General features: G+C 34.7%; 17 protein-coding genes and 1 non-coding gene across 39 annotated transcripts; 8 read left to right on the top strand and 10 right to left on the bottom strand.

Moving 5' to 3' along the window:
- Positions 1-4,082: 4,082 nt before the first annotated feature.
- Positions 4,083-10,569, bottom strand: LOC110616681 (homeobox protein knotted-1-like 6). Its single transcript, XM_021759133.2, has 5 exons — positions 9,962-10,569; positions 9,323-9,445; positions 8,826-8,964; positions 4,452-4,690; positions 4,083-4,360 (listed from the first exon to the last, which is right to left on the bottom strand). The coding sequence occupies exons 1-5, from the start codon at positions 10,292-10,294 to the stop codon at positions 4,202-4,204; spliced, it is 993 nt and encodes a 330-aa protein (XP_021614825.1). The 5' UTR covers positions 10,295-10,569; the 3' UTR covers positions 4,083-4,201.
- A 5,483-nt stretch (positions 10,570-16,052) lies between these two features.
- LOC110616717 (diphthine methyltransferase homolog) lies at positions 16,053-19,672 on the top strand. Of its 6 annotated transcripts, XR_006351012.1 has the most exons (4): positions 16,053-16,587; positions 16,921-17,631; positions 18,045-18,242; positions 18,360-18,694. XR_006351012.1 is itself a non-coding variant. In XM_021759192.2 (3 exons), exons 1-3 carry the CDS (start codon positions 16,263-16,265, stop codon positions 19,408-19,410), a joined length of 1,056 nt encoding a protein of 351 aa, XP_021614884.1. In that variant the 5' UTR covers positions 16,058-16,262; the 3' UTR covers positions 19,411-19,672. The 6 variants fall into 6 exon arrangements, 5 of the variants coding, with proteins under 5 accessions (XP_021614884.1, XP_021614882.1, XP_043813434.1 ...); XM_021759192.2 differs by lacking the exons at positions 18,045-18,242; positions 18,360-18,694 and adding an exon at positions 19,391-19,672 and having other exon boundaries at positions 16,058-16,587; XM_021759190.2 differs by lacking the exon at positions 18,045-18,242 and having other exon boundaries at positions 16,058-16,587; positions 18,411-18,694.
- A 2,693-nt stretch (positions 19,673-22,365) lies between these two features.
- LOC110617477 lies at positions 22,366-30,087 on the top strand. 6 transcript variants are annotated; one of them, XM_021760273.2, is made up of 14 exons: positions 22,366-22,861; positions 23,378-23,513; positions 23,776-23,912; positions 24,378-24,579; positions 24,944-25,182; positions 25,292-25,403; positions 25,596-25,740; positions 25,962-26,104; positions 26,228-26,397; positions 27,087-27,395; positions 27,482-27,537; positions 27,901-28,115; positions 28,712-29,899; positions 29,943-30,087. In XM_021760273.2, the coding sequence occupies exons 1-13, from the start codon at positions 22,652-22,654 to the stop codon at positions 29,875-29,877; spliced, it is 3,240 nt and encodes a 1,079-aa protein (XP_021615965.1). In that variant the 5' UTR covers positions 22,366-22,651; the 3' UTR covers positions 29,878-29,899; positions 29,943-30,087. The 6 variants fall into 6 exon arrangements, with proteins under 6 accessions (XP_021615965.1, XP_021615967.1, XP_021615966.1 ...); XM_021760275.2 differs by lacking the exon at positions 29,943-30,087 and having other exon boundaries at positions 26,324-26,397; positions 28,712-29,936; XM_021760274.2 differs by lacking the exon at positions 29,943-30,087 and having other exon boundaries at positions 28,721-29,936.
- On the top strand, positions 22,368-31,261 carry LOC110617481 (glutaredoxin). Of its 2 annotated transcripts, XM_043957685.1 has the most exons (5): positions 22,368-22,386; positions 30,407-30,548; positions 30,635-30,723; positions 30,796-30,894; positions 31,032-31,261. In XM_043957685.1, the coding sequence occupies exons 2-5, from the start codon at positions 30,448-30,450 to the stop codon at positions 31,115-31,117; spliced, it is 375 nt and encodes a 124-aa protein (XP_043813620.1). In that variant the 5' UTR covers positions 22,368-22,386; positions 30,407-30,447; the 3' UTR covers positions 31,118-31,261. The 2 variants fall into 2 exon arrangements, with proteins under 2 accessions (XP_043813620.1, XP_021615975.1); XM_021760283.2 differs by lacking the exon at positions 22,368-22,386 and having other exon boundaries at positions 30,336-30,548.
- A 130-nt stretch (positions 31,262-31,391) lies between these two features.
- Positions 31,392-35,497, bottom strand: LOC110617478 (anthranilate phosphoribosyltransferase, chloroplastic). 2 transcript variants are annotated; one of them, XM_021760278.2, is made up of 10 exons: positions 34,893-35,497; positions 34,647-34,790; positions 34,314-34,475; positions 34,127-34,210; positions 33,201-33,389; positions 32,577-32,667; positions 32,362-32,421; positions 32,060-32,178; positions 31,803-31,937; positions 31,392-31,705 (listed from the first exon to the last, which is right to left on the bottom strand). In XM_021760278.2, the coding sequence occupies exons 1-10, from the start codon at positions 35,151-35,153 to the stop codon at positions 31,694-31,696; spliced, it is 1,257 nt and encodes a 418-aa protein (XP_021615970.1). In that variant the 5' UTR covers positions 35,154-35,497; the 3' UTR covers positions 31,392-31,693. The 2 variants fall into 2 exon arrangements, with proteins under 2 accessions (XP_021615970.1, XP_021615969.1); XM_021760277.2 differs by having other exon boundaries at positions 31,392-31,708; positions 34,893-35,495.
- Positions 35,498-38,434: 2,937 nt separating this feature from the next.
- Positions 38,435-40,417, bottom strand: LOC110617480. Its single transcript, XM_021760282.2, has 3 exons — positions 39,271-40,417; positions 39,110-39,160; positions 38,435-38,661 (listed from the first exon to the last, which is right to left on the bottom strand). Exons 1-3 carry the CDS (start codon positions 40,091-40,093, stop codon positions 38,615-38,617), a joined length of 921 nt encoding a protein of 306 aa, XP_021615974.1. The 5' UTR covers positions 40,094-40,417; the 3' UTR covers positions 38,435-38,614.
- A 1,782-nt stretch (positions 40,418-42,199) lies between these two features.
- On the bottom strand, positions 42,200-45,351 carry LOC110617479. Of its 4 annotated transcripts, none has more exons than XM_021760280.2 (9): positions 45,160-45,351; positions 44,006-44,450; positions 43,783-43,816; positions 43,431-43,658; positions 43,253-43,342; positions 43,084-43,149; positions 42,900-42,991; positions 42,766-42,813; positions 42,200-42,663 (listed from the first exon to the last, which is right to left on the bottom strand). In XM_021760280.2, the coding sequence occupies exons 2-9, from the start codon at positions 44,371-44,373 to the stop codon at positions 42,546-42,548; spliced, it is 1,044 nt and encodes a 347-aa protein (XP_021615972.1). In that variant the 5' UTR covers positions 44,374-44,450; positions 45,160-45,351; the 3' UTR covers positions 42,200-42,545. The 4 variants fall into 4 exon arrangements, with proteins under 4 accessions (XP_021615972.1, XP_021615973.1, XP_043813618.1 ...); XM_021760281.2 differs by having other exon boundaries at positions 44,006-44,357; positions 45,160-45,350; XM_043957683.1 differs by lacking the exon at positions 45,160-45,351 and having other exon boundaries at positions 44,006-45,153.
- Positions 45,352-48,295: 2,944 nt separating this feature from the next.
- On the bottom strand, positions 48,296-51,409 carry LOC110616715. The gene is made up of 6 exons (XM_021759187.2): positions 50,875-51,409; positions 50,678-50,791; positions 50,214-50,294; positions 49,527-49,699; positions 49,268-49,364; positions 48,296-48,779 (listed from the first exon to the last, which is right to left on the bottom strand). The coding sequence occupies exons 1-6, from the start codon at positions 51,166-51,168 to the stop codon at positions 48,669-48,671; spliced, it is 870 nt and encodes a 289-aa protein (XP_021614879.1). The 5' UTR covers positions 51,169-51,409; the 3' UTR covers positions 48,296-48,668.
- Positions 51,410-53,579: 2,170 nt separating this feature from the next.
- LOC110617928 (phosphoenolpyruvate/phosphate translocator 1, chloroplastic) lies at positions 53,580-57,359 on the top strand. The gene is made up of 9 exons (XM_043957697.1): positions 53,580-54,149; positions 54,905-55,027; positions 55,117-55,269; positions 55,542-55,627; positions 55,700-55,784; positions 55,944-56,063; positions 56,173-56,241; positions 56,713-56,842; positions 56,929-57,359. Exons 1-9 carry the CDS (start codon positions 53,760-53,762, stop codon positions 57,003-57,005), a joined length of 1,233 nt encoding a protein of 410 aa, XP_043813632.1. The 5' UTR covers positions 53,580-53,759; the 3' UTR covers positions 57,006-57,359.
- A 3,758-nt stretch (positions 57,360-61,117) lies between these two features.
- LOC110617926 (transcription factor MYB98) lies at positions 61,118-62,986 on the bottom strand. The gene is made up of 3 exons (XM_021760924.1): positions 62,391-62,986; positions 62,163-62,289; positions 61,118-61,705 (listed from the first exon to the last, which is right to left on the bottom strand). Exons 1-3 carry the CDS (start codon positions 62,984-62,986, stop codon positions 61,118-61,120), a joined length of 1,311 nt encoding a protein of 436 aa, XP_021616616.1.
- Positions 62,987-68,541: 5,555 nt separating this feature from the next.
- On the bottom strand, positions 68,542-71,197 carry LOC110616767 (GDSL esterase/lipase At5g62930). The gene is made up of 6 exons (XM_021759249.2): positions 70,993-71,197; positions 70,787-70,864; positions 70,560-70,700; positions 69,804-69,880; positions 69,021-69,185; positions 68,542-68,911 (listed from the first exon to the last, which is right to left on the bottom strand). Exons 1-6 carry the CDS (start codon positions 71,089-71,091, stop codon positions 68,743-68,745), a joined length of 729 nt encoding a protein of 242 aa, XP_021614941.1. The 5' UTR covers positions 71,092-71,197; the 3' UTR covers positions 68,542-68,742.
- A 497-nt stretch (positions 71,198-71,694) lies between these two features.
- LOC110617020 (boron transporter 1) lies at positions 71,695-77,146 on the bottom strand. Its single transcript, XM_021759599.2, has 12 exons — positions 76,177-77,146; positions 75,925-76,007; positions 75,625-75,817; positions 75,363-75,501; positions 74,962-75,127; positions 74,521-74,687; positions 74,219-74,392; positions 74,028-74,123; positions 73,500-73,637; positions 73,099-73,418; positions 72,537-72,807; positions 71,695-72,251 (listed from the first exon to the last, which is right to left on the bottom strand). The coding sequence occupies exons 1-12, from the start codon at positions 76,278-76,280 to the stop codon at positions 71,949-71,951; spliced, it is 2,154 nt and encodes a 717-aa protein (XP_021615291.1). The 5' UTR covers positions 76,281-77,146; the 3' UTR covers positions 71,695-71,948.
- Positions 77,147-81,204: 4,058 nt separating this feature from the next.
- On the top strand, positions 81,205-84,009 carry LOC110618021 (iron-sulfur cluster assembly protein 1). The gene is made up of 3 exons (XM_021761023.2): positions 81,205-81,612; positions 81,926-81,980; positions 83,668-84,009. The coding sequence occupies exons 1-3, from the start codon at positions 81,327-81,329 to the stop codon at positions 83,825-83,827; spliced, it is 501 nt and encodes a 166-aa protein (XP_021616715.1). The 5' UTR covers positions 81,205-81,326; the 3' UTR covers positions 83,828-84,009.
- Positions 84,010-85,350: 1,341 nt separating this feature from the next.
- LOC110617335 (pantothenate kinase 2) lies at positions 85,351-98,653 on the top strand. 6 transcript variants are annotated; one of them, XM_043957454.1, is made up of 23 exons: positions 85,364-85,624; positions 86,283-86,600; positions 87,309-87,521; positions 87,758-87,816; positions 88,669-88,785; positions 89,200-89,319; positions 89,419-89,513; positions 89,596-89,689; positions 89,809-89,940; positions 90,931-91,043; positions 91,183-91,375; positions 92,818-93,026; positions 93,390-93,434; positions 93,564-93,612; positions 93,700-93,782; positions 94,909-95,025; positions 95,432-95,495; positions 96,079-96,225; positions 96,313-96,471; positions 96,664-96,747; positions 97,377-97,571; positions 97,778-97,849; positions 97,969-98,219. In XM_043957454.1, exons 2-23 carry the CDS (start codon positions 86,315-86,317, stop codon positions 97,972-97,974), a joined length of 2,652 nt encoding a protein of 883 aa, XP_043813389.1. In that variant the 5' UTR covers positions 85,364-85,624; positions 86,283-86,314; the 3' UTR covers positions 97,975-98,219. The 6 variants fall into 6 exon arrangements, with proteins under 6 accessions (XP_043813392.1, XP_043813391.1, XP_043813389.1 ...); XM_021760060.2 differs by having other exon boundaries at positions 85,370-85,624; positions 86,273-86,600; positions 98,167-98,653; XM_021760061.2 differs by having other exon boundaries at positions 85,371-85,624; positions 98,167-98,653.
- Positions 98,654-99,214: 561 nt separating this feature from the next.
- Positions 99,215-99,286, top strand: TRNAP-UGG. Its single transcript has one exon. It is a non-coding gene; the product is annotated as a tRNA-Pro (tRNA).
- A 2,949-nt stretch (positions 99,287-102,235) lies between these two features.
- Positions 102,236-106,438, top strand: LOC110617580 (serine/threonine-protein kinase ATM). 2 transcript variants are annotated; one of them, XM_021760476.2, is made up of 2 exons: positions 102,236-102,644; positions 102,846-106,438. In XM_021760476.2, exon 2 carries the CDS (start codon positions 102,882-102,884, stop codon positions 106,179-106,181), a length of 3,300 nt encoding a protein of 1,099 aa, XP_021616168.1. In that variant the 5' UTR covers positions 102,236-102,644; positions 102,846-102,881; the 3' UTR covers positions 106,182-106,438. The 2 variants fall into 2 exon arrangements, with proteins under 2 accessions (XP_021616168.1, XP_021616167.1); XM_021760475.2 differs by having other exon boundaries at positions 102,815-106,438.
- Positions 106,439-108,007: 1,569 nt separating this feature from the next.
- On the bottom strand, positions 108,008-110,157 carry LOC110617583 (50S ribosomal protein L7/L12). The gene is made up of 2 exons (XM_021760478.2): positions 110,000-110,157; positions 108,008-108,877 (listed from the first exon to the last, which is right to left on the bottom strand). The coding sequence occupies exon 2, from the start codon at positions 108,739-108,741 to the stop codon at positions 108,160-108,162; it is 582 nt and encodes a 193-aa protein (XP_021616170.1). The 5' UTR covers positions 108,742-108,877; positions 110,000-110,157; the 3' UTR covers positions 108,008-108,159.
- A 10,692-nt stretch (positions 110,158-120,849) lies between these two features.
- On the bottom strand, positions 120,850-123,008 carry LOC110617582 (dof zinc finger protein DOF5.6). The gene is made up of 2 exons (XM_021760477.2): positions 122,629-123,008; positions 120,850-122,027 (listed from the first exon to the last, which is right to left on the bottom strand). Exons 1-2 carry the CDS (start codon positions 122,677-122,679, stop codon positions 121,137-121,139), a joined length of 942 nt encoding a protein of 313 aa, XP_021616169.1. The 5' UTR covers positions 122,680-123,008; the 3' UTR covers positions 120,850-121,136.
- Between the last annotated feature and the right edge of the window lie 12,222 nt (positions 123,009-135,230).

The raw sequence follows: 135,230 nt of genomic DNA, 5'->3' as shown, positions 1-135,230 counted from the left end.
TCACGTGCAAAAACGGGCTGGAGTTGGAGCGCTGGAGCGGGGTCCATTGCGCGCGTGGCTGCGTGAGTGGCGGTGCGGGCTTTGATTCCACGTGAAGAAGGCTTAGTCATGTGCAAGACGGGGCGGGCCCAAGTGTGGGAGAATTGGTCCACGTGCATGTGAAGTGATGAGGAGCTTTGGTCAATGTGCGGTCCACGGTTGAAGACGGCTGAAGTGCCTTGGCGGGGCCCATGTGCAAGTGGTTTGGTGCTGGCCACATGTGCACGTTTTGATGAAGTGAATTGGTCCATCTGCGCGTGTGGGCTTGATTCACGTGGAGAGAGTGGTGAAGCGCGGGTCCGTTGCGCGTGAATGCTTCGGGAATGGGCCATGGTGAATGCGCGCGAGAGTGGGCCGTCCAAGCTTTGGCGGAATGGGCCATCCGTGTCCTCTTGTGCATGAGTTTGGTCCATGGTGCACCCGTGGGCTGGTCTATATGCGGGCCCAATTATTTCTTGGCTCTAAATTATGCTCTATCACCTAGCATCAGAAGACCTCCTTGAGAGATAGAGACCTCCTGAATCTCCCAGATTCAAGACCAGGATCCCCAAGATCTCCTGACATCAGAAGACCTCCTTGAGATATAGAGACCTCCTGGAGGTAGAAGACCGGGATCCCCAAGATCTCCCGGATTCAAGACTAGGATCCCCAATATCTCCTAGCATCAGAAAACCTCCTTGAGACATAGAGACCTCCTGGAGGTAGAAGATCGAGATCCCCAAGATCTCCCGGAGCTACAAGTCCAGGATCCCCAAGATCTCCTAGCATCAAACGGCCGAGATCCCCAAGATCTCTCGGTGACATAAGCAAAAATAACTCATAAGAACATAGTTCCGACCTCACATAAAAGATGGGGGCACGGGACCATAAATGAAAAGCTAAACTCCGACCTCCCAAAGGAGCTCGAGTCATAAAGTAAAGAGACTTTGATTTCACACAACGGCGCCAAAGCGCCAAAGCACCATGCCGATCTCAAGAAAATGAGCTCAGTACTGGTAAATTCAATAGACAAACCAAATTAAGGCAAGGCGAGTCCTAAGCGAAATGCATACCAAAATATAGAACCAAACAAAGAATCAGGGACAATCATAAGAGGCACCGATCTCGAGAATTGACTGCTAGCACTGAACCAACTCAGCTGGCCTAGAGAGAGATCCAGGCAGCAAAGAGCCCGCAAAACGCTCGAGGGCAGACAGCCCATAAAACACTCGGGGGCAAAAAACCCAACTAACCGATACATACACGAGAGCCAAATGCTCAGATAAAGAATCGAGGAAACAGAGGCAACGTAAAAAGCCAAATAAACCATTCTGAACGACCGAATGGGGCAGTAGAAAGCCCTGACTCATCAGGATACAAAAGAATCGAACCGCAGTATGGTCAAGTCAAAAACAGATAGACCGACCTCTTCAATCCAGGGTCGATCTCCCCAGAAGCTTGGAGGGGCCTCATATCTGGCCCGACAAGGCTATAAGCCTATAAAAGAAAAGTTAAAACCGAACAAACAAGCAGTCAGACTGAAACATAGCCCGTATAAGGCTCGACAAGAAAATAAGAAATTAAGTCCGACTTCACAAAAGAGCTCGGGGCACCAAAGTGAAGAAAGTAAAATTCCGAACTCCTGAGCTCGGGATACAGGCAGCATCACAGGCTACAGGCATAAAAACCTAAGCAAAAAGCAAAGAACCGATCTCCCAGCTCGGATGAACTCGCAACATGAAAACACTCAAGTAGAATAAAATTAAGCATAGAAGAAATGATAACAGAGAACCGAGCTCCCTCTATGAAAAGGCCCACAAATGCAGGAACGCATAAAAAGAAAAACGACAAAAGGCCGAGCTCTCTATCCTAGTAGAGCACGCAGCTCAAACCGCACTGACTGCCAGAATGTTATCTCAAGAGGGACAAGGTGTCCGAGCTCGTAACAAGAACAAAATTTAAAATCGTTTAGAGTGGGGCACTCATACAAATAAAACATTTCTCTAGGTATTATGTATCCGAGCTCGCAACAATGACGAGATCATGAGTCAAAAACAGAAATACCCTCATGGGAGTAAGAAAAACTTGCAAGTCAGAAGCTTAACTGGACTCCGAGCTCTTAGTCCGGGTCAGTTCAACTAGCAAAGTCCCAGTAGAGCCGGCCTGGTCCATCAAGTAAGTAAAATTGACAAAGCCAGAAGAGAGTCTGAGTAGAAAATAATGATGAGGCACAGGCCGAGGTGAAATATCATTCATCATCAAATACACATTTCCGGATCGTCACACATTTAAACATCAAAATAGAAAGATAAATAAACAAAAAGGCAAAGAAAAAACGCTTTTGACAGGAGCTGTTCTCGGGCCATGCGATCATATGTAGAATTCAAGGATTTACCCCCTCGCCACTCATATAATAACTGCCGAGAAGGTAAAGGGGCAATTGATGACCGCCAGGCTTCCTTTGCCCTGAGCGAGGACGGGCCCAAAAGGAGAACAATAGCCAAAGCCCATCGAGCCCTCCTTAAACAAGACCGATCCAGCCTCTCAAGCCCCGATTCGGAGGCGCAGGGTTAGGCTGGGTCCAATATGAGGCCGGGTCCATCATGAGCCTGGGTTCAATGTGAAGAGGTGTCCGGCCCACATATCCCGCAGACTTGCTTACACGCGTACTGAGAAGAATTAAATAGCCGTTACGCATAGAGCAGGTGCCTTACAACATCCGTACGTACGGAGCTGGGTGACAGAGGACAGCTAGCACTATGGCAGAGAGGTATACATCACGGGTAGAGAGAAAGGGATGCTCCCCCTCTCACTTCTTCCTCTCTCTCCTTCCTAGACTCCATTTTTTTACCTTCTCTCTACAACTCTTGCTTAAAGATACTACTCTAATTCATAAGATCTGACTGAAACGTCGGAGGGTCTCCACCGGGGGCATTCCCGGTAGACCCCTAACCATTTTTCCCTGTTTTGCAGGTCTTTTCGTCAAATAGAATATTGAGAGACCCATTTGATGGACCCATATGATGGACCAAGAGGAAAACCAGACCCATGAGCCCAAAGAAAAAAGATTTATCAGATTGTATTGGAAATCAAACAAGATCTCAAAAATAATTTATCATTTATTTTTTCAAACTCATTAAAATATATCTCCTTTTAAAATTAAAAAAAAAAAAAACCTTTCAGAGCTTATATCAAATTAAAAATATTTTTAAGCAATCGTTAAAAGAATGATATTACAAATTTTAGAAAGTTAATAATTTCTTATTAATTTCATCAACAAATCTAAAGTTGGATTGGAACTTGTAATTCTGTTGCTGCGTTGCTCTACAGTGGGCTAATGGAAACCAGCTCTGAAAAACCTAGCTGCATAAATTTATTAATTCATTTCTATTTTAAAATAACTAATTTAAAATTCTTTTATATTTTATAAAATTAAACTTTTTAATCCTTTTAATTAATTTATTTATTTTAATTTTGATAAAAATGTTAAATAGTATGAATATTTAAGATTATAAAATTTAAATAATATATATAAATTAAAATTATGAAAACAAAATACTTTTAATAAAATAATTAGAGTTAAGTTTTATAAAAATAGCATTTTAATCTCTTATATTTTATTTTTTAAATTACAAATTATTTTTTTCTAAAAAATTAAGAATTAGCATAATATTTCAAAGCAAAAGTTCAGAAAATAAATAAAAAATTCTTTTAATTTTATAAGTATTATAAAATTAAAAAATAGAGTTTTAATTCATGTTTAATTAAATAAAAATAAAAAAATAGATAAAATTAGATTATGAGTTCTGTTAAAAGTTTCAGAGGCTTGTGATTTATATCTTATTTTTGCTAAAAATACTACTACACTGAATAATTATTATTTCCAAAATTCGTGGAGGCCCAACTGCCCCTGTAGCCCTATGCTAAATCCCCGCCGGTGTGTACTCACGGTGTTTGAGAGAATACCACCTATAATAGCAAAAGCCTTCTAGCAGTAGCAAATAATTAATTTTAGAATAACATTCCTCCTCATCAGCAAATGGAATGCCTAAATAGTTAGAAAATTGAAACGATAATTAAGCATTAGCATTTGATTTGGCATGCATGCATCAGCAAACAAGGTTTTGTCCAAGAATGTACAACAAACCAGCCATGAGTTACAGCAAAATGCCCACCTCACTCCTCAGTCATTCATGAAAAATGGCCCGTATATACTCTCCACAACAGCAAACTGCATGTTCTCCGATGGCTTCCAATGCCTCTTCCTTTGATTTATAAACCAGTTATTAATTTGCTTCTGATCTAGCCCAGTTGCATCTGCAAGAGCTACCTTATCCGCTTCCTGCACAAATAAACATCTAACCTTCATTGCCGAAACCTAATAATATGACATTAGGAGCCAGAGATAAATTAGGGTTTCAAGAAATGATCACCGTCGGGTACGGCCATTTGTAATGAATATTCCACCAGTTAAGGAGGATTTGCCTCGCTTCCTTTGGTAGCTTTCCCTTTTTCTTCTTCTTTGAAAACTCTTGCTTTAGGGTACTTATGTAGCCACTGTATTTACGTAACAGTTTGTCTTTGAGTTCTCGATCTTCATTAGCACGCACACAGTCTTGCATCTCTACCTCTCCTCCGCTCGCATCCTCATCCGAAGAACCCACGGCTTCGTCTGGTAAGAGAGTGACATTAGAGGGTGCAAAAAACCCACCACTGAAAATCACTTGTTAGTATTGATCAACGCAGAAGTAAACGAACGTATACTGCTTATTACACTTTCATATAAAACTCTAATTAAGATGGGTAAATAATGGGTCCAAATCTCTTACTTTTCTAGTATAATTATGACTAAATTCTATTGCAAATGCTGCAGAAACTCAAATGGAGGAGTGGTAGTGCTGTAGTAGGCCAGGCCATAGTATGCGATGAAGTGGTGAAGTGGACCCTTAAGTGAAGAGAACACATGGAGGAGAAAAAAAGCAAAGATTCCATGTCTCCACGGATGTGATGTTACTTACACCATCACCATGGAGTGCTGCATGGGCACTAGGACCCACAAACATTTTGTTTCCCTTTTTTTTAATGGACAGTAAAATCCAGAGAGAGAGAGAGAGAGAGAGATTTGTTGGGTCGTGTCCCAGTCAGAAAAAGTGCATGGCGTCCCTAGGAAAAGAAAACAGAGAAAATAGTAATGAGTAAATCACAGCCAGAGAGTCACGACACAGAGACTAGAGAGTAGAGAGCTAGAGGAGAGATAACCCGCAAGGCACGCACCCCTCTTCCCAACTAATATCTCTGTATATTCACTGACAAAGCTTCTTCAAAACATCATCACTCTTCTTCACCACAACTCCACTGCAGTCACCATCCACTTTGTACAACTTCTAAAAAGTTACCCAGTCAAACCAAATAAACAGTGTCGTTCTAGTTTCAACCCCTTTACTTTATAAAACCTGAATCCTTGTTAGAGTTTCTCTTGCTCTTTCCTGAGCTTCCATAACTAAACTTGCAAATTTATTTTGTTTTTTGAAGAGAAAAAATTCGAAGTCTTGTCCTTGATGCATGCAATGACGCAGCTGAAAATGACAATCTGCTTTCGTAGAACATGACAATCCCAGATAAGAAATGACTGGCTCTTCAATCCAGATTCATTAATTGGGAAAACAGAAGGTTTTACGAAACGAGAGGTTTTTCGTTTTCTTGCTTTTGTCCACTGGTTTAAGCAACCGCAGTGAATTTTCTTGTCCTACACCACAAAGGAACATATCTAGGGAAATGTAGAAGCAGAAGACTAGTAGTGCTTAGAGACCACCGAAATGATGGACCAATGAGCTTCATTGTTTCAGAACCTGCCTCTGCAGCGCTAACTGCGGGGGTCCTTGAGCTGTGACTTTCAACTTAAGTGAACTTAATGTCTATAATGCCCTTTATATTTATTTTTAACCCCACAAATGCGCTTTACCCTATAAACTAAAAGAGCCAAAAACTGCAACATGCATCGCATAATGGGAAGCAATAGCTAAGCAGCAAGAATAGAAGTTAAAGGTTCACGAAGCAGACGCTTTACAATGAGGAGACTACATGCAAATGAGAACTGAGTGCTTCCACCCACAAAATAATATTATGTTTTTATGATCTTTAACATCCCCAGTGATAAACTCACATCAAAGATGTCGAAGCACCGTGCTCACAGTTGCAGCATGAAAAAGAAAAAAGATGTAATCTTAAACGTCTTTGTGTTCCTATCTGTGAACTTAGGAACTAGGGAGGTGGACGAAGAACGTGGATCTATGATTTGAGACTTCAATCACACTAGCCAAGCCAAGCCAACACACTTATTACACTGGCAACCACGCCGCACACCTAATATGCGGTGAAATTAATAATGAACAGCAAGCGCACAAAATTCAACTGGAAGAGATTGATTATGTGCAAAAACAATAATTTTTCAGCTACATTTAATGGGTAGGTTAAGCAATATATAAAAAGACAATATGTGCCTAATTTCTATGGAACTCAATTTCACCGCATAGGCAAATAGAGAACAGTCTATATAATTTGGTTTACAGTTCTATTACTTCGCAAATACTCTATAGAATGCTTCATAAATTTGACCTTGCATATGTTGAACTCACAATTTTCACATGATATCATTAGTGACTTCCTCTGGGACTTGTATGATTCATGGAAAAAACTTGAAATCCAAGAAAGTAAAAAGTGGCTGGCTTGAGGAAGAGAGACGACTAGATATTACCATATAGCATTAATAACTAACACCCAAGGAAAATGAAGAAAAAAAAAAAAAGATAAGCAAATCATCTGGCTTGGTCTTATATGCTTTGGTCTAATCTCACATTAAACACATCAACATTCTACAATAACGTCAATTTGGCCCAGGCATCAAAACTTGATATCTAAGAGCTTTAAAATAGTTTACTTGATCCCTAGAACACCAAGCATAATGCAATAATCACCCTACTACGATTAAAATCCAATATCAGGGAACGAGTAGAGCATTCATGTGAAATCAGGACATAGCTTGAGAAAAGAACCTTAAGCAAAATGACATTAAGTGGAGTACGTACGTATACCCTCAAGACAAGCTCTACTCTCAAGTCTCAACATTAGAATTTGCCTCAGGCACGAGAAAAACAATAAAATAATTCAACCAGTCAAAGTATATATAAAGTTTTTATTCCAAAACAAATATCCACAGCCCTCCATGCCAACTACAGGAAACAGTGCATGAAAAGCAGGATTATCTCAAAGTCATATACTAAAAATGGCCAGCAAACACATTATATATAAGTGATCTCGCAGAAAAAATTACTAAAACCGTGTACAAAAGCAATGGTTTCAACCACTATAGAATTATATTAAGCCTCAAAAGGAGGAGATCAAGTAATCTTAAAAGGAAGAAACAGACAGACAAAGGAAAATGGAAACCATATCACAACACGAGGAGATATATTTTCTCCTCCTTTTTCTTTGCCCAAGAGCATATGCAATATTTTGAAAACCTAAATCTTTGGTAGCTCAAGTCTGCCATGATATCATGTCGTTGTGAGATTCAGTTTGCAATCTAATATAATCTAATGATGTGGATGATTAAGCAGAAAAGATACTTGCTTTCAGTTTAATCTTTATTTTATAAGGTTGCAACTCCCTGCAACTCTTCCCAATGAATTTTTTATGTGCAAAGAGAACACATTTCCCAGACTTTTCACTTCATGGATGCCAGAACTAATCCAATGATCCTAAGACCTTTTTCTAGGAATACTTTTTAATTCCCATCTATGGCATGCACTAAAACGCATGCTCCATTGAAGCTTTAATCTCTAATTCAAATTAACAATAAAGTTGACAATCAGGTGTTTAAAGCAAACCGCCATTACCATTTGCACACAGACCACTAAAAAGCAGTGTATTATGAGTCAGCATTGTCTCAACCTCGCCCAAGAACAATTATGAGATATGGAAATTTGCCTTAGGCATGAGATATGAACTGAGAATCAAGAACTTGCACTCTTTAAATTGAAGCATTTCTATTACTTTCCCGAGTAGTTCCATTTTTCTTTACACTTTGCAGGAACAAATTAAATTAATTCAATAGTAGGACTAGGAGCTTTGTCATCAAGAGAGCCCAGTGTCAGAAACTTCAAATTAATTAATATTCCAGATTGAAAATCCATTTCTACTCCAATATTTATCCTGCCTAGCCTAGGAAACGGCACAGGGAAATATAATTAGAACTGTGGAGAACAACAACTAGAAAAGTTCCAGTGCAGTTACCTATCCCCGCTCGTGTCCTATGACATTTCTTGGTCTGTTTCTTGTTCTTTAGAGTGCTATTAAGTCTCCCCTAGCGGTTGTTGTATTCGATGCAGATCCATCTCTAAGAAAGGGTCTTTTTTATTTTAGGGTTTTGTTTCTTTGATTTGCTATAATATTGCCTACCAGTTTAGCTTTATAAAGAAGAAGAAGAAGATGAAGGGTAAACGATGTAAAAGGAGCAGAATTTGTCCAGATCCAATATGGGAAATTGGCCATGAAAGCAAACACTATTCTTCATGTGAGTTTGTCCTGTTAAAGTTCGCTAGGTTTTTATCCTAGCGTGCGTCTCACCTCCTTGTGATATTAGGTTTTCTCTATCATGTGAGCATATCCCATAACCCCAGACTCTCACACTAAACTGAAGACTAAACCATGACAAAAAGAAATGCAAGGCACATACATCAAAAAATCTAAATAAAATAAAATCATAACTTGTATATAAATGCTCGAGAGAGAGAGAAATGGAGAGAGACCAGAAACATGGGTTAATCTGGAAGAATTGTTGCAGAGAGTATTTAACTGTGCTTCAACATCGTTCAAAAATGTGGTGGCTTCATTGAAGGGCCTTGAGAGATCCGATTTATACTTCACCAAAATATCGCAATAAGTTTCCTACAAAGACAAATTTAACAACAAACCATTAAAAGCCGTCTGCCTGAACTATAAAGAGAAAACCCAAAGAAGAGATCATAAAATCCCATGTGCCGGGAAAAACCTAGAAGCAAGAAATCAGATATAAAAAATTTAAACAAAAAGCTGGGAATTTAATAAGGAAGACCAACATACGATACAGTTTCTTCGTTAAGAAACAGTAATAAGAAATTAAATAATACTTGTAATTAATAAGTTAATTAGAAATAAAAGCCGAAGAATAGGGAAAAGAGGAAAGATAAAGGAAACAGAGAGAGATGGTAAAGCTTTTATTAGGGTTTGCATTCGACAAGTAGTAGAAAGAAAGAAAGGGACAGACCATGAACTCGTCGAGCTCGGGATCTGCACCCAAGCAAGAAGGAACAACGGTTGACCTATTCGGAAGGTTACTTTCTTGACGGATTTCGTCTAAGAGATAGACCATCTCCGGCGGTGCTCCGACCTGCAACGAAAACCCATGTTAGACGATATTTAAAACTAATACCCTTGAACGATAGCATAAGAGTATTTCTTTCAACTCTAGGAGAAAAAAAATTGTCAAAAGGTAATTGATATTAGAGCAGAAGTTCAGAGAAGTAGCTACACATGCAATAGCAACCACGAACATCAAAAACACTGGATAAATAGTTCCAACTCTAGATTGCAAGGATCAAATTGAGACCGTACAAACGACTCTAGCTAGACTCCAAGAAAGTGTGTCCATTTTTTGGTTGATTCTTGATCAAAATATGAAAACAATGCTCAATGAAGTACTTCAAATGATGGAAATCAAAAATTGTATAATTAGAATAGTCTTGCTTCCCCATAATTCTATTCTCCTATCATCTTGGCCTAGTTATAAACTTGTCATTGTGGCTATGCTCGAGTTTACAGGCTTCCTTCTTTCTTTCTTTCTTTCTTCTCTCTTTTTGTTTGGAAAGAAAGATAAATAGCTCATAAGCGCTTATACATATAATACCTTCTGGCAATCAATATAAGCTTGAAGCAGTTTCGGGTAAAGCGGGTGAGAAGCAATTTTAGCCCTAATTGTACTAGAAACCTCCTCTTCTGAACCAACCCCACTACTGCCACCACCAGCACCACCACCTCTCTGCATCTCAGCCACCATGGAAGCAGTGTCAGACACAGAAGAACCAGAAAACAAATGATCCGATCCCACCGCAGGAAAAGACGATGACCCAGGAGACTGAAAGACATGGTAATCAGGCGGAGGAGGAATGATATTCTCCGGCAACACCACCTGCATAGGGTAATCACTAGGAGAGGAGTTGAAAGGGTACAGCTCATCCATGGGTCACCTCAAGAAGTATTAGGTAGAGGAAACCTGTCTTCTTGCTGTTGTTATATAGGCTAGGTAATGAAGACGAACAGGAAAAAGGACAGCGTTATATAGCTCCAAGAGACAAGCACAAGGAGAGAAGAAGTGGTGCAGCTGTAGCTCTAGCAGTAGATGATAATGAGCAAGTGAAGAGAAAGTAGCCACCAGTAATTTTCTGTCGCCCTTTTTAACTGAAGAAAATTTATATATATACATACACAGGGAGATATTATAATTACGTCTTCTTCGTTTAAACTGGATTCAGCCATAGATCTTCTGAAAATACAAGAGATTTTCAACCAATCAAGAATTTCACTAGTGAAATTATTCTTTAAGGTCAACCTTATATCTTAGTATAAGTTTATAATTTAAATATAAGTAAATTTCTCTTAATTTTAATTATAATATTATTATATTGTTTTAAATATAGTGATAGAATATATTTTAATTCCAAAATATAACGTTGGCGTCTTTTTCATCTTATTATATATAAAAATTTTCTAACTTGTGTACTTTCACCTTTCCATATTAAATGCTTTGTAAGTTTTTTTATAAATATTAAAAAATATTAGATGATATTATTTTATGAAAAATATTTTAAAACACTTAATTCAAAAAAGACATATATACATAAATAAATATATTAAAATATAACAATATACAAATGTAGTTGGAGTCTCGATATATTGATTTTAGTATGTACATATATAGAAGTTACTGCTATTATTTTATGAAAAAGTTACTGTATTGGGTATTTATATTTTAATTAAATTTTTTTATTTTAATTTAATTGACTTAATTTTTATATTTTTATACAATTTTAATTAACCTATAAATTTTGTTATTATTATTATCTTTTATATAAGTTAATGATCAAATAATTAAAAAAAAACTTAATATTTATATTATTTTATGTTCTAATTCAAATATTTAAATTTTAAATGAATTAACTTAATGTTATATTTTAATATAATTTTTATTAATTTTAAAAAATTAAATTATATAAATTTTATTAAAATACTAAATGTAATATTTTTTTAAAATATAAATTAATTTTATATATAAAAATAATATTTAATTATATTTAATTTTAAAAAAATAATAATTAAATATGCCGTGAATAGATTTTGTTTTATATTAATAATTATGAAAATTTTATAATATATATATTTTTTAATTATATTTGTAGACTATAATTTTAAATTAAATAATATTTCTGTTATAAAATATTTATAATTATTATTATAAAATAAATATTAAAAATGTAAATTATATATTTAATATTATTTAATTTTGCTTTTAAAAATTAATAAAAAATTATATATAAATATAAATATTAGACTAATTTATTTAAAATTTAAGTGTTTAAATTAAAATATAAATTGACATAAATATTGAGTTTTTTCAATTAATTGACCAATTACATACATTATCAAATTGCTATATAAATTATTAAATTTAAAAATTTATAAATTAATTACAATTATATAAAAATATAAAAATTGAGTGAATTAAATTTAAATTAAAAAAATAAAATTAAATGCAAATATACATAAATGTGAAATCAATCTGCCTTTCAAAAACTATAGTTATGAATATTTTTTTTAAAAAAATATTGTTTAAAATATTATTACTCTTTGAAGTAAATTAAATGAAAATTTAATGGAAACATGTTTTTGGCAACTAGGTAGGACACAATTCTAAATGTAGGATTCTTTCAAACGAATTAATCCATGATGCCCAATATTGCCTATATGTAGAAGCTAAGGACTTAATTAGAAACACAAAGATCACAAACTAAATTATTCTCTATATTTATTTATTCTGATTCTAATTAATCTATAATACTTTACCTAGTAAATTTAATTAAGAGGCTTTCTTCTTTCAAAAATATATATATATGCTCATAATTTAAAAATATCCAAATGGATATATGTAAAATAAAATATATAAATAAATTAAAGTTTGAAAAAGGAGTGGGCACAGCAGCGCAGACATTTGATTGGCCAAAGAATAAGGATTGCTTTCTTCTCTAGCTAGTTGGAGAGTAGGAAAATTATTCCAATTAAAAAAATATTTTTATATTCTCATCTCGCATGTATAAAAATGTAATTATACATTATTATGAATTGTACATGAATAGGCGCAGCCGTAGTGGAACCCAACTTTACATTAAACTATGGAGAAGGTATCATCACCGTTGAATGTCCACAGCCCTCACCTTTTCAACTATTATTTTACTTTCAATTCATAAATTATGAAAAAAAGACCGTTGAAGGCCTTCGGGCACTCTTTCCCCGTAATTAACTTTTGAGATAATTTAAGTTTAGTTTAAATTTAATATTTTTATTTTAAAATAAATTTATTTAAATTAATATATATTTATAATTAATTTATATGAAAAAATTAATATTATTTTATAAAACTTTCATGAAATAAATTATGAAAATTACATCAAGCCCTTTTATATCTTATAACAAAATAGTTTTTTCACTTCATAAAAAATAAAAAACGGTAAATGACATCTTTTGATAAAAAAAATATTTTTTTAATTTAAAAATATAGCATAATTAATAAATATATTTTTTATTTTTAAAATTTAATACTTTAATTTTTAAATTTTATTTTTTATTTAAATTGAATGTCTCTTTATTTTTTTATTAAATCAATGAATATATTTTATCCTTAAAATCTCCTTATTTTTATTTTTATTCTCTTAATTTATTTCTTTTTCTTTCTCCATTTTATCCTCTCCTTCTTTTTATTATCAAAGAAAAGCAACAATAAATTCCTCAGGTTATTGGAAGCAAGTCGTGATCAAAGAAAAACAATAATAAATTTATCAAATTATTGGAGTCGGCTGCGAATAAACCAATTCTTGAGATAAATCTTTGAATTTAACAAAATTAAATTTTTAAAATGTTTTTTTACATATAAATTTATAATTTGAATAAAATTAAAGTTGAATAATTAAAGTGTTGAGTTTTAAAAATAAAATGATAAATTTATTAGTTATGATATATTTTATAAATAAAAAATTAATTTTTTAATAATATAATATTTTAAAATCATATTATAATATTTTATAAAATAATTAATTATACAATTTTTAAATAAGGTAATCATAAATTATTTATGGTATTTTCTACATTAAAATTATTTTAGTTTTTAGTTTCCAAAGCCGGCATTTCTCATCATTTAATAAGGAAAAAAAATGTCAATTTTTGAATAAAATTATGTTATACATTATTTTTGTAATGATGATCAGAAATTAATTACTAAGCATAAGAGAGGAATATTAATATTAAAAGAACTTCTTTCCTTTGTTTAAAAAAAAAAAAAGTTACTAATCTCGATTAAAAGCATAATATATAGAGTGAAAGCGTAGAGGACCATAAAGTTTTATTTTTAATTATATTTTGACGGCTGTAGGTATCTTGTCGGAAGAAAGCAAATTAATTATTAAATTAAAAAGTAGGATAAAGTTACTGAGAGTATGATTCTATACGAGAATGATAATGATTAAATTAAATATTTATATATAGACTGATATAATTTTAATTGATTTTATATTAATTATAAAATAATTATTAATTTCATAAGTATTATTTAAACAATTATTTTTATATAAAATCGAGCTTATATTTAATAATAATAATAAAACCAACCTTAGTAGACAAAAAAGTAAGGGTTTGAATAAAAGTATAAACCCACAAATCATATTCTTTTCATTCAATGCCATTTTTGCATATTTTTTTGTAGCAGGTAGTTTTTCAGACCGTTGAGCCTTATGATTTTATCATTACTCTGAATTTGTAAACCCTTCTATTAGCTTGCCTACGATTCCACCTATACACAATATTTGGTAAAAATAATAATAAAAAAGTAACAATACCCAACTTAAAACTATCAAAGTCCAAAGTCCAGTGATTTAAGTGCAAAAAATAAAGTTTAAGAATCTATGAAAATAATTCATTATTCATCAAAATGCTACTGTTAAATTTGTAAAAAATGCCGAAGTGCTAGAGTTTCCGCTATCAAGGGATCGACGCCTTCAACATAGTGACTAGGATAAGCACAAAGAAACTCTCAATGCTTTCCAAAACTGCAACAAACCCAAGCATGCGATCTTGTTGAAATATCGTAAGGATTATAAAAAATTATCAACTATTACTATGACCGTCTATCAGTGAAAATGATAAAAAACACTATAAATTTATGCTTGTTAATGAAGAAAAAACTCACTCAAACGCTTTAAATGGTTTCAAAATTTTAAAAAATTTAAAGATTTTAAAGTGTGTTGTATAGCAAGTTCGTTCTTTCTTTTTTATACCAAAGCATATTAATAAAGGCAAGGTTAATGTCTTGTACAACATACCCTACTTACCTCCAATTCCCCTCCCCACCACACCATAGACAAGCTAAATCCACTTTAACTTCTCTCCTTCCTAGCCTCGCCTCAGCTAGTAAAATATTCCTCAATGCTCACCACATAAATTCTTGAATTCCTTTGGTAGAATATCTAACTTTTAAAATTTTTCCTACCATATTCATTAACAAGCTCATCACTATCCTAATCAATTGTCATGCTACATGATACTATAATTTTACGATATTTCATTTTTTTATTTCCGTGACACAATAGATAATTATAACAAATATTAATTTTTAAAGTATATTTTTTTTAAATATATGCATGAAGTGTGTATTAAGAATATGTATATAAAAAAAAAAACTAAAAGCAAAATTTACATTAATAGTTCAAACATAGCTCAAAGAGAGTCGCAAACTTATCCATTAACTAATTCAATAAATCAAATCAAAAAATCCATTCACCTAATTAACTCACTCTCATTCTAACTAAACTAGGAGTACTATCATATTCTACAACAAGGTCCCTTAGAAGACCACCAATCAAACCAATATTACTGAAACCCAAAACTCAATGCAACATAAAATTACTGTAAAAAGCATATTTCGATTTAAATATAAAAGTTTATTATCAGGATGGACAGGTAAAACTCTTGAGTTTTTTAAAAATACCGCATCCAACTATGTAAGTAGAATCTCCCAAAGGGAGAAGAAAACCCATTGAAGAAGCAAACTCAAACTCTTGAATGTTGAAAAATTATATCTCAGAAAATCCTTTATAAAATGCACCGAAAAAGCATTCAATTTAACTTTTTCAAAAAGAAAATATAACAAACTGGAACAAATGGTGCAAAATGAAAAATAAAAAGATCTAATGTTTTAAAAGATATATAAAAAATTTATATGAAATAATTATAAAAAATATAAATGGCCAACACATAATAAAAAAAAATTTATTAATATAAAATTCTATATTTGATAAGTATGTGTCAAAAAAAGAATATAAATTTTGAAGATAAAAGTTAAATTATAAATTTAAAATATAAATATATGAAATATTTCATACAAAATCATATGAATTTATTGTGTTTAAACTATAAATAAATTATTCTATAAATATTATCAATCCATAATTGATTCGGTATTTCATGTACGCTTACATACATTGTTTTATGTTCTTCCAAACAATTTTGAACGTAGGAGCATAAGATATTGCATCCTAATTTTGGAATCGGAAAGGCTGTTCGAGCTAAGCTAATCCCAAAATTCTGGATATACATTATACATTTTTTTTTTTTTTTTTTTTAAGAAAAAACCTCATTTTCTTCGATTTATTATGCAATTTCCTTACTTTTCCATTTTCTGTAAAAAAGCTACTTCAACTTAATGAAAAACGGTGTCGTTTAATTACACTTTCGGCATTTTCTCGCGCCTTTTCTCATTAACCCTTTCCTCAAAGTCAAAACGGACGCTTTACATAGACACTACCTGGGTCGACAACCTGTTCGAGAAAATGCCCCAATCATTTGAACCAACAGCATATCAGTAGCGGACTTTTTTGGGCCTGGATATGGAAGTGGCGCACTGCTATCTTGACGGCAATGCAGATGCGGTAGAGTTTTGTCCGCATGACTTGCACCGCCACGTTTTAGCTGCCGCAACTTACACGCTGCAAGAGGGCGATCGGCCGAGCCGATCTGGAAGCATTTCGCTCTTCGATGTTGATGCTGATGACGGCCGCTTTGATTTGTTTCATCGCGTGGAAACGGCAGGGATCTTTGATATTAAGTGGAATCCCGTTGGAGGCGCGGTAGACAGGCCAATGCTTGCACAAGCCGATGCTGATGGGTGCTTGAGAATTCATGACTTAGAGTGCTCTTCAGATGGAGAAAAAGGTGGGTAAAAAATATCAGAACTTTCAATATGTGTAAAATGTTAATTTTGGGTTTTTAGAAATAAAAAGAGAGGGAAGGATTTGATCCTGAAATTTTAGTTAGTTAATTTAAGATTTTTCATTGCCTTATCCATGTATTTTCAAGATGCAAATGAAGCCATTATCATACCTGATACAAGTGATATTGAAAAATGAGCCCCGTTTTGAGGTCTTTGGCCACCACATCCACTGTACTCGACTATCCATCATAAATCTGATTAAATGTTCTTTTCTTTTGTTGGATTGATTTTTTTTTTTTCCTTTTGTTGATAACTTGTATTAATTTTTGAGGCAGGGGGCGTTCTAAGAGAGATCAGTGGTGAGAAAATCAGCTCCTCTATGTGCCTTTGCTTGGATTGGAATCCATCAGCCACATCCATCTCGGTTGGACTTTCAAATGGTTCTGTCTCAATAGTCTCCTTCTCAGAGTCACAACTCGATGTAAGTCAAGAATGGAAAGCTCATGATTTTGAGCTATGGGCTACTTCCTTTGATATGCACCAACCACAATTGGTGTACACTGGCTCGGATGACTGCAAATTCAGTTGTTGGGATTTGCGGGATAGTCCTCCAAACATGGCATTTCAGAATTCGAAGGCTCATAAGATGGGTGTTTGCTGCATTGCAAAGTGTCCTAGTAATCCTAATACTTTAGTTACTGGTAGTTATGATGAGTATCTAAGACTTTGGGATGTAAGATCAATCTCAAAACCAGTAAACGAGACCTCAATTCATTTAGGTGGAGGAGTTTGGAGAGTCAAGCACCACCCATACATTCCAGGTCTGGTCTTGGCAGCTTGTATGCATAACGGGTTTGCAATTGTAAAGATTGAAGATGACAAAGGCGAACTAATTGAAACTTACGGAAAACATGGCTCACTTGCTTATGGGGCTGATTGGCAAAGGAGAGAATTGGCTCAAGAGGACAAGCAGAAGAGCAATGTGGTGGCTACTTGTTCCTTCTATGATCGGCTTCTGCGGGTATGGATGCCAGGAAACAATAAAGGTATGTAATTGATAAACTTGCTTCCTGAGTATATTTCAATCTTCAAACCATGTCTTGCCGCTGCTTTTTTAGTGATGTTTTATTGTAATTTGTTAGGTATGCATCATCCATGCTGTCCGACTCTTTTTTAATTTCTTTTTGGTTTACTAGTAATTTACAATAAGAATTTGTAGCTGTGACTATTTTAGAGAATTGAATATGAAAGACTAGCTAGAAGACACAAGCTTTCACCCTTAAAATAAGCCCTCCAATGTCTTCTATTTTCATAATTGTGAGGGTTTTTATTGTGCTGCTTATTAGACATGTCTGTAGTACAGTCTTATATAATTTATGAAAATGTTTTTAATTCGTATTTACTTTAGCATTGTTGGGTTTTCCCTCACCCACATTTATGATCTACTTTGTTATAGTAGCACTAAAAAAAATTGAGGTCGCCTTCTCTTCTTTATTGTCATTTGACTCATTGCTATCATGTCTAAAAGAAAGTGGGGGAGAACAAGATGGACATATCATTGGTGTTGAAGTAGTCAAAATTTTCATTGATGGAATATTTCAGTGAATCTTCTCAGCGTCACTTAGCATTTTTTATGGTTGCTTAGCTTTGTTAACATAGATCATATATTGTTTCGTCAAATTTTTCATATGTCAAACTAACAACTTTGTTTCAACCATGTTGGACAAGTTTTGTCAGTTTAATATGCAATAGTCACCCTAGGCAGTAGGCATTGCTAAATTTGGTTGAGGCTTTGACTTACTTTAGGGCATTGCTAAACAAGTAGTTGCAGTCGGGAGGTTGTATAGCTCAGCTGCTCAAAGTTGAGAGTTGAATACAAATCTAGGCATCTATTTTCCGTGGACATTTAATGACTAGCCGAGGAGATTCTGGACTAGGTTGCACCCTGCATCCTGGTGGGCCTGGTACCTGGTTCCTTTATCACGAGGGCATACTGTGCATTGTGGGTGTTGCTTCCATCTTTTCATATTAATAAGGATCGTGTATATAATTTAAAATTTTTAATTAGAAATGAGATTTTAAATAATTGATAGTATATATTTTTTGCTATGATACAATGTGTGGGGTTTTACAAGAATGTGACAATTAGCTTAACAATAGTGTTTTTTTTTTTTTAAATAAAAAAATTGGCATATGATATAACTTCTTATTTTTATTTGGAAAAAAATTGCCTTATCATATTAAATTATCAAATTTGTATTTTTTCTTTTAAATTTTAACTATTAAAATCTTATATGTTAAAAAATCATTTACTGACTTTTTAAGAATTTTACGATTTCATATATTATGAACTCCGCACGCCATATTAAATGTCTTTAAACATCCATAACATATGGGCAAAATGATCAGTTCTAGAGTAATTCAAATGACAACTGGTTACAGGCAATTCAAATCAAAGGATTTTTTCATGGCTTTTTAAACGATAGTATTGATCTTCAATTTATTTTCAAATGAACTAGAATTTTTAATTTTTTTTTTTTTTTACTCGGATCAATCGTTTAGGATAAAAAAGCACAGCTATAATTTTTGTAGCCAACAAATTTAAGGCAGCCTAGCCTGTTAATTAATCTAGTTCTGATACTTATAGTAATCCAAGCATGGATTTATTGCAATTGTGAGGCCAGCTCATTCTTTTATATGCGAGTCTCTCTCTCTCTTCTTGTTCATGTTTTCCCATCTTGGCTCTATTTCAAAAGGGTGCCTTTATTTATTTATTTTTTTTCACTTTCTCTTTTTGGCGTACAGAGCACACTCTTTTGGGGTGAAGAGATAATGTTTTTGAGGTTGAGCTTTGATCTTTGAATTCTGCATTGGCCACCAGGATCATAATTTAAACATCAATCATATACATGTTTGATGTTGCGTACATGGAAGTTTTTTTTTTTTTTTTATAATAATATCTGTAATATTATGGGTCCATGCCACCAAAGGACAAATTAAACTTCCACTAGCTACCAGAGCTTTCATTGAATCATTTATAGATTTAAATTAACTTCTCAATCAATGCAATGCACTTCTAATTATAGAGCTTCCATCCTTCTCAAACGGGTTGTTGAGAATAGCACTAATTATAGTTTCAGAAAAATGAAGATTAGGAAGAATCACAACTTAACAACTGGGATTCGATTATCATTTCATATAAATATAATCCAATAAACTTTTGAGATAAGTGGGGTTGTTGGACAGATTCTGCTAACAATAGCAAGTTTATTGAAGATGTCTCATACAAAAATGAACAGCTGTGAAACAGCACTATGGTCTCCGTCCATGGAATGGAAGCTCTACCCTGTCCCTATCCTTGTGCATGCACGTGAACCTTTGTCTATTAATTTATTTATTTATAACCACTGTAAAAATATGTCTGTACCCGACTTTTTTGAAAAAAAAAAAAAAATTTGTCCAACAGCCAATCATCTGGTGAAGCAAGAAAATATGCTGGAATTTCTGTTGCAATTGGCTTTTTGGCTGACAAGCAATAAAGAGGGCTTCGGGTGGGACTCAGTTAATTTTAAATCCTGACTTAGTTATTATTATTATTGTTATTATTATTATATAAAAAATCAACGTTTTCAGGTTCATTTTGGATTCTTAGGTAGAGGAAGGAGAGAAACCGAAAACGATTTAATTATAAATTAGGTTAATTAATTTCAATTTAAAATATTTTAAGTTGATTCTCATTGGATTCATGGAAGTTTCGGTTTAACTTGCAAATTTTTTTAGTTCGATCTAGTTAGGCTCACGTGTATAATTTGAAATTTTTTTAAATGGTTTAAATCGAAATTAGACCACCGAGCCAAATGCAATTATATAAAAAGAGAAACGGAGTCAATTCCTTAAAATTAATTTCAAGTTTTATTCAAACTGATTCCAGCCCAATTCGACTCCCGACTAGTTTTGGTTTGGATGTTTGAAAACTTCCACTGGTTTTTAATCGGCAAAACAAATATAACCTTCCGGATATGCTTATAGAATGTTATTAATTTAAATTTAACTATAAGATTTAAATATTTATTTATTTATTTATTCAAACCGCCCTTTAAGATAACAATCCGCTTCCATATTTACATTTGCCGGTAAATTCTATAAATCGAGTATATGGGAATGCATGTGTGAGTACCAACAAAATCATTGGCAATTCAGAGTGGCTCTATCAGATGCATGAGTACTGACAATAATAATTTCTCTTTTCCAAAAAAAAAAAAGAAAATTCAGGATAAAAGAGCTATTGATATTTAAACATTTTATTAGTAAATTATTAGTCCCAATACTAAAAAACGTACAAGAGATTGAGAAAAAGGAAACTAATAATGAAGCTGAGCATAATGTTTCCTTTCCTCTGGCAGTCGAGAAATTTGTCAAAAGACAATATTTGGCCTACACGCGACAGTGGTAGCTGAATGGGCATACATATTTGAGACTTTAGAAATGAAGAAATTAGTTTTGATGAGTTAAGGTCCCATTGCCAAGGATTGAAATTCTTCCTGGCTTCAAAATTTAATTTTCTGTGGGCTTATCTTTTAAGGGAAAATTACTTTGTAGTCCCTCAGGTTTAACGTAATTAACACTTCTGTCCCTCTATTTTGGCGACCCAACACTTAAGTCCCTCACTTTCTCTTCCGTCCAATTTCGCAGTCCTTCCGTTCAAAATAGCCGTTTGGGACACGTGAATTGACAAAATTAACCCTCTTCTTCTTCTTCTTCTTCTTCTTCTTCTTCTTCTTCTTCTTCTTCTTCTTCTTCTTCTTCTTCCTACCCAGCAACTTCTTCTTCTTCTTCTTCTTCTTCTTCTTCTTCTTCTTCTTCTTTCTTCTTCTTCTTCTTCTTCTTCTTCTTTCTTCTTCTTCTTCTTCTTCTTCCTCCTACCCAGCAACTTTTTCTTCTTCTTCTTCTTCCTCCTACCTAGCAACTTTTTCTTCTTCTTCTTCTTCCTCCTACCCAGCAAATCTTTCTTCTTCTTCTTCTTCTTCTTCTTCTTCTTCTTCTTCTTCTTCTTCCTACCCAGCAACTTCTTCTTCTTCTTCTTCTTCTTCTTCTTCTTCTTCTTTCTTCTTCTTCTTCTTCTTCTTCTTCTTCTTCCTCCTACCCAGCAACTTTTTCTTCTTCTTCTTCTTCCTCCTACCCAGCAAATCTTTCTTCTTCTTCTTCTTCTTCTTCTTCTTCTTCCTACCCAGCAACTTTTTCTTCTTCTTCCTACCCAGCAACTTCTTCTTCTTCTTCTTCTTCTTCTTCTTCTTCTTCTTCTTCTTCTTCTTCAACGGGAGAAAGCATGAAAGAGAAAAAAAAAAAGGAATTTCACATTAAGAGAAGGGTATTTTTAGAAAAAATTATCACCTCTCACTTTTGACTCTTTGACCAAACGGTTTAAATGAACGGAAGGACTACAAAATTGGACGGAAGAGAAAGTGAGGGACTTAAGTGTTGGGTCGCCAAAATAGAGGGACGGAAGTGTTAATTACGTTAAACCTGAGGGACTAAAAAGTAATTTTCCCATCTTTTAATTATAACATATTTAATTAAGTTGGTTCCTAATTCTTTTGGGTGGCGTTGTCACAGAGATGCAATTTTCTTTCTTTTTTTATTTTGATGGAGACATGCAATTTTCAACCTATACTTTTTGCAGATTTTTCAGTCGCTGACAAAAATTTCATGGCCAAAACAGGAGGAATGCTTCTTCGTTGTCCGTCTTCTTTCAAATACAAATCCTTATTGGAGAATCTCTCTCTCTCTCTCTCTCTCTCTCTTATCTTCACAGAGCACACTGGCTCTGTACTGTCAGTCTCATGTTCTCTATCCTTAAAACTCATCCTTCATTAATCACTAACCCCATATGCTACGCCACTCTCTTACTTCAATTATTTCACCTGATCCTTCTGTCCTTCTCTACCACATTTTCCCCACACCCATTTACATGCAATGCCCTTCTTGTTCTCCTATCACTACCCATCAAATTTCTCCCATTTTCTTGTAGATTTTAGGCTCTTCATGGTTTAGACTTCCATAATAGAAATGGGTTTGTTAAAACTTTCATGGTTGGTTTTCCTTTGTTGGGTTTTTTCCCTTTTGTGTTTTAGAGCTCTTTGTGGTGATTCAGAGGTATCGGTGAAGTTCTTGAAGGCTCCCCATGCATTCTCACATTTGAACACAGCCACATTTGCGTTTAAAGTTTTGGTGGGTGGGAATGAGAATTCTTGCACAAACTGTAGCATAAGTTGCAAGGTTAGATTAAAACTCTGTATTTGTATTAGTTAATTTTGGTTGGCCCTCTCTCTCCTTCTCTCTCTCTCTCTCTCTCTCACCTGCTTGAATACTCTGTCCTTTATTCTGCTTGTAATGAAGGAAAGTGTTTGGTTTTTTGCGCGACTGTAATATCTTTCCACGAATCTGCTGAGGATACTGTTATTTTGTTGGGTCTTCACAAACCCCAAGTAACTACCTTTCACTTGGATGCACTCCTCATAAAATGAAACTAAGACCTCCGTATCTGCTCTCTGAACAGAGAAGTTGAAATTTTCACTTCTCTAATTTCACCCCACGATTCAGCTTTTTGTAGTAAATTTCACATTTGCTCAGTAACCTGTTGTTAAACGTACAAGTTGCAGTATTACTAAGCTACTAGAGGCATATTCTTTTAGTTTATTGTTTGTACCAAGTAATATCATGGAGGAGGGATTAATTTGTTTTCCTTATTGGGAAGTGACTCGGTTATTCAGTTTGAATATGTGATGCATGCAGCTGGATGATGACACAGCTTCTGATTGCGGGACCATGAAGGTTTTATACGATGGGTTGCAGGATGGAAATCATACATTTGAGGTCTGCATCGATGGGTCTCAAGGAGTTGGCTGCACTACATATAACTGGACTGTTGGTTAAGAAACTTTCCCTAGTCTTTGTTAAGCAATATTGCTAAAAACGTTATATTTCACATTCTAATTCAATGGATTTCTTTAGCTGTAATTTTTTTTCTCCCAAAGCACATCTCTTTTCTTTACGTTCCTAGAAAATTTGAATTTATTATTTCAGATGAAATCAAGAGAATTGTTCCTTAAAAATTAGATCTTGGATCTTTAGGAAATTATGTTGACTAGAAGTCAGGCTAATGGCGGTTTATTTTTTTCTTTTCTGGGCAGATACTATTCCGCCAACAGCTTATATAACTGCATCAACTTCGTTTACAAATGCTCTAAATGTTTCTGTAAATATTTCTTTCTCTGAACCCTGCTCCGGTGGAGGGACTTTTGGATGTTCATCTGTAAATACATGCAATGTGAGTAGGTGCCAGAATAATATCAAAGTTCTATCTGTTGCCTTCATTATTGTGGATATATGACCGAAGATTCTTCTTGTACTTCTAGAGGATGATTTTAGTTCATTTTGAAGTGTCAAATACAAACTTCAGTTCACCTTGGTTTGACTAATTAGGGGTTCAAAATCTGAAATCATTATCTGCAAGGCCAAGGAACTAATAATATGAGTTTCTCCAAGGAAGTTCCCTATAGAAAGAAATAATTACCATAGAGTGTGCACAAATATGATACGGTTGTACTGCTACTGAATTTTCTTGTGTTTTTTTTCCCTGAAAAGTGTTTATTTTGTTGATCAATAGGCTATCACTAATATGAATAAACAATATAGCAACTGAGTCACTGTCTCTGCATAGATTCTTTGTCAATTTGTATGTATTGGTAGTAATTAGTAGTTTCTCATAGTCTGCTGCTTATTCTCCTTACAGCTGCTGGTCTATGGTCCTGGCCAAGTAATACCTTCTTCACTGACTATTCTGCAACCAAACCTCAAATATTCTCTTCTGGTGGGTTTGTCACCTGCTGATCTTTATGGACGGGTGATACTGGTAATGGATAAGAATTTTTGTACAGATAACGCGGGAAACACATTTACAAGGGTAGCAAATTCTAGTTTCTCTGTTCATTTTGGTGAGTTTTGTTGCTCATTCCTCTTGTTGTCAACTTAAAATAATTTCTACATTGCTTTCCAAAATATGATGCCAACAATAGTTTTGACAGATACAGAAATTCTCGACATTTATCTTCTGTTTTTCTTTCAATATAAACTTTAATTTAGTTTCTTAAGGAGGGTCCCTGCAAAATAATACTATTTGGGTTTTGTGCCATTTTGCATACTTTTTATATAGCGGCTGAAGAAGCTTCTTTATGCTTTTGTGGGTGTCTCATTCAGATTGAACTTCCTATTGACTTTGCTCTAACAGCTTTTCTGCCATTCTTCTTTTGTCCAATGTTTTCTAGTTTCGCTCTGTATATTTGGTGGTTTATTCTACAGATAGAAGAAGTGTCTTTGTTGACCTGAGAATTCATGTTCCTGAAAAGCGACTTCAGCTTGGCCATCAAACTAGAACAGTGCTGGCAACAAATGATTATGACAAGTTGAAGGTATATTTGTATTTTTCTGAACCTGTTCGCAATTCATCTACTGAAATTCTAGGTTCTCTGAACGTGAGTGAGGGTTCACTTCTTCCTGTAAGTGGAGAAAACCTTGGGAACCGCAGATTTGGCTTTCAGGTCAGTAGGTGTTCAGCTATTATTTTTCTTGATGCTCATTTAGCTATAAACTGCTTTTTCTTTTCTTGTACTTTTCAGCTTTCACTTCTTCCAATCTTTCTCCATTCAGGTGGTTAATACATCTAGCATTGCGGTCATCACGGTAGATATTCGTTCAAACTTTATAATAAGCAGATCCTGGACTCCTGTTTCTTCAATTGCACCAGTTACCTTTCTTTATGGTATGGTCAACCAAACTTAGAAGACAGAAAAAGCAGGATAAGAAAATTTGTTTTAGTAGATCCAATATTTTCATATTCTTTTTTGAGATGGAGATAAGTTTTTGTACTCTTCAATCAATTGAACATGACATATTCATCGAGATTTAGGGATATGGTTACATCTTCTGAGATGGATGTTAATGCTACTTTTAGATTCTCAAAGGCCTGCTGTGAGACTAAGTACATTCTCTAACTCAAGGACAAAGGATGACAGCATCCCAGTATCAATAAAATTCATGAAGCCTGTATTTGGTTTCAACTCTTCTTTTCTATCAATCTCAGGAGGCCATTTGCAGAGGCAAGTAATCTCATGTTATTTTTACCAACATCTCTGTATGCTTACCTACATTAACACTTAACATGCATACCCCACAAACACACTCAGGTGCACTTGCCAAAATTAGATATTTCACTTCTGTGCTCCATATTTAGGTAAGTCTAGGCAAATAATATGCTATCATGTTTTAGAAAAGGGTTAATTTCATCATATGTTGATTTATTGCTCTTAATGGAATCCAGCTTTCATGAAATAAGTAGGACCAAGTACGTTGCACAGATACAAGCCGATAATGATATTGTATCTGTCATTGTTCCTCAAAATGCAACTGCAGACGTCGCTGGAAACAAAAATCTGGCATCAAACGTTCTACAAGTGAGACACTGTAAGGACCTTGGTTCACTTTTAGCCTCTACTGAGTTTTGTGTATTCTTAGAAGTAAAGTTCTTGTTTTCCCCAGATATTTTTTTGATGATTTGCTGAAGTATATTATTAAATGCATACTCAGATTGTATACCGACTATATCTTCTGTAATCTCTGCTTTTGCAACTGCTATTTTCCTGGCAACATCTTCTGCTGCTGGACTGCTCACTGTGTCGACAGCAAGCCTTCAGTCTGTTGGAGCATTTTCAAGTTCGTCTTCCCTGCTGGCATCTGATCCTACAAGGAATCTTTTTGTATGAAACTTGACTCATAAAAATTCTCTAATTAAGTAACACTTTGATACTTTTTTGATATTTTATAGTTCTAATGGCTAAACTTTCGGTTGGGAATGGTTGTTGTGAGTTTCAGAAATTTCTTTTCTCCACCTTTGATATCCTCACATCTCAGACAGAATACTGGAAGCACATCAGTTCATACTCCAAATCTTCTTCAGATATCACCCATAATTCTGTATAATTTTGCATTTGCAATCTCCTTGCTTCAGTTTTCTGGTGAATACAATATTTGTTAAAATTCTGCAACTTGATAGCTGATGGCAGCATAACCTTTTCATTCCTTCTTGGCTGTGTGAGTGAGATGACTGAAACTAATGTAGAAGCAAAACATACTCTTCATCATTGCATCTAAAAAGAAATTTTCTCCCAGAAAATGTACCATCAAACACACATTACCCTAAAATTATTGAATTTAATCTCCACTATGTTGTGGTTGATGGTTCCACATTTGCTGATTTCACAGACCCAGTCCCAAAATCATTATATGTTTACTAACTGCGTATGATACAATGATGTTAAGCAAAATTATAATCTTTTCCTTTTTTTTAAAAAAAAATCCTATCTTCTCATAATATGATAATTGAAGTTGACCAGCTTCTGATCATCATTACAAAACTAAAAGCATCTTATATATGTCTTTTGCACAGAGAATTGCATGCTACATTCAGGTTTTTGCACTTTCTAGATGGTTAGCAGTTACATTGCCAATTGAATATTATGAATTTGCAAGAGGTCTACAGTGGAGTATTCCCTACTTCAGTCTCCCATGGGAATCTGGGGGTATTCATCCAATCATGTGGGGCACAAATTCCTCTGCTGCTCAGCGTTCCTACATTTCTGATATTCATGATTCAGAAATTTCGCAGAGTGTGCAACTGGACGCAGAAAATGTGAATATTGCTGCCCCAGTATATGGTTTGCCACTCACTCCAATGGAGTACAGATCATTTTTTGAGGTTAGCATGCCCTCTCTTATGACTTGTTCTCAACTTCAAATAGCTGTAGTAATCATTTATATGATAGAATCCATCATTTTTTGCAGAGCCAGGATATTAATCCAGAAGCAGAATACATTTTTGATCCACAGTATTCAAATGGGTCAGTGAGTCTATTTTCTTTCTATTTCCTAAATTAAACTCTTCCCTATCATAAAATCATGATAAAAATTCAACCCGCAATCAAAGAAAATTTAGAAACTTCTGAATTGTAGTAAATGTGAAAGCCCAAACGTTTAACCAAAACTAAAATTTTGGAAGGAATGCCACAGTTGAGGCTGCTAGAAACATTTGCTACCATCTCATGTTATTGCAGACTGGTGCTTAATGCTTCGTCTTGTTATATGGATGCTTAACAGTTTGTTTCATCTTCTCATTTAGTATGATTAATTCTTTGCTTGAGCTCTTGCATGAAGATTATTTAATGCATTAGTCTGATATCTTGTGCTTTTAACTGCTGTTGTAGGTGGAGAATTTTTTATAGAAGTATGTTCTGGTTAGCTGTAGTTGGTGGCAGTTTGATACTGCTACATGCTCTGCTCTTTTTTATTCTAAAATTCAGGAAGAAAAACTATGAAAAGCATAGGGGTTATGGAGCGTTAACATTCCCAAGATTTGAGATATTTCTCATGATTCTTGCATTGCCTTGTATCTGTGAGGCCTCTGCTTCTATTATTAGAGGTACCTTGCTATTCACCTTTAACTCAAATATATCTCCTACTCTGCATAGGAAGCATGTCTGAGCAGGAAAAGTAAGCTTTAAATATTATAACAGAACGTCTATAATTAATTTTGTCATCGTATTATTCTGAAACTACTGCTAAATTTTTGTATGGGAAAGAAAACCATAAAACCCAGTGTTACTTCTTGCAACCTTTTCCCTGATTCTTGAGAATTAACTGTTACGTATTGCTTAATATGCATGGTTGCCTACTACTATTATTAGCAAGATTGTGATGAGGTCATACATTTGATTGCTTCTTAGAAACTGTGAAGCTGGAGCACCTTACCAGGAATATATTAGCTTTTTTGCTTGATCACTAGTCTGTAATATTTGTAGTTTGAAACATGGCAAATAGAGTTTAACCACTAAGCATTGGACATTCAGTACATTTTTGAAATGGTTCTCATTCATCATGCCTATAATGTGCAACAGTTGCAAGACTTAAATGCACTATGCTTGGCGTACTCTTTCTGATGTTTTTCATTGTTTAGGAGATCTTGAAATTACGTAATTTATTTGCACTGTTTTGCTGATGTTGGTTTTGTGGTCCAAGGAGGAACAGCATCAGGGCGGATTGTTGGTGTTCTGCTGTTGGGTGTTGTGGGTTTTTCAGTTTTGTGCTTGTTCTTGTTCCTCTCTATCGGAATTACTCTTGGAAAGCTACTACAGTACAAGGAAGTCCATCAAGAAGGCCAAAATTTTCACTGGTATCAAGAAATCATCCGAGTATCTTTAGGTCCTGGTAAAAGAGGGCAATGGACCTGGAAAAACCAAACTAACTCTGTTTATCTAATAAAGTTTGGTGCTTTATTTGAGGATCTAAGAGGGCCCCCTAAATACATGCTGTCACAGATTTCAATGGGTAATTCCAGCAAGCAAAGGGATCAAATCATTGCATCTGATGATGAAACAGAAGATGCAGAAGCTCCTTTTATTCAGAAACTGTTTGGAGTGCTTAGAATATATTACACACTGCTAGAGACGGTCAAGCGAGTTTCTTTGGGAATTTCGGTTGGTGCCTACTTAGACAACTGGTCCTCTAAAACTCCAGCAGTTATCCTATTGTGCATCACTTCCTTTCAGCTCTTTTTCCTTGTCCTGAAGAAGCCTTTTATTAAGAAAAAGGTCCAATTGGTTGAGATCATCAGTGTTTCCTGTCAAGTGGTTCTATTCGCTACATGTTTCGCACTTTTGGAGAAGGACTTAACAGACAGGGATGAAACTAAAGTTGGAATCTTCATGATTGTGGTCTTCTCAAAAGGATTCTTGGCACAAATAATAAATGAATGGTATGCATTGTACATACAGACAAAGCAACTGGACCCTGCTAAGAAGTCCTTTTCAATAGGTCTTAAAACTGCATCAATTGGATTTCTCTTGTTTTTCATCCCAGAGAAAATGAGTAGAAACCTGGAAAGCAGACTACCAGGGAATCCACAGGAAGCTGGAGAAACTGGAGGGGAGACAGGCTCATTTTCTGAGAGAATCAAAAGAGCAACAGATAAAACATGGCCAAAACAGCTAAGAGACCTGGCAAGGGCTAGCTTTACTGCTGAAAGAAGTGGAACTCCAAAGGACCCTTCAACCAGCCATACTAAATGGAGTGGGTTTTGGACAAACAAAAGCAGTGGTGGCTCATCCAGTAACTCACCTGCAGATTTCAAGTTAAAACCAAATCGGTTATACAAAGATTTAGAAGCCATTTTTGCATCAAAATGAAACATTGATTTCACATATTATTCTACCGATATTGTATATGAATCTACTTCTTGAGAATTTAAATCAACTTAGCTTTCATACTTGCTGTTGAGAGCACTGTTATTCTATCTTTCCAACTTTCTTATTTTATTTTTATATTGTATGTTAACATGTGTATGATGATAAACATCAGTATATGATATCCATATTTATAATACATATTTAGATTAAGGTATAGCAGTAATTTATTATATTTTTATTATTTCATTAAATACAAAAATTACATATTTGAAAATAAATATATAAAATTAAATATAAATATTTTATTAAATAAAAAAAATTGGCTAACCAAAATTTGTCGCATACGGTTTTGGGCTCAAAGATCCAACCCATTTAGTAAAACGAACTTGTTTTGACTTTGATAAGATTATTCGCTCTGGAGACTGTTGATGGTCTCGAAACCCTTGGGGTTAGTGAATCTGGGCGCCCGCACCAAATCTATGTCCGACAATCGATCACGGGACACTTGTTCTCCTTGCTCGGCCCGTGACTCTCTCTCTCTCTCTCTCCAACAATAACAATTGATAAGAAATGGGTTCGTTCTTGAGTTCCGCCAATACCAAAGAAGAAATTGAGATGGCACTTACTAAAGCCAAGGAGATCTCGACCTCTGCTCCTGTCGTCGTTTTCAGGTTTCTCCAATTCCTATCGTTCTTTATTTTTAATGGGTATTTGATTATCACCCTAATTATTGTCGTGTTCGTGTTCTTGTTTCCAGCAAAACCTACTGTGGTTATTGCGAGAGGGTGAAGCAGCTGTTCACACAATTAAAAGCAAGTTTCGAGGTCATTGAACTGGATAAGGAAAGTAAGCGTGTAAACACTCTTTCCCTAATAGAAATATTTTGCAAATTTTTTTACGAAAATTGATCTGTTGAAGGTGATGGAACTGCAATTCAATCAGCTTTGGCACAGTGGACTGGGCAAAGGACTGTACCTAACGTGTTTATTGGTGGTAAACACATAGGTGGTTGTGATTGTAAGGCCATATTCCATTTTCTCTTTTAGTCTTCTTCATCTTGTTCTGTTTTCTCTTCAATTTTCTTGGTTTTGCATTTGCCTGCCTAATGATTCCAATTGTATTCCCCCATTATCTTGTTTTGTTGGTTGCTGCAGCTACCATGGAGAAGTACCAAAAAGGTGAGCTCTTGTCTCTTCTCAAGGAAGCCAGTGCCATTGCCAACAACTCCGCTAATTTGTGAATGATGTCAAAACCAGATATTCATGTGTAATAATAATAAGAACAAATCATGCGACTTGTCGCGGACGAATCTAAATGATGTCTTTCACACTGCTAAACCTTTGGATAGTGAATGTTGGTATGCTTTTTTTCACGTGTTTTTCCATCTTTTTCCTACTTGTGAAAATTGCAATTTTCCTGGCATAAAAATGCAGCCCCTGCAACATTGCATTCATATTTGGAGTTCGGAGCATTGCTTTCTCTCTGCCTGACTCATTTATATTTGGAGGAAATAATTAAATAAATTACAAAAGCACCTTCAAGTTACTGTTACTTTCATTATGCGCTACACGATCTTATCAAGTTCACTTGAAACATACATTCTAATTCTAGTGATTTGAATGCACCCATCCAAAAGAACCATCAAGTTTGAAAACTTCCTGTGCTAAAAGGCAATTTATTACACAGAAAATTTAGAGATTTATGTAAACGCTTTTAATATAAAATCATTCCTCAAATATTCCTAGTAGAATTGCCCACTGTATGGATAAGGCTGCTTTTGCTTAATGTTTCGGGCAGTCTTGATAAGCATTTCGTCCTACACCTTCTGCTGCTGTCGAAACAAAAACGGGATGGAATAAACTAGTGATGTTCAATTCCAACAAATGCTGAAAGGCTTGGAGAAAGGAGACAAAATTTTAACTTACATTTGAAATCTTTATCCACAAATCAAGCGTTTTCATAGCTTTTCCTGATAATTGTGTCTCCCGCGCCAAAGCAACTCCTTCAGCCAAACTGCCTACGCAGCCGCTAACCAAGAGAGCTGCTGCTGCATTAAGGATCTGATACAATATTCTCACCTCAGAACTTGGTTTCGAAAGATTACCCATGTAATGAATTCACATGCACGCAAACCACAAGCAGAAAGGGAACTCTCAGATCAAAATGGATTGAAGAAACTCACAAGTGCATCCGCAATGGACCCTTTTTCCCCTGATAACACTCGTTTTAGTATTTCTGCATTGTAATCTGGGCCTCCACCTCTCAAGCTCTCTAAAGTGCAACGAGGAATACCAAATTCCACTGCATAAAAAAAATTACTTGGTTTGTCAGCAATTTAAATCATCAGTCATCCATACTACTGCAGGGATGAGCAAACTTGAGTATAAGTGCGATACTTTCCATTTTGAGTTCTGAGCTGAGCCACGTAAAATTACTTCTCAAAGAAAGAAATGAACAAATTACAAGTCAGTGAGAAGATCTTACATGGATCAAATGAGAATTTCTCAATCTTTTCTGGGGTGATGTCAAGGACTATCCCAGGTCCTGTATTCATGCCAAAACACAAAAATGAGAGGAGTAGAAGAATAAAAGCAAAATGGAATAATTAAATACCAGTCAAATATCTAAGTCTAATAATTTCATTCATCCATCTAGACAGATTTTGAGGTACAGAAATGGAGAAAAAGAAGAAATCATACCAAGGGGGCTCATTTCATCTAAGCCCTCCGAGTGAACAACTAATGCTCTCTTCATCCCATATTTTTGCAATGCTTTAGCCATTTTCTCGACCTATCCAATGAACATATAAGAATTATCTTTTAAGAGATGATTTATTATGACACAAGTTACCTGAAAAGAACACAGGTTACTTGAAAGGAGCAGCCTTTTGGGCAGGAGAGGTGGAAACTGGGAAGTAGTCTACCTCCAAAAGTCTCCCATAACCCCATCTCCTCGGAGTCAAACCTTTTCTTTGGCCCCACTAAAGATCTTAAGGTTTAACTTAAAAAGCTTCTAGATATGTTTCTGATTTTTAAATGTAGCAGCATCCACTTACAACTGTGGACAATGACGTGCAGTGGCCAACGATATTAAAAGATTTGGTATATGACAGAAATTTGATTTAAGGCAGTCAACATGTTAAAAGCTTAAAATTTAGTAAGGCCAAAACACAATTTGGATAGGCTCCTAATTTGAACCAGATGGTGAATAAGCTCAAAATGACTATTCCTTTTTCTCAATTTATGGTAGCAAACATTAGCAATTTTCAGTTGTTGAAGAGAAGAAAATATGTTATATTTAGAGTTCATAGTAAAGGTACTTACTAAGCCTTCTTTGTATACTCCAACAACACCAAAAGGTACACGAGCAGGGTTCAACATAGGGCCCAGTATATTGAATACAGTCTTTACTTTTAGTTTTTTCCTCACAGGACTTACAATCTTCATGGCAGGATGGTATTTTGGAGACATCATAAAGCCAATTCCTGCTTCATTCACACATCTTGACACCCCCTGGTTTAAAGAAAAGGGAGAGAGAACAAACTAAATCAATATATGCAAGAACATCAACTTTTATCCATAAATAAATGGATTTGCAAGCCTACAGATTGAAATTTTGCCCAAGATCTATAAGGTAATCCATTAAAAGTCCACAACAAAAAAAAGAAACAATAGCGTCACCACTTTATATTTAAACATCAATTATATTTACAGAAAGCAATTATGAAAACAAAGAAAATAATCTTAGTCATAGAAAAAGATATACGTCTATTACATCTCTTTTAGACTAAAGCCCAAGAAATATGGACATCATGTGAAATCTCACAGTACATAATCTTTCTTAGATAATCAATGTCCAGAACATAATTCCATCCATAGCTCAGGAAGACAAATGATAAGAAATTCCAGCAAAATCTCATAAGAAATTGGCATATTACTCCTTAGACATAGACTGGTTATTGTCTCAAGTTTGTGGGAATTGTTAATTATGCAGCATAATGACAGTGTACACCAGAAGAAGACATTAAAAACTTCAAAAAAAAATTTGAAGCAACCCAAGAATTACATCCCTTTACAATATGCTGTATCAGATATCACATAAATCTTTTTGCCGACTCAACTGCTGCCTCACACCATAAAGGCTGCTTTAAAGTCTATATTCCACACTGACATTCAAGAAGCACCGAAACAACAGTTATAGCATCTACTAAAGTACAGATATTAACGATTTTCATTTATAAAAAACCTACCTCCGGGTCCAGGTCAATTACTATCCCCAGTGCTTCTAGTACATCAGCACTTCCACATGCAGAAGAACTAGATCGATTCCCTTGCTGTGAAGCAAACAAGAACAAGTTTCAACATATTTAGAATATAAAATCAATCACATCACATGGCACGAAAAATTTCAATGTTAAGAGATGGAAAATTTGTGACCTTGGCAACTTTTGCACCGCAAGCAGCAGCAAGTATTGATGCCCCTGTAGAAATGTTAACAGTATTGGCTCCATCCCCACCAGTTCCAACAATGTCAACTGCATCAATTAACCCTTCAACTTTCCTAGCATGCTTAATCATCGCCCTTGCCAATCCCACAATCTGTTAGCCCAATAAAATCCCCTAATTATTTTTGTTCTATTACAGCTCATTTCCTGTAATAACACTTTGAAGAAAAGTAATTGCTCTGTGGAGTCAAATTAATGGTGTAACTGAAAATAAGCAAAGCAAATTGATGAAGGAATTAATAACTGCAAGGCAAAAAATACTTACTTCTTCATAAGTCTCCCCTTTGGCTCTCAGCAACACAAGGAAGGCACTGATCAATGCCTCGTTAGCGTCATTTAATAAATAATCAAGCGATGCTTCAGCCTCGGATTCCGATAAATCCACCCGATCAATCAGTGATTCGATCAGCTAGAAACGAAGGGGAAAATCTCAGAAAGCAAAATCCCCAAAAAAAAAAAAAATACAAGAAACATAATCCCCATAACGGAAAAATTAAATTAAGGGGCACACCTCACTAAATGCAGTTATGGATGGAGACGATTTTTCGCAAACACTAGAAAGGGCGGTAACCAGCGTGGCTCTCTTGCTGCAGCTGCTACCATTTCCGCATCTGATAGCACTTATCTGCCTCTTGGCACAGTAAATTCCTGTGGCCAAAGCAGAGCAGCTATCATGACGAAGATGGTAAATTGGCGACCGAGTTAATGACGATGCAGGAATTACAGGCTCAGGAGAAGAGAACGAAGAGAAAGTAAAAGCAGCAGCAGCCATTTGGTGTCTTGAAGAAACAAACTATAATAGCAAAACGCCGCAGTGGGGAAATGAAAAACGAATGGGAGTAGAAAGAGATTGAGAAAAAGAAACGGAAAGGTTATATCGATGAGGATTTGGAAAGGGCATTTGACCAATCAATTGGTATCCTGCAATGGAAATGTAGATTTTATTTACATATATATATATATGGAGTTGTTGGGTTGGTTTTGAGCTGTGCGTTTCATGAAAGTAACTGATGATGAACGGGAGGGAGACTTGGCTGCCGTTACTAACACTATGTTTGGCATTAAGGATAGAGCCTGAAAAGCGCCTTCTTCTCTATATTCCGATGAATATACCAGTTTGATAAAAATTGATTGGGTTTTTCATTTCGGGATTTATATTTCGACATTATTAACCTAAAAATAGGTAAAATTATAAAATATTTTTTTATATTTTTTTAAAGTGAAAATAAATGAAATTATATAGTATTTTTTTAAAAAGTATTTTAATATTTTTATAATTAAAATATATTATAAATTAATTTTTAATATTTTCTCTAAATTAAAAAATAATATATTTTAAAAATAATTTTATTAATATTAACAATATAAATATTTAATTTTTTGTAAATCAATATAGAAAACACAGAATAAGTTTATCGTTTTAATTTACATTACTTATATTTTATCAATTTGAAAAATATTATATCTTAATTTAACACCCAAGTATTTATGCTTGGTCAATTTAAAAATTTTATATAAACTAAAATTATAATATATCTCACATAAATATAAATTTATAATTTTATGTTGTACGGATATATTATGGGTAAGAATCTTGCTAACAATTTTGTCCCGGTTCATCGCAAATATAGCCAGCCGGCGCCTCCGATATTCATTTGACAAACTCGTGAAAACCTCCGTCTCCTTCCACCTGGTATGTAAAAGCCAAAAGGTCGACTCACTCCGTGGATAAAATTCAGAAATTCTTTGCAGATATCTGAAGCAGCCGGCTGCTAACTTAGTAAACTTGCCCACTTAATCATATTCAAAAATATTGGGCAATAGCCTTCTGGTTCTTTGAATTTTTACTAATTTCATTCTTGATTTCGTCGATAATGGGCTTCATCCTTTTTTTTTTTTTTTCCTAAAACTTTCTTTTCTTTATTTTAGTTTATAATTTTCTTTTTTGTTTAGAGTTATAATTTTTAGATATTTATATATAATTGGCTCTAAATTTATAATAGAGTCATTGTCATCAGGGTGAGCATTCGGTCGGTTCAGTTTAAAATCGAATCGAATTGAATAAACCGAAAACCGAAATTTTAGTGTTTATAAAAACTGAACCGAACCGATTTTGGTCAGAAATCGAATCGAACCGAACCGGTCTGATTCGGTTCGATTCGGTTCGATTTGATCGATTTCGATTTTTAATAATTTTTTTATTTTTTACACTTTATTTTTAATATTTTAAAATTTAATTAAAATATTTTAATCTTAATATGATTTAATTTCTCTATATTATTGAATAAATATATTATTATCACTAATCGGTTCGGTTCGGTTTTTTTTTATCAAAATCGAACCGAACCGAAATAACCGAAATTTCTGAAATTAAAAACCGAACCGAATCAAAATATATAAAAAATCAAACCAAATTTTTAAATCGATTCGGTTCGATCGATTTTTTCAGTTTGAATCGAATACTGCTCACCCCTAATTGTCACGGACATTTAAACTTTAATTTTCAGTCACCGACATATTAAAAAATTAAAAAAATATAAAAAATATAAAAATATATAAAAAATTTTATTTTATTCATGATGAGTTACAGAAAAAAAATAATTACACAAGTATAAATTCAATTATAAATAAATAATAATAAAAAAAAACATAATCTTGTTGTTTTTATACTTTACACACATTTTTATACACTAAAAAGCGAAGAATTTTCTAATTTTTAAATAGCAGATTTAATTTATGTATCAAACCTTCTGAATATTTTAAGAAATTTATAATTTCTAAATTTTCGCTTTCGAACTACTCTTATCCTCACGAGTCCTTAGATTTTTGGACTACTCAAATTTTAAAGAATTTTCAAACTTTCGAGCTTTTTTTATTATCTTACAAGCGAAGAATATCTAAATTTTTTTGGACATCTGACCTATTTTAAAGAGCATCTGGACTCCCTAGTCTCATGAGCATTCCAAACACTCCAACCCTTTTCTCATCAAGCCTATCTTATTTAGCCCTATTTTCATTAAACAAATTGATTCCTCCTTTTAATTAGGACTGCCTTTCATCAGCAAATCATCCTATCAACATATCGTAACACCTCTATTTAGAAATTCTGAACTCTTTTAAAGAATTCAAGTATCACTCCTATAAAAGTTTAATTCAAAATTTTTTAATATTATTTTGTTTATAATTTTTTTATTTAAATTTATAATTTTAAAATATTTTTTATATAACTAACTCTAATTAAAATTCAAACTCAAAACTTCTAATTATTTAACACTTTTGATTCATATTGAAATGGAAGTTATTGCTTTTATTATGACGGTTGAAATTTTATTTGTGCTAATGATGGACACATAAATTTTATTTAGTGGATTTATTTTAAAAAGTCAATTAGATGAACAGGTTTAAATCAATAAATTATTTTATTAATTAATTAAAACAAAAAATTATGTCATAATTTACTATTATTATTATTATGTTTTATAATTCACTACTGTCCTAATTAAAATTATGATTGATTGATTAATGGACTCCAACAGGGAATGCGTGTAACCAATCCCCTTATGGTCCAATTCATGAATCATAATTATTTGGTCTGTCCAATTTCAAATTTGATGCAAACTCATCAGTCCGATTTACGTACAATTCGACTTGTGATTATGTCTAATAAAAAAAATAAATATAATACATATTTACACAACTTGATTTTATCTAAAAAAAATTAGTAACGCTAAGATCTTATTTGATTTAAATTCTCTATTTATTTTCCTGACATAACTTTCATAATTTTCTGAAAAATTAAAAAAAAATGAAAATCAAATTTAACCTAATTAAATAAGGCGTAAGATTTTTTTTTTTTTTGGGCTTTCGTCCTTGGAAAGTATTTGCTGCTTGCTATACGTCGCAGAGAAGGTTGCACGGCAGGTGAAACGGGGCCAGCTTCTTTTTTTTTTTTTTTTTTCTTCCAATTTCTCAAGTGATATGAAATAATTTCATTAAATAAATTAGCTGAAACCATGAATGATAAAAACATATAAAAGGATTTTAATCAATAGGTGGGAGGAATACTGATAGATAATAAATATAAAAAAATTTTGAATAATCAATCACAAAATTCACATATGATTTATCCACTTAATACCATTTGTCTTTTTCTAAAAAAAAAAAAAAAAACTCTTTGCCTTCCTGGCTGAAGATTGCTGGGCTCAAATGACACTGTAGAGTTGGCTCTTTGCTTTAACTAGGATTGGAAGCTACCCACGCTAACATACCCAGCAAATATCCTGAAAATTGATTTAAAAAGAAAGAAGTAAACTAATAAGTAACGAATTTCTTTTTAAAAAAAACTATAAAATATTGTAAATTTGTTTATTTTTTTCACAACTAACTTAATAACTTCAAATATTGTTACTTTATTAAAAAACAAAACATTACACACACTTCAAATAAGATTTTATTCTCATCATTAAAGGGTAAAATTTGCCCCTAATTTTACGGAAAAAGCAAGAAATATTAAATTTTATTTTTTATTTTAATTTATTTATAAATTATCATTAAATATTAAAACAAAATATCTTTAACTCTTATTGTATAGTTATTGATAAATTTGACATTTTTGCCTTCTAAATTCCATCCTAAATCCTCAGTCCAAATCATGAGCATCGGTAAGTACCACCAACTTCAATATATAGATTTGCAGAGAGATTGATTAAAAATATAAACAAAAAGTACCTGCTAGTGTGCTCCCTCTGTACCATGTTCTGCTGCTTGTTGCTGAACTCACTGCATATCACAATATTCATCCCTTTATCAGTAGTTCTATTATTTAATTTTTAAGAAAAAATAAAAATTCATTAAAAAAAAGAAAAAGAAAAATGGACTTGTAATCTTACCTGAATCACAATTTGATGTTGAATTGAAATTCTCACACATGCACAGCTGCCTGACTCCATCACTGCCATACCCACAAGCGCCACCAGTTGCCTCGCATGCTCTGCAGAATTCTTCATTCCCTTGCACAGAATATCTCACACGAATCCCATAGGACCACTCGCTAGGCCCAGCAATTCTCAATGGTGCAAGGCTATAAGCACTGCTATATCCTTCACACTCGAGCTTGCTCAGATTTATTGCCTTAATGGCCTCAAACGCCACTGCGCAACACTCCGGTGGCTGGCCCGACCCTAACTTCGACCCCACCTGCCTGTGACCCACTACACTCCAGGCCGGGCACCCAAAGTACTCCTCACAGCCCATGCCTGAAACGTTCCGACAAGGCAAGTGCTTCTCAGGGAAACCTTGGAAAAGCGGTGATTGAGCTGAGCAACCTATGAGCATGAACACATTATCTGCTGTTGGGTTGAAGTAGGGTGACCGCCACGGCTCAACAGAGAAGCCGTTTCCCTTGCAGCCGAGGATGATAGTGTCACAAGTTGACAAGTGAGGCTCATGTAGAGTAAGTGATTTATAAGCGTAGTCTATTTCTAGTACACGGTATGATCCTGAGGAAATATGAAACATCAGCACGTCGTTCATGCAAAACAAAAGGTCACGAAAACCAGGGTGGCCACAGCCATATTGGAGTGAAAAAGGGTAGTCTATGGTGATGTTTCCACAGTAAGATCGGCAGGGGTTTACATGGACGACATTAGCAGAAGCTAGATGGAGCATCAATGTTGAAAAATAAGTGAGAGTGATCAAGAAGAGAGAAGCCATGGCTACGACTGAGATGGAGAGATGAAGAAATGAGAGAGAAGAATACTGTTGGGGAAGAATATAGCAGAGAGCAAATTGCAGATACTTTACTTGGATGGTTGAGGAAATGTGTAAATGTTGAGGTAGGCTTGAAAATTTGGAAACTTTATGCACATGGCAATGCTGAGGAATCTGTGTATTTGTTTAAGGGATTTCCTTATCTTTTTGAAGTTTCTTTTACATAGGCAGCTTTGATTTGCTTTTTGGTAAGTGCAGAGTGATTAGAGAGGCAGGAAATGATTTTGCTTGGGGTTGCTTTAAAATCAAGTCATATTTCTTGCTTGTCATTGTGGACATTCAAATAGGATGCTTCACAAATGAAAGAAAATCTGTTCTTTCAAATACATGGTAAAGCCCAATTCTGAGCTCTACCCAAATTTAAACCTGATGCATGATGAGGTTTTCATCATTATGTCTTATTTTTCTTTTCATGCTATAATTTAATATAAATGATTCCAAAATTATATATATGCAATTCAAATGAAAATGTCAAATACTAATTCATTTCTATCCAAATTATACAACTTATTATGTCAGACAGTAATACTAGCTTTATTGAAAAAGGAAAAAGCTGATATAATTTGCTTAAAGCCTAGAATTAAGGAGAAAAAAAATTATTTTAAATTCACATTCAAAATTTTAATAAAAATATTAAAATAGTTACCTTACACGTTATAGTATTACAATTAGACTCATTGTTAATTTAAATGAGTTTTTTATAAAATATTTAATTTTTGAGTCGAGGTCAAATTAAATATAGAGTTCGAATTCAAATTTTCAAAATTTTGTAAGAAATGAGTCTGAATTTTATAAAATTCTATTTCATTCTATTCGATTGTGCCGCTAAACAAACATAAACAGTATCGCTTGATAAGAGATGCAAATGCAACCAAGAAAAGGTTTATGCCAGCAATACGGTGTTCAGGTGGGTATTCTCTATACTGCAACAAGGTTTACAGGTTTCATTTTGTGAGTTCCTGAGTCTTCCATTCATGAAAAATAATAAAAAAGAAAAAGCCTTCAGCATTACTGGGGATCACCTTGCTTCAATTAAACATGGAAAGTAATAATTCCAGAGATGCAATGGTGGCCGAGTGAAATAATAGGAATAATTTTACTGTGCAATCAAAAGATATAATCAGATTGCAGAGGTTGACTATTTGCGCTGAGAAAATTTTTCTTGACATTCAACAAAGGAGGTAACTACTTCTCAAGCTTCCTTTGAGCATTTCTCAGTTTGTCATTTCCGTCTCTCTAACTTCTCAACTTTTTAAGAGCTTCTTTTCAATTGAGAAATTTTTAAAAAATAAATAGATATAATATGGAATTATATAAATGATTAATTTTCTTGTTGCGTGTTAATGTGGTTTGTAATGGTGGTTGATTCAAGGAACGACAGTTCTCAGTCGTAAGGAATCTCTTTTGGTGAGTGACGACCAGGCATAGAGACTCTGTCCTTAGCTCTGGAGTTTTCTTTTTTGAGCTTGGCCCTTATATTGTTGGGTTCTTTCTTTGGGCCACAAGCCTCTTCTTTATTGTCTTGAGCATCTGTAATATGGACTTGACTATTACGAGTTGGGTTTATTTAGTTGGCGAGCTTGACCCAATTCCACAGGTAATTCAATCTTTTGAAAGATTAAATAAAAGAAAAAAAAAAAACATTGGTTTGTGGCCCCTGTTCTTTCAAATATATTTTACGCATTTGAAAAACCTTTTATATTCTCAAGATGGAAAACTGTGGCTCTTGTCTTGTCCTATTATTTACCCCCTCTCATATTGCCCCTACCGACAAATTGCTTTGCATTGAGATTCTCATGAAAGTCAAGTGGATAAGAATATGGGGATCAACAAAGACAGGTAGCTCAAAACATTATTTTTCCAATGGATAGTTGTTTGAATTCAAGATAAATAGGTTCAAACTAGTTCAACTACATAAACCAGGCCAATTCTTTTACTGTAAGATGATCTTTTAACGTTAACTAATCATAAGTGTTTTGACATTCTTTTCTCTAAAATAAGGTAGAGGATTTCACTGAAATCAATAAAAACATCACAAACGCCATTGGAAAAGTTTAAAACTAGAAAAAGAGTCGAATATAAGTAAATTAGAATTTCGAATTCTTTTCAGTATCTATAAATAGTTACAATCATGCTACTCTAACAATGGCCATATATAATTGTTGCCTTCTTGTTAGACCATTTGCTGTATATTCCAAAACTTGCTGATTCAAATGATTTTCCTACAACTTTTTCTGATGACAAAGGATGTCATTAATCTCACAAGTTACCTCTGGTCTTTTGTTCTCCTCTATTCTATTTCTGCTACTTAACTATATATATATATATGCTGATAATTCACATTTTCTTCAAGGTATTTAAAACTGGTTTAGCTGGCTAGGTTCTTGAACTTCAGCTACCTTGGACATTGATAAGAATCAGGGAACCATCTCGAGAATAGTGTGTGTTTCAGCTTTATGATAAAAGCAAAAATCCCATAGCATGGTACATGCATAACTCCCACAGAGAAGTACCTTCAAATTCCATTTCAGACAAGGAAATGGTCAGTGATCACTTTTTATTTTTAATAAATGCTCATTCAAATTTGCAAGGAGATGGTGATTAAGAGTTTGTACCATAGAGGAGCATAAGGAGATGACAAGTCAAGGAATGGATATGGCCACCTGATTATGAGATAACAGAAAGTTAATGCTACTGAAGCATGAGCAAAGCTTTTCTTTTTTCAGGTTAGAAGAAAAAATGATTTTACCAAAGTCTGACACAAGCATGGACAATCCACTGGAACAGAAGATATGTTATTGTCCATATGTAGAAATAAGCAATCCGAAACCAAGGAAATCGCTGAGAAGAAAAAGAAAAGAAAAGAAAAAGAAATTAGAAAGAAGCTCCTGAAAAGAGCTGCAAATCAGGAGTCTTGTGCAAAATCAACTCACCATGCAATTTAATGCAGTATCACCTAGTAAGAAAATAGCATTCATGGAATGCATACTTACAACCAACTGTCATGAGAAAGAACAGACACATTGTTTAGGAAACAAAGAAAAGAGGCAAAAATTACATTTTGATTTGGTCTTAAAATGAGATGTGTAAATGTATACTTACAGCAGTTAGATGGTAATCCTTGATTGCGAGGAATGGAACGATTACAAACCAAAACACGCAATCTGTGAGCATAACAGCTCCTGCATTCATCTGTTCCCATGCAAGAAAATGTCAATAACAAATAACATATGTATTCAAATGAACAAAAAATTTTGTCCAAATCCATCTACTGATTAACCTGGAAAACTATTTGAAAGAAAAAAGCCCATTTCCCTGCAGGTTGACACTCGTCAACTTGTTCACTAGAGTTTGGGCTTCTCTTTTCTATGGAAGCATTGGAGCTTTCTCCAGGTGCAGGAGTTGCACAGTTTCCTTGCTCTGAATCTACCTCTACATTATCAACTTTATCTCCACCAGCTCTTTTGTGATATAGGTAACATCCGCGCATGGACAGAAACGATCCAAGCTGCAAAATTGATTAAATAAATTATTAAGAAAATAACAGGTAAAAGGAAATTGAGATCACCAAACAATTTTGTGCTCAGAAACATTTTTAGAATATTTTTTTAAGGCATTGAATTTGAACTTACCCCAAAATAAATGGTGACCAGAGTAAATGTCCACCTGTACAGTACCAAGAAACATCTTTCATCAACCAAGGGTCCAAAATGATCAATTAACATGAACATCTAAAGTGACAGGAAAAAAATACTGTTTGAAAATGAAAGTTCACATCTTTCTCGTCTCTTTAATTTCATGATTAAATTAGATTTAAGCAAGCTAGGAGGAAACATCAAGAGAAAGGTAACTTACTGAGTATAGTAGTAAAATATGCTGCCTCCATCCACTAAAACAACAACAATCAGCAGAACCAAAAGCACAAAGAAAGCAAAAACTCTGAAAACTAGCAGCCAGGCTGGATGGATTCCTTTTAGGCATGGCCTCCAGGTTTCTTCATCCTGCAAATCTGCTCCTGTTTCTTGCTTGTTTTCTCCATTTTCCCGTTTGGCTTTGTGAAAGTTTTCATTTTTCCATATAAGAATTGATGCAATAGATATTGAGATTAAGACCCAAATGGTGCAAAGGAAGAACCTCCAATTTAGCCAGTACCTGGCTGTAGCTGTATTAGCAGTCATGGCTGGATGCCAAGTATTCTGGGAGGATCCTGTTATAAAACTCATTAATTTGTCACTTGTACTTCTCTGATTCTGCAGTTACTATATATTTGACGCTCTGGTATACTAGACAGGATTATTTTCTGATTATCAGAGGGAAAGAAGAAATGAAGATAGATTACCCACAAAAGAATGGCTAGAATAGAAGCAAGAAATGAACTTTCTTAAAAGAACTTATGATAAATCATGAATATATATATATTTTTTCAATGATTTCCAGAAGTGAAAAGAATGAAAAGTTGCGCATGATTAAGGAGAAGCAAAAATGGGAAGACAGGAAAACAGTAGGACATCACAGAGATGTTAACATTAAAACTTCCACAAAAGCAAGTGAAACTTAAGGAACCTAAAGACTTGGAGAACAGCTTTGAAAAAAAATGATAAAAAGAATATTGGGAGAGAAGTGAAACTCAAACGCTCCAATGGACCATGAAATATACAGAGATGTCCTTGTGTTGAGACATTTTTCAGAACATGGAGATCCAGCAGAACTTGCTTGTGCAACCATTAAACCACATTCAGGAAAAATTTAAGAGAGGAAGTTCCCTTAGTAATAGAGGGTGTTCATATAGAACGTGAACATCACAACAAGCGGAGAAGATTTGGGCCAAAGGGAAACTCAGAATATTAAAATCCAAGGTTGATTTGAGCTCATTAATGGCCAAAACTAATTAAAGATTCCAAACTTTAGGTGGGTTCTTGCAGTGGAAGATAAAATTCAAATCTATAATATTAAAAACAGAGAAGCAAAGAAGCTGCTAAATTCTAAGGAAAGGAAAGGTGGATACTTACGAGAGAAAGCAAAGGCAATGTGACGGTGTGCAAGAGCCTACAAGGAGATGCTTTGCTCCTTTGCTTTGGAAGGAAAAACAAAACAAAGAGGGAAAAAGAAAAGAAAGCAGAGAAAATATATATAGCCTATAGGCAGAGAAGATAAAAGGGTGGTCTGCTTTGAGCCCAAGCTTCTTTCTTTTTCAATTGCAATCTCAATAAAATCTTGAAAATGGACCACAGACTCTCTCTCTCTCTCTCTCTCTCTGTCTCACACTCCGGGCCCAATCTCCCTATATGCATGCAAATATTTAAATACAAAATTCTCCGGGGACATGCAAGCTTTTGTCACCTTTTCTTACCAGACTCTTTTCAGTCTTTTCGACATTTTATCATTCACCTTCTCATCTTTGGCAGTTAAAGAAACAATAGTTTTGGTGTGTTGCTCTCTGGTTTCTAAGAAATTATTCTCTGCACTGTAGCTCCATATGTGAGACATTGACTAATGATCTGAGCCATCCATGGGTCTCATGATTAATCAATTAAAAACCTAAAGCCTCGCCATTTTAGGAGAGAGAGAGAGAGAGAGAGAGAGATACAGTGGTGAGTTGAATGCTGTCAAGATTAGTCAGTTAATCATGTGTAAAGGGTGATTTAGAAATCATAGCGTTAGCTTTTAGCTCTGATTCAGTTAAAGCATGAGATCGGTGATGGGTCGCAATTGTGGGTCCCATTTTATGACTCATTTGACTAGTAGCTTGTCACCCAAAATATGGTCACAGCTTCTTGTTCTCCTTCCACGACAAGCTTGTTTTTCTTTCTACCGTGTTGGTTATATTTTGGTGATACGTGTCATTGAGAGATTGGAGGTTATACATTTGAAAGGAGCAAAAGGCATGCGGGCCCAGTGAGGAATCTTTCTTGAGAATATAAGCGAAATCGCATCGAAACGGAATACAACGTGAAGCACAGGATTATAGAGGCCGTACGGTGGTTTGGATTGATTCACCCAGCTGTGACGCGTATGACCTCCCAGCTTTTTCACCGACGTTCATGGTTTTCTTTTTAATTATTACTCTCTTTTTCTTTTCTTTTTTTTTTTTTAACTGCCAACACCAAAAATATACCATTGAGGGAGAGAAGACATAAAAAAATGGGAAAAGCAAACAAAAGAAAAGAAATGAGTCGGCAGGAGAGGGAGACAAAAACCAATTAGGAAAACTAATAAATTAAAATATGAAATTTTAAGAATGACTATTTTTTTTTTCATTTTTCTAAAAGAATTTTAAAATAGGATATATAGAATTAATAGATTTAATTTACCTAGTTTAAATTCGAAGTTTCATAAATTTGAAGACACTGATACTGATGATATTGATAAATCAAAATTCGTATGATTAATTGCTTAATTATTAGTAATATATTCTCTCTCTTTTTTTTTCTTTTTTAAGCATTGAAAGGAGACAAGTTAAAAAAAGAAGGTAGGGACAAGAAGGTCACATCCTTGAAAGAATGTTTTGACGAGGACAATTGTCTGAACCAAAGAGCGGAAAATGACAAATGCAAGAACGTGGTTATCAAGCAATCACAAAACTCAAGACATTATCATAATAAAATTTTAAATAACTTATAAATAAATTCCTAAAATATAATTTAGATTTACAATGAGTTTATTATGGAAATACAAGTTAAAAAAATCTTTTTTCTTTTTATTTTTTGAGATTAAATTTTTATAAATTACTTAAAAAACTGCCTAAAGAAAAGCCATTGTCCCTTCACTTTTGGGTCAAGGAATGGCAAGCCATTTATAGTTTAATAGAGCCAATTGGGCACATTACTCTTGTGCGTGTGCAATGGGCTGGGATTCCAGAGCTGCAATAATAGCAGATTGATTGGACAAAAATTTAACAAAACGACAAGAGAATGGTTCCCAAATCATGGAGATTCTCAGCAAGAACATGGGAATAATGGCATCGCTTTTTAAAGGATATAATTTATTAATTATCTTTAACAAAAATCAAGGATTGGTTCTTAAATAATGGAGAACCAGCTACTTGCAGGCCAAATATTCTGCAATTAGAAACAATGTTTAGCATGCTAATAAACTGTTAAAATTTTTTATTGGCGAATCTGCCCCACATTTATATTGATCTTAAAAAGAGAAGAAGGAAAACTATAATTAAATTCAAACATGAGTGTTATAAAATTCATATTTTGGCAATCTAATGGCTAGCTTAAATTATATAGTGTAGTGTACCAATGATTATCTCATGCTCTCTCCCTCTCTCTTTATGTATGTATATATATATATGCATCAAGATATGAAGGGACAACCTCAGATGCAAGTCTTAAAACGAATTAAAAGCCATCAAACACAGAAAATGAGAGAGAGAGAGAGTTACCTTTCATGTTTATTGAGGGCGACACAAATTTGAGGTTGATGACATGTGAGACTGAGAGTGAGTAGCAAGATATGTTTAAATAGAGTTCATAAATTGCGTGGTGAATAGGTTACAGTGCCTGATTTACATGAATTCAGCATTGAAATACGCACAAGCAACAGAAGGATTCTTGTGTTGGTAGCTATGCAAAGCCTCTAGGAAAGGAAACGTCTTTGTTTTTGTTCTCTCCCTTGCATGGAAATTGTGGGATTTAATTTAATAATTAATCATTCTTGCCGTTTGGTTCTGGAAAATAATTAAATGATAACCGGTTTACACCTTTTAAATCCACGATCAAATCATCATCATATATATTTTAGAGCACAGCTTTATATGGCATAATGACTGATTGCAATAAGTTTTTAGATTTTGAGCTCTTATTTGAAAATAATTGAATAAGTATGATTGAGTTGTAGGCAATTCTTTTTATTAGTTTGTGTACATATTCATGCCCTTTTTATAGATTAAAATTTTAATAAAGTAAGGAATAATTTCTCTAACAAGCTCTTTTTTCCCCTTTTTCTTTTATAAGTCTCCTTGTTGATTTATTGTACATTATCATTTATGAAGAAGGCAGGATAAGAGTCGCTGCCCTTCCACACACCTGAAAACATATCCACACAGAGACGTCTTGAAAACTAAAGAAAGATGCGTCAAAGATAATGATGTTAACAACTTCTAAGATAATCTTACCATTCAAAGCTCATGAGCTTATGTACTCACAAAAAGAACCTTGTAATTGTTATAATACTAGTAATTTGGTCTTTACATGTATGGAACGTAGTACAGTGACAAATTGCAAACAAATCCTTCTTGATTTACTTCTGATCATCTCTGCCAAGTACTAACTGACTGCTCCAACAAGAGAACCACATATAACTATGAAAGTTTATAACCTTCTAGACAAACAACTTATGGAAATATTAACTTATATTCCCCATTAACGGGGATGGCCTTTACATATGTATAACTGTTTATAAAAAAAAAATAAATCTATTTTACAGTTTTCTGAACACTCAATCCGATGAATGGCACATTGCGTGGAACAGACTGCAGTTCCTCTGCCTCTTCAAAGTGGAAACTCACATTTCAGAAAGGTTCACTTTCATCTCCTAGTATTGACAGAGAAAATGGTGCAATAGCCACGTTGAAAGTTGGTGACCCTACTCTATCAATGTGTTTCATCTCAAAGTCACCTTCCTGCAATTGTATTATGTTAAATAAATCTACGAGATGCCCATGAATAAAAGTCAATTCTCAGACATTTGGAGATTGTTACCTATAAATACAAGGATAAAAATGAAGAATGAAAATTAAAAGGAAAGCAATTACATATTAATAGTTTTCAACAAAGATCCCTTCTCTCCAAGCTACAATTCTTTTAATTAGCATGCATTTTAATCCGTCAAACATTAAAAATAAGCACTAACAGAAGATTTAGCAAATAGTGCTAACAATGCCAACATTATTAGTAAACATGTATCTCTAAGCATATACTTCATAATACTATAACTTAAAAAATAAAAATAAGAAGAATATAACATCTAACAAATGTCTGGAATCCAAGTCTATCCATATTTTCAGAAAGTATGTTAAATCAATTCTGGGCTTGAGGAAAATTCATTCATATCATGCTCTTCAATTGTTGGCAACACTTCAAAGCAAAAGAAAGGAAAACTGTAGCTCACCATTCTCCCATTGGCAGTAGATAATGGGCAAGCAGATGAATACTCAAACCCTGTGCTAGGAAGTATAACTGGCTGTTCACCTATAACTCCAACCCCCCTGTGTGTGGCAAATGATGCACATAATTAATATTGGAATTGCAGTTTTAAGCCCATGTCTGCTAACAATAAAAAGACACATAGAAAGTAAAGTATCTTGATGATTGCCAAAAAAATTCATTTTTTCAGAATAACAATGGACCAAGCAAAGCAAATAACTAACCAAACATTTTCAGCATTTCCATTGGCATCAGTGATAATCCAATGTCTTCTGAGAAGCTGAACGGGACGATCTGAGTTGTTGGTGATCCTTATTCTGTATGCAAAGAAATACTGCCCCTTTGAAGGCTGACTTCGTCCCTCAATGTACACACTCCTAACCTGAACTTTGATCCCCTGAAATGCATGAGATTTTTTTTAAGATTTTAAAATCAGTCAACCTAAAATTCCGTTCTACTTTTGTCCCTATCCTCATAAGTAACATTACAGACTCTTGCTGAATCTGTTCATGCTTAGCCCAAAAGGCTGAACATTTAACAAATGGTCCAAATCCAGAACGGACTCAAAAGAATCAGAGATCTATTATGCACCCTCCCATTTATTTGCCGGATTTCAAAAATGTTTCCCAGACTTCAACATCTAATTTTCAAAAATAATACCTGGGGAAGGAATCATATTCCCAAAAATGGTCCTTTAAGAATGCTAGAAACGTCAGCAAATTATTCTAAATCAGAGCTGCAAGCGGGCCACACTTAACTATACACATCAATTCTAATACAACAGAATGATGAGACCTCTTTCTGAAAAATGGTAATGGACCTAGAAAGGAAGGTATAAATAACAATGGACCGCATAAAATTAGCTAATAAGACTAGCAGTGGTAAAGTTACTTTTCAAATTGGGGACATACCAAGGTTGTTGCGTTGCTTGAGCATTTCAGGAGGGAATGTGGTGCAATTTCCTTTAGCTCGTCTCGATGCCTAGCAGCATCCTGGCCAAGAATTACCAAATGGAAAAAAGATCATCAGGAAGGAGAAAAAGGAACAACTTAAGAATAATACAGTCACATTTTATAACACGGTTTTGCTGATCAGTCCCTATATCAAAAAGTTAGAGCTACATATGGATGATGATGCGTGAAGCCACCTCATTCAAGAAATAGAAGTATGCATGCTCTCGTACATTATTGTAATTCAAGATAACTGCATGGAATGACCAGCCTTTCCTGCAACTTTATAACTTCCATACCCACCCTTCAGTTAATCTAGTTTTTGTTTCAACACATTGAAAATGGGTTAAAAGAAATTCAGAACTTGTAGTTTTTTTTCCCAGTAACAGAAATCCAGAAACGTGTATGAATCGCAGAATCGGTACCTCAAAGCGCTCTTCAGTTATAGCCTCCTTGAGTAACCTGCGAAGTCTCAGAACTGGCTCACCCTCCTCGAAGGACTTCAATGAATCACGAATTCTGGCAGCTTCTTCGTAGTCCTTAAATTCCATAACAACGTCATAAAAACAACACAAAATTATTTTTAAAAAAATGATGTAGGGGAAAAAAAAAGGAGGCTAACCTCAGATTGAGCAGCGACTTCCATTTGCTGCTTCAACAGAGCATAAGTTTGAGTCCGAGACAAAAACGAATTCGCACTCTTATCCGAACCCATACCCGACCCGGAACTGGAGCTGGAACCTCCACCGCCATTCCCATTTCTGTCAACTGAACACGCTACAATCCTAAAATTCCTAGCGGAATCCTCACAATTGAGCCAGTGTCTCCTCTCGAAAGCGGAGCTGCGAACCGGCAAGAAGGACCTGGTGCCGGCGGTGAAATTCGTGAAAACTTTAAGACTAGACAGTGAATGCATTTTTTCCGTCGGATTTGCGGAGAAAAAATTTGTGTAGAAAAAAAATCGGGATGTGAATTTGAAGAAATAGAAAAATGATTATCAGCGAATGCGAGCGAATTTAGACAATTTTTAGCTGGTGTCTATATTTACGGGGTGCGAAGTGACAGAAATAACCACAAGGGAGAGGGCTGAGGCAGTTGAATTGGGAGGATAAAATTGGAATATTGATTAAAAAGGAATATATTTATAGAATGATATTAGGGAAGGAGAAAAAAATATGAAATGGATAAAAGTGGTGGAGGAAAAAATCTAGTTGGCTGGCCATTTTTTATGAAGAATTGTAGTACCTGTACCCGATACTATTTTCCAATTTTATGGGAGTAAAAGGTTACACGTGTCGCTCGGCATTTACAATCACATATTGCTTATTATTTTAGTCTATTTAATATTTGTGTTTTTAGAATTATATGATAATAAAATTTTAATTAATTATATTAAATATAACTTAAATTAACATATTCTTTAATTAATTATACACCTATTAAAATCTAATTATATATTTTATTTCTTAAACCATTATTTATTATTTTATTTTCAATTTTTTTTCTTGATAATAATTATTTATTATGGAGCTGGAGTGCAGACGATTCCACCCAACGTTCTCACTGCTTTCATGCCTTAAATTTTATGATTCTTAAATTTAGACCTCAAGGATTAAGAAGTTCAAAATTTTACCTTAATTCAAATTTATATTAAAAATTTTAAATTTTGAATAATAAATTAAAATAATCTCAAATTTGTACCATTACAGCAAGGGTATGAATTTAAAATTTGAAAAAATTAACATTAACATATATTATTTTTATTAATAAAATAATATCTAAATTTAAAAAGTAATATATCATATTTATTGTATACAATAAAAATATTATAAGAAAATTATATATAAAACTATTTTATTAAATGTTTACACCAGTATTGTAAATTATGTATATTATTACTATTTAGGAAACTCTATCTATTATAATATATACTTAGTCCATAAAATTTTATTTTGTTAATATTTTAATTTTTTATTAATATATAATACATACAAAAGTGAAAATGAGAGCAAAGTAATGATATTGATAAAAAAATATAATTGAAATAAAAAAATATTTTAAAGACTATTTTATTTTTAAAGCAAAATTGAAAATTATATTATAATTAATTTACCATAAAATTTCAAAATTTATTTTTGTTAGCAGACTCTAATTATAAAAAATTAAGAGCATTTGATTTTATTATTTGATACTTAAAATTTTGGAGTATAAAAAAATAATGAAAACGTTGTCACTTTTCATGTTTTGAAGTTATTATTATTATTTATTGAAGATTGCCCAGTAAAGGAATAGGTTCTAGGCCTAAGAAATACAATTGAGGCTCAAAAAAATAAAATAAAAGGCCAAGTTCTAAAGTTCAACCAACACAAAAAAAATAGGTCCATGGCCCATAGTATCAGAACGTAGCCACCATCAATCGGCTAACGACACAGAGGCTACCGCCAACGAAATTTCAAAAACCTGTACTAATTTAACACTTAGATTAAGTTGATCGAGAATATATATATTTTTTAATTTCATTAATGGGAAAAATGTTAGAAATATTAGATATTAACTTATTTTTTATTAATTTTTTGTATTTTTAATTTTTACATTAATTAAAAATATATAATTAACATGGTAAAAAATAACAAATATTATTTAATATTTTTCTCCATTTTTACTACATTAAAATTGAATGATTCATATTATTAAAATATTCTTGAAAACCAATCAATTTTATTTTTTTCAATGTATATTAAATATGAATGTATTAATAAAATAATAGATAATTTATATTTAAAAAAAAAAAACTATAATTTAGATCGACAAAAGAATAGATTGAGATGAAAAAAGTATAAAAAAATTTAGATCCTTAAATTAAAACTTTGGTTTCGCCGTATATATATATATATATATATTATGAAAAAGAAAACTAGTACTTATAAAATTTCTATCGTAATAAATTTAATTATTTAATATTTTTATTTTTAAAAAATAGCCTTTACATTTTTATTTTATCGATTCTATAGTCATGTTCATCTAATTCAAGTAAAATTTTGTATTGGTTAATATATGCATATTATAAAATCCTTTTATAAATGCATATTCTAATTTATTTAATTTAGATGTAATATAATTTCTCTCGTAGAGTCTCCTTTCCCTTTACCAAAGGGTCAAAGTACATTTTGTGACCTCCATCAGACTTCACTATAGTATTGACTAATGTTTCTCCGCCTCACCAAAACTTTTTCTTAATTTTCAAGTAAACGTGGTTTCCGCGAGAAAATCAAACTCTCACCAACCTTTGGTTTTTTTTCGACAAAATAAAATTAAGTCCCAACGGCCTTCTGCCAATATGCAAAACTCATTCACTGTTTCACCAAACCCTCGAGAGTCCGTTCTCAGCGGACTCTCCAACGCTTTTTCTTTTTTCGCTCTTTATTAATCCCTCTTATTTCTCTTTCCGATCCCCTCTCCATAAGAGAGAGAGAAAAAAAGGAACGCTCCTTTTCTCGGATCACGAAAATGCAGAGCGCAGCCTTCACCGTCTCTTCTTCTCCGGCGCTTCCTCTTCTTAAGCCTCGAAGATCTCTGGTTAATAATTGCTTTACTGCTAGATGCGGTTCTATTCGCGCCTCCTCTACACGACAGTATCTAGAGGCTTCCAGCAATGTTGTTTTCCCGCGGCTATCCTGGTCTTTTTCTTCGTCTCCCTCTCTGCTCAGACCTTGGAATCCTCTGCCTCCTCTCGTTTCCGAGACTAAAATCGACCGGTTCGAGGTTAGGGCGACGGCTGTGCCGGAGAGTGCTGGTGAAGCCGAGAAGTCTAATAGCTTGGCCAAGACTTTGGAACTTGGATTGTTGTTTGGCCTTTGGTATCTTTTCAATATATATTTCAATATTTACAACAAACAGGTTTGTTTCTTGTTGTTTGATATGTGGACATACTGATGCTTTTAAGTTCTGAGCGTTTTTTTTTTTCACTTTGCTTTGAGATGTGAATGCCAGTTTATATATTTATTTTACATGTTAGATCGCTTTGCAATGGTGCAGATTTATGTTCCTCTGTTCATTTTTTGAGGAATGATTTACCACTCAGCCTGTTAAGCCAAAAAGTTCTTTGTCTGTTAAAATTAGTTTTGCTTTTATCAATATTACAGTGCTTGTTTGAGTAGAAAATTATGTAGAATAGTTTCCTTCAAATAGTAAAGATCTTAAGCTAATGGGGAGTATTTTCAATATATATTTCAATATTTGCAACAAACAGGTTTGTTTCTTGTTGTTTGATATGTGGACATACTGATGCTTTTAAGTTCTGAGCGTAATTTTTTTTTTTTCACTTTGCTTTGAGATGTGAATGCTAGTTTATATATTTATTTTAAATGTTAGATCGCTTTGCAATGGTGCAGATTTATGTTCCTCTGTTCATTTTTTGAGGAATGATTTACCACTCAGCCTGTTAAGCCAAAAAGTTCTTTATCTGTTAAAATTAGTTTTGCTTTTATCATTATTACAGTGCTTGTTTGAGTAGAAAATTATGTAGAATAGTTTCCTTCAAATAGTAAAGATCTTAAGCTAATGGGGAGTATTACACGCAGTAATTGAATTTTATGTGGTCAAATGAAGCCATGAAGGAAATCGACCATAATTTCCGATTCCTGTTGTCACAGGTTTTGAAGGTCTATCCATATCCAGTAACTGTTACTGCAGTTCAGTTTGCTGTTGGCACAGTGCTAGTTATTCTTATGTGGACTTTCAATCTCCACAAAAGGCCAAAAATCAGTGGAGCTCAGGTATTGGATAAATCCCAGAACTGCTGTGCTGCTGTGGATACTCGTTCTTGTCATTGACTAGAACTTTTTGTGACAATTCTTTTTGACAGCTTGCTGCAATCGTGCCACTGGCAATGGTTCACACGCTAGGCAACCTCTTCACCAATATGAGTCTTGGAAAAGTGGCTGTTTCATTCACTCACACAATCAAAGCTATGGAACCTTTCTTCTCAGTTGTTCTCTCTGCAATGTTTCTCGGTGAGGTAATATTAGTTTTTATGCATTGGTCTTATTCACATCCATTTGCATTTTTGTGATGGTGCTGGATGGAGTTGATTTGATTAAGTTTGCAAAGATGCTGATATGAGTAACCATTTTTATTGTTATTGTGGAAATGGTTTCAGAACCAGTTGATGACATGGGCATCACCCATTTAAGGGAACTAGTTGAACAAGTTGTAGCTCTAATGTTGTCAAATTGCGATTAACTCTCGTGAAGGCTCTTAACTCTGTTTCTTTTCGTTCTGGTTGTACAGTTGCCTACCATCTGGGTGGTTGGTTCCCTTATGCCAATTGTTGGTGGTGTAGCACTTGCTTCAGCAACTGAGGCCTCTTTCAATTGGTAAGAGTTATATATGATTGTGTGTTCTCATGCTATGACCACGGTCAACTTATTGCTATGTTTCTGTAAAAGGGCTGGGTTTTGGAGTGCAATGGCTTCCAATTTGACAAACCAATCTCGTAATGTCCTAAGCAAAAAGGTCATGGTTAAGAAAGAGGTAATTCCTACTTTTTCAGTCATTAGTTTATTAGGACTTGTTTGGTTTTGTTTCGTGATGGAATACACCCAGTTGCATTTGCCTGTTTGTCTTTTCATGCACTGATACTGAAATTTGGATTATTTTGTTCTGATTGGTGAATGATTTGTTGTTTGTCAGGAATCCATTGATAACATTACTCTCTTCTCAATAATCACAATTATGTCCTTTATCTTGTTAGCCCCAGTATCTCTCTTCATGGAAGGTGTCAATTTTACTCCTGCGTACCTCCAATCTGCTGTGAGTTATCTCTACAGAGCTGAAAGTTCACCAAAATTTGGTTTGCTCAAGAAATATGTTTTCAAAATAAGTTGCTGGCTTATTTGTATATCTATTATTGTTATGATAGGGGTTGAATATTAAAGAGGTGTACATTAGGTCTCTTTTGGCTGCACTTTGCTTCCATGCCTACCAGCAGGTATAACTTACTGTGCTTTTGGCTTTTCTATTTCTTTTCCAAACACATCATATTTTGCATGGGAACGATTATTTTTGTGTCTTTAATTATGTTATTCTACCTTTCAGTTCTTGTGTTTGAACCATTTGAAAGTAATTATTTTGAAGTTTAAATATTTATTTTATTGGACGGAACTTTTCTCCCTATAAATTTTATTCCTGGTTAAAGTGACATTATTTGCTTTGTTGGATGAAAGTTCAAATTTTATAATTTCAACAGTGTATTGATCTCTGTTTAACTTGATGGTGACCAATTCAAGGCTCTACTTAATTTGTAGACTTATACAAGTAATAATGAATTTTAACAATATTGAAATGAACTTGGAATATGGCTTCGTAGTTATGAACAAGGTAGACACAACATCAAATAGTGGAGGCAACAGAACCGTGGGCTACTTCGACCTAGACTTGATATTTGTTCTATATTTTGCAGGTTTCCTACATGATATTGCAGAGAGTATCTCCAGTTACCCACTCTGTGGGCAATTGTGTGAAGCGTGTAGTGGTCATTGTGAGCTCTGTCCTATTCTTCCAGACGCCTGTCTCTCCTATAAACTCTATTGGTAAACTTACTTTAAATACTTTCCCTACTTTTACTACATTTTCACCTTCCTTATTCTCGAAACTTATTCCTGTGGATTTGACTCAGGCACCGGGATTGCCCTTGCTGGGGTTTTTCTGTATTCAAGAGTGAAGCGCATTAAGCCAAAGCCAAAAACTGCTTGAAGTTGTGCGGATATTTTGCTTCAAATGGTTCATAGATGATGGCAAAGGAACTTTTTTGTAGATCAGCCAAGAAACCTTTTTTTTTTTTTTACTCGCACTCTTTGGTTTTATGGACTCCCCCCCCCCCCCCCGCCCAAAAATTTACAGGGTGGAAATATGCTGCCCAGGAATTTTGTTTGTATGAATTTTTTTTTCTTTTTTTATGTGCACTTGTGATGCTGTAACTCTGAGAGTGGACACACAAGCGGGCGTTGTTTGGGTTATGCAGAATGCAATGTCGAGAGAATAATTTGTGGAGCGATTGGGAATTTTGCAGTTCTGATAATGGAAAATGGCTTCCGTGGCTCCCCTGAATTACAGCTAGTTCCCCTTAAAGACAGTATCGTATTGCCCATAGATGATATCGGTCTTTGTTTGGCTTGTCCTTTGAAATTGCCACACCAGAACGCCATTTCTATATATCCAATTTGTCATTTATCAGGTTGATTCTTGGACTTCGTTGTGGATCAATGTCGATACAGACAAAGATATCCTTCTCTCTTTTGCTAGCATTTCCCGTAATGATGTCATTGGCCCCTTACGAATTTCATTTTATTTCGATGTTGAGCAAGAGTCGTTAAAGGAAATGCCAAACCCTTCATCATATCTTAATCGACTGAAGGAGAAATTTCAGTATATCTTGGAGCCTGGAGTCCATTTTCATAGTGTCATATGCAGTTCATGGCCACCAGTATCAGGATTTGATGTTCTAGATTGTTCTGAATGGTCTTTTATATCATGTAAATGTTTTAAATAAGAGCAGCATTTCCCAGTTTGGGATTATCAGTCCAACAAAGTAGGATTTTCAATTGAGTGCTGTCTTTGGTAAGAAACAAGAAGAGTCGATGGTTGTGCTTTATGTGGACGGGAATTTTGCACACGAACTGGTGGTGGGCTTCCTCCTCTCTCCTTTTGGCCCTTTGCTGCCGAACTTTGTCATCACCAACTTGTGCTCAGAGTGCACTCACGGTGAGGGAACGGAATGAAGACAGAAACTCTGGTTTCCTGCAACTGCAATTGTGCATGTTTCAACAGTAGTCTTGCTTCTGTACCTGTCTGTTGTATAATATGTCAGTTCTAGGTTGTAGCTTAGGAATTTCGAATTTTAGTTTTCATTAGTTATTTATAGTTGTTTGTATCTTCATATTTCAAGTTTTTGCTACCGTAGTAGGAGGCAGTACCAGAATTAAGCTTGGTAGACACAGGCACCGAGCATGCAATAAAGATTATCCTTTCTTGACTTCGGTTTTTCTAATTATATATATGTGTAACGAAGACAAATATACATATATAACCATAGAATGAATTAAATTAAAAATATTTTGAAAAAAATAAAATAACATGTTCTTAAAAAAATGTTATAAATAGAGATGTAAACAAATTAATTCGAGTTGAATTTTTTAAAATATTCAAATTTAAATTCATTATATTTTTTTAAATTGGAACTGGATTTATGTTTAAATATTTAAATATTTAAATTTAAACTTAATATATTATAAATATATTAAATTTAAACTCGATTTGTATCGAATTTATAATATAAGTGAATAAAGTCCACTAGGTTGTAGCTTGTTATATTTAAATGTAATTTTAATTTAATTTAAAATTAGTTTAATAAATTAAAAGAAATTCTATTTTAAAGAATAATATGTATTTGATTTAAATTACCTTAGAATTTAAATTTGAAAAAAATAGCGGCCCACTTTTTGCCTCTCCAAAGCCACCTTGTAAGCCGAAGTATGGGGAGAGCCGGAGAGGATACCTGCCTTGTGCCTTCTTTCCTGACTGATGTGGAATTAGTCCTTATCGTTTATTTTTTATTTAATAAAATTTATTTTAATGTAATAAAAATTTGATAACAAATTATACTGTGTAATTAAAAGTGCATCATATTTATTATGATATTTTAAATTTAATGTTTAAATTTAATTCAAAATCATTTTCCAGTATTTCGAAATGCGTTTATATATACAAAAATATGGTAAAATTGCCCTTTACCTAATTTGTGTTAATAAAAATATTTTTATTTTTCCAAAAAAAACATTAATTTTAAAAATTACTTTAGAGGTGTACCATGAGTTGATTTGATTTTAAATTGAAAACTAAAATTCTCATTTTTATACCAAATTAAACTTAAATAACAAATACAATAAATCAAATTGAACAGATAAAATTGGTTAAATTTAAAATCAATAATTTTTAAGTTGCTTCTGTCATTTTAGATCCCTATTCCAAATCATCAATAGAGAGGGTGTAGTATAAGGTTGAAATCAATTCAGTTGTTTTGGTTTTTTTAATCTTAATAGTACAATCCTATTGAAAACTGATTTTTTTTTAGTTTAATAACCGAAACTGAATTAATTTAATTTAATTTATTCAATTTTTAATTAAGACAAATAAGTGCTCACACCATAAGTTATTGTCAAATATAAATATATTAATATTTTAAATTAATATTTACAAATTTTTATAAGATTTTAAAATTTTGTAATTGATTGTAAGTTTGAATTAGTGACATTTATTAGCGTAGTAATTATAAAAATACGTTAATATTCATAAAAAAATTATAAATAGTAACGGATACCAAATTTGGTATATAAATCTATATTTATATATGCATATTAAATTTAATCTTTTAAATTTACTTTATAAAATTATTTCATATAAATTAATGAGAACGAGAAAAAACTCGCCACATGGCATAACTATTTTTATTTTAAATTTATTTTTTACAAAAAAAAATAATTTATCTACTTTCCATCTAAATCTCTCAACTATTAAATGCATCCAAATTTTAAAATAAAATGATATATTTTTATATCTATTATTAAAAATTATATTAAAGAATTACAAATTAACATTTAAAATATATTTTTTTGAATGGACACTTAAAATAAATTTTAATAATTTAAGAAACTTGTTATTAGCAAAATTTTATAATATAATTTGAGAATATGAGTTTTTAAAATGTATTAACTATAATTTACTACCTAACATGATAAGCATGCTTAAAAGTTACTATATATGGCATTTTCGGGCTTTTTTATTATTATTTTTATTTGAAAATTATTTTTCAAATTATTTTTTTTAATTTTTTTATTTATTAGAATTATAAAAAATTTAGAATAAAAAACTTAAAACGTTTTAAATATATTCAGATACACTTATCATCATCACACTAAATATGTGAGTACTATAAATTAATATTTTTTTATTTATAATTTTTAAATTGAAGTATTACAATATTATTCTGTATAAAAAATGTTATTTAAAAATAATTTTATTATATTTATTAAAAAATTTAAAATTCTTAAGTTAATAATTTGATCTTTGTAAAACTATGCTCATCATACTGTATACATGTATAATTTTAAAATAACCCATTTTCAATAAAATTTCAGCTACATAATTAGAAAAAGAGTGGATTATTCTAAAATCTATTAATGTCTACAATATACGTAATGAATTTAAATATTTTATTTTTATTTATTGACTGAAAGATTATTTATAAAATTAAATGCGTATTGTGAAAAATTTTCTTATATTTAGAATTTAAGAATTTTAATAATGACATTTTAAAAATGACCCATGACATTTTTCTATTTTATTATTTCTTCTTTTATTGGTATTTCTAAAAATATATTAATTATTATTAAAATTTGTAAATTAACCCGTAAAATAAAAATATAAATTACTAAGAATTTTATCGTTAACAAAATTTAAGAATATTATTAAAAAAATATTGAATCATATTATTAAAATAATATAAGAAATAATTCTCTCTATGTGCAGTCAAAACAACTAATAGTATATTTAATGGAAAATATATAAGCCTGAAAAATAAATTAAAAGATATTTATTAAAAATTTCACATATGATATCACCATGTTTGCAACCTACTTAGCCTTTTTTTTCCCCTAATAACAATCTGGCCATCTCCCTCTTCTCTCTCTCTCTCTGTATACATTCCTTTATATATTTGATTTCAACAACATATTAGGTTAAGAATAATTAAAACTACAGTATATGTAACCAAATTGTATATAATGGGTGCATGTCTTCTACTTAGAGCCTCACATTCTGGCTTGGGAGATCATCTCCACCAAATCCAGCTCTTTCTTCTCTCCAAAATCCATGAAAGGACTCACTTCCTCCATTGCTACATTCATCTCAAAGCTTTTCTCATCAAAACCACGATCGCCATTAGCCATCTCATCAAGAAAAGAACCAAAGCTGCAGCCCTCTTGAATCATTCTCTCATCAAAATCAAATGCTGGGACCTCATTGAAATCATAATAATTTGGAAACAACCTATTGTTGTTTTGGGAAATCTCTGAGACCTGTGGCTGCAGGTTTGGTGCTTTCATAGAAATATTGTTGACTGCTCTTGCATCACTGCTCTTTCCCAGAAATCTACCAGCTGCTGCAGGAACCGAGCCTAAGTTCAAGCTCTTGATATATTCTTGAAGAAGAGATCCTTTTGGGTACTTTGAGCGACATCTTCTCTTAGAGTACTGCCTTCTTTTGGTTGCATTCCAGTGGTTCTTGATTGAGTTCTCAGTTCTTCCTGGCAATCTCTTTGCAATTTCTGCCCATTTGTTTCCTATTTCTGCATGAGCATGTATGAGGATCTTGTCCTCATCTTCACTCCACATATCCTTCTGTAAAAGAAAAAAAATATATATCTATCAAGAAAATATATGAACTGGCATCATTACTCTATAGGCCAATCTCGATGTGCCAAGTCATTTTCATATGTCATGCATGCGTGATTCTTGTTGGTCATAAGCCCACTATTCTTCAGCCTAACAGATTTTGTTTCTACTTGCTTTTCTGTCTAAAGCTGCAGATAATATGATTGATTGGGGAATAACTTCAAACAAGAAACAAACTCTTTATACAATATTTATAATAAACCCATATAATGCCTGTAATTAGCAAGTACCAAACCTGCATATGCCATGATTCTGAAGAACACCCATGTGTGATTCTAGCTAAATAAATAAAGGAAAACTATCTTTGATCGAATTAGGGATTTGAACATCAGAACAGGCCTAAAATAGCTAAAAAAGTAGGGTTTGATCATAGTGCAATAATAATTAAAAAATTTCTAATTACCTTGATATCAGGCCTTAGATGGTTGTGCCATCTCTCTCTACACTGCTTTCCAATCCTTCCAGGCAGCATCTGAGCAATATGAGACCATTTTCTCACTCCATACTGTTCAACCAGCTGAGTCAAGAGCCTGTACTTATAAAAACATGCATTCAGTAGAAACAAATCCAAACAGGAAAAAACTATATCGACATGCATAGATATGGTGGAATAAGATCGTTATATATATACCTGTCTTCTTCAATTGTCCATTGCCCCTTCACTACATTGTTCTTCTTGCGGCCTCTCCACGTTCTTCCCATAGAAGACGATGCCCTATTCTTATCAACACCAACTTTTTTGTGGTATTCTTGATTAGCATTGATGCATGAAACTTCATCTGGTACCACAAAATTTATAGGCTTCATTTCTTGGAAGCCTAAGGACATGTTGCCCTGCCCCTGATTGGATCCCATCATGGTACCTATGGAATTACTCTGATTATGAGGGAGGTTCAAGAATCCTCCATTTTGGAAATTGTCCATGACCTGACCATGCCCACCATTGTTATCTGCAAATGGCTTGCACTCATAATCAGAGAAATCAATGTTTGTTGAAGACCCATAGGGGAGAGCATCAAAAAAATCGAAATTGGAAGCATTTTGGGCTCCAAAAATGGGATTTAAAGACAACCCATTTGCATGAAACTGATCAAAATGGTGAAGATCTTGAGAAAAGCCCTTTGATGGTGATGATGGAGGTGCTTCAAAGGGGGAACCATATTTCATAGATGGTTTATCTGAGAAATAATCAGACATAAACATTGAGTGGGTGAGAGGATTCTCCATGAGCTTGTGGTGAAGCTGCACAAGAGAAAGCAAAAAAAGATTTGAAGCTTAGCCTAGTAGCTGTGAGTATTAGGAGGTAGCTGCTCTCTCCTTTGTGTGCCTTAATAGGTGAGGTTGGGAAGGATTTATGATGCTCATGATCTTTGATTATTTGTGATCCAATGGTCGATATTGTCCCACATTCCTTAACACTAGTGACTATCTAGCTTCTCTAGTTAAAATCTTTGGATGTAATTCTTAATTATTTCCTCTATTTTGATGGTTTTTTTAATTTAATTTACATAAATTAAATAAAAATAAACATGTCCTAATATGGTAGTCAACTGATAAATACAAAAAATATATTCTAATCTCACCAATTAACGACTGCTTACGCGTCATAAAAGTACTGGTTCAGTTTAAATTTGTTAAGTTGGTGAAACATATTTATTTTCAATATAAGAATTCACATTAAATATTACTTAATTTGTATTTAAGATCATGTACTCTCACACACGTACTTTACTATTCACGTGCGCCTTCACACATGTTTACTTAATTTATACTTAAGCGACGTATGGTTCACGCGCACCCTTACCCATGTCTCAATAATAAGCTCAATTAAAGATTTAAATTCAATATCAAATCTCTATCTTCTTCTATTTTTAATCAAAAAAAAAATTGTAAGAGCATGTTTGGAGTACGTTTTGGAGTACGGACAGTCAGAGAGAACCATCCAGACTATTGAAGATATGCTCAGAATGTGTGTGTAAGATATTGGCGATTCTTGGAGGCAACATCTACCTTTAGTGGAGTTTGCCTACAATAACACCTATCATGCTAGCATAGGGATGACTCCATATGAAATTTTGTATAAAAGGAAGTGCAGGTCACCTGTCTGTTGGAAAGAAGTGTAGTGTACTTGGTTTTTGAGGTAGTGTACTGCTTGAGAACCAACTAATTTACTCAGCTTCTATTAGTAAATGAGAATTACAACTTCTGTAACTGAAATTAATTATGGGTAAATTCATTTATAAACAAAGTTGGGAGATGAAAGAACAAAATTATATTAAAGCATGTTTAATTAATATTCATTAATTATGTTAATAAAATTGTTGTAATGGAGGTCAAGGTAACGCTGAACATTCAATTTACTATCAGATGTACTTTAATGCACAAATCCCATTTGATTTTTCAAAGGCTAAAACCCTAATAAATGTTTTATTTCATCTCAGAGTTCTTATAATTAATCAAAAATTAAAAGAAGTAATTTTTTATAATCTATTTTCTGGTCTCTAAATATGAGTACTTTGACTAGGTATAGTCAAAGCATTAAACATTTTTTAAAAGTTAATTGTTGAAGAGAGCTTAATTATTGAATGTCAAATTCTTTTATTCTTTTCTTGTTGGTTTATTGCTTCAGTCGGAGATTTTCTTTCTGCTTGACTCTGGATTTTACCACTCCTCTGCCAAGTGGAGATATAGATAGTTTTTACTATAGATTTGTTGATAGCAATTCTACTTATTTGGCTTCTTTTTTTTTTTTTTTCCCTTTATGTTTGATGCTTTGCTTTATAGATTTGGAGATATTCCCTTCTCGATTATGCTTTTTATAGGAAAAGTGTTGAGAGAGAGAGATTGTAACTTGCCACCTATCAGATAGTCGACAGGTACAAGGCTGGCGCAAAAAATTTGCCAGCCTTTTAATATCTTTTTAATTATTATTATTAGTACAATATAATAATATATTTATATTAGATTATAATATATTAATTTAATAATATTATTTATAACATAATTATTTATAATATATTCTTTACATATTATTTTTATAGCACAAAAATGATAAACTGTTATTAATTTTTTTATAATATTTTTAATTTTTAAATATAATATAAAATATATTTTATATAACATTCAAATATTATTGATATTATATAACAATAATTTAAAGTAAGTTACGTACTATCACTATAAGATAGAATCACGTAGTAGGAATATGAGAAATGCGGTTTAATATGAGAAAATGAAAATCTTGATAATTTAACACTAAGTTCATCATCGACGCTGATCCTTTATTTGATAAGTGAGTTTCGGCATGAAATTACCATTATCAAACATAATCCAATATACCTCTATTACGTCTGTAATCGCGGGATCATCATTTTATTAGCTGGCGATATTTCTTATCAAGCAACTGATCACATCATCACTGGATTATCAAAAAATACTATATTTATCTCCATTTTTTTACAGTATTACTAAAAGGAGAATAATTATAAACATAAAGTTATGCTATTTTCTCACACAAAATCCCTAAACAATTTATTTACTATCTTTTTCGGTATACTAATTTGAATATTGGAGTGATTCCATATCTAACCAATCGCGGCATAACTACATTCCGATCACATCATCAATTTAATATCTACAACATCAATTATATTATATATTATAATAATAACACATTTTATTATTTATAATATAATATATTACTGATACTATTTAATTTTAATATTATAAAATTAATATATTTTATATCATGCAAATAACAGAGATAAAATATGTCAATACAACTAATATGTCCGTATAACTAATTGCTCTTAGGTTGTTTAGAGAAGTATCCAAAAGTCGATGACGAAGAGAATTGCCTAGGGATCAATAATCTACCGTTTAAAATTTAAATATCACAGAGATCACAAAGATAAAATTGAGATGAGAGAGAGGCTCTAGTGAGAGTGGAGAAAAATTCATGGAAATTAAAAATTAAATGATATTTTACTACGATCACACCTTTACAATTGAAAAAGACCATCACAATGAAATATAAACTATTCATATAATTTTAAATATTCATATTAATTAATTTATTTATTTATTTATCTCACTTCAATGAAATGTAAATTGCATTAATGCTTTCATATAATTATATACGTTTGATCTCAACGTAATATCATTTCACAATTTTTAATATTTATTATGCAGTTTCTTTTATTATTAACTTTTAAATTCTTCTATAAAACGAGTTAACGTGAAATAAATATTTATAATATAATTATTTAATAATATTTTATTATATTTTATAACATAAAAATTAAATAATAATAATGACATGTTTATTTATATTTTTTCTAATACTTATCTATATAATATAATATAGTCTCTTATATTTTTTCTAATAATTATCTATATAATTATTTTAAAAAAATATGATATGTAATTGATACTATTTAATTTTAGTATTATAAAATTAATAAATTAAAAATAATAAAATATATTTTGAAAAATAATTAAAAATATTTATTATTATAAAAAATTAGATTATAAATAATATTACTAAATATTATATAATATAAATATATTATTATATTATAATAATAATTAAAAATAAAAAGATATACCTTACCGTACCTTAAAAAAAAAAAAAAAGCTTGCGGGCTTAGATGGGTGGCATGCTGTCAAATTCTTTTTTAAAAAAAAAAAAAACGAATGGACAAGCGATCCATTAATAACATAGCAAATTTAAACCCTACTCACAAATAATTTCTTCATACCCTTCCCTATTAAATAATTTTTTTTTAACACTTTCTTTATAAAACCCTTCATAATCAGAGAAATCCATTTTGTTGAGCATCAAAAGAATCGAAATTGGATGCACTTTGGCTCCGAGTATGGGATTTAAAGACAACCAATTTGCATGAAACTGATCAAAATGGATGGTGATGATGGAGGTGCTTCAGAGGGGGAACCATCTTTCATGGATGGTTTATCTAAGAAATTGGTAAAGTTTTTTAGTTAAAAATCAAATTGGTGTAAAACCATAAGTAAATTGTTTAATTATTGTCGAAGAGGGCTTAATTAATTGTTGAATGTCAATATCTTATTAATTTCTCATTATTCTCACTTTATTTACTATTTGGTTTTGTTTAATATAATCTTTACAACCATCTGAGGAGATAGTGTTCTCTCTTGAGGTTTTAACCTCTGTTAGTCTGCACCTCGTCTAGTTCATTGCAATTAGGCAATGGAAGTCCTCTCCACTTTTAGGTTCTACTGCGTTTTACATGTATGACAGAGTAAATTTTTTATTTTTTTAAGAAAAAATTAAAATGTCTGCCGCACTTGCTAAGAATCTGCTAGATTACAATAGAATAATATATTATATTAATAATATTACTTATAACATATTTTTTCATAATAAAAATATTTTAAATTAGAAATTTGTATAAAATTAAGATACTAATTTATGACAGTGTCAAATTCATTTATAAACAAAGTTGGGAGATGAAGGAACAAAATTAAAGCATGTTTAATTAATATTCATTAATAAAATTGTCGTAATGGAGGTCAAGGTAACGCTGAACATTCAATTTACTATCAGGTGTACTCTTTGATTTTGTTTACATGATATTAACAATCTTTTTAACCATCTCTATCTCTTGTCTGAAGAGTGTTCTTCTCTTGAGGTTTTAGCCTCTGATAGTCCAGGTCTCGCCGGTTGATTATCTCGGTTGGAGGTTTCCTTTGCTCCTTTAGGTAGAGTAGTCCTCTCTCCGCCTGACTCTGGATTTTGCCTATCTCTCGCCAGGCGGAGATGTAGATAGTTTTTGTGGTAGTTTTCTGGTAGCGGTCCTATTTTGGAGGCAATATTTGCCGTTCGTCCTTGGTTTCTTTTCTTTTTCCTTATGTTTGAACCTTTGATGGTTTGCTTTACAGATTTGGAGACTTTCCCTTCTGGGTTTCTATGGGTAGTGTTGTTCAAGTGATGCGAATGACCGGTGGGCGGAGGCTTGACAGGACATCTTCGGTTATTCACTTGCTTGGCAGTTGTAATTGGGGTTTTTCTCCCTTGATTCTTACGGTAAGGAGGTCGTGCAACTGAGACGTCTTCTCTATTTTAGAATCGGCCTCCTCTGTTTTCCTCAATCCTTGCTGCATGTACTTCTGTCTCCAATCAATCTGGTGGACAAAATTGGTGGTTTATGCGATGTCTTCCTCTCCTGTTCCTAAGCATGTATGACCTTCACACTTACTGCAGAGAATTTTCCCTTGCATTTGATTCTGCCAACAAAGGTGGCCAACGTTCTTCTCCAAGGACAACGACAGTGTGCTTTCTTTCAGCCGCGTCAGTTCGAGTCAAGATGGATTTGGAGTACTAGAAGTTCTTGGTTTTTAACGCTTATGGGCCTTAGTTACTTGTTGATGTTTTGGACTTTAGGCCTGAGCCTTATATGGTTTTTTGTCCACCTATTTGTGGGCCTAAGGCCTTGGTAGGTTTGTTTGGGCTGTAGTCCCTTTCGATAATGAATAAAGTCTGATGTCTTTAAGAGAACAAAACTTTCTTTACTATTTTCTCGATTTCCAGACATGATAGTTCAGATATTTCCACTCACATCAAATTCATTGAAGTTACATATTGCAATGAGATGGTTTTGTCTATTGATACGGTTAAAGAATATCAAGATTGTGATAGAAAGCCCCTAATGCAATTCAACCTACCATCCATGATCCATTTCGCATGCTGCTTAAACGTGTTTAACAATTAACACATTGTTAAGGAAAAATGGAACAGTAGATAAAAAGTAGAAGGAGATGATGGCATCCATTTCAATACTGATAAACAAAGTATATAGCAGAAAGAACAAATGCTTTCTGTAGTAGTATGATAATCACTGAAGCAGCAGTGTTCAAATAATCAGGGGGATAAAAAGAATAAAGGTTTTGAACTTTTGGTCTGATGGATGCATTAAAGAACAAATGCCAAAATAACTGCAGCTTTAGATGCATAGCTGTTGGAAAGCTTTTTCAGGGTCATTTCCATGAATTTCTGAGTGGTGAGGAAAATCATATGGCATTTCTGCAGCAGAGAGCCATGCCTCACTGAACACTCTTGTAACTTCTTGATGGACTACAGCATTACCTTCTGGTGTCAGGTGCAAGCCATCACTGCAGGTAACATGCTAATTAGTCCTTGCAACCACCTAAAATTTTAATCTAACTAGGGACAAGCGACCAAGTTATATATTTCTGAAAAGAAGTCGAAAATATCACAAACCTCAAAAAAATTTTCTGCCAACCCTCAGCTTTCTGCATTGTGGACCATAAATCAACGTAGCGAATTTCTAGGTCCTTTGCTAACTCAACACATTGCCTTGCATAAACTCCTGCCATTTCATTTGTCCTTTCTGGCAATTCCATAGCTTTCTCACCATATAAAGACCTGCAGAACATTGTCACATACGTACCCAAAGTCCAAACACTTTACTATAATATTTTGGATTGCAATAAGGAACTAAATAAAGGGGCTTATTGCAGTAATATACTTAAGCTTTGACGAAAAGCAGTAACAGGAAACAGAAAGGAAAACATCTCACTCTATGCTCCCCCCACTCAGCCTTTTACCATCAGACCTGTTTCTCAGCAGGATGAAATTGTCTACCAAAGTTCATCCAATATTTTGTAACAAAAGAAATGAAAACTAAAAAAGTAGTAATGCAAAATAAGAATTAATTTTTTTATTAATTAAAATTCTCAACACTGAATAAAAAATCTTGAATGTCCTTGATACAAAATTCACCAAAAAAATGTCACACCATTTCCACCTTTAATACATTCATTTTCTAATATGAGCAGTAGCTCACTAAAAATATATACCAATTATCAAATTACAATATATTTGGTTGAAATATGAGAAAGGTGGGGGAGGAACAATTGCAATGACAGCAGTCAAATTGCCAATTCACTAAACTACCCTGCATATATGTGCTTGTGTTGCTGTGGCTATGTTCCACATACCTATGTCTGTCAGTATAATAATAAAAAGTTAAGAGTACCGTACTTGGCATACTGCTTTCGCCCTTCTTCATCCACAGGTGGTGGAGTAATAAGCACAATTAACATGGTAGGCGAGCACTCCTACAACCAAGTTTTATAAATAGAATGAGAACTAGGTACATCAGTTGATAATACATCTTCTGGTATTCACTAAAATGAAAAGAAAAAGGGGGGGGTTGTTTCCAATATACTGAGAATGAGATTAATAATTAGGCTAGTCCTAGAATTACCACAAAAACATACAGGAAATAGGAACAGGAGGATTAGGAGTTCTCATTTTGGATAAAAGTTTACTAGAGTTTTTTTTTTGTGGTATGAAACCCAACAAGGTCATCTGTTATGCTGACTGTGACCTGGGACCAAAAGAAAGGGCAATTTGTTGGTGGCAGCTGTTATCTTTACAGGAGATAGTGTTTTTGTAGCAAGCATTAAATGTTGCTTAGACATGTCGGCACTGCCGGTATTAGATTGCTTTCAGCAAATTCATGTAATATTCTATCAGTAAATCAGCAAGCTGATCATTCAAATACTTGCAAATCCCTATAAAGCAGTCCTCCAGCAGGCCATCTTATACTGTTCAGAATTCGTTATATTTATTTGCAACTTCATATTATGAGAACGTCAACAAGATCATAGGTTAAAATCAAGCATAGCATCTAAATAAAAAGGCAAACAAGCAACATTCAAGGAACACTCAGGACTAAACAAGTTTGCTAAAGCATGAGTAAAGCTTTAAGAAAATAAATGAAGTGGGCAAAACCTTCAAATGCTGAACAATTTTCCTCAGATTCTCCTTGTATTCCTCCACAGGAACATGCTGCCTTTCACTGGTTCTCCCTTTTAAAGCTGCATCATTAGCCCCAAAGAATATTGTGACAGCAACGGGAGGTTTTGAGGAGTCCTACCAATATCAATGCCAACAAACCTTAGAATTCCACAAAACAAGATTGATAAAAACGAAAAACCCAAAAAAGACATAGAACGCACAACAGGAAAAAGGTGATGCAACAAGAACAAAGCCCATCGAGTGTTGTAACCACCATAGCCACGAACCAACACATCGGCCTATTTACATAGAACAAGATTCACAAATGGAAATTAAAATTGAGTAAAGGTAGCATCCAATCAGAAGGAAAAGAGAGACAGAGATAGAAAGGATAGGAGCTTTGAAAATGGAAGGTCAAGGTGGATACCTTGCGGGAGTAAGTGTCAGCAAGAGAAGCGCCCCAGCCGCCTGATCTAAAAGACTGCTCTGTTATTGAATCGCCAAATAACACGATCTGTGGCCTCATTCTCTCTCTACTCTCTGGTTTTCGGAAATGGGACTCCTGTTATACTGCACAGAGGAGACGGTGACAAGAGTCGGACGACTTTCTGATTTAATCAAGTTATTGGCACTTTGATTCCTGTAAACATCTTATACTTTGCTTTTTGTCACATGTCAAAAAAGAAATTTTTTTTATTAATTAAATTATATTCATTTTAAAAATATTAAATCTTATTAAATATTAAAAAAATATTTTAAATACCCATTTAAAAAATAATAACTAATAAAATATAATTTTAAAAATAAAATTAAATAGAATGATAATAGTAAATTTACACGTTATCATACTAATTTTTACACTAAAATAATTTTAAAAAATCTAAATAAAATGATCAAAATCTGACCTCACGGAAAATCAAATCAAAACTCATTCAACTATCTTATCTTATTTAACTAAATATATCCTTTGCAACCAACAATCATCCTTGTATTTTTTTTGTTGTAGTTTTGAATTCATTATGGTTATCCTTTTTTTTTTTTTTCTGAGATATTTCCTTGAATTATTTTTTTCCGTAAAATAAAAACTTGTAGCTCTGCTTTAATATTTAAATTATTCTGCTCAAACTACTTTGCACATGCAACAGATGAGAACATCATCAACATCCCTTGTCAGAACAACTGCTGCCCTGAGAGGAACATTTAATAGGAGATTTCTTTCTCTTAACATAATGCACATATCACATTAACTCCAATTATGTCCTCATCCAGGTAACTACTATTCTTAGAACCAAGATGATAAAACACACAGTTACATAATCTTAGTGAAAAGGCCTCTCGAGCACATTGACAACTAAGCTCACTGCAACTATGTATTAAAAGGCTTTAGCTTGAAGATGAACCAGAAGTGCTTTGTCCAAGACTAGACAGGCCTGAACTAGGAGTTCGCTTTATTTCAACTTTTGCAGGAGATTGGGGGCTCCATTCTGCCCTCAGTTCACTAACACGTGGACTGTATGTCCTCAGTGACACACGTGGACTATATGCAGGTTTTATGTCGTGCAACGGACCTGAAGTGGAACTTGTCACTTTAGGACTTTGTGTATGGCGGATCTCACCTCTGCTTCTTGTGATAATTTCATCAAGAATTTCTCCTCCATCAATGTTAGAGGCTTTTGCTTGAGAATCCTGATAGATGCATAGAATTTCACAGATTAAAGCTCAAAGCTTTAGAAAGAATATTATCCTAATTTAGTCAAAGATTTACAAGTATTGATCCCTATAGACTATAGTACACACTTTGATGAACTCTACCTTCATTTTAGTCCCTGTAAAGTGATAGCAATGCTTGACAAAACACTCAAGTGGATATGACATAAACCAGATCCATGTTATCCATGTTAATTGACTTATTCACCAGCTTGACTGTTAAGCAATCCTATCTGAATTGAAGAAAGGGTTAAGTCAACTTACTTCAAATGTGATGTTGTAAGATACAGCAGGAGCTTCCTCATATTCTGCAGCATCCAAATCTTGAAGATGAGCACCTTTGAAAAATTTAGGGAGCAGATACTGTCTTACGGGGACCAGAAGCATGATCAACATTGGGAAAAGCACTCCAGCTATTGGGATCCATGTTAGGCCAAAGCAAACTAGCAGGTAAACTGTCTGGAACAAGGTGAAAATGGCAATTGTTTTGAAGGGCACTGTCTCAAGAAAAGTTGCATGGCAGTCCTCCAACACCCTGGAAGGTAGACAACGGAGAATTAGATGTTCAATTTTTCCAGGAATAATCATTACAAATAAATTACCATCACTTTAGTCAGGAGATCATAGTATGGTTATACAAATTTAAATGTTTTAATTACTTCCATGTTATTTTTTTCCTCACAGGCACAGCACATGAAACCAAAATATTACCTGAAGTTCATATTAAGATAACAGCCGCAAACAAGATTTAAGTAGGGGATTTCAGATTATACAAGAGCTAAAAAAACAACACAAATTATGGCTAGGAGTATGATCATGTACTTACTTGTATCTTCGACTTGGAGCTGTAAAGAGCAATAATATTCTCTCCCAAAATTGATTTCCTGGCAAGCTTTCGATGGCCATAAAAGCAAAGTATCCCCAGAGAACTGAAGTTGGGATCTTCTTCAAGAGAGGCATAGCAGCAACACAACCACCAACCATCAATGCCTGAAGCAGATTGCTTATACGTTGTTCTTTGACTTCAACTGGTAAAAGATCATCTAAGTCTTTATCAACATCAAAAACAGTCTCATCCACAGGGGCATCAATATAGCCAGCACTTGAGGCCAGTTGGATAGTTGATTCTTTCAGCTCTTTCAATCCCTGGATGAAGTAAAGGTGAGGGAATTGAGGAAGATATAACTATTGTTCAAACATATCATAATCATAAGCATCTTAAATTACCAGCGTAGGAGGCAATTGATACGCTAAAGGAGTCTGCATTTCATTGTAGGCTTCTTGCATGTTTTGGTATAATTGACCTAGATTTGCATTTTTGCTTATACTTTTTCGGACTGTTGACACAAGTTTATTTCGCAAAAGCTGCTCAAAACCAAAGAAACAAAGATAATGAAAATCAACGGATTGTATATAATATTAAAATAGAAAGATTTAGAAATGCCAAAGAGTAGAAACAGATAAATACTCAAGAAATGGAATTGATTCGAAGCCTATATAGAAGAGCTATTAACGGTAATTTAACTTGAATAATGCAAATCTAAAATCTCTGAAGATACGACTTATAAGGGTTTACAGAATGGTTGGACCATGGTACTGCTTCTGTGGCAGCACTTCAAATAGAAAAGGTAAGATATTTTCCTTTTGTCTTATAATTTGAGCATTAAGAACTAGGGAAAGATATGAATAGAACAAAACTTCAGGAAAAATTAATCAGATTTGTATAAATTTTACAAATGTTGGACTGACAATTACCTGGTGCTTCAATGTAGCTAAGCTTTTTGTATGCATTGGAGATTGTGGAATTACACCATTTGACGGGGGAATGCCAATGAGACCACATAAGATAACCTGATAAGGGAAAATTCACCATGAAAAATGTAAAAGTCGGCACATAATTATCGTGAGACTACGAAATCAATTGATATGTCAGAGCAACAGCATACCAAAGCTCCCAACAGCAGGAGGTCATAATGATAGGAAGATGGTTTCTTCAAATTGAACTCCTTCTGTTGGGCAAGTTGAGATGCAACACTGTGATCAAAGTAGTAAAGGACAGCAATCATGGTTGCAGGAATAAATGCTCCAACTATATATAAAGCAGGCACATCAGTCATTTCCTGCATAAATGAAAAGCATGATTATCATTCCGGGCCTTAAAGGATATTCACAGACAAATCTTCTTCTATCTGATATTGCAAGTCCAATGTTTAGGAAGTTGCATTTGCACTCTAGGTCTAGGATTCACCTTGATAACTGTCCAATTTGAGTATGCACCAGGAGACCATGGATTTGGACTGAAAAGCCGCCTTGGTATCCCTCGTGGAACATGTTTAGCTGGTATGTAGGATATTGCAGTCCACACAAGCACCATAAGTGGAACTCCATAATCTGCAATAAATCCTCGTAGACAACCTTTGAAAAAAATAAACAAACAAATAAACAAAAACAAAGAAGCACTAAGTCAAATTCAATGAGATGCACAGCTTTCAGGGAAGCTTTTCCATAGACATGAAACCAAACAAAGGTGATTACCCAATTATAGAAAAGATAAGGCAAGAGAAGCACAAATCACAATTGCCTAATCAAGGATAAGATTGCTGTACAACTCACAACCCACCACATGCAACGAATAGTATTTTTCATATTGAACCAGAATATATAGGAATTCCAATTTGACGTTTAATACCTGTCCCATAGCGCCAAGTCCTAGCTTTACGGCTCATTAACGCATTCCAAAGAAGGCCAAAGGACAGAACCAATGCAAACATTCCATTGCCAAAGCGCCAAGAAGGTTGGAATGCAGTTTGATTAGGATTTTCCCTTTCCGGTATGCCAAACTCCTCCACAACTCCCTAAGAGATCATATTTATCAATTAACATATGATGGAAAGACCAAATTTTCAATTGATATTATGCTTTTATCATGCTACTTTGGAAAAAGAAACCCTACTAGTTGAATTTACTGTCTTTAGAAAATGAAATTAACCTTAAAGTCATTTACAACTGCACAAACAGATTTGAACTATCATAATTTGAAATGGAATGGAGATCAATACTTAGTCAAGTTGAGTTGGTGTGAGTACTCACCCTTATTGCCTGCTGCATAAAAAGCATTGCAATAAGCAGACCAAATAATTCACCAGCAATGCGTGTGAATCTGTTGATTATAGAGCAGGCACCCAATATCGCCAGCAAGAAAAGTAACAGAGCTGTCCACACACAAACCCTGAGAACCAATTAAAGTAAAAAAATTAAAAAAGAAGGGGGAGTGATTGGAAGAAGAAGAAGTTTAAAATCACTGGTAAACCACCCATGAATATAGGATAAGTAAGATTGCTGAAGTAAATACCATCCAGCCCAGGCTAAGAAGAGTTTTGGCCCCAAATCCTTCCTGTCCTTTACAAAATTGAACATAAATGTGTACATTAACACAGTTGGCTCAGCAACCCCCAATATGAGCAGGGGTTGTCCTCCAACAATTGAATGGATAATGCCACAAAGTGCTGTTGATGCAAGAGTTTGCACCGCAGTCAAAGTTCCACCTATAACATGATTAAAATAAATAAATAAAATGCCTTAACAGATGACCATTGAAGTACCAATAACACAATAGTAAAAGAAAAAAAAAAAAAAAAAAAAGATGTTCAACCTGTATTTCTGTCTAGCTGTTCCCCAAATGATATGACTGGAATTGCTGAAGCAAAGAATATATATGTTGTTGGAGCTAGGATCCTAATGAGAGAAATAACGATGGTAACTTTGACAAGACAAATTTGAAAGATAGTAATATCTGTAAACGGTAACATACTATTCAAATACAAATACTGATCAAACAATCAGAAACTTTTGTAATAATGGGGCACACATTTGCGATAAAAGATTACCAACACGAGTCACAAACCTGATTCCGGCACGGAAACCACCAGTCCAATCTTGTTTGTAGCACAAAAGTCTTCCCTTGAGATCATTCTTAATACCCCGGAAAGGAACAAAAGTTTCCTCCATGATGGTTCAAAGTCTTGGTGAATAAGAAGGTAGTATGTATATCTTTGAATTTCTTGTTCACCAACAACCAACTAAAACACAAAACAGAATACTCTAACCCCGATTTTAAGTGCTCGAGAGGCCAATATGGTAACTAAGCTTGCATAGATTAAGGTAAAAGTAAGAATTTATGGCCAGAAGTACCAGAACAAAAAACAGGAATATAAGCCTAAACTAATCATTTTTTATAGTATAAAAATTCTATAGGTAAATGTATTTTACATTTCAAGAATATATAAAGAATGATTTTGGTATATTTGCTTCGAAGGAAAAAAGAATTGGTTAGCAATGAATCAAATCACTTAAATTCCATGAGTAGTTAAAGAAAATCAAGGATATTAACGGATAGAATCCATGATGAAATAAAAGAGGCTAAATTACCGGAAAGAACATATGCTCAGATCTTGCTAATTCTCTTACTTCATTATCATGGAAAGTTACCTATTCGTCAACTAAGTTCCGCCAAAAAGCAAACTAACATAGAAGAAGACGCAGCTGATGGATTGAAATTACATGTTACAAATTTAAATGCAAAAAAAAGCAAAATTCCTGGCCAACCTCAAGAGTGGAGAGACTAAGAGAAGAAAGCAACAAATTAACGAAAACCCATTGTCAAACACAATATTTTCAGTTGTTCAGAAAAATTTTAAGCAAATGGGCATTAACGAGAACCCATGATAAACCAGAGCAAGAGTAGTTTAGAACAGTTTCGAGCAAAACGGCATTAGTAAACCATAAGAAATACTTTGGAGAAGGAACACAAAGAGCAGAAGAGAAAAGATTGCCACATGACCTGAGAGAGCACAGAATTATAAGAAGATGCAGCAGATACAGAATTATAACAGTTAAAACAAATATATTATTCATTTTCTTGGCCAGCCTATTGTTCTCTTGAGAAATTAATAAAGAAAATAAATTTTCAAAATTTAAACTCTTACATTACAACATAAATAAAAAAAAAAAGGAAAAGACACGATAAAATTATTTACCTAAAATTAACATGCCATTATGTGTTGAACTTGTGGTGCTGAATCTTTAAAATATTAAAAATAAATAAAAATGATAAATATGAGTGTTTTGCTAATTTGCTTTGTTTAAATATTTTATCTTTGGGAGAGCTGTGGGTATCTTTCATTATGCTCCTAATAGGAAAGCACACATTTGTGGCAAATAAGCAATTGTGAGACAAGAACAGTAATGCAACTTCCAGCTTTCCGCGCTTTAGGCTTTAGCAACAAAATTCATATAACTATTTGCTAAGGATATTTTTTTTTTTTCTTTTATATAAACCAGTTGTTTGAATCTTGTTCACATCATATTGGTCTATTAAAAAATAAAATATTTTTAAAAATATTTCAATTAATTTATAAATATAAAATAATATACCGAATTGTATTATATGAAAATATAATTTAAATTAATTCTGCATATAAATAAAATTTATATAAATTTTTAGAATAAATATATAAGATTTTATATGAATTCTATTATTATTTTATATTACATTTTCATGTAAAATCAACCTATATAAATATTTTTCATGTCTCAATCCAGCCGCCATAGGCACTCCTGATATTTTAGTTTATTTTTAGAGTTTTTAGGCATGCAATACCTAACATGCTGCTTTATGAAATTGGCTGCATGCATGTTTACGCAAGTGAATTAAATAATCTCTTGATTATAAAATCTTTCTTTGAAAAAAAAATTAAATAATAACAATTTTTTGAAAAAATAATAATATATTCCTTATGATCTTTTTATATTACAGAATGAAAAGGCTGTATGGACAAAAAAGTTACGATGGATACATCTTTTCTTTTGAAAAAAAGAAAGCCAATACTTTTTAATTTAATAAAATATATAAAATTATAATAAGTAAAGTGAAAATAAATTAATAATAAAATTTAAACAAATTGAGTCTAACTCAAATTTTGAAGAATTTAAGTTTTATTTATTAAAATTTTTTTTGAGCTGATTTAAATTTTACTAATTTTAAACTCGAATATTAATAAGTTCGTTTAAATTCGTTTACTAAATGAGTCAAATTTTATTAAGGTTAATCTCAAATAATCACAAATAATTTAATTTATTTATACGTATTATGGATTTTAATATAAAATTAATAAGTTTAAAATTAAATAATTTTAACTAAATACGTATGTATTCAGATTATTTCATAAACTTATAAAGGTGAATTATTAAATCTTAACGGCCTAAATATATGTAAGTTTTAGGAGAATAATTAAATTATATAGAGATGAATTTTAAAATATTTAAATTTAGCTCATGAAAAATATATGCAAAATTTGAATTTATTTCTCTTACGATATTAATCTCATTACTTAAAAAAATTATTCACGCGTTTGCTCATAAATTTGAAAATGGTCATTACTCATGAGTCTTAACGAGTTTAATATTATGAAGTTTAAATTTAGTTCGTTTATTAAACTAATCTAAAAATTAAACTTGAACTTAACTCGTTTAAAAATTAAGTTGAATTCGATCGAATTTTTATCGAGTCAAATCTCGAATAAGTCATGAACAGTTTAATTTATTTAAACTCCTAATTAATATATAATTTATTTAATTTTTTTTAAAAAATATAATTTATTTAGGTTAAAAGCCAACCAATTATTCCAATAAATTCAGTCAGCACCAGTTCATTTTCTTGTTATTTATGTCAGTTTAGCTTTCGGAATATTTTCATCTAAATATATTTTGCGATCAATGTTTATTTTTCCAAAAGTGTTTTTATTTTTTAATTTTATTTTAAGTTAAAAAATTGATAAATAGAATTATTAATTAATAATTGGAAAGATTATTATTTAAAACAAATTGGATTGAATTAATGACGAGTACATTGGACGGGAACTCCTCAGTAATGTGTTAATAATTCTCAAAATTTTAAACTAATAAATATTGATTACCGACCTATCAGTAATTAATTATTTCAATCGAGTTAAAATATTAATATTAGTGATTGATAAGGTAGATTATGAAAATTTTTCCCTTAAAATGTTTAACTAATTACTATAAAAATAATTAATTGATATTTAATTTTTTTAATTATTAATAAACTTAATAGAAATATTATTTTATAAATAAAATAAAATTTTAAAAATTAAATTATTTAGTATTAAACAAGTAGAGAGTAAATTCTCATGGTTTTGGGAATGCAGAAATAAAGTGTATCAGGCATCACTAATTAAAGTTGCACCATTTTGGGTTAAAGACGCAACACGCACACGAGCATGGACATGAAAATTGTGGATGAGGCTCAACGCTGAACTGAAGGGTGTGTTAGGTTTCTCACTTTCTAAGCCCTCGTGGGAACCCACCTGTTTTGTTTAAGAAACACAAACCCCAGTACCTTCCTTTAATTATTGATATCCCACCTTCAAACACTCATGGGTTGGTAACTCATGAATTATTGCGATCTAATAATGAAGCTGAATGAGATAGGCATGCAAAAAAAAGGACGTTGAAATGAGAAGCTTTGTGAAATGGGGACAATAACAAGAGAGAGGGTCACAAAAGTTTGGAAACTGTTTGCCATATATTGTGTGTATAGTTTCCTTTATTTTCTGCCTTAGCTCATTCTGATAGAAAGTAGTCAAAATGGACTGCTCAAACATTGAGAGAACTAAAACAAATCAAAAGAGAACGAAGATATAAAGATGATGTTGAAAGACATGAAATGTTTCGTAAGTTGTCATCATCAAAAGCGATGAAGTGATGGAGCAGTGGACCTTTGAAGAGATATCCAACAAATAATCCCTAAGGAATCATCAACTCTAGCTATATATCTTTGTGCACTAAAAACTTTCTACTTTACCTTTTTCAGATAAAAATTATCCACAGAAAATTAAAATTGTTCTTAAATTATACGTTATTTTATTTTTTTCAAATGGGATTGAAAATCGGAAAGATTAAAAACTGAGAGAATAAAATCTAAAATCTCTCAAATTTATTCAGATGCACTTACCACCAATTTAAATTTATTTATAAATTAATTTATACTATTTGTTTTTCTCAATTGCTTTTCATGTGTTAACATAATATTAAATATATAGCTATATAGCTTTATGGCACGTAAGAAAATGTATTATTATTGTTGATAACTTTGAAAAAGAATCATTTGCTAAAAGGGAATGTCCCCTTTGATGGGCCAAAGATAACCAAGAGGGAAGTGCGATTTTACTGTTTAATGCATTATTATGAAGAATCCATGTTCGAAACTTCAAGTCTTTCAAAACTGGCGCATCAAACACATGTTTTATCATATCAAAACGAATATATTATTAGTGAGTTTTGTTTTTAGCAATAATATATATCATTTTCATTTAACAAAAGTTCAAAAATTTAATATTTTTTTAACAATAAATTAAATTACAACACCGTTAAGTACGATAAAACTTATCACATCTAAATATTTATGTATAAATTAATAGAAAGATTTATGTATAAATTTGTTTTGTTTTGTCTATAAATTGGATATAATAAATAAAATAAAATAAATTTATTTTCCTTCTGTTTTTCCTCATTTTTCAAATCAAAGAAAGTGAAGATTGTATTTTATTTTTTAGTCTTTATAACATTCCCCCTACCATTGATTGATTTGAGACTGGGCCCATGACAAGCCTTTTATCAAGTAACAATGCCCAAAGGATTGTGTTTCAAGAATCTAGTTGGGCAAACGGCCCACAATCTCAGCTCCGCCCAGTTTGATTTAAACCGATATCGGCTTTGAATCCTCATCCAAATCCAGTATTCCTGGAAGGAGTTACACGTTTCAAATCATTCCTCCCAAAAACCAAATAAATCTATAAAAATCCAGAAGAATCTCCACCCTACACGTGTGATTCTTTAACCGCCATTCAATCCCAAACCCTACAAAACCCACAATCTTCATCCTCATCCACTTCTGTTCACAAATACTCACTAGAGAGAGAAGTGAAATCAATCGGACCGTACTGAAACCCTAACAATTGCCGATCAACGCAACAAATGCTGAGGCTCGCTTCGAAGAAACTGCTTGGGCAGGTGCCTCCACGGCTCTCCCCGATATTACCGCGTTTCTACCACGAGAACGTGATAGATCACTTTAATAACCCCCGGAACGTTGGTTCCTTCGATAAGAACGATCCTACAGTGGGAACGGGGCTCGTAGGTGCACCAGCCTGTGGGGATGTCATGAAGCTGCAGATTAAGGTCGACGAGAAGACTGGAGAGATCGTTGATGCTCGCTTCAAAACCTTCGGCTGTGGCTCCGCTATTGCCTCCTCTTCTGTAGGTAATTTTTTTTCCAATTATTATTTTCTTATATACGCTGATTATTTGATTGTCGAGAGAAGGAAACTGAGAGGAAGTCCAATTCAAATTTCAACGAGATATTGCTCTGTGGCTCAACTTTTTGGTTCAAGGATGCAAATAAATTGGAAATATAAATTGCACTTGCAGTCATGGGTTATGCACAGAGTAATATCGGAGACAGTTTCGAGGATAGGATTTGCGCGTCCGTGTCTGTATTAGTTTATTCTCAAAGTCGCAGCATTTATTTAAATGCTCTCAACATTGTATACCTACTCATTTTCGTCTTTTTGCAGCTACTGAATGGGTGAAAGGGAAACAGATGGAGGAAGTTTTAACCATAAAAAACACGTGAGTGGATGACTTTCCTTCTAATTTTATACATCTTAGTTGTTTTGATACCTTTACTGGTGGTGTTTTACAATATGTCCTTTAATTGTTTCATTGAATGGAGTATCATGGAAGGAAATGTTTATATTGAATGGTGATTTTCTTAAATTAGTATTGTAATTTTTCCAGCTTTCGCACTTAATATATTGTTGTCATGTATGCCTAGCTACTGTGATTGTTCTTCCAAGGGTTCTCAACTCTTCAGTTTACTGGATAGAATAGGAACTTCCCCTTCTACTTTTGCAGTAAGGGCTCATGCAGATATTATGCTTTCCTAAATATAATTATAGAGCCATTCTTAAACCTAATCTTTCTACTTTCCTCTAAATCAGGAGGATAAAGCCTTTCTCTTAGGCCTCATTAGATGAAACTAGGAAGTGTCTTTTAGCATGGAACAGAGGCATTATGAGCTGACTACTATCATTGCGTGTGCATCTAGTGTAGTGGCGTGGTACCTTTTAGTCTCGTAGTCCTAATCAGGATGATGAGTGGACTTTTGGAACTTTCATCCACGCTATAAGTTTTTCATAACACAAGAATGAAGTACAAGGCAGATTATCTGCTGACTTACTATAGGATAGATTTTCTAAGCAGAAAGGGGAAAAAAAAAAAAAGAAGAGAAAAACAACAACAACATTTCATAGAGATGTTGTCATGACCTTCTGTGACATTTATCTGCTTTGGGATTCTCAAACAATCCTCCAACCTTCCTGGACTATCTTTCTTCAATTAAGGGCTTTGTTTTCCATATTTCTGTTTGTTGAAGATCCAATAGATGACTGGCTAATCTCATCTATGCAAGGCGTCAAATGGGTCCTTGTAACTTGGATGTCTTGTCATGCGTCCTAAGCTTTTGAATTTGAAGAAATTCTTTAAGCGGAAGCATATGTATCTTGCAAAGTGGGGTCCTTGTAACTCGGACATCTTGTCATGCATCCTAAGCTTTTGAATTTGAAGAAATTCTTCAAGCGGAAGCATATGTATCTTGCAAAGTTTACTCATCAAAATATCTCTGCGAACAAATTTCTTGAGCTCTTCATTGATATTATCAAGTACATACATGTTATTCGTATAAAGGGTTTAGGAATTAGGATTAAGATGGGTGGTGATGGGGCAATCATAATAAAACAGGCTGTGAATGAAATAGATTTTAATGATATTAGGAGCCATTATGACCTCTAATCCAGCAATTCCCCCCCCCCCCCCCTTTTGTTTTGGCTTTAATTGGAGATAAATCTTTACTCTGTTGAGGTTCTTAGATCGTCTACTCAATATTTTGAACCATCATCTGTTGAAATGACATGTAAAATGGGTAATGGATATGAGAGGCGAACGGAGGTAGTTTGAGAGAGGGAAAATTATATAGAGGCTTTCAGAATACAACAAAGTCAGATTTGGAAATAAATTGCAAATTGTATGCAAATGAAGACGATTCGCTCTCCCTCTCTCTCCACCCTATTTTCTTGTTTTCGTGACCAATCCTGGGATTGCAATGTCATGTGTTGGCTGCACCCTAACTCCTAAGGGATCCTTCGTTAAGTGAAAATTATTAAGGTGAAAAATCTGTGGTGGTCTTGCGAGTACTGCAAGTTTCTTAATTTTGCTGCATATGATTTTCTAATGTCTTGTGATTTTTAATTTCCTGCAGGGAGATTGCAAAGCATCTGTCTCTTCCACCGGTGAAGCTTCACTGCAGCATGCTTGCTGAGGATGCTATCAAGGCAGCTGTAAAGGATTACCAAACAAAACGTGCAAAAGCTGATGGCACTCCTAATGCTGCGCCTGTTGAGCAAGCTGCTCAAGCTTGAATGTATTCAAGTGTATATGCTGATGATGAAAATGTAACGTTCAACCGAATGGCTATTATGTAGCTATAATAATGGATCACACCTTATTTTAACTGTGCCTGAGGCTGGAGTTCAGGTCCTGCCATGTAAGGGTTTCATTTTAGTTTTATAAAGTTTATATGAATGGATGTTACGTATGTAAATTATCTTTGATTCCATATACGAATGTCCGACATCTAGTGGATTTGACTGGATTATACAAGTATTTTAGGTTAACATAGAAGTTTCTTCTCTTACAGCCATGCTTAAAAATGAGAGTTCAAGCCTAAGAAAGCGGTGGTTTTTCACCGACCCTGGATGAATCATCTATAGATTATTTAATGCTTGGAAGTAGGTGATAGAGCCCAGAGGGATTAAGAAAAGGATCAGTCATGATTAAAAGGCGTCAATTGGTTTTGTTTCTAATTCTACGTTTGCCCCATCCCGTGATGAAATTGAGAATGTCTTCTGTCGATTTCATGTGAATGGTTATTCATATTCTATCTACTTCAGAATAGTAAATTTTAGCTCCAAGTGAAGAATTTTTAGTGTCCGACTGAGAACATTTTGTAACTAAAAGTATAGAAATAAATTTAGGTAAAAAATATATCTACTTCTTTGAAATTGATAAAGAAAATGATTTTGTAGCATTCTGAATTTTGAAAATATTTCATGACAGTAGAACAATTTGAAATTGTAATTAAGATTCGGCTTTGCAATTTTAATATAAAAGTATATTTTGGGACATTGTTAAATGGTTGAGGGTGCCACAAGATAAATGGTTCAGTTATGTCATTTTAGTTGTATTTTTAAATGGTTTAGTTATGCGATATGGTGTTATAAGAGTAAGCTAAATTTATCTTGAAATTATATAATGAAGTTAAAAATGGTAAAATTTCATTTTTTAATTTAAATTTATTTATAAATTATAATTAAAATATTAAATAAAATTAAATAAATCAATAATAGTATAACTTATTAATTTTCTAATGACATTAAAAAATAAATTTATAGTGAAAAATAAAATTTAATATTTTTAATTTCAATTTTAATTAATTTGTTATATATTTATACGAAATGGTTGGTTATATATATCAACGCATTTTTCATTATTTTTTAGAAAAAAAAATCAATGGATTCCTTATGAGAGTAATTATAATAAAATTTTATTTGTAAAAGTTAAGGTATATAAAAAAAATAACGAAAATATTTTGTAAAAGTCACTTTTTTGAATTTTTTATCTAATTATTTAGTTTTCAAAATTTCAAAAAACGACTTTTTTATACTTTGACTTAGAATTCATTTACTAAAAATACGAGTAATGGAGCCTATAACTTTTAAAATTTTCCTCAGATTCAAAAAAAAAACTTTTAAAATTTTCCTAAAACTTATCACTCACGTACGATGACATATCTATCATTCAAATTAAACTTCCCAAAAAAGGATCCAATTAGTATATGCCTTGAAATTAAAGTTAATTTAATTTGTATTATTTTGCAGATTATCGAAGGGCGGCGCGAAAACAACAGCATAGAACCGTAGCTCCCATTGACTGGCGTGATTTCACGCTCTGTCTCCGCGTGTAATTCTTAAACTTCATAGTAAGACCAGGAACCGACAAATCTACAAAAAATCTCAATTATTCCTCTCCCTCTGCAAACTTTTTGTTTAAACCGTTTTAGCTCGTAAACACAAACTTTTCTTCTCATTCTTTGCTTCTCGTACCCGAATCAGCTACTCAAACTAATCTGTCATCAAACAAAGAGTTGCTTTGATCAGGTCTGCATTTTCTCTCCGTTTCTTTTCCCGTTTATTAATTTCACTAGTTGAACTGTTCTCTCCAATCTATCTCCACCAAATGTATTTCATTTTTTACTTGTTATTTTATTTGATGGGTTCTTTTCAGTTTTGACTATCTGCCCTTTTTTCTTTGACTGTTGTATGGGTTTGGCTTAACTGTATTCAATTTGAATTGGTTTTGGTTGGTGTGCGATTGTTGTATAATGGTTTTGATCATTAAATGTAATTACGCAGTTTGCTTTTGGTTGTGGAATTGATGCATTAAATCTCATACCTGTGAGGTGGGCCTTATCATATTGACAAAATTTTTTCCTTTCTTTTTTTTTGGTTTTTGGGTATTGAATTGCTCTTTTTTAAATGTAGGCTCTAAATTTAGGTGATATAATCAATACAATACCAATCATGTGAGCACAGGATTTTTAGCCATTAATTATGCATGGAATAGGTGAAAGTATCATTCCATACATAGTCAATGTTTGGAAAGTTAGTTGTGTATACTTATTTATGTTCAAGTTGTTGTTTTCTCTTTGACCCTTTTTGGTGCCTACTTTGCTAGTGTACATATAAAGATTTATGTCATTGTTTAGTGTGGGACAAGTGACCAATCCAGCCTCTGACCCAAAACAGTGGTGTGTAGGTTGGATAGCGGCTTGTGAGATTTTTGGATTAATGGCTGGTTTAATAGATGAACCAATTCTTGGAACTAACGATATAATAGAAACAAGGGAAGAGGCTGAGATAAAAGACGTTCTTATAGACAAAGTGAGAGAGGAGGGGGGTCAAGGTGACAGAGAAATGGCTCCTCCAACAGGTAATTCCATTCACAGGTCCGGTTCCAGACCCCAGCTGGATCTTAGCAAGGCTGCAATTCTGGGGAATTCTGAAGAAAGGGACCCTACAATTCTATTGCCTAATCAATCTGATGACATATCCCATTTGGCTCTTGATATTGGAGGTACAACGTATAACTCAGCTTTGTGACTATCCTTTTCGTTCTGCTATTTTGTTTTGGTGATAAGTCTAGTGTGTGTGTCTGTTGTGTTTTAATTTGATAGCGTTCTTTGCTCTTTGGGAGGAATAACATGGAATCATGTTCGGACTTTGATGGGCTTCCACTTATGATGACACCTTTTCCCCCTTTCTGTCTCTTTTTTATCCAGTTACTTTATTTAACAGTCTTCTCATGGCCGTTTTCTTCATAATGTTTTACTCACTTCTTTAATCAACTTTATTTGGGAGGGAGAATTTCCTTATCCAGATCTCTGTGATGAGTAATGACTTAAATAATACAAGTTGTAATTTCAAACTCCGAATGGATATAATTAATATGATATTCTAAATGCAGAGATGTTCTTTCCTCCACTTCTTTCCTTAATGAAGTTCTAATATGAATATTAACCTGATTATGAGAAATACATGCAACATCTGTGTTGGATGAATGTTATGATTGCCTATCTCCATTCAGCATGTATCTTTCTGAGTGAAGACTTAGGTCGGCAATTGCAATTTTGATAGTTAATAGGCTGCCTGCCTATTGTGTCAATTGTTTTTCCTTTATTTTTATTTTCATTTTAAACAGGAATATGCTTAGTGAAGTTGCATTGTATCAACCTCAGAGTTGTTGATAGTCTCTTATGGCTTGTTGAAAATTATCTGGTGGCAGGATCTCTAATCAAGTTGGTGTATTTTTCAAGACATGAAGATAGAAAAATAAATGATAAGAGGAAGAATACAGTTAAGGAGAGATTAGGGATCTCCAATGGTAATAGGAGAAGTTATCCCATTCTTGGTGGAAGGCTTCATTTTGTGAAGTTTGAGACAAGAAAGATTAATGAATGCTTAGACTTTATTTCTTCCAAGCAGCTTCACCGTGGTGGTATGCATGCCTGCATTCACTTTTCATCTCTCCACATTTCTTTTGTATTTTTAATGCTTTTGTATCAGTTTGAGAACTGTGTTTATGTGGATATCATTACCAACTCCAATTTCTATTGTACTTTGTGATGCTTTTGTATCAGTTTGAGAACTGTGTTTATTTTGTGACAGTTATCAACTCCATTCTCTTTTCCTCCTCTTCTTCTCTTGATGAGTCTGATTATTTTCTCATTACAGGAATTGACTCACATGGTTGGCTTTCTGAGACCCCAGCTAATTGCAGTGCTGAAATTAAGGTAAACTTTGTCATTGCATCACATAAATTTCAATCCACCTGTCTCTTTGGAGCTAATTATGCGCATTGTATAAAACAGATAATAACTAGTATCACAAACGGAAAACTAGTACAAAATTTTCATTTTCTTTAGGGCTTAGTAAATTATAGTCTCTGCGATTTCTTTGTATGCCGCAAAACATGTGGGAAAGCTATTACAAGAGAGCATAGTGACATTATTTACTACTCTAGTTATGTATTTGTATTTTTTTAATTTTTCACTCGCTGCCCATCTTTCATACAGTACAACCACTAGCGCTTGAGAGGCCCCCTTAAAATTCTTGAAACAAAAGGAGGGTTGCAGAATGAACTGAAAATAAAAGGCACGATAGGCAGGGATGTAGCCTGTGCAGAGAGAACCATAACTGGATTTTATGAAAAAATGCTGGAAAATTAGAGAGCTTAAGTGACTTAGGTTCTTCTGTGATTGGATTACATAGGGGCAGCAGTACTTTCCAGGATCACAAATCTTGATTGCATAGTGACTGTCAGTATGGTTTTCTCCATTGGCCTATGCTGGAACTGGAATTTTTTTCCAAAAGGTGCTTGCACTATATGCTGGCACTGGTTGGGCCTGATGACTTGGATTTTTTATTTGATCTTTTAAAAGCGTCAACTACGAGGTAGCTGTACATGAATTGTTTGGTTCAGATTCCCTTTGTTCATAGTTTGTCATTTTTCTCAATACTAGACATCCTTGCTTCTGGACTTGAGACATATTTCCATATTTAGGACTCAAATTTCTTGTTTTTGCTAGTCTAATCCAGACATATAGTTCTGACACATACCTATATTAACGTATTGATGTGAGAAGGCAACAGGTGGTGGTGCATACAAGTTTGCAGACCTTTTCAAAGAAAAGCTTGGGGTTAGTCTTGACAAAGAAGATGAGATGGACTGTCTTGTGGCAGGAGCAAATTTTTTGCTGAAGGTAGATTCGTGATACAAATTGATATTTATTTAATTTCTAATACTATGGAATTATTGCTATTAATTTAAGGGTTGAATTCTTCTCTCGGTTCCAATCTTTTTCAACCTAGTTGTCCTCTGGTTTGAACATGGTTTATAGTTTTTCTTGTCTGGTGGTATTAGAATATATGCTCGATGCAGAGATGCAAAAAAGTTTTTAGTTCTTGTTCTTATCCTCATCCACCTAGTTCATGGTAAGCCTTAATAGCATTGTGCTTCAGTTTTTCCTCTTAGCTATTGTAGACAGGCATGATTGCAGTGTATTTCAGATACTGGTTAGTTGGAATGGATACGGTGGCGCCATTCTCATTTTGGGTAAATGGAGTTGTGGGAATGTTCTTCTGTGTTTTTAAGCAGGCATGATTTTTTTGTGTAGGCTATACGCCATGAAGCTTTCACACACATGGAGGGTCATAAAAAGTTTGTACAGATTGACCATAATGATCTGTTCCCTTATCTTCTTGTTAATGTTGGATCTGGTGTTAGTATGATCAAGGTACATTTTCTTTTGTTTTCGTGTTGTTAGCTTCCCAGTGCTTGAGCTTGAATGTGGTAAAAAATATGAGGGTATGATTTGCTTTCTATATTGGTATAGGTTGATGGAGATGGGAAGTTTGAAAGGGTTAGTGGGACAAATGTTGGCGGTGGTACTTACTGGGGCTTGGGAAGGCTGTTAACTAAGTGCAAAAGGTTCTTATGATATCTATATGATCCTTATATGTCCTCTTTTCAGAAGTTTTACTCATGTCTGTCCTTATTCATGCCATTTCAGTTTTGATGAGTTGCTAGAGTTGAGTCAAAGGGGAGATAATAGGACTATTGACATGCTTGTTGGTGACATTTATGGTGGTATGGATTATGGTAAGGTATGCCAATTCTGATATTTGATCCTTTGTTAGTGACATTGAAATGCATTGTAACTGCAAGGTGATTGGTACTGTAAATTTTTTTTTTCTCAAATACATTGTTGTGAAATTAATCATAGATTGGTCTCTCGGCATCAACAATTGCTTCCAGTTTTGGCAAGGCTATTTCTGAAAAGAAGGAACTCGAAGACTACAGACCAGAAGACATTTCCCTGTCCCTCTTGCGAATGATTTCATATAACATTGGGCAGGTGTGTTGGGCAAAAGATTTTATTTTATAGAATTTTTTTTTCATCTGTTGATTTCCCTTCTAACAAAAGTAACAAGGAAAGATTCTGACTGTATAAAGTGATATGTCTGGTTTCTAGTATTTAGATTGTCTATCCTCCAGGTCGTTTCTAGTATTTCCTTCCAAGATATTATTGATGATGCTATAACCTGTTAACATTTTGATAAAAGTAACAATTATGAAGTGAGAGGGTAATGGTAAAATTTTATTTATGGTTTGAGCCATGGAAACAACCTCTCTACAAAGTAGTAGTAAGTCTATACACATCAACCCGGCTCAAACCTCTCTACAAAGTAGTGGTAAGTCTATGCACATAAACCCTCCTTAGAGCCTACAAGTGTGGATGCTTGGGCCACCCTTTTTAAGCAGTCATATGAAGTGTTTGATTTGCGGATCAATTTGTGTGATGAAAGCCATCTTTTGATTGTTTGAAAGAAAACCTGATTTCAGATAAAAGTAACAAGAAGTAGTTTTTTCTTCTTTGATTTTAGGGCATGGAAGTGGTCAATTGTTGGGATTTGTAGGAATCATGATATGAAGACTAAATTCTCTTCCTACTGAAAACTTCTATATTAGCATAAAATTGATTGTTATTGCTGAAACGCTTATAAAATCTCAAGTGCATTATACAATCATCCTGTGGCCATCAGCATCATAGTATCATCCTTTGGTCATCTCTGTCTCTGACTTTAAGCATGCTTGTATTAACATGTTCACTAGCTAGTGAATTTATTTGCTATCTCATGTTGAAATTAATGGGGTATATCTTGTTCTCATTAAGGTGACCTGTCATTTATAAATTCTACTGTATTGTTTTTTAGATATCAGAAAACTTGTTATATATATTGTTGTTAGGTGGTGTTGGCATTTTGCCTGACATAATTATGCCAGATAAACAGTCATGTAATTGGTATGATATATTGGTTACTGTATTGGCTGTTTTGCTCTGCAGATTTCATACTTGAATGCTCTTAGATTTGGGCTTAAGAGGATCTTCTTTGGAGGTTTCTTTATACGAGGTCATGCTTATACCATGGACACAATCTCCTTTGCGGTCCATTTCTGGTAGGTAACATTTTTTCAAGTGTAGAAGTTCTTTTAGTTGAGCTAAGGCTGACAAAATTTATGTTGTTACTTTTCTATTGCCTGAAGAATGAGCAGTTTTTGTCTATTGTTGTGATTATCTAAAGTATTTATTGCCTAGGTCAAAAGGAGAAGCACAAGCAATGTTTCTGCGGCATGAAGGTTTTTTGGGTGCTTTAGGTGCATTTATGAGCTATGAAAAGCATGGTCTTGATGATTTAATGGTTCACCACTTAGTTGAAAGGTTTCCCATGGGTGCACCATATACTGGTGGAAAGATTCATGGGCCTCCACTCGGAGACTTGAATGAGAAGGCAAGTGCTGTTTGGAAAAATATGACCTGATTGGCAACTCCCTGGAAATCATGGGTTCTTGATTGGAAGAAAATTAAAATCAGGAAAACCTAAAAACTCAAAACTAATCTAAAAATTTTGGTTAACCAAATCAATTGATTTTGTTATTTTTTTTCTTTACAGAACTTGTGAGTAACCAAACTGAATCAAAGTAATTATATAAATATGTAGCTGAAAGATATAAAAATTAAACTTTACAATTTTATTAAATATAAATATATAAAATAAATATACAAATACTTATATGCACACAAATGATTTCTACCTTTAAAAAATGAATTCATGCTAAAAAGCCCTTTACTGAAGGCCCAGTTGTTGAAAACTTTCGAAACAATTGGCATAAGCACTGTCCATGCTAGTCTTCAACTTCAACCAAGTCTTAGGATATAACATGGTAACTGGTAAGGACTGAGGAGTCTGAATCGATTTTATTAATGAACACTTGAATGCAATGAAGAGAATTTGGAATTATTAAAGCATATTGTTGTTCTTTGAGGATTGAAATAAGAACCTGAATAAATATGTAGTAACCATATGATATTTGTACTTTGACAAAAAAAACCCATGTAATTATTGGTATAATGTGTACATCTTGGTTCCCCTGAAATTTGTAAATGGAATAGATAAGCAGACACAGGAAGGTCCCACTATTTATATTACAATTTGTTGCTTCTGGTATAGCAGCTGGCACAAACAAATAAAAGTTGGCAAAAGTAACTCCATTACAGAGATTCTTTGGAATCATGTATCTTTTTTTTTTCCTTTATTCTAGATATTTTAGATATCAACAAGGAATAGATTCTTAATAAAAGATGCAGGCATCTATCTTGTGTAGCAAAAAGGAAAAGGGACATCTCAAAGAAAATTGAGAGCTATTAAAGGTAAAAAGGTCCTAATTTATAGAGGCTTACCAACAAAAGCTTTGAAGTTGACTTAAGTGATTGAAAATTTCACAACTTCATTTACCTTTGTGGAAAACTGATCTTTTTAACCTCTTACCCAAGAGTTTGCTATATGCAAGTCATCTTAATATGGTAACTCCTGGACAATTTAGAGGACCACGAGGCCCCTTTTATACTGGCTTTGATCTGTGAATATTAGTATGAGGCAGGATGAACATCCTTCATTCTGAATCTGAATTACATTTTGAGCTTGTCATTTGTGAGTGTAGTCCTCACATACAAAGGTCTTGACCAGAATCCTTTTAGGTTTTTGTTTCTTCCTTCCCAATTTTGTAGTGAATAGAAAACAAAATTTTACTGATAATGGCTTAGATGATAGAAATTTTTCAATTGCTTCTTGTTTAAGCATTCAATACCCATACTTTCTCTTGAATGTTTGAATTTATGGTCTCTGTTTTCCTATTATTCTTCATAAGCCATTTACCTTCGATTCACGTGCAGATTTCTTGGATGGAAAAGTTTGTGCTAAAGGGAACTGAGATTACAGCTCCTGTACCTATGGCTCCACCTGGAACCACTGGACTTGGTGGCTTTGAGGTTCCTTCATCCAAAGGTGGAACTCTGCGTTCCGATGCAAGTGCATTAAATGTTGGCGTCCTTCATCTTGTGCCCACTTTGGAGGTGTTTCCTCTATTGGCAGACCCAAAAATGTATGCGGAACTTCATTTCATTTTTTAATTGCTCCGTTTAGATGATTTCATGTGTCAGTCCCACTAAATATCTCATGATACTACTGAATATTAAGGTTCTGAACCCGATCATGGCATTCAATTGCTTCCCAAAAACATGTAGCTGGCAACATTTTGGGTAGAAAAAGCATTATGTAGAAAAGTTGCCCATTACTTTTTCCACTCTTTTAATACTCAATTTTAGATTTTAGCCAAATGGCTATTACCTGAATCTGCAAATATATATATATATATATATATAGAATATTATTGTATGGTGTAATTTATCTGAACAATCATTTGCCTTTCATGCCTATCTAACTTGGTGAACTTGCATGCCAACAGGTATGAGCCAAACACTATTGACCTCTCAGATCACGTTGAGTTAGAGTGAGTGCATAATGGATTCTGGAACTTTGCTTTATTTTCTACAATCCCTGTAGAAAATAATACTAAACTAGTTAGCATCTATCATTACCATCCCTAAATTGAAGGTTTTTTTTTTGTATTTTATAATAGGTATTGGTTTACTGTATTATCTGAGCATTTGCCAGATCTTGTTGATAAGGTACTACATCAATGTCATTAAATATGAGTTGGACTACTGCAAATGTCAATTTTGTAAATTTAAGAACTTCATGCGAAAATTTGGTAGGCAGTGGCAAGTGAAGGTGGAACTGATGATGCCAGAAGAAGGGGCGATGCTTTTGCTCGTGCTTTTTCTGCTCACTTAGCAAGGTACTCCGACTCCTACCATCTGGTATATGATGTTTGAGTATTGCCTGTACTGTTACCTCAAGGAACAGGTTAGATAAGGACAAGAACTTTGAAGATAGATTTTTTAAAGTAAATATTATACATCTGTTGTGAGGTTGAACCAAGTTCTGACCCATCTCACCATGTTCTGCAACCATGTCATGCCAATATAGACCTTGTCAATGATTAATGAATGAAATAACCTACTACGTCCTTTAAATATTCTGCACCATGATTCTTCATGGAAGTTAAAATTTGTGTTACAAATCTTTCATCAATTTATCATAAAGAATCTGGAAACATCGGTGTTTTTTATTGTTTTTATTGTTGTTTGGATTTAGTTGTTGTATATGTCAACTGTGTGAATTGAGCATGTCATTGCTTTTTATTGGTTCTATAATGATTTTAAATATCAGCCCGTAACAATATTTATGAGTTTTTCAGGGTACCATTATTGATTCTCCCCTTTAAATGGTAGAGGTAAAAAAACCACAATGGTTAGTGGCCAGTCGATTGATAGAATTATGTTTATTTGTGGGGAAGAGAGGCAGAGAGCTTAATCTATTTCTAGTTTCTACACCTCTCCATCTGTTCCTCACAAATTCCACCAACTTTTCCACATTTACAATTCTTCTTTTCTTGAGAGAAGATTATTGAATAGTGAAAGTTTACTTGAAATGAAAGACACTAATTAATTTACACTTATACATCCATATTCTTCCAGTCTATTCAGGATTCTACTAGAATGAGCCACACTCCATATGCCTATTCAGGATCAGGATCCTAGTTTTTGGTTTCTAATGATGTCTAGAAGGATCAATTTAATGTTTATAGTTGATATAGTTGTGCTTACTATTCAGTTGTACATCTTAGTTGTAATTATATTTAAAATTTATTCATTTCATGAATTTTAAAACATTTAAAAAAAAATTGCGTAGCTAACTAGCTGTAGGCAGTTGCCATTAGTATTAAATTATTGCTTCCATTATCTGTGACCACAGCTGTGATTCAAGTTCAACACCCATTGCTACATGTATTGAATGTCTTCATAGCCCTTGATTTGCTTCTGCATTTTGTTTCTTATTGCCATCTTCCAACCATAAAATAGGTTGATGGAGGAGCCTGCGGCATATGGAAAGTTAGGTTTGGCCAATCTTTTGGAACTAAGAGAAGAGTGCCTGAGAGAGTTCCACTTTGTTGATGCCTATAGAAGCATAAAACAGAGGTAATTACAGATTTTCACAAAAATCCTGTAAGCATTATATGAAGAATCTAGCTTTAATCTGATTTTCTTCATGAGTTGATTTGTGTTCCACTTCAACATTTTAGTTGATCATTGTCTATGTACTGTAATGTGTGTCTTAGCACTGACACTACTTTCAAGCAGCATGCTGGCTGAGCACCCAATTGAATGGTTAGTGCTGGATAAAGTCCTTAATAATCTAATCATGACATGGATGACATTGAGGCTTCCCTTGCTTATGAGCTGACAAATTAAGGGATTTTCTTGTGTATTTTAGCTTTCCATGAAAATTATACACACACATGTACGTACTCCAGATGCGCGCAAACTTCACTATATACTTGTGTTCTTATTTGCCTTCGTGTATTTTATCAATTTTGAATGACAGGGAAAATGAGGCATCACTTGCTGTGTTGCCTGACTTGTTGATGGAGCTTGATAGTATGACAGAGGTATGCATAATTTTGATGTTACCCTTCTTCCTTTCCCCTTGCTCATTTGGAACACTAATTAGTTTCAATGGCACCAAAGCTTGTAACCATGATGACGTAGAGCAAGGAAGAACAAGGACAAATTAATGAACTTAATCCTTACAGAAAAAGAGAACTCATTCTCATATTATTCTCAAACAATTATCATAATCCAAAGCTACTAAAAGAAAGGAAAACTAGCCCTATTTACAGAGCTTACAAACGTAATCAAATTAGGAATGGAAACCCTGACTATTGAATAGATAAAAATTCCAATCCTAATCAAATTAGGAATTGACATCCTAACTAATTAGGAGTATTAAGTAACCCAAACTAGGAAATTTATTAGGATCTTTATCTTCTCATACAGTCATAAGCATTACATGAACTGTAGAATTCTGGTTAGTAACTTGCTTTTTAAGAAAATAAAACAAACAAGAAGGAATTTATTTAATATGTAAAAGAACATAAACCTGAATTGGTAAGGCTTTTAGCCGTTCTACCATATTTTTGCCACTTTACCTGGCAACTGTGTTGATCAGCTGAAATCCTTTTTATTTTGTAGGAGACGAGATTGCTTACCTTAATTGAGGGTGTTCTAGCTGCAAACATATTTGACTGGGGTTCTCGTGCCTGTGTGGATCTCTATCACAAAGGAACAATTATTGAAATTTACAGAATGAGTCGCAATAAAATGCAAAGACCTTGGCGGGTACTTGAATATAGAAATACATATTTATCTGGGACACTTGACTGCATTCTATGTTGATATAAATTATTTGTCCGACTTGTCATTCAGGTGGATGATTTTGACGTGTTCAAAGAGAGAATGCAGAGTTCCGGAGATAAGAAACCACGCCCACACAAAAGAGCTTTACTTTTTGTGGACAACTCAGGTGCTGACATTGTTCTAGGGATGCTTCCCCTAGCGCGGGAACTCCTTCGACGGGGAACTGAGGTGAGTTTGCATCTCTGTAACGCTTGGAAAAAGGCTTTTAAATGATTGGTCCTGTACTAATTTAGGATTTTCTTGCCCAGCTTTTGTCTATTCTGTAAGATTTAGTTTAAACCCAAACATTCATTGTGAGCCAGATCTTTATTCAAATTAATACGATGTCCTAAAATTCAGTGGTGATGACTTGGTTTGCAGGTTGTTTTAGTAGCTAACTCCCTTCCAGCACTAAATGATGCGACTGCTATGGAGCTCCCTGATATTGTTGCTGAGGCTGCTAAGGTTTGTCCATATGCATGGTGGCTTGGTAGTGTTTACCTTGACCTCCAATATGTTTGTTTAAAATCACCTTAATCTTCTCCAATATGACTTGGTATTTACACTTTAATCTCCATGGGATTCCTCTGGTTGGACATGAAATTGAACACGGATTTTGTTGGCACAATTGAAACATAGAAGATTGAAACTATAGTCTACTTGTACATCAGTGTCAGGCCAGCGTTACCTAGTTCGTAGTTTGCTTTTGTTGAAGCACTACTTGGAGTTGCAGTGTGGTAGATTGCACATGTGTGTGTGTATATATATAATGCTAAAGATTTCATTCAATACTTCACATTTAAATTAGATATTTAAAACACTAGTAGTCTAGAATTCCAAATTCAATATTCAAACTGAATACCCTAATTTAGGCTACTTCTATTTAAACAGAATTATTGAATCAAAGAGACAAATATGGATCAACAATTTCCATGTTTTGGTGTATGAATGTATCACATTCTGGAACATGCATTTTGGAATGCCGTTTGATGGGTGGGGGGAAGGCAATGAATTAGGTGCATTGTGTTAGACCGTAGAAAAAATTATTGCTCGTAGTGCCATTTTATAGTGAAACTGACTCTCCTAGTCCCCAGCATTGTGACATTCTTCGCAGAGCTGCTGAAGCAGGAGGCCTGCTTGTGGATGCAATGATCAACGCATTGGATGGTTCAAAAGAGAATTCCTCCTCAGTTCCCTTGATGGTTGTTGAGAATGGGTGTGGGAGTCCATGTATAGATTTGAGACAGGTCAGTTCTGAGCTTGCTGCTGCAGCAAAGGATGCTGATTTGGTATGTGGCTGGCTCCTATTTTTTATTCCCTGTTATACGTTGACTTGATATATTTATATGTTATAATTATGATCCCTTTTTTTCAAATTCCTTGCGGTTAGCTTCCTGATCTGTTTCAGAACAAACTGTTGCAAACACAAACTTCAGCAAAAACTGCAAAGCAATGTCTATAACTGTACTCAAAACCTTGAAAATTGTGTTTTCAGATTATCCTGGAAGGAATGGGCAGAGCTCTGCACACCAACTTCAATGCTCGGTTTAAATGTGATGCTTTGAAGGTAATAAATGAATGTGTTAGCTAACTTAGCTTTTCATACTCATTGAGGTTGGCACTTAAATGTGTTCTTCCAATTAGATTTAGATTGCAAAAGTAGCTTTGTTGATCTTCACTGGACAGATTTAGTTGCACCCTTCAACGAAATGGTGTCCCTATGGACAAGGCTTCCTACGTTGCGGGCTTTGGAGAGTTGGTTGTACCTTTTAAATCAGGGGGAGAAAAAACGTCCAGGAAAACCACGTCTCACTTATAAGAAAGTGTTGAGTGTGTGTGTGTGTCAAAGTACTGTCAATCTAACAAGTGTGCTTTCTCTTGCAGCTGGCAATGGTGAAGAATCAAAGATTGGCTGAAAAATTGATTGAAGGAAACATCTACGACTGTGTCTGCAGATATGAACCAGCCAGCTAAGAGCAGCTTTTTAATCACCAAGTCATCATTATATCGTCGTTTTTACTCTCTGCAAAGAAATCAACAGGCAACTTTCTGTAGAGCAAAAGAAGAAAAACCCTGTGATATGAGCTTGACCTGGTTGGATCCATCAGAGGCTGGTATGAGTTCAGCCCCATGAGTAGGAAGACAAAATAAATAGAAGAAAATAAACAATGTTATATTTCAGTTGCTGTCTTTTTTTTTTCTTTTTTTTTTCTTTTTCTAGTGTTGAACCTGTCACCTCAGGTTGCAGTTACTCCACATTTTCACTTGAAACTGTAACAATAATGAAGCATTAGGCTTTGTTTGTTTAGTAGAATATAACTATATATTTAAAACTTCATTTACAAAAAACTTATTTTCTATTGTTTGGTTACATTGCTTTGAAACTATAAAAGAAAAGAAAATAAAAAGATTTAGGTTTCGATTATTTCAAAAAATAACTTATATATTGAAATGTTGTTTAAGTAAATTATTTTATAAGAAAATAAGTGATTTTATATTTGAGTTGTAATATTAAAGATAAAGAATATTAATAAAATTTACGTATAGAAAGTGTAGTGCGGATTTTATAAGTGGTTTAATTTTTGTTTGATGAATTTTTTTTCAAATGCATAAATGTTTTGCTGAATGATGGTTGCAGCGAAAGCTTTAGTTATATTTAGTAGACCTTCGCTATGTGAAAACGACAAAATAAAGAACTCCTTCTTCTCTATGCCTTTGTTTTCTCTCTCCTTTATATATTATGGGAACATGGCAGATTTTTTTTTTTTTTTTTAATGTTTTATAGGCTAAAATAGAATGGCAAATACACTTGATAGCATTTGATGTCAATGGTGATGATGCTTATTTCATGGTGGAGCATCAATCTAGTGGAATACTATCCTATTCGTCACTACGGAAACAAAAAAGAATCATGTCCATGCATCCCAACAGAGGGCATTTGGTCTAGTGGTATGATTCTCGCTTTGGGTGCGAGAGGTCTCGAGTTCGATTCTCGGAATGCCCCTTTACATAGTTTTTAACTTTCTTTCTTTCTTTTATTTGAGGCTTCCTTGATACAATAAATTATTCCAAAGCATAGATGTTATGCTATATCCATGATTCTCCTTTTTCGTTATTTCAGCTTTATCTTTATCATCTTATGGTTTTTCTTTAAAAATCACAAAAATTATATAACAACGAAAACAAATAGGAATATACAAAGGCATTTCTTTTCAAAAATAGCTATAAACTGAAATAATATTGATAAAAAAAACTTTTAAAATATTTTTAATTAATAATCATTTATAATTTATTTTAGAGTGGTTTACATTTTCTTCTTTTATTATTATTTTTTTTAATAATTTTTATGTTAAAAAATATAGTTGGCATATAAATGTTAAACTATATACATAAGAGTTAATAATAAAATCAAATACATAGGTGTATATCTCTACTTTATTATTTTTTTTATTAGATATATTAACTTTAATTATAATTTAATAAATACTTATACTTTTAAAAAATAATACTTTTAAATTTTTATTTTTTTTTTTTAAAATATTTTTAAATATAATTTTAAAAATATAGATTTAATAAAGTTGTGTTTAAAAGGATATTATTTTAAAGTTTACATGTTTATTAGTCACAATTTTCAAAATATAAATTTGATCAAGATATTTAATAGATAAAAATATTAAAATATCAGTGTGGAGCTATATATTTAATCTAATAATAAAAAATAATAATTCGTGAATAAGCATTGAGTCAACCCCATGAAGTCTTCATAAGTCTATAAGTCTCGAATAGGCTCAATAACTACGACCCTTGCATAAAATCCTTGACAATCTCCCCAAGAAAAGTGAAGGTCGTTAGGATGATTTTGTTTTATAAAAGGAGAGAATCCAGAATATGATATTGTCCCTTCTCAATTGCTATAATTTTAAATGGTTCGCGGTATGTCATTAATGTGATTAAAAATATAAATTTAATTAAATTATATTTAAACGTAATACTCTTCTAAAATTTAGATATATTTATTAGGTTATAATTAAAGTTAAAGTATTTTATAAGTAAAAATATTAAATTATAAATGTGCATCTATACAGCCTATTAATAATAAAAATAAATAGGCCAACTTAATGAATTATTTATAAATAGAAAGATTTATAATTTAACCTCTGAGTACTGCCATTATTAATAAGTTAATTTTTATATTTTTAGAAATCTATTAAAACATTTTTATTTGTTCTTTCCGTCAACAAAATAGTCCTCCCGTCTATTTATGCCATTAAAAATATAATAAAAGATTAAATTACCCCTTCTTTTCCTCCTCCTCTTCTTCTTCTTTAATTATTCTTTTTCTTCTTTTTCTTTGATTCTTCTTCGATTTTTCTTTTTATTCTTCTTTTTTAAAGAGGGAAGGAGATTTTTCTCCATCATCATCTTCTTCTTCTCTTTTTTCTTTTTCTTCTTCTTCTTTCTTCCTTTTCTTCTTCTTCTCCTTCATCATCATCATCTTCTTCTTTTTTTTAAGGAGGAGGAGAATGAGAAACTATTTCGTTGATGGAAAGAAACGATAAGGACATTTTAATAAATATGAGAAAAAATAATAACAGTTTAATAGATTTTAAAAAATATAGGACCAATTTATTAATAATAGCAATATTCAAAAACTAAAATATAAATCTCCTTTATAAATATAACTCTATAAACCTTGAATAGACCAATAACTACATTTTTGGACGATCTTCCCCTGAGAAAGATGAAGGCCGTTGGAATGATCTCGTTTCAGAAAAGGAGAGAATCAAGAGTATAATATTGTCCTTTTTAATAGGCTATAATATTAAAAATTAATAGCACGTCGTTAATGCATTTAAAAATATAGATTTTATCAAGTTGTATTTAAAAATAATATTCATTTAAAATTTAAATATTTATTAAATTATACTTAAAATTAAAATAATTAATAAAAATATTAAAATATAAACATACAACTATACATTTAATCTAATAATAATAAAAAATAATAACTCGTGGATGAATATTAGGGCAGCCCATGAAACCTTAAAAAATAGAACTCTATAAGTCTCGAATAGGACAATAACTATGGCCCTTGTATAAATTCTTGGACGATCTTTCCCCAACGGTATCTCATTTCAAAAAGGTATAAAATCAAGAATACAATATTTAACTAACTATAATATTAAATAGTTGACGAAATGTGTGATATGGACAATATACATCCACAACTAAAGAGCCGCATATTTATCGGATAAAGGTTGTAATGAGACACTGTAACCAACGTTAGCAAAAGCAAGAAAATAATAATTTGCAAGGATGGAAGGTCACGTGGAATAACCTAATTCAGTCATGAGAAGAAGGGATCCTTAAATGTGACAGTAAATTTTATTTTTTTATTATAATTTATTTAAAAAAAGACTTAGAGATAATGATAAATAAATAAATTATAAAATCAAATAGAAAGAGAAAGTATCATTAAGTCTGTTTCTGTAAAAAAAAAATATTTTGTTTTTTTATAGTAATTTATTAATTGTTTTAAAATTCCGTGAATTTACCATATTAATTGCAATAATAAAATTAAAAGAAAAATATTTAAAAGGTAAGAATTAATTAATGGTAATTTAAATCGTATAAAAATTCTTAAAAATGTTTTTGAAAATCATTGTAAGTTATTATTTTAAAAAATCGTTACAACAATAAGCTTTATTTGGAAGTTTATTGTGAAATATTTTTATTTTAAAAATAAATGCAAGTAGAAATAAAATAAAAATATTTTTATTTTGAATTTATTTTACGAGCACATATTTACATTTGTATATTTTGTTTATAAAAAAAAGAGTTTTTAGGTGAATTAATATTCTTAAATGATTTCACTTAATTTAGATAAGCACGCACAAAAAGGAAAAACAAAGCAATGATCTTTCTAATCAAAGAGCAGTAAAGGATGCTATTAAGCTTTCTGATGGGGGATGATGGGATCCACCACAGTAACGCCTCTCTGTGCGCTGGTGCTTGTAATGCTTATGTAATGAGACCAGAGAACACAAAGACAACGACAATGGGTGTGGCGTTGCTGTCTTTTAAATCCACAAAATTACCTCAAACTGCGGACAGCTTACGTACCCACCCTCTTCCCCTCTGACAGTTATTAGAATCCATATCCTTTGCCCGGATACTTTCTCAGCTTTTCTTTTAAAACCCCATTAATTTTCTTTCTTCTTTCGGCCCCTCTTAGATAATCTCTCTCCCCTCTCGGCACCACAATAATAAAAAACCGCTACTTTCTTCTCCAACTCGACTGTGTCAGAACGTAGCGAGTCGGGGCCCTCGGTCGGAATGTAAATCTCATTGTTCTTTTGCAGGTACCTTTTTTTTTCTTATCTAACATGTATTCTCTTCATTTTTTTTCCCTGTTGATGAGCTCAACTTACTTTTCTTTGGCCTTTTCTGTTTATGAGAATCATTTTAGATTAATTTATTAATTGATCTCTTTTCTTTTTTTTTTCTTTTCTATTTTCCAGTATATGTTCAGCTTTTGGATTAATATTGAGATTGGTAAACAGGAGGAAAAGGGTAGAAATTTTTCAACATTCCGGATAATGGAAAACCATAAAACCCCAGAAACCCTCGAAGTCAAATTCCCAGATGGTAAAACCCTAGAAGCTCAAAACCCAGACAACAGTAATCTGGAAGAAGCTTCTGGACCTTCTGACGTATTTCGGTTCAGTAAGAACTGTATTGTGTTAGAATCGAATTTGGAGGTTTCTACAGAAGATAATGGGAAAGGTCACATGGAATTAGTGAATAGAGTTGATGACACTGAAGCAAAGAATCTGGATGCCAGTGGCAGTACAAGTACAGTAGTTTCTGTTGATGTGAATGATATCGTTACGGAGAAGAGTTCTTTAGTGAATGATGGCATTGATTCGGCAAATGAGAATGGAAACGGTTCCATAGTAGCAGGATTGAATGAAAATTTAGGGGATTTGAGTAGTATTGTGTGTGAGGATGTTGCAGTTGAAAAGACTCTGAAAGATGAGGATATGAAAGAGGATGAACTGTTAGGATCCAATGGCGTCATGTCTGGTAGAGAGTTAAAGGCGTGTGGAGGTAATTTATCACTGCATTTAGATTATTCTGATTCTCCAAGCAGAGTAGATAATGGCAATCTCAAAGACGTTGATTGTTCTGGGGTGTTCACGAGTCAAGAGGAGTCTAAAGAACTTGGTAATGAGGAGCTGAAAGATTTAATTGGCAAGTTCCATGTAGGTGATATAGTATGGATTGAAACCAAAAATCACTCTTGGTGGCCTGGAAAGATTTGTGATCCATTGGATGCAAGAAAATATGCTGTGGGGTGTAATCAGAGAAACTGCCTTCTGGTTGGTTATCTGGGGATTAGCCACATTACTTGGTGCTTGCCATCTCAAATAAGGCCTTTTCATGAGAACTTTGAACAGATGGCTAGGCAAAACAAGGCCAGAAGCTTCCCTGTAGCAGTAGAGAAGGCTGTGGGCGAGTTTGGTAAGTGCCTGAAATCAGAGATGACTTGTCCTTGTATCCTCAAAAAAATTCAGCAACCATCTGGTAATATTGAAAGTCGAGGAGCGTCTTTGCCAGGAAGCCGATTTGGTGAATTTTCACTTGGCCTGTTTGAACCGGTGAAGTTTCTTGCGCAAATTAAAAAACTTGCTTTGGCTGTATGCAAGCTTGGCATGCTTGAGTTAACTGTTGCAGAGAATTTTTTGTCAGCATTTTATCATTCCATAGGACATAGTCAGTTGCCAATGGAACAACTCTGTGAATCAACTGATGACCAAGACAATGCTGGTGACAAGTTAATGACAAAAAGCCAAATTGATGCTCGAGTTGGGGCTGAAAGTTCAGGACCTTCCAAAGGGGAATCACAAAGCACAGAGGTTGAAGTTCTACGACAGAATAAGATTGAAGACCAGACCATGATTTTTGGAGGGGACCTGGATACTACAGCTGAGATTTGCAAAGGCAATTTTATTGAAGGAAATGGTGCCGCAAATGATCTAGCATCAAATTCCAAGAAGAGAAAGAGGAAGAGGTCTTCTGAACTTAAAGTTGAAGGTCAGGAAATTAGTCTATCAGCTTCTCCATCAAAGGGGGAGATGTGTATCATTGGGTCTCCAACAACTGTAGAGAGGAGCTCTAAGTTGAGAGTAAGGAAGAAGAGCAAGTACTTATCGTATCCCTATGTCAATTGGGAACATAATGGCTTGCCAAGTGAAACGGAAGACCCCGAGGCTCATAAAGCTTCCCAACAAGCAGAACGTGAAAATGCTGTTGCTGGTCAGTGTATTGGATCCAGTTCAATTTCTACATCTAATGGGAAGAGGTTTCAGAAGAAATGGATCAGTAAACTCATAAGTGGGAGTGATGCATCCAGCAACCCGGAGTTGATAAATGCATCCGTGGCCAGTTTGCTTTCTGAACTGTGTTTCACAGCTGTTGATTGTCTGTATCCAAATGAGAGTAAAAACTTTGATGTAACAGAGTGGTTCTTTACAAGGTTCAGAATATCGGTATATCATGATGAGTCCATTTATGCGATGCACTGCAAGAATGTGATTGGGAGCAGTAACGAGGCATTGATGAGAGAGGAACAGGAGACAAGCCAGACTTTGAAAGATGCCAAGGATGAGCAGAAGATGCTGAAGAAAAAGAAAAATGGAAACTCAGCCAAATCAAAGATTAAATCTCTTGATGGTTTAGCAGATGCGAATACAAACATTGCAACCGATGGCTTATCTGTAAAAGATTTCTGTGAGGTGGGCCCTCCCACACCCAATGGAAAACCTGGGTATAAGAAGAAAAAAAAGCAGCAAGGAACAATTTCTGCAGACCTACACACCAACCAAACAGCTAGCATACCAGACTTGAATGGAAATGGTGCTATGACCAATTTGTTGGTGGAAAATTCTGAGCTTTTGAGCCATGTTGAAACTGAGCCAGATGAGCGGGAGAAGCCAGTGAATGTGAATTCAAGTAATGCAGAACCCAGCAACAGAGATCCATTTTCGATAAATACTATTCCTGAGAAAAGTAGGAGGGAGGGGTTTACTGCTGCTTGTCCAAATTCAAATGGAAACTCTGCAATTCTAGGCTTTTTGGCTAACGAAGCTTCATTTGGCTCCCTCGATGCTGAAGGTAAGCCTGGCCAAAAAAAAAGAAAGAAAAAGGATAAATCAACGTCTGGACAGGCTGCTGTTGCTGCCAGCGTTGCTACTTTGGATGGGACTCCCGCTGAATCCAGCATGTTGGCCAAATCTGAAAAGAAGAGAAAGAGAAAAAAGGAAGTTATTTCACAGCCAAAGAGAAAGAAATCAGTCATGGGGATACCAGATATAAACATGAATTCTAATAATGGGGAGACTAATGGAGAAGCTCCAGGGACTGCTCTGCTATTAACATTTGCTCCAGGAGCGTCCTTGCCTTCAAAAGAAGTTCTGGTTGCGACATTTGGCAGGTTTGGGCCCTTGAGGGAGTCAGAAATGCAGTTATCAAAAGATTCTGGTACTGCCGAAGTTGTTTTTGCGTCACGTATTGATGCTGCTGAAGCAGCTAGGAGATTGGAGAATAGCAGTCCCTTTGGTGCAAACCTCATCGATTACCGACTTCATCTCCTTTCAGCTGGTGGAGCCACTGATTCCATTGAAGGATTCAAGACACCTGCTGCAAAGTCTTATGGGTCAACGCCAAACCCTGCTGAGGCTCCGCCCATTGACTTCATTAGGCAGAATCTAGAGATGATGACATCAATGCTGGAGAAGTCAGGAGACAATCTCTCTCCTGAAATGAGAGCCAAACTGGAGAGTGAAATTAAAGGCCTTTTGAAAAAGGTGAGTTCCATGCCTAGTTCTTCCTCTTAATTGGAACGCTAAGTTATTGGTTTCTCCGTCAGGTTGTTTACTAGCAGAAGTCTCCAGGTTTTTTTTTTTCTCGTTAGAATCTTCTTTTATGAGCTGTTGCTTTTGTTGTCGCTTCTCTCTATCTCTATCTCTGTCTCTGTGAATGTTAATGTAAGGACTCAGAGATTATGCAGTTAACTGCAATAAGAAGGGCATATGCAGTGGCTAAATCAAGGGATCTACAACATGTATAAACACGTTGTGCTTTTCATATTTCAGCTGCTCTTGTGTGTGTTTGGATGTTCTAGTGCGTGTAAAATATTCGTAGCTCTTCGCAAAATGAAACCAGTTTATGATGATGGTGATGATCGGATGAGGATGGTTTATTATTCTGCTTATGGAACACCCCCACAATGGTTGTTTATTGTTTATGTAGTTTTTATGTGCTGAAAGTAGATCAGCAGCGCGCAACTTCCAGTTAGTGTTCGTTGAACAAGAGGCGAAGTTTCTCAAGCTTTGAGGTGAAGTGGAGCATTAGCTGACTAAGAGAAGGCATTTATAAATGTTCATTTGCTTCATAGATTAGTAAATTATACTCGGTTTATCCACAACTTAAAATCTATAACATAAAAATACTTGAAGAATATTACCTAACTTGAGTTGAATTAACATAAAAAGTAACTATATGATCTAATAGTCGCTTCCTAAAAATGATAACACGGTACCACTTTCCAAATCCAACTCTTCTTCATGAATTTGACCTTCAAACTGTGTCCGAAAATAATAATATTAATAATGACTTGGCTCTCGAAACTCACAATTTCAAGCAATCAAACTCAGTTTTTTCATAACCCCACTTCTTTCAATAAATTAAACTAAAATCACATTAAAAAAAAAAAAAGCATGATAAAGTCACTTTCTGTCTCCAATTTTTCAAGAAAATTTCTCTACTTTCAGGATCATGACTTCCCATCAATGCCCATTTTCCCATCACAATTTCTCTCTTCAAAACAAGCATCACTTGATAAATAAAATAACATAAAATTTCATAAGAAGAAATAAGAATTGAAACATTATGAAGAAACAGGAAAGTACTCGGTGAGTCGACATATGAACAAAAACAATTTGACAATCTGGATTTTGATAACGATACTAACTTCGGCCACTTTGATTTTGTCCCAAATTCATCAAATTTGCCCAGGGTAGAACATTAGAATATTGCAGTCTCTCCTGAAAATCTCCGTTGGCGGTGGAGAGTCCGTTTCACCCTTCAGTGTATTAAAACAGGACAATGAAAACCAAAAAAAAAAAAAAAGGAAAGAGAGCCCAGTGAGACTTATCATTGATCCCAAGGCCCTCGCTTGAAAATTCCTGCGCCACATCAAGTCTCGGAAAATGCTGAAGAACATATTTCACAAAAGATAAATCACAGAATGGACGGGGGCAGCAATAATAATGCACCCGATTGGGCACTCCTATCATCTGCCAACTTGAGACCCTCTAGCCAGTTCTACACACGTTATCACTACCCTGGCCTGATCTCATCGTGTACTTTAATGTGGTCTACATGTGAAGATGGGGAAGAGAGTTCGTGTTTCAACTGAAGCTAAAGTGCAGTATATGGCAATAAAGTGTCCTATATGCTGCAAATATGACATTGCTGTGTACCAACAGAGTATGCCAGCAGGAATTATGGCAAAAGATTTCTTATTTCAATAGTAGAAATGCAAGGGCGTGAAACAGCAAGTACACATTTGGCCTTTATAGTTGTTTTCCCTTTGTGCAATTGTGTGCTCAAGCTAAAACCAAAATATATCAAGAGCTACAAAATTTTTCCACACAAGTAGTGAAGCAAGTTTAAACTAATTATTGAATCATATCCCTGATAACAATTGCTAATAGATATCAATGCCTGAGTATTGAGATTGTCATTCTTCCATGCAATGCTCAGCCCATTAAACTGGAACCAAGAACCAATTATACAACAAAGCTCAAGCTATCACTCCATAACTGCAACTCCTCCAGCAGCTTTTATCTTCTCTATTATGCCATTTGCTTCCTCTTTTGTGACCCCTTGTTTAAGCAAAACAGGTACCTTCTCAACCAAGTCTTTGGCCTCCTTCAATCCCAAATTAGTGAAAGCTCTCACCTCTTTAATAACCTTGATTTTTGCAGCTGCATCAAACTTCTCCAACTTCACATCAAATGCTGTTTTCTCCTTCTTCTCCTCAACCTTTGTAGCTCCAGCAGCTGGGGATCCTTGGACACCCAAGTCCATGCCTTCTGTTGAAATTGTCTGCAGTTTTGGATGCTTTAACTTGTATTGCAGAGTAGGGCCGATTTGACATCGCTCCTCAGGGGGTAAAGCAGCAATACGCTCAGCAAGTTCAATGATTTTTTCAGAGGGTGGAGGTCTAGGGCCATATGGATCATAGAATGCTGGATATTTGTATTTTTTGGGCTTGGCCTTGGGATCTCTAGGAACAAAATCATGCTGGAAAAAGCGAACCTGCAAGGGTCCAGTTACTTCATGTAGAGTAAAACGGGCATGAACAGATCTCACAAGTGCAACAAACTTCATATTTCATGAATCAGTAAAACAATGATTCACAAAACAGATAAGGCCAGAGAAGACATTATCAGATTCAATTAAGCAATCCCTTTTTTCTTTCTTATGATGAGTAGAACTGCAAGAATTATGGTGCAAACTTTGCTTCCTGCCAAAAAGAAGTAAAATTCAATGATTGAGTTAGAGTAAGAAAATCTCTTCTTATTTAACACAGAAAGACACTCAAATTTGATAGTCAATAAACGTTATAGTGGAGGGCTACCATATATCACACTTACTAATTGAATGACTCATCAACCTGAAAAGATATACAAAATACAGATTGTAGCCATCTCGCACAATAAATAATTTATACTTCACCCTGCTATACTACATTCAAATTTTAAGTTCCACTGACATAATAACAATTATAATAATTGTTTTCATCGTTAACAATATGATATATCTTTGGTCTTAACTGCATAAGTTACCAGCTCACTAATGGGCTATCTTCAATTAACAACTTTACCAAACTTCCCCACCATCATTACAAACTACTAGGACTTGAAACAAAAGAACTAGTATTTCTTCAACTCTATAACCAACATGTTTTAAAATTCAAAAGACATGAGGTGTTGAACTCACAACCCCCCACCTGCATTTATTTGCAAGGATGCCAATTGAGCCACATTCCGTGAATTAAACATAAACTGCAAGTCAAAAGTTCCTGGAACCCGTTTTCGTGCTGCTAAAGTCTTACTGTATTTATATTGATTAACATGATATATTTGTTTTTTCAATCAAGTAAACGAGAATATACCATATCGTCAACTCTAGACCTATATATCCTGCTGAAATTAAATCAACCGCACAACTTCAAAAAAAAAAAAATCCTACTACCATGATGATTTATCCATAAACACACTTAAAGCGGACATCTCTGTAAATACTTTCTGCTACTCTGCAGCGATGAATTAAAACTAAAACTGAGGAAATGAGTATATTCTCCCAATCAAAATGTAGAAACTTTTCCTAAAAAAAGGTACCAAATGGGTATATCAAACAACTAGTGTATGTAGAAAAGACAGATTTAATTTAAGAAAACCCCCCATCAGAAATAAATGCACAAAAAAATCAACAAAAAAAAAGGAACTTTAACAACGGGCAGATTATAGAAATCCTTTCGTAAACACTTCAAAGATGGAAACAGTGCCACAGACGACGTATTCAGATTCAAAGTAACTAAGTCTACAAAGCCTTAACAACAGGAAATGGGAATCGGAGAGCTCACCAGAAAGCCACAGATCGTAGAGCAAAACCCTCCCCTAAGTCCCCGCAGCTTTAAACCCTAAGCATGTGCGTTTTGATATTGACCAAAAAAATAAAACGCATGGAAACGAGGCTATTGCCTATTGGGCCTTGAGCTCGGCGTCCAGGTGCAAATCGCTCTAACCGAAAATCTGAACGTTGAAATGTAAATTTTTAGAAATCAAATCAAACCGATTAAAATAGCTAATTAAAATCGAAAGTGAACAGCAACTGTTACTTTTTCGGATGTGTCACGTGTCAATTATTACTTTCCTAATCTATAGATATCATCCTTGCCATGAGGGAAGTTTGTAATTTACACCAGTTACGTTTTTCATTTTTAAAAATTATTGCGCTCATAATTTTCTATTTTCGATTTACCACCATTTTTTTTTATCTTTAATAATCGTACATAAAATTTTTGTATAATTATTTATTTATTTATTTAATAAAATTAATTTCTAAAAATAACTATAATAAAAAAGTTAATAAATTTAAATAATCAAAATGTATCGCATACGAGTTTTTTTTTTTAAAGCAAAGGCATGAGAGATTATTGACATGATATCTCCTCACACATCTTAAATAGGGGTGTAAATGAATCAAATTGTTCGTGAGTTATTTGAGACTTGACTCGATAAAAATTCGATCGGACTCGGTTAGTTTAGCTTACTTTTTAGGCTCGTTTAATAAACGAGCCGAACTTGAGCTTAACAGTATTCGGTTCGTTTAGCCTCGCGAACTGACTCGTGAACAGACTCGCGAATAAACTCGTGAACAAGCTTGCGAACAAATTTGTACGAAGAATCGTAACTTCTCTATAAAAGGACAACTCTTCTACATTTTTTTCATTAATTTTAGATTCGAGAGATTTTAATTAAATAAAAAAATTAAATTTAGAAGTCTCTTAATAATCTTATAATTTAAATTTGTTTATAATTTAAATAAATTTGAATTATATTAAGCTTATTTATAATATAATCGAGCTCAAATTCGAGCTTTTTGAATAGAGTTTGAATTGGCTCGTTAATGTGATAAACGGGTTTATTACAAATCGAGCTCGAGTTTAATATTTATTTTATGAATCGAGTTCGAACTTATAAATGGAGCTCGATTCATAAATGGATCTGATAGAGCATAATTTAGTCCGTTTTATATTAATATTATTAATAAATATTTATATAATTTCTGTTTAATTTAGTATTTTTAATATTATTTTACAAAAAATAGCGTAAAATGACATTTTGGAGAAAATTTCCCTAAAACTACTGTATTTAGAATAAAAATGAGCGAGCCTCCCAAGTTAGATTCAAAACAAGCACCTGGACAGCCCATTCCCGCCAAGCCCGCACTTGGGCAGCCCACTCTTGCGAAGCTCACACACGGGACCAACGCGCTCCACCGTGGACTAAGCACGTGAACCACTGACGCTTCACATGGCCCGCAAATTCTCCTGCACATTCACAAACATGGCCAGCAATTCTCACGTGGGCCCGCCATTGCAATCTCTCTTCACGTGGACCAAGTACGCGCAATGGACCAAGCGGCCCGCACCTTCACTCGCACGTCCGCGCATCCCCGCCATTACAAACATCCCAGCACATGGATCAATCTCTCCTCGCGTGGACCCGCCAGCGCACATGGCCCGCCTTCAACGCCCACTTCACCGTTCCGCGCAATTTGGACAGCCCAAGCGCTTCACGTGGACCAATCACGCAGCCCACTCACGCCAATTCTCCCGCACACGGGACATCAACTCTCACGTGGCCAGCAACTTCCCAATTAGGGGCACGTGAGCCTTAAGACAATTCAGCAAAAAAAAAAAAAACAATTTTCCTCGGCAATTCCGCATGCGCAAGGCAGAAGTTTTTCGGTTCTTTCCTTCCTTTCTTTTTTATTTTTATTTTTCTGTTTTTAATTCAATGGCTAAATTTTTTTAATCTAATTGAATATTGGTTGAAACTTTAATTGATTTAATGGGTTGTGAGACTTAATAGAATACTGTTTAATTTTTAAAAATTCAATATTTATGCAATTTCATATTTAATTTTCATATTATTTTGTTATTAAGATCTACGTTGATTTTTTATTGCAAAATAATTATTTGTTAGTTTGAATAATTTAAGTCCGTAATTGCTTGGATTATTCTTACATGAGAACATTTGGGATAAAACCCAAGAAAATGGTATGATCTAGCGTTATCTCCATACGTTTGGGTAGTTAGAATTGAATATTTCTATTTCTTAATACAATTGACAATTGTTTTGATGTCTAAGGTATAAGGACGTTTCTTGGCAATTTGATAATTAGTAATTAATTAGAGAACGTTCCCTAATTGGTTTAATCATAAGGAGAGATAATGATGGTAAGAAGCGTCTTCCATCTCCATAACTAATCTATTGAATCAACCCAAAAGAATAATGTGTCTGTGATCAATCCCAACAACTAAAGTGGATCTAATACTTCAACTAGAGCTTTCTCATTATTGATTACTCTTTATTTTATTATTTGTTTTCCATTATTATTCTCATTATTAGTTTACTACAATCAATCTCAAAACTCCCATGTTATTTTGTTGACAGTTTTTATCCCAATTTCAGTTTATCTCGTTTGATCTCATTTTTAGTTTTTATATCATTTTTTGTTTATCTCATTGTTTCAGTTTATTTTATTGGTCTTGTTAAGAAAAATAAATAGGTAATCAATTATCTGTTGATTCGATCATTCACCACTATCTGCAGTTGTAAATTGTTGATAACTAAGAAGGTTATTTTTGACCGGTTTCGACAACCGCGAGTCAGGATCTTAGCCCACTAAAATATTATGAGGGTTGTATTTTAGTGGGAGATTATTATCACCTCAATATTAATTTACTAAATTGATTATATTTGCATATTTTATAGATCATTATGGCTGCTAATAACAATTCCACTTTATCACTGCGATCCATTCTTGAGAAGGATAAACTGAAAGAAAATGTTACTAATTTTGTTGACTGGTTTAAAAACTTGAGAATTGTTCTCAAGCAATAGAAAAAATCCTATGTGCTTGATGAAACTATCCCTGAACCACCGCCTACTGATGCTGCTAATGCTGTTAAGAACAAGCATAAGAAGTATATGGATGATTCTAATGACATTGGATGTCTTATATTGGCAACTATGTGCCCAGAACTTCAGAAGGATTTGGAGCACCTTGAGGCTTATGAGATGAGTGTTCATCTCAAACAGGCTTTCCAACAGCAAGCAAGGCAGGATAAGTATGAAACTACCATTGCATTGCATGATTGCAAAATGGCTAAAGGTGAATCAGTTAGTGCTCATGTTTTGAAGATGAAAGGCTACATTGATAACCTTGCTAGGCTTGGCTATCCTTTGAGTTTAGAACTCTCAACGGATTTGATCCTACATTCTTTACCTGGCAGTTTTCCTTAGTTTGTCATGAACTATAACATGAACAACATGAAAAAATTCATTCCTGAGTTGCATGAGATACTAAAGACAGCTGAGGTAAAAGTCAAGAAAAGGCCTACCCAAATTTTGAATGTCAATAAAGGTAAGCTCATGAAAAATTAGGGGAAGCCCAAGTCTAAAGGTGGTAATGGGTCTAAGGGATGAGGCAAGCCTAAATGGCAGGCCAAGGCAAAAATTCCTAAGGAAGGAATCTGCTTCCATTGCAAGGAACCAGTACATTGGAAGAGAAATTGCAAACTCTTTTTGGATGAGTGCAAGAAGAAGAAGAGTAGTGAGACTATGACTTCAGGTATTTATGTTATAGATATTAATTTATCTATTTATACTTCATGGATTTTGGATACCGGATGTGGTTATCACATTTGTACAAATGTACATGGTCTCAAAGGGAGTAGAAAACTAAAAAAGGGCAATGTGGACCTACGTGTAGGCAATGGAGCAAGAGTTGGGCTTTTATTAATTTTGAATAATTGCTTTTATGTTCCTACTTTGAGTATGAATATTATTTCGATTTCTTTTTTGGACGATGAAGGTTTTTTATTTCTTATTAAGAATAAGAAATGCTCAATTTATAATAAAGAATTGCTTTATTGTATTGCAAATTCTTATAATGACATTTATGTCCATAATCTAGATGATTCTATAACATAATTTCTAAGAAAACTAAGCCAAATGAATTAAACCCAACATATTTATGGCATTGTCGTCTTAGCCATATAAATGAGAATCGCATATCTAAGCTCCATAAGGATGGTTTATTAGATTCATTTTATTTTGAATCATTTGAAAATTGTGAATCTTGTTTACTTGGTAAGATGACAAAGGACCCTTTTACTAGACAAGGTCAAAGGGCTTCAGACTTATTGTGCTTAATACATACAGATGTATGTGGCCCACTAAGCATTAGTGCTAGGAGAGGTTATCAGTACTTCATTACATTCACTGATGATTTCAGTAGGTATGATTATGTCTACCTAATGAAACATAAGCATGAATCATTTGAAATGTTTAGAACTTTTCAAAATGAAGTACAAAATCAATTTGGTAGAACTATTAAAATCCTTGGATCTGATCGAGATGATAAATATTTAAGGCAAGAGTTTGATGAACATCTTAGAAATTGTGGGATTGTTTCACAATTAACTCCTCCAGAAACTCCACAATGGAATGGTGTTTCTGAAATGAGAAATCGAACTTTATTAGATATGGTTCGATATATGATGAGTCAAACAAATCTCCTTTTATCATTTTGGGGTTATGCCTTGGAAACAACTACATTAATTTTAAATAGAGTACCATCGAAAGCGGTTGAAAAGACACCATATGAGTTATGGACTGGCAAAATGCCCAGTTTGTCTTTTCTTAAGATTTGGGGGTGTGAGGCTTATGTGAAACGCCCAATTTCATATAAGCTAGCTCCAAAATCTATCAAGTGCAATTTTGTGGGGGTATTGATAGAGCATAATTTAGACCATTTTATCATAATGATATTGATGTTAAGTTACACTTTTTCTGCCTAATTTTGTGATTTTGATTTTATTCTGCAGAAAATGGTGTAAAGATACAATTTGGTGAAAATACCCTTAAAACTGCATAAAATGGAGCAAAGGAGAGTAAGTATGCCAAGTGCAACTTGAAAGGAGCCAAATAAGGAAAGTAATTTGAAATTCAAATTTCAAATCCTTAAGAGAATTTAAAATTCAAAATCAAGATTCAGCTCATTAAGGAAAGTGCTAAATAAGAAAAGTGACAAATAAGGAAAGTGCATTCGGCTCGACTCGGTTCGATTATAGCCTTAATATCAATATTAATAAAGAGATCGTGCATGAAAAAAATAATATTAAAATGAAAATATTGAAAATAAAAGAGAAAAAGCGTTAAACTGATATAAGACGTTCAAAATCTATAATAAGTTTCAAATCAAATTAAATTTAAAATTTGATTCAAAAATAGTATAAAATTAAATAAATTTAAAATTAATAAAATTAAAAAAAAGAGTTTCCTCGTAAACAGAATATATTAATAGAGAGAAAGCTCACTAAATTTATATATGAATAAAATTCAACAATTTAAATAACTCATTCAGCTCTCAAAAAAAAATACAATATATCATAAGATCCGCATTAATTTGTAAGTATTTTTCAAGTATTAAATCCTACCATCATTTTGGAATTTTAGAGTTAAAGTTTAAAAATATTAAATAAAATAAAATAGAAAATAAAAGAATTATGTGAGAAATATTTTAAGAAAGTTCACTTGTGCTTTATATTGATATTAATTATTAATATAATTTCTTTAACTATCTAATTCTAATGTAATTCTACCATGCAATGGTCACAAATAATATAGTAAAAATAAAACATAATATTTGACACAAGAAAATGATTTAGAGCTATTCACACACCCACAACACAATAATATATAACTTTTTTCGAATATTCTCAAAATAAACCAAAATCAGAGAATTATAAATTTTAGTTCACTTTTAAAATTCTCGATAATTCTACAAATATTGAATACATTCTAAAAAATTTCACAAAATTTTTTCTGACATCCTTAATTATAATATATTGTTATAGCAAACAATCTCACTCAATTATAGTCATCTTAATATATATATATTCAATAATGTATTAAGTTAAATATAAATATTATAATAAAATGATAATTTAAGTTCGGACTGCTAATTCTGACACTTGGAACGCATTCAGAGCGTTTGAAAATGATAGATAAGACTAATATTTATCCTTTTTGGATGTCACTTCCAAAGCCCGCGCGTCTAGACCAAAATTGCAATTTGGGTCTGATAGAATTTCTCCAAAATGAAAGTACATACAAATAAAAAACATGACTCTAAGTGCTTGAAAACTCACTCCCAAGTTTATAGGTCTCTGAAATTTTTCGATGTCAAAAAAGTTATGAGATTGGTATCCATGTGAAATCCTTTAAATTTTTGATACCATGTTTGGTTTGAAAAAAATCTCAAGAAAAAGGTAAAAGATCATAAATTTTGAATAGTCGATTCCTGCAAATAGAGCGATGATGGCAGATAAGATTGATATCTATGTGAAACTTATGAGAAGAAGAATCAAAAGAGACTAACTTTATTGGAAATGTTGGCCACAGGTGAGAAAAATCAAGAAAAAACGGATGGGAAGAAAAAGGAAAGAAAAAAGAAAGAAAAAGAAGAAGGAAGAAAATGGGAGGGATCATCAAACACATAAGTATTAAAACATAAGTTCAAAACATGGCCCAACACTCTAAAACTTAAAAAGATAAAATATGGTCGGAATGTAAGTCCAAACAAAACTAAAATAAAATAAGTATTTAAATAATAAAATATAGCAAGCCCATCATAACAAAGCTGAATATTCTTATTGGATTCGTATCACTCGCTATGTTTTATTGTGTTGTTTTTACATATTCTTATTTATTACCAATGATGTTATTCTATAGAACCTACGGTTTTTGTTAGTTTCAAGGACGATGGCTCAACTTACTTTCTTGCGGGAGACTTTTTGCTATCTAACGTTTGCCATTCAGAATCACACCTGTAACGACCCGAAAATCGGACCGCTACCGGCGCTAGGATCCAGATCGGCTTAAGGCCGCTGGGACCCGTAGCAAGCCTGACATATAACCTGTAAACCTGTTTAATCCCATACATGATCAACAATCATACATAAAAATCAAAACTTTCCTTTTCATCATACACCATACTCAACCTGTGCATGCACTAAACATAACATACTTAAACATTAATCCCTCAGTGGGATCTCATCATTTGCCCTAATGGGCGATACATCAGAAGTTGAGTTGGAAAAACATATACATCAATAGACATCAAGATCATGTATATAACAAAAGGGATTACAATAGACTATGGTCAAGCACACTTCTAAACCTTAATACCATCATTACATAACATGGCTAAACATAACATTAAATCATTACATAATTTGTCATGTCCACTTTCTATCTATTACAAAACAAGGACTTCTTTACTCTTGCTGACCTCCTGGTCTACCCTGTACCTGCAAGCCTGGGGGTTAAGGGAGAGGGGTGAGCTACAAGAGCCCAGTGAGCAGAATAGTAAAACATTTAAAACATATGATAACATGAAATGCATCACATCACAGCTAATCACATCAAGGATGAATTTGTCACCAATAGTCCCCTACATGGACCAACTGTGCCAGGGGCGTAGAATGGGCCTCACTGGTCTTTCTCTTACATAACATAACATAACATGGTCCAACTGTGCCAGGGGCGTAGAATGGGCCTCACTGGTCTTTCTCTTACATAGTGCCAGGGGCGTAGAATGGGCCTCACTGGTCTTCCGTACCGTATCATCATCATCATAGCATAGGGGGACTAATGGATCATTCAACATCCATCCACATCATCAAACATAATATGCAATGCAACATATTCGTGAGTCTAATGCAACACCCTATTATCTCATGGCATTCATGATGCGTGAATCATGCTAAACTGATTTATTTATTTAAAAGCATATGAGTTATTCCACTCACCTCTGGATAGCTCTGACCAGACACTGGGGCAACAGACTCACTGCTGGGGTCCTCGGTTCCTCGGGTCCGAACCTACACAGGTGGACTCAAATGAGGAACCAAACATACTAGAACATAACTCTAAAAACATCCCCCAAAAACCCCCTAAAACATCACAAAACATCCATGCAAAACATGCAAAGGAAGGCTGGACAGGGCAGGTTCGGCGGCACCTTCGGCGGCCGAAAGTCCCTCCAGAGCCGAAAGTCAGGCACTTTCGGCGGCACCTTCGGCGGCCGAAAGTCCCAGACAGAGACGAAAGTCTCTTTTCGGGGGCAAGCTTCGGCAGCCGAATGCTGCCTCCACAAGGGGGTTCGGCGGCCGAAAGTTCCTTCGGCTGCCGAACCTGGTTTCTCCCAAATGGGCAGAAACTTGGCTCAAATGAACCTCTTGCCTCCCAAAACCTCAAATCATGCATAAACTTGTTCTAAAACATGCATACATATCATACATCACACCTAAGGGTCTCAAACTATCAAATACCCCAACTACAACACTTCAAACATGCCACATTGTTCAAAAACATAACATTTGCTCAAAAACTCATACAACCCTAAACATGCCATTCTACCCCGTAAAACAACTTAAAACTTACTTAAAACATACAATGAGCTTAAGATCGGCTCTTACCTCTTGATGATCGAGAGAGAGGCGACCTAAACTCGGAGATCTAAGCAAAAGAGCTCCTGAGTTCCCAAAGCTCCAAAACTTGTCTTAAATGCTCAAAACTTGCAATGTGAGGTGAAAACTCAAGAAAAATGGAGGAGATTTGGAGAAAGAACACAAGATCTGGGGAGAGGGAGGTCGGAAGCTAGCTGCGGCCGAAAATGGGAGAAAGCTCGCCCATTTCGGCTAAGCGACCCATTTATAGGTGGCTGGCCAGGCCACGTTCGGGGGCCGAAAGTGCTTCCGCATGCATGCCATGTTCGGCGGCCGAACTTGAGTTTCGGCGGCCGAACCTGAACTTCCCTCACTCATGCTTTCGGGGGCCTAACGTGCCTCCAAAACGCATGCATGTTCGGCGGCCGATCTTGACTTTCGGCGGCCGAACCTGGGTTTTCCTCCAAGGACTTTTCATGCAAAAACTCATTTAATTTTCATTCAAAAATCATCAAAAACCTTAAAACATCTCATGAAAACATGGTTTTACCCTTCTAGAGGTCTCCGACATCCGAGATTCCACCGAACGGTAGGAATTCCGATACCGGAGTCTAGCCGGGTATTACAACACCGCTACGTTTAATGAATAACGCTCTCATAGATTGATGATTAATTGAGTTTACGACTTCTCCTTTCTCGTTGTGTTAATTCTTTTGTCCAATCCTGATTTCTGAGTTTTATTGTATTACATGCATACTACATTTGCTGTAATTATTTGATTCTTGCTGTTTTGTTTTAGCTTGTTCAATGTTTCAATTCTTAGGCAGTGACTCGATGATTTTACATACATAATATGTTAGATCGATTAGTGATTTTCTGTTTAGTCTTGTGTTGTTCATTATAAATTTTGAGTTTTATCTTTTCGTTAGTGTTTGTAAGCTTAAGCCTGGATTATAGTTGATTTGCTCTTTTTTATGAATTTTTAATTAACCGTCTATAACCGTCATTCTTTCTATGTTTTAATCCATTGAATTTTTAAAATGCAAGTTTGTTTGCACAGTAAAAAAAGTAATTTTTTTAAATTTTCTTTATATCTTAATATTATACATAATAATTATATTAGACAAATGTATTACTAAGTGATTTTTATATAATTTTTTATTTTTAAAGGAAATATTTTTATGTTAAATATAATAAATTGCCTCCTGACTCCCTCTATATGGGATGACAAAATTGATGTTGAAGGAATCTTCTATATAAAATGTATTAACAATGTTATAGAGTATAAATAACAAAGACATTAACATGTAGATTTCACGTTTTACAATAAATTTATTGTTTTGAACTGATTAAAGATAAATTATTTATAAAACCATCTCCTTCTTATGGTTATTAAAAAAAAATTTATTATGTTTCGATTCGAAATTAAATACCATGAATAAATATCATTACATTTTTATCAAATTATAATTTTTAATATGATAATTTTTTTTTAATATAGTTTGACAAATAAATTTTACTAGTTTCAATTTTGAAAGGATAATTTAATAATTAAACAATATTAGTTGAATGCCGTCCTACCAGGAAAGGAAGATATTTGTTTATCATCTTCTGAAACTAGTTTTTATTGGTTGCTCATATTCACTCCGCATACATTAAATCACATAAATTGTACTAAAATATTTATTAATTTAAATAAATTAACTTTATATTTCATTATTACTCAGATTTCCATTTTTATTAATGTACTATCAGAGAGATCAGTTTTCGGATAAAATGGAGCCCAACCAGTTCATTTAATGGAGTTTTAAAAAAAATGTGAAGAGGCCATCCTGTCGGTTTACATTCAATGGCAATGGGTGACATGTACGGAAACAGCATGCTATTGTCGACTAAGACTGAATAGAAAACCAAGTACAGGCGTGGTGACTTACAGACAAATAACAACAAATTCAAACAGAACTAACTTACGTTTTTTATTTTTCTTTTTCTTTTTGCTCTTGCTTCTAATTTTCATGTCTTATACGCCCCCCAAACGACATAGCTAGGCAGCTAAAAATTAACCCATTTGATCAGTTTATCAAGTAGTCATCCCTGGCTTATTGGCCAGCCTTGGAGTTGGAGATGACAAAGCATGCAGCAAACTACTGTAAGGAATTAAATACCACTAACGTATGATATATATATTAGACTAAAAAAAGCACTATCATATCTTCCTCGATATAACAACAAATCCTAAAGTTTGAATGCCTTATAAAAAAAACACCAAATTACCAAAGAATGATACGACATCCGAACATAAAAACAAAAAGAAAGACACTAAGGCCGTCATTTTTGGACTCTTTTTCATTCACACATTGCCCTCCTGCTGGCTGCTGTTGCTTGTCAAGTCGATGAAAATTTTCATCACCACCTTATAATAGAAAGAAGCACGAAAAAAACCCTTTCCATCAAAGGCGATATGTGGATTAGATTACACCATGGGATTGGTTGTGGTCGACGATCCATAGCCATTCATCATGCCAGTCCATGATCCCAAGTTATTGACGTACCCAAATGTGTCCTTCCCACCACCTGAGTGGCCCTGGTCTTGCCATTCAAGGGACAAAAGCTCGGCGTTGGGCTTCACATCAACTGTGTTCTGCTCATCATTACCTTGATGATCATATGGAAGCATTAACCTTTGGCAGGTTTCCATTAAAGTGCCATTGCTGCCATCGATGGATATCCCGAATGGAGAGCGAAGATCATGGAAATCTGGAGCTAAGCCATGATGATTCATCTCTCCTAGCCCACTAACCATACCCATTTCTCTGTTCCCCATAAAATCGTAGTTCCTGGAGCTGCCCACTATAGCTTCTAACTTACTCTCCATGAAATCAATAGGCCCAGGGTTTTCAAGCATAGCAATATTATACTTGCTCTCCATGAAGGCAGGGTTCGCAAATGTGCCTTGATGTGTGCCAAGCAAGTTATTAAGGTGTGAAAGTTGGACCGCAGGAAATGAAAGGTGAAGATCAGTAGGACTGTGGGAAGAAGATGATGATCTAGGGTTCTGATTAGTAGTATCATTAGATTTTTTAGACACTTTTTTATTCTTCCTACAGCCACCACCCACAGGGATGTTCCTTAAAGTGCCTCCTTTGGTCCAGTACCTTCTGCAAGTCTTGCAGAAGTACCTTGGCTGAGAGAGGCTATAATTGTTATAGTAACAAAATTTGGTGTGTGTGGAGTCACACCTTGGGCACTTGAGAGCTTGATGATGCTGGGGTCTGAGCCTCCTCTCGATCAAGGGCCTTGTGCAAGTGAATATATCCCCGGAAGGAGAAGAAGAATCCATTCCAGACTCATCGTGAATCGTGCCCTGACACGAGGAGAAAAAAGAAAATTATGTGAAACATGTCAGAATTTCTTGTCTGTGGTTTCAATAAAGCAGAGTGTCAATAATTTAAAATAAATGAACAAAAGTTCATTGTCCTGGCAGCGAAGATATCAGTAATAATTGATCCAAAAAGACCAGCTATTATTCCTCCGTCCTTTCACATATCAACTATAGTATCTCTAAAATGCCAGAGATTCCCAGAAGCCAATAATTAACCTTTCAAAACTAATGAAGGTCTGGTTTCCTAGATCGACTTTATAAAGCTTCACATCTGTATTCAGCATTAAAGATTTTGATAATTTAGACAAAAACAGCAAACTCTTTGATTTCTATCCACTTTCAGATCCCCTTGCATAGACATTTAGTAACACTAAAGATTAAACTCAAAATGAAACATAAAGGGACTAGCTTTCGCTTGTAGATTTCCACTCTAAAACACCATCTAAATTTCATGCCATTTTTAAGCCTTTACTTACATTTGGCTTATCAAGCACAGTGAGAAACTTCCACCGGCAAAACCTTAGTTAATCTAAAATGAAAATAGCCAGGGAGTATCAAACTAATATTGAAATGCTGAGCTTACCTGCAGCCAATTCGTCGAATCCATGCAAACTTGCAGCGAAGTAAGACCCATGAAACCAAATAAATTAAAGAAGAAAAAGAAAAAGAAACAGAGCTAGATAGCAACCAATTCACCAAGACTTGCCTTGAAGCACACACTATTTCTTACTGGGGGCCATGCAAGAGCTGAAAGGGCGAGATGGAGACAAAAGGAAGGCAGTAAGTGAATTGGGATAGAGAATAAGAGAGAGAGGACAGAAGAATGAGAGTAGTTTGCTTGTCACGTTGGGAGTAGGCTGTGAATAAGAAGGAAGAAAAAGTTGTTGTTAGCAGAGGCTATACACCTACTCTGCAGCTACGGTCCATACACAGTCGGCGAGCTTAATTCTTGGGCCCCTACTCTGTCCGTCCATTGCTATGACAAAGGGCCACCACCATTCTTCATCTTAGACCAATCTCCAGTAGCAAAATCGACGGCCCAGATATCTTTGGGGTATCCGGGTTAGGTTAAGGGGAGCCGTTGATTTTGGGACAGGAGGATACGTCAGAGATCGCGGCTTGGTCGTCACTCTAAGTGTTTGACGTGACAGAAGCTGAGAATGAGAGAGTATAATATTTTTCGGGGTTTTCGATAAAGAAGGCATACCGAAAGAGCACTCCACTTGCGGGCCCTAACGAGTGGAACCCGCTCGCTCTCCTACCACAAGCAAAGGATCGATTCTCCTCATGCGCTTCTCACGTGCCCTATGCTCTTTCTATTCCTAGCTCCTTCTACGTTTGTAGTTTGGAAAAGTATTGTATGCTATCAAAATATCGTCTAATTAATTAAAGATAGAGAGATAGCAATCAACTAATATTAATACAATAAAATTACGAATTTATTATATTAATATTTATTTATAAATCAACTTTATAATAATTTTTTCAATTTATTATTATTGTTGTTGTGAAGTGGATGACTGAATTTTGATTACGCTTAATTATAATCATCTCCACTTATGACTATTAATGATTTATTTTTTTTTAACAATTTGGCAAGGGTTTACTATCCATCAAACCATAAATTTAGTGACTGCTGTTTTTTTTTTTTTTTTTTAAAAAGAGTTAATGCATGTTTATTTTATAGGATTTAACGGCTAATTAATAAATATAAAATAATTTAGAGAAATTTTATAAAATAAAATTAATACCTAAACATGTAGTCTCACAGACTCTTGCCTTCCACTCATAAAATGCCTTGAAAAAAATGTTAAGCTTATTAATTGTATAATTAGTTATTGATTTACAATCAACAAATATTAATTATACTTAGTTGCTGATAATGCAAAATCAGAAGGTATAATTATGGAAATATATCAACTTTTAATTTTTTTAGTAGGGGATTGAGAATATTTAATTTTTTTTATAAAATAAATATTACTTTAGTTCAAAGAAAAATAGTTTATTGAATTAATTGTGTAATTTTAGCAGTAAAATATATATAACATTTTATGCCTAAAAATTTTCCAGCTCAAATTAATAATTAAAATATATAAAATTATTCATTTATTTTATATGTGAGTTTTACATATTTACATTTTTCATCCGAAAAAAGCAGTTAAATGGAAAGTGTATTAGTAAAATTTCATTGTGCAATCTGTTGATTAGTGATCAGCTACCGAGCTAACCTAAGCTAGGTTCTCCTTTTAGAACTGAAACACATGAGCGCGATCATCATACATCGCTTTAAGAAGGCAACTGGAATCTTTTATGTTTTTTTATCGGAATTTTAATTTGAAATGGGTGGATAAAGTTTTACATTCAAATGAGAAATCACCGGCGAGAGGGTGGTGCTTCTTAGTTTTCAGATTCAAAAATAAGAGCGAAACCAAAACAAAGAAATTTATTAAGGTAGCGTGAGGATTACATTCCGAAGAAGAGGGCCCAAAACACAAACCGTCAGGTGAATAAAGCATTTTTGCGCCCACGTTTCGCGCAATACTCACCTGACACTTCCTCCTCGCTTATGACTCCAGGACCCATTAAACTATCTAAAGGACGATAGATGGGACTAATCTATCTCATTCTCAAAGCCAGTCATCATCATTTCTCTTTTTAGTCACAGAGTGATATTCTATCATAAATCATCACACCAATCATGCTGCAAAAAAATCCAATTCATAAGTGTAATCACCTTATCATTTTATGATTACTGATTATAAAAGCAGATTGTAGATGTGAAGGCTCAAATGTCAGTTCAAAATTTCACAAGTGTCAACCGGCCTTTAATCACATAATCAAAGGAAAGGGTTTCAAACAGAGGTTTTATGCTAAACATCCATGAGATAGGGTGTTTTTGGTGATACTTTAATTGCCATCATAATGGTCAAACAGATAGACATCGTAGAATGCGCAGTCAATTCGAGTCATTTGGCATAGCAAGAAAGCTAAATGGGTCCACCATAAGTCCCTATGATTTGAATGTGTTGAATGGGTTTTTCTTGAGCATATGATTGAACTGCCAGGTTTCAGTAGACAACGAATTGCATGGATATTAAACTACATTTCAAAATTAAAAAAAAAAACAAAATGGAAGAAAATAATTGAACTTGGATTCATCATTAGCTAACTTATTTTTAAGTAAAATTTACGTTTATTAGAGACGGCATTGCATTCAGGTAAAAAGATTTTTCTCTTCTCTTTTAGAATAGGTGAGACACTATAGCATCAAGAGAGGGGGGAAGGGAATTCTTTTTGGCTGTCTATTTTCCCCCTACTAGTTGTTTTAACTTCAATTTGTAGCAGATCAACCTGTTGCTTTTCGTTTTTTTTTTTCTTGTTTTTATTATAGTCATCGCAATGGAGCCTTAATCACCTTTTATAATGTTTTCTTTGGCTTCCTTGTCGACAAAGCTTTGGGATAGATATCTCTAGCCAGTCCCCCATTATGTAATGCATCTTCAGCCATTGAGACTATTTGGTTGGCACTTGTGTTGGGCTGTCTCTATTGTTACCCCCTTTCAAGGCTGATTCTAGTTCTGTATATGCCAAGCTTCTTCCCAAACTTGTTTGGCCACAAATTCGGGTCCTAATGTGTTTCATGGGACGACTATTGCTACTAATGAATTAAATATGTTCAAAACTCGTGCACAGTTTAGTATTTTTCTTAATTTTGAATATAATCCAAAATTTTCTTCCAAAAAATAAAAAGACATCAAGAGAGTCATATAGAGCATGGAGAAAGAAGATTGATAACATAGGGAGATGATTTCATATCTTTAGACTACATCCTTGTAATTGCGAGACGCGATCAGATATGATGACCGCTGGATTTCTTTACCTGGATCAGAGGCTTGACCACAGCCCAAGGCCCATAACGTAGAGGCCCACGCACCTGATATGCACAACAAGCCTGGCTCATTCAACCTTCAAGGCCCGGCTCAACCAAGCTTCTTCACTCAGATCGGCCCAGTCCGCGACCAGCAGGCCCTCTCCTCTCAGGATCAGCGTCCGGCCCGACTCTCGATCCAGCCCAGTATCAAGAGCCATACTCAGACAGCCTAGCAGATCCGCTCGAGCGTACGCACGAGGAGAATCAGAGGCCGTTACGCATGGAGCAGGCGGCTGATACCCTCGTACGCCCGAATCTGTATGTCAGGGACGCGTGTCCCAATCATAGAGAAGCCTTTACACGTCACCAGCAAGCATAGCGAAATGGATAAAAGGGGAACCCCCTCCCCAGAAAGTTTAAGATTATTTTTCAATACCAAAACCCTTGTAAAACCCTATTCTATTGGATCTCAGATTATCAATTTGCGCCGTCTGTGGGAAACGAAGGAGATCTTTTCATCACCGGAGTTTTCACTTTCAAAACCCACTGAGATCCACGATGGCAAACCACCAAGAAAGTAACCTTAACATTCCAAATGACCTAAGCTCTGCCCAAGATGGGCAGCAGTTCTCCTTTTCTAGCCCTACAACGTTGAATAACCAAACGCCTATCCCTCTTAATCCCTCGCCAAGCTTGGCAGGGAATACTCCCACTGTGACTCTGTCTAACCAGGACATTCAAACCATGGCTCTCCAGCTACAGACTACTGCTCACTGGTTAGGGCAGATAATGCAACAGAGGGGCCTTAGCACCCCAGTAAATGCACTCCCAGTAGTGGAGGAACCCAGAACCAATGAACCCCAACCTACCTCTGACCGCCTCCAAACTAACAGCCACGATGCCGGGGAAGAGGAAGAACCGGAGGCCCGAATCCATGGGAGAAGGGCAAGAGAGTTGATAGAAAATGAGGAGGCGGACAACTATTTTGCCGGAGCAACCAGGGAAACGGGAACTGAAACAGAGGAGGAGGAATACAGCTTGGGCAAAAGATCCAGCCCGGAAGACGATAAAATGAACCAAAAGCTGAAAAGGTTGAAAGAGCAGCTCTTAGCCGAGCTAGGTAAGAAAGATCAGAGCCAAACCTCCTTGCCCACTTCTTCTCCCTTCTCAAAGATAGTGCAGCAGGAGACCATTCCCAAGAAGTTTATGATGCCGCCGATGGCGGCCTATAACGGAGCTGGTAACCCGAGAGAGCACGTCATGAACTATAAGACCTTCATGGAGTTGCAAACCCTGTCAGACGCCTTAATGTGTAAGGTGTTCCCAACAACGCTCTCGGGACCAGCGCGGGCGTGGTTCAACAGCCTGGAGGCCGGAAGCATTAAAAGTTTTGGAGATCTTGCCACCCGCTTCATCAGCCGGTTCATAGCCGGGGTGCCAGCAGACAGGAAGACGAGCTATCTGGAAACAGTGAAACAGAAAGAAGGTGAATCACTCAGGGAGTATATCGCCCGCTTCAATACGGAGGCCCTGCAGATTCCCAAGCTGGATGAAGGAAGGGCGGTGGAGGCCATGCAAAAGGGAACAACCTCTGCCGAGTTCTTTGGTTCTTTGAGCAGGAAACCTCCGACCTCACTGGCTGAGTTGATGAAGAGGGCAGAGAAGTATATAAGGCAGGATGACGCCTTAGTGATGAGTAGATTTGCTAAAGGAATGGCAGGAAAAGAGAAAGCCCCGGAGGAGAGGAGGCCGGAGAGACACGAGAAGAAACATGGAAAGAGGCCTGAGCCGTACAAGCAGTCCTGGGAGAGAAGGGATCAAAGGCCTCCTCCTCCTCCTCGGGCTCTTGAACCAAGAGTGCTCCCTCCTTGGGTTCCCGAGAAACCAACCCCCCTCAACGCTTCCAGAGCCGAAGTGCTCATGGCAGTCCAGGATAAGGAGTTCCTCCAGTGGCCCAAACCCATGAAGTCGGAAGCAGATCAAAGAAATCCTGACAAATATTGTCAGTACCATCGGAGCCATGGGCACGATACGAATAACTGTTTTCAGTTAATCGCGGAGATTGAGAGGCTGATAAAAAGGGGGCACCTCAAAAATTTTGTAAAGAAACCAGAGGGACAGAGGCCTCAGCTTGGTCCGACAACTCAGACGCCTAGGAGAATAGGAGCTGGACCAGTGAATGATGGGTCCAGTGGGACCATAAACATGATTGTTGGAGGAACGGGAGGACGGATGAGCCGTCGAGGAAAGAAGAGAAACCGAGAAGGGGAGACCAGCAATAGTGAAGTCATGCAGATCGTTGAGCACTCTTCCATGACTATCGCTTTCTCTCCGGAAGATGCACAAGGCATTCAGATGCCCCATGATGATGCGCTCGTCATTGAGGCTGCCATTAATAATTTTCGAGTAAAGAAGGTTCTAGTAGATGACGGGAGTAAGGTCAACTTGCTGCCATATCGGGTTTTCCAGCAGATGAGAATCCCAGAAGAACAGCTGGTTCGGGACCAGTCACCAATCAAGGGGATCGGAGGAGCACCGGTACTTGTCGAAGGAAAGGTAAAACTGGCTCTTACCCTGGGAGAAGCACCTAGAGCTCGCACCCATCATGAGGTGTTTTTGGTGGTCAAACTCCCACTGAGTTACAATGCGATTTTGGGGCGACCGGCGTTGTTCGACTTTGAAGCTGTCACTAGCATCAGGTATTTGGCACTCAAGTTCCCAACGGAAGAAGGAGTAGGAATGGTTCGGGGCAACCAGGAAGAAGCAAGGGCGGTATACTTGGCCACAGTAACAGAGCCGAGCTCAACTGGAGAGGCACTCGACTCGGAAGTTCTGGAGGTCAGAGATGAAACAAAAGAAGCCCGGACAGAGCCAGTTGGAGAGTTGGAAACCTTCCCCTTATCAGAAGCAGATGCAAACAAGGTTTTCAGTCTTAATGCCAGCCTCACCAAAGAACAAAAAGGTGAAGTCATGGCCCTGATCCGAAGTCACGCGCCGACCTTCGCATGGAAGCCCTCAGACATGCCGGGAATTGACCCCAAAGTAATGACACACCGATTGAATGTCCTCCCCGAGGCCAGACCAGTGAAGCAAAAGAAGAGAGTAGTGGGAAGAGAGAAGCAGCAGGCCACCCGGGAAGAAGTTCAGAAGCTAGAAGAGGCAGGCTTTATTAGGGAAGTCATGTACCCACAGTGGTTGGCAAATCCGGTGTCAGTCAAAAAAGCCAATGGCAAATACAGGATGTGTATAGATTTTACCGACTTAAATAAGGCCTGCCCTAAAGATTGTTACCCCCTCCCTGATATTAATAAAATGGTCGACTCAACGGCCGGTTTTGATTATATCTCTTCTTTGGATGCTATGTCAGGTTATCATCAAATCCCAATGGAAAGGTCGGATGAGGAAAAGACCTCATTTATAACTGAAGATGGAACTTACTGTTATAGGGCTATGCCCTTTGGATTGAGAAATGCTGGGGCAACTTATCAGAGGTTGATGAATAAAATCTTCAAAGACCAGATCGGTAGAAATCTGGAAGTGTATGTGGACGATATGGTGGTAAAAAGTTCAACTTTCCAACAACACATAGCAGATTTGAGGGAGATATTTGGGGTGTTAGATCAATACAGAATGAAGTTGAACCCAGCAAAATGTGCTTTCTTCATTAGGGGAGGAAAATTTTTGGGGTACATGGTGAGTGGTAAAGGCATTGAGCCCAATCCGGAGAAAGTGGAAGCCATACTGAATATGCCAAAACCGACCTGTGTAAGAGATGTTCAGAGACTAATCGGGAGAGTAGTAGCGCTTAACCGATTCATGTCGAGGTCGGCAGAAAAGTGCTTGCCATTCTTCAAAAAGTTGAGGAAAGTACCGAATTTCAAATGGACAGAGGATTGCCAAAAGGCCTTCATAGAGCTTAAGAAGTATCTTAGCTCGCCTCATGTGCTCAGCAGTCCCATAAAAGGAGAAGAACTTCTGATATATCTGGCGGCCTCAGAACAAGCAGTCAGCGCAGTACTAGTAAGGGTGGAAGAAGAAGAACATAAACCTGTTTTCTACGTTAGCAAGGTACTCAGAGACACTGAGGTCAGATATTCGAACATTGAAAAATTGGCTTACGCCTTATTGCTAGCAGTCCGGAAATTCAGAGTTTATCTAGAAGGCCACCAAGGAGTCGTGATGACAGACCAACCCTTAAAGAAGATTCTACATAGGCCGGAAACTTCAGGGCGGATGTTGGCATGGTCTGTAGAAATTAGCCCTTACTGTCTAGAGTACCGACCTCGACAAGCCATAAAATCCCAAGCTCTGGCTGACTTCATAGCGGAGTGCGCATTCAATGAGGAGAAAGGAGGATCATCCTCAGAGATATCAAGAAAGGGGGAAGAGAGAGAGCCCCCCCAAGAATTTAGCTAGAAGCTGTATGTAGACGGAGCATCAGGTGCTGAGGGTAGTGGCGCTGGGATAATGCTTAAGGGGCCAGAAGGTTTTAAAGTATGTTATGCCTTGCGTCTAGAATTTACGGCTTCTAACAATATGGCCGAATACGAAGCCCTGGTCAACGGAATGTTGGTAGCTTCGGAGGTAGGGGTAACCGACCTCGAGGTGAATAGCGACTCTCAGTTGGTGATCAACCAGGTGATGGGAGTATATCAGGCTAGGGACCCCATCATGCAGAACTATCTTGATAAAGTAAAGACTATAGAAGCCGAGCTCACGGGTCGGGGAGTTATCGTCAGATTTCAAAGAATACCTCGGGATGAAAATGAGGAAGCAGACCTGCTTAGTCGATTGACCAAAGAGGAGTTAGAACAGCTCCCCGATGAAGTCTATATACAACATGTCCGAACACCTGCCTTTAAAAAGACAAACACGGTACTGCAGGTAGAACAGAGCCCAACTTGGATGACCCCATACCTGAGATACTTGGAAGAGGGTAAGCTACCCGAAAATAAAGATGAAGCCAGAAAGATAGCAGCTCGTGCTGCCAACTATCAAGCAATAAGGGGAACCTTATACAGAAAAGGGAAGTCCAGCCCATGGCTCCGGTGCGTGAGTCCGGAAGAAGCTGCAAAGGTAATGGAGGAAATATATAGAGGCCTATGCATTAGCCAACAAAATATTCAGGCAAGGGTACTACTGGCCCACTGTTAAAAAAGAAGTAGAAGAGTTTGTCCGGAGGTGCGACGTATGTCAGAGATTTGCTAACGCTATCAGAACCCCTGCACTCCTCAAGCAAGCATATCCAGTCCATGGCCTTTCTCACAATGGGGAATCGACATCCTGGGACCTTTCCCCAAGACTACGGGGCAAAGGAAATTCGTAGTGGTGGCTGTGGAATACTTCTCGAAATGGCCAGAGGCAGAAGCAATAGCCACAATCACAGCTCGCAAGATGATAGATTTCGTATGGGGACATATCATCTGCAGATTTGGCATACCTAGAGTACTTATCTCAGACAACGGCAGACAATTTGACTGCAGCATTTTCAGAGCCTTCACGACGAACATAGGCATATGGCATAAGTTCTCCTCCGTGGCTCATCCTCAGACTAATGGCCAAACAGAAGTCACTAACAGAGCTATCCTTCAAGGATTAAAGAAACGGCTGGATGGCGCAAAGGAGAATTGGGCAGAAGAACTCAATAGCATACTATGGGCACTCCGAACCACTCCCAGAGCGCCCACTAAAGAAACACCGTTTGCACTTGCTTATGGCACAGAAGCCGTAGTCCCGGTTGAATTGCAGATCCCCACTCATCGAGTCCAATTCGTTAGTGAGAATACTAATGAGGATAAGTTAAGAAGCAACCTGGATGCTCTTGAGGAAGTCAGGGAAGAAGCCCAAGTCCGAACTGCCGCTTATCAACAACGAGCAGCGAGATATTACAACCAAAAGGTCAGAGAAAGAAGCTTAAAAGTGGGAGACCTGACCTTAAGAAACCTGGAAGCTACAGGAAAAAGAGCGGCCGCGGGCAAGTTAGCACCGACCTGGGAAGGTCCTTTCAAGGTGACAAAAGTGGTCAAGCCAGGGGTATACCGAATCGAAGATATGCAAGGAAACCCCGAGCCCCACACTTGGAACATCCAGCACCTAAAAAGGTATTTCCCCTGAAATATTTGTAAAGAAAAACATTGTATTTTGACAAATATGAGTAAATAAAAAATTATTTATACAAATATGAATTATCTCTATGAATAACATTCCTCCATGAAAAAGAAAGAACAGGGCTCAGAAAGATCCCTTGAAACAAGACCTCAGTTAAGCACAAAACCAGCTGAGATGACGAAGCGACAGTAAGGCCAATGAGCCTGCATCTTGTGCACACACCTCAAGAAGACACAAAAACTGCCGGCGGGCCCCGAGGTCACCCCGGAACTGCCGGAGAGGATCTTAAAGATGCCTCCCGGAGCATGAAGACCAGGATCCCCTAGAACTCCCGGGAAAACAAAACAAAAAACTGCCGGCGGGGCCCCGAGGTCACCCTGGAACGGCCGGAGAGGATCTTAAAGATGCCTCCCGGAGCATGAAGATCGGGATCCCCTAGAACTCCCGGGAAAACAAAACAAAACACTGCCGGCGGGGCCCCGAGGTCACCCCGGAACGGCCGGTGAGGATCTTAAAGATGCCTCCCGGAGCATGAAGACCGGGATCCCTTAGAACTCCCGGGAAAACAAAACAAAACACTGCCGGCGGGCCCCGAGGTCACCCCAGAACGGCCGGAGAGGATCTTAAAGATGCCTCCCGGAGCATGAAGACCGGGATCCCCTAAAACTCGCGGGAAAACAAAACAAAAAACTGCCGGCGGGCCCCGAGGTCACCCCGGAACAAAAACAGCCAGGGTCTCGTAAAGATCTTCTGAAAACAAAAATGGTCGGAGAAGGCCTCAAGAGCCTCCCAAAATGAAAATTTCCCATGTCATATGCAGGGATAACTTATAAAATACAGTTCCGACCTCACCAAAAAGAGAGAGGAGCCCAGAGCTACCAAAGCAAAATAAGTTCCGACCTCCTGAAGTGGTTCGGGGCACAATAGCCAAGAAGCGCTGACCTCGAAACAGACGCTAACGCTAAAAGTTTGGCTGTCGGGCAAAATGCCGAGCTCCCAGCTCGGATAGACCTATATTAAGCTCAAGGTCGAGCTCCCAGCTCGGATAGACTTTGCATCCTCAAAAGCCTAAGGTATGAAGGCCAAAACAAAAGGCCGGGCTCCCTCTTTCAAAAGGCTCATAAACAAAGAAACCTGTAAGAGGAAAAATGAAGGAGAACAAGGCTATACTCCAAAATCAGTTTATTGGGAACAGACATCCAAATTCACAACCAAGAAGGAAAGGCTAAAAGCAAAAAACAGACATGCTCGTCGCTTAAAAAGTTATAAGATTTGACTTATCGTTATTGAACAAAGGCTGTGAGATCGGAACGAGGCGATAAGGGCACCTCGGAATCACACCGAGCTGAGAGCTCAGAAATCAACTCAAGGATTAAAGACCGAGCTCACAGGTCGGATTAGTCCAGCTCAGAAAACATAACTTTAGAGCTCGGTTGGCTAAAGGAGGCTCAAAGCTCAATCCATCAAGTAAAGACCGAGCTCACAGGTCGGTTAGTCAAGCTCGGAAAAGTAAACCGACCGCCCAGTTGGTTAAGTAGGCCCGGAGCTCGGCCCATCGACTAAAAGTAAGAGTTCACGAAATATGGTCAGTTCAGCTCGGAAAAAATGAAACAAAATTTAGTTGGCTAAAGCTACGAAGAAAAGCAGTATCAGTACTTCATCCATGACAGAGAAAGAACAAGTATGAGTAAAAAGCAAGAATTTCATTAAAAGAAAAGTACATTACAGCACGTTACAAAGGCCTACACTACGGAATGAAAGACTATCCTTAAAGGATTTACATAACCACATACATCATCATCTACGTTTACATCACTGACATCTGCCCTACTATATTAGTCTTAATTCCGGGGACTATCCTACTACGGAAAGCGAGCTCTACAGGTCGGCTGAGCTCTGTCTCGTTATTATAGGGGAACTGAACAAGTTGATTCCCATAAGCATTTCTCACTGTTCCCCTAGGCAAACGTTCGGTTACCCAAGTGTGATGCACGGTACATTCGGACAAGCTCAGATATTATATGCCGGCCGTGCACCACACATGAAAAACATAAGTCTTCGAGTTACGGCACCGAAGAGATCACAAAGCATACATTCGAAGAAATCGCTGGAGACTTGACTGAGTGCAGCTGATCTCAATCCCTCATAACGTAAGCACCCCACACTGAAGGAAACAATAAGCTGATCTTTCTCGCCACTTCCATTTATATCAAAAGAAGATAACAGGGGCATCGGAGAAATTTCTTTCTCCCTCTTGAGGGAAGGCAAAGTTAGAGCAAACTCCCCAACAACCCAGAACCTCTTTGGAGCCCGGACAACAAGCAGAGGAGGAGGCCGGCCAGACGACCTGGGTAAAACAGTCTCAGCAGCTTGCCGAATAGTCCCACCCATCGGCCGCCCTACCAGAAGGATCTCCAAAGCACTGTCCAGACTCCTTAGAGGTAACATCAAATTTTCAAGAATTTTGAACTGACCCGTTCTTATCTCAGGTACTGCAAAAAGTTTCAAAACAGAGACAAGTCAGAAACAATTCTCCATCAAGATGATAAAAGCAAGATTAAAACAAACCTCTGGGGCAACAAAGCAATACAAACTCAAGCTCACCTCATTCCGTTTGAAGAAGGCGTCAAATGGATCCTTTGCAGATAAAACAGAACAATCAGACCAATCTCGATGGAGGAAAGAAGCAGACAGAGAAACGGAAAGGAAGAACCTCTTGTTCCAACAGAGGATTTGAGAATGAAGAAAAGTTAGCATTGACATATACCCGGAGCCTGAGACCTTAGCACGGGACAGAGCTATGCTAGACTCTAAGCTAACGGTGTCAGAATTTTAAAAGATAGTCATGGAAAAGGAAAGAAAGGACATGTCCAGATAATGATGACAGGAAAGCAAAGACAGCAAAGAACACGAAGAATGGAGAAAAGCCAGAAAGGGGAAAGAGCAGATAGGATTCGGAAACTGCACAACGACGGAAAGATGAAAGGATGTTATTAAGGCACCTGAACACGAACAGGCGCGGTCATAATGGTTCTTGATATTCACCCCCTCGGCAGTGGGAGCAATAACTACCGAGAAGGTGAAGGGGCAATTGATGACCGCTGGATTTCTTTACTCCGGATCAGGGGCTTGACCACAGCCCAAGGCCCATAACGTAGAGGCCCACGCACCTGATATGCACAACAAGCCTGGCTCATTCAACCTTC

This window comes from Manihot esculenta, chromosome 6 (assembly GCF_001659605.2).
Source record: "Manihot esculenta cultivar AM560-2 chromosome 6, M.esculenta_v8, whole genome shotgun sequence".
Taxonomy (NCBI): Eukaryota; Viridiplantae; Streptophyta; class Magnoliopsida; order Malpighiales; family Euphorbiaceae; genus Manihot; species Manihot esculenta.
Note: the sequence above shows the minus strand (reverse complement) of the source record. Positions and strands in the feature narration are given on the sequence as shown.

Excerpts from the sequence above, each read along its gene's own strand:
- LOC110617480 (XM_021760282.2), bottom strand. The coding sequence starts at position 40,093 with ATGGCTTCTCTCTTCTTGATCACTCTCACTTATTTTTCAACATTGATG. Across the intron at positions 39,161-39,270 it reads AACATCAAATTGTGATTCAG|TGAGTTCAGCAACAAGCAGC; the intron begins GTAAGATTACAA and ends TGTGATATGCAG. Across the intron at positions 38,662-39,109 it reads CAGAGGGAGCACACTAGCAG|GATATTTGCTGGGTATGTTA; the intron begins GTACTTTTTGTT and ends ATCAATTTTCAG.
- LOC110617926 (XM_021760924.1), bottom strand. The coding sequence starts at position 62,986 with ATGGAGAATCCTCTCACCCACTCAATGTTTATGTCTGATTATTTCTCA. Across the intron at positions 62,290-62,390 it reads TGGACAATTGAAGAAGACAG|GCTCTTGACTCAGCTGGTTG; the intron begins GTATATATATAA and ends TTATAAGTACAG. Across the intron at positions 61,706-62,162 it reads ATCTAAGGCCTGATATCAAG|AAGGATATGTGGAGTGAAGA; the intron begins GTAATTAGAAAT and ends TTTCTTTTACAG.
- LOC110616715 (XM_021759187.2), bottom strand. The coding sequence starts at position 51,168 with ATGCATTCACTGTCTAGTCTTAAAGTTTTCACGAATTTCACCGCCGGC. Across the intron at positions 49,700-50,213 it reads CAAGCAACGCAACAACCTTG|GGGATCAAAGTTCAGGTTAG; the intron begins GTATGTCCCCAA and ends CATGCATTTCAG. Across the intron at positions 49,365-49,526 it reads GGAAATGCTGAAAATGTTTG|GGGGGTTGGAGTTATAGGTG; the intron begins GTTAGTTATTTG and ends TGCCACACACAG.
- LOC110617580 (XM_021760476.2), top strand. The coding sequence starts at position 102,882 with ATGGAAAACCATAAAACCCCAGAAACCCTCGAAGTCAAATTCCCAGAT.
- LOC110618021 (XM_021761023.2), top strand. The coding sequence starts at position 81,327 with ATGCTGAGGCTCGCTTCGAAGAAACTGCTTGGGCAGGTGCCTCCACGG. Across the intron at positions 81,613-81,925 it reads TATTGCCTCCTCTTCTGTAG|CTACTGAATGGGTGAAAGGG; the intron begins GTAATTTTTTTT and ends GTCTTTTTGCAG. Across the intron at positions 81,981-83,667 it reads GTTTTAACCATAAAAAACAC|GGAGATTGCAAAGCATCTGT; the intron begins GTGAGTGGATGA and ends AATTTCCTGCAG.
- LOC110617478 (XM_021760277.2), bottom strand. The coding sequence starts at position 35,153 with ATGGCTGCTGCTGCTTTTACTTTCTCTTCGTTCTCTTCTCCTGAGCCT. Across the intron at positions 34,476-34,646 it reads AAGGGGAGACTTATGAAGAA|ATTGTGGGATTGGCAAGGGC; the intron begins GTAAGTATTTTT and ends TTGGGCTAACAG. Across the intron at positions 32,668-33,200 it reads GAGTATACAAAGAAGGCTTA|GTCGAGAAAATGGCTAAAGC; the intron begins GTAAGTACCTTT and ends TTCATTGGATAG.
- LOC110616717 (XM_021759190.2), top strand. The coding sequence starts at position 16,263 with ATGGAAGTGGCGCACTGCTATCTTGACGGCAATGCAGATGCGGTAGAG. Across the intron at positions 16,588-16,920 it reads CTCTTCAGATGGAGAAAAAG|GGGGCGTTCTAAGAGAGATC; the intron begins GTGGGTAAAAAA and ends TTTTTGAGGCAG. Across the intron at positions 17,632-18,410 it reads GATGCCAGGAAACAATAAAG|TTGCAGTCGGGAGGTTGTAT; the intron begins GTATGTAATTGA and ends CTAAACAAGTAG.
- LOC110617928 (XM_043957697.1), top strand. The coding sequence starts at position 53,760 with ATGCAGAGCGCAGCCTTCACCGTCTCTTCTTCTCCGGCGCTTCCTCTT. Across the intron at positions 54,150-54,904 it reads TCAATATTTACAACAAACAG|GTTTTGAAGGTCTATCCATA; the intron begins GTTTGTTTCTTG and ends CTGTTGTCACAG. Across the intron at positions 56,064-56,172 it reads CTGCGTACCTCCAATCTGCT|GGGTTGAATATTAAAGAGGT; the intron begins GTGAGTTATCTC and ends TTGTTATGATAG.
- LOC110617477 (XM_021760273.2), top strand. The coding sequence starts at position 22,652 with ATGGGTTTGTTAAAACTTTCATGGTTGGTTTTCCTTTGTTGGGTTTTT. Across the intron at positions 23,514-23,775 it reads TACATATAACTGGACTGTTG|ATACTATTCCGCCAACAGCT; the intron begins GTTAAGAAACTT and ends TTTTCTGGGCAG. Across the intron at positions 25,404-25,595 it reads ACCAGTTACCTTTCTTTATG|ATTCTCAAAGGCCTGCTGTG; the intron begins GTATGGTCAACC and ends TGCTACTTTTAG.
- LOC110617020 (XM_021759599.2), bottom strand. The coding sequence starts at position 76,280 with ATGGAGGAAACTTTTGTTCCTTTCCGGGGTATTAAGAATGATCTCAAG. Across the intron at positions 75,128-75,362 it reads TTATGCAGCAGGCAATAAGG|GGAGTTGTGGAGGAGTTTGG; the intron begins GTGAGTACTCAC and ends ATGATCTCTTAG. Across the intron at positions 74,688-74,961 it reads GACTTGGCGCTATGGGACAG|GTTGTCTACGAGGATTTATT; the intron begins GTATTAAACGTC and ends TTTTTTTCAAAG.
- LOC110617583 (XM_021760478.2), bottom strand. The coding sequence starts at position 108,741 with ATGAAGTTTGTTGCACTTGTGAGATCTGTTCATGCCCGTTTTACTCTA.
- LOC110616681 (XM_021759133.2), bottom strand. The coding sequence starts at position 10,294 with ATGGATGAGCTGTACCCTTTCAACTCCTCTCCTAGTGATTACCCTATG. Across the intron at positions 9,446-9,961 it reads CTTATATTGATTGCCAGAAG|GTCGGAGCACCGCCGGAGAT; the intron begins GTATTATATGTA and ends TTTTCGTTGCAG. Across the intron at positions 4,691-8,825 it reads CAGATTAACCCATGTTTCTG|ACGAAGCCGTGGGTTCTTCG; the intron begins GTCTCTCTCCAT and ends CTCTCTTACCAG.
- LOC110617481 (XM_043957685.1), top strand. The coding sequence starts at position 30,448 with ATGGGTTCGTTCTTGAGTTCCGCCAATACCAAAGAAGAAATTGAGATG. Across the intron at positions 30,724-30,795 it reads CATTGAACTGGATAAGGAAA|GTGATGGAACTGCAATTCAA; the intron begins GTAAGCGTGTAA and ends GATCTGTTGAAG. Across the intron at positions 30,895-31,031 it reads ACACATAGGTGGTTGTGATT|CTACCATGGAGAAGTACCAA; the intron begins GTAAGGCCATAT and ends TGGTTGCTGCAG.
- LOC110617335 (XM_021760060.2), top strand. The coding sequence starts at position 86,315 with ATGGCTGGTTTAATAGATGAACCAATTCTTGGAACTAACGATATAATA. Across the intron at positions 89,514-89,595 it reads CTGTTAACTAAGTGCAAAAG|TTTTGATGAGTTGCTAGAGT; the intron begins GTTCTTATGATA and ends ATGCCATTTCAG. Across the intron at positions 89,690-89,808 it reads GTGGTATGGATTATGGTAAG|ATTGGTCTCTCGGCATCAAC; the intron begins GTATGCCAATTC and ends AATTAATCATAG.
- LOC110616767 (XM_021759249.2), bottom strand. The coding sequence starts at position 71,091 with ATGAGGCCACAGATCGTGTTATTTGGCGATTCAATAACAGAGCAGTCT. Across the intron at positions 70,701-70,786 it reads TGCATCACCTTTTTCCTGTT|GACTCCTCAAAACCTCCCGT; the intron begins GTGCGTTCTATG and ends TGATATTGGTAG. Across the intron at positions 69,881-70,559 it reads AAATTGTTCAGCATTTGAAG|GAGTGCTCGCCTACCATGTT; the intron begins GTTTTGCCCACT and ends ACTTGGTTGTAG.
- LOC110617582 (XM_021760477.2), bottom strand. The coding sequence starts at position 122,679 with ATGGGTCTTACTTCGCTGCAAGTTTGCATGGATTCGACGAATTGGCTG. Across the intron at positions 122,028-122,628 it reads ATTCGACGAATTGGCTGCAG|GGCACGATTCACGATGAGTC; the intron begins GTAAGCTCAGCA and ends TCCTCGTGTCAG.
- LOC110617479 (XM_021760280.2), bottom strand. The coding sequence starts at position 44,373 with ATGAGTTTTATAACAGGATCCTCCCAGAATACTTGGCATCCAGCCATG. Across the intron at positions 43,817-44,005 it reads ATATTTTACTACTATACTCA|GTGGACATTTACTCTGGTCA; the intron begins GTAAGTTACCTT and ends GGTACTGTACAG. Across the intron at positions 42,664-42,765 it reads TCTCCTTATGCTCCTCTATG|GTACTTCTCTGTGGGAGTTA; the intron begins GTACAAACTCTT and ends TGGAATTTGAAG.